Here is a 144,179-nt window from a genome sequence, read left to right as displayed (position 1 = left end):
TGAAGATGTCTCTGCTCATTGCAAGGGGGTTGGACTAAACATCTAAAGATCCCTTACAATTCAAACTATTCTATGGATTAAAGATTTGGAGCTGCCATGAGCCAACATAAAAAAAAAAAAAAGGTATCTGTGAAGAGAAAATAGATATAGATATTCTGTATGTGCCTTCCAGTCTCCTGCCTACTGAAATTTTACAAATTGTCATGTCTCCTTATTTCTTTTTATTTAAAAAAACCCCACATTTCAGAATTACAATCAGTCTAAGGCTTTATGTATATGTACATGAAGTAATTTAAGTCATGTCAGTTTGATTTATGTTTTCATGTCTCATTGATGTCAACTTGATTTATGTTTTTTTACTTAGCTGATGCTTTGAGTATTTCTTTAATGTAGTCTTTCTGAATAGCAGAAAAGGATCCCACTTAAAAGTTGCATTTTATTTCCTATTTCCTATGCATATATAGGAATTCCTATATTGCCATTTGCATTCCTTTCCTAAATAGGTAAGGGAGATAACAGCTTGCAGTCTATGTCATAGTTGTACACTGGGCTCAATAAAGGGATGATTCATCACTCTATTACCCTGCTGATGAGCCCCAAAATATTTATACAAAATTTTTTTGAGAGATTCATAAGCATTGTATGCAAGAACCAATATGATTAACTGGTCACCAAAATAAGAATGAAAACCATTTTTGTAGTTCATATGGTCTACCTTTGAATGCCATCTTAGGAGATATTACTGACATTCTCCTATCACACTGACTATTGTATGGATAAACAAAATCAGTACTTTCATCATTCTTTTAAACCACTATACTATAGCCAAGAAATATTTCATAGAGCTCATGTCCCGCAAGGATGAGTATCCTCATTTAGTATGTTCACATCGTAGTCTTCAAAAATATTTTCTGGTCCTGTAGACATTCTCTGTGTTGAATTTGGGCACAACTTATGATTAGGATATCTTTTATACTTCTTAACCAGTTTTGTGTTCCAATGAAAGAGAAATATTTTTAATCCTTCATATTAGGAGAGAGAAGAAAATAGGATTATACCAATGCCAGTATTAATTGGCATCAGATATTCTGCTCATTCAAAATATATGCTCCTTGTCCCTTTATTGCAATAATTCTCACTACTTTTATTTCACTGCTTTCCAGAAATTTTAGAATTTTTATTTATGAGAATTATAATCACAGAAGAAAATTTAATTCTTTCAAGAATTCATTTGTTTTGTTTTTCAACTGAGTGTTTGACATCATAAATACCATGTAATATTTTCATGGGTTTCTTTTGTTTGTTTTAGAGTTCACCAAGTAAAGAAGGAAGAGATAAAATATTCAAGTTCATTCCTGGTTTTCTGGACTAATGAATGTACTTCATCATTAATATCTCCCTTACCCACAATCATTTGTTTTACTTAATATTTAGGAGAAAGTTCTGCATATGTTTTCTTGAATACAATGGGATTGTGATGGGCTAGGACTGTTGACACTCATCTTGCAACTCTCTTCCCTGACAGGCATAAACTGGAGTTTATTTATTTTGTTAGCCTGTTTTTTGTTTTTACTCTCCTAGGCTTCTTCTGTCTTCTATTCTCATGAACAATGGAGGATAAATACATTCTTTTGTTTTCTTGGATTGCATAATACCAAAATCTGGTTGTGAAGCAGTGAGTCAAAAATGATGGCTGTTTATGATTCTATGTTCTCGTTCCCACAAAAAGGCACAAAACACTACTATATATCCCATAATCTGCTCACTTGCTCCTTATAGTATTTTTCTGTTTATTTAAAAGGAGGAAGACAACTTTTCACATTCATCATGAGCATGTGCCAAGAATTGAACAGAATAAATAACATGCTTCTCTGACTCAGCATTGGCTGATGAACTAGAAAAATCCCAAGAGCATCTCCAAGCCGGAAGTAAGGTTTGTAGTTAGCTTGACATACTCTACTTCTTTTGTTTTCCTGCTTGGTACTGCTAAGAAATTTTGAGCATACAGAATTAAACTGAAGAGAGACACTTTGTTGTGATGCATATCCCAAGGATATATGGGATATGCATATAAGAGATATATGCATATCCCATATATCATTGTTGTAATCAATTTTATAAAAAGAAGCCCTTTCTGGTATCACAGCAGGTCACTTGATACTGAAGAAAGGTAAATGATGTAGGATTCTGAGTCTCCTATCAAGCAAGCAGGACAAGACATTATAGGCATCTGATTGCATGTCCATACTGCTCACAATTAAAGAACAGTATATTTTAAAATTGTGGAAAGATCTATTGAGGGCTTTGGTTTTATTTGCTTTGGTAAATGTGCATTATAAAGCCTTTAATCACAAATTACCACATTTATCATATAACAACTCAGAGGAAATCTGCAGAACCTTAAAATTTAAATCTTACTGAACATTTAAATCTTACTGGACATTTGCCCTTGATATCCAGGCTATACAGCTTTAGAAGCACTGAAGAAAGTTCATAAAGAAAGCAGACAAGAAGTAGAACAGCACAGAGGGAACATGAGCTAAAGGAGATAAAGGAGAGGATAACAGAATTATCAGTCTACTGTTTATCTCCAAAAGTCTCATTTTTAAAAGTACCGAGCATTTTACAGCAATTAAAAGTAATGGGAATTGTAATGCTCAACACTTACAGAGATAAATGACTCAACTGTTTCATAAATAATTGGATGCTCTTGTTTCCCATTTTAAGATGCCTTTAAAGTGAATTCAACAACTACATAGGTTTTCAAACCTGTGCACTTGGTCACAGCTCTCTCTATTGCCAGCAATGCCTTGGAGTAGTCTCAAAGTTCACTGTTTCATCACTGAACACTGAGTAGCACATGAATTGTGCAATGACCTATGTATGTCTAAGGGCAGTATTGTAATGTCTATGACAGTCCAGAAAAAAATTACATTAATGTAAAATGCATAAATCAACATTTTTGAAAATGTTTGAAAACAGCCTGTAGTTAATTGCATATTTCTTTGTTGATGGGCAGTAGCAGGAATATTCTACTTCCAGAGCCTCTGAGCTCGTGTTACTTTCTTATCTCCTGCTTCTAATATGTACCTATACTATAAACCGAAGTTTAGATTAGAATTGTGGTTTTGACGGCTATACAGCCAAAATGTAATCTAAAACACCTGACTTTCCTTTGAGATATACTAGTTTCTTACCAAAAGCACATAATGAAACACTAAAAGCTTAATTTTAATCAGTTGCACCATATTGTCCATATTTTTATTTCACCATCCTAAACCTGAATGTTCAGAGAACTTAATCTTTACAAGAACTGTTTCTCTGAATTGTAATTTTTTTCTTAATGAATTTTAGTAGGCTTTAGAATTAAATTGTCAAAGTCTTTGTTTTGAAAACTTGATTTCATAATGCAAGTAGAGAAAGTATTGTATATGTGGCATTCTCTAAAGCAGTACATGCAACATTCTTTAGTCTTACATTAAAAAATATATCCATGCTGGTCTTGTTACTTTGTTTTTCTCTTTTATTCTTTTCCTCTTTAAAACTTTCTTCAACTTTTCCATTCCCTTTAACATTTCTCTTCTGATTCTGTATTCCCCAGCCACACACTTGCCCCCACAGTCACAGATATTTTTAAAGATTCACTCTTTTTACTCTTTTCTTCACATCTCCTGAGCTATGGACTTTATTCTTTATGTAGAGCAAAACATTATTGATCTTCTGCTATGTGCACAGAAGATCTCATAGTGACTTCTCTTCCACAGGCAGCAGCCTCTCCTCATGCAAAAGATGCAGATTTGTTTGCTCTCTTGCTTATACATCAGTCTAAAGCAGCTCCTTTCCCTGACACTGGTATGTGCAGAGCTCTAAACACCCTTTCTTTACATTATTCAAAGCAGTCAGAAGAGAAGTTTTTTTCTTTACCAATAGTATTTCCTGAATGTGGTGACAATAGTTTTTAATCCATACTTAGCAATGAGTTTATGGTTTTTAAAGCAGGAGTAGCTGATGACTTTTACATTATTTATTGTGGCTGTTTTCTGTTTTTAGGGAATTCAATAATTATTTATATATATGAAAAACAGCAAACAGAAGAAGCAAGTTGGTTTAGCTAAAAGTCTCAAAAATTATCCAGTTGCCAGATTTCCCAGAGCACTGGGGACTGATTACCAGAATATAGTTCCCACATGTAGGTGCTTCAGTCCTTCTGAATGACCAGAGTGTTTCATAGCCAAGATACATTTTTCAGAACATTTATTCCCAATATACATTCAAAAAAAAAAAAAAATACCTGTTGCTATAAACTTAATTTGAGAACATAAGGGATTATCACCAACTGACAAAATCAGACCCTTGGGGGAAAAAACCCAATTTACTTAAATATGTTAATTAAATTACTAAAATATTTTAAATGCAGTTTAATTTCTGCATTTTTCTAATCCTAGTTATTTCTACTTTCTAGAATAAATGTTAATAAATAATAATCAAATAATTGATTAGATAAATTGAAAGAAATAAATAGAATTATAAAAAATTGTAAATGCAGATTTCTGACAGAAACACATGTATGCATAAAGGTAGCAACAGTTACTATAACGGTTATTGTTTGGTGTGTCTGTTGTTTGGTGCTTTTTAGGAAAGCAATGATCTATAAATTTCATCCTTTTTATTACAGAGATATTTTTTAAAATATTTTATGAGACAGGTTGTAGACTGAAAAAAATCCAAACAAACAACTTTTTAGGATATTTACTTTGAAGTTTTGTAGATATTTCGAAGAGCAGACAAAAATCTGTTAAGAATACATTACAACCACATACAAATAAAGGAGGAAACACACAAGTTGCAAGTTAATAGTTTCTGTAATAATAAAGTGCACTGCAGAAAATGCGTTAGTGTCTTGCTCCTGGCCTATCAGCTTTAAACCACTAGAAGGAAATCTGCTCTTACTCATAAAGACACATGTCTGTAGTCTGCAGCTGGAAAAGAATGTGTGGAATAAATGATGGGACATTTTCTAAAGGCACAAGGAGAAACTTGTAGAACCAATTCTACCAACACAAAGTAAAGGAGTTTTTTATAACTTACAGCTCTGAGGGAAGTGCTAGTTTATTCACAATACTATATATTTGTCCTGACAAATGGAGAAATGTTCAGCCTAAAACATCTGGGAAAAAGGGGAAAAAGAAAACATCAGCCTTAGCTTTTGAGTACTTTCCTTAGGATCCACTGCTTAATCTGAGCTTCTGAAGTTTAGTTGAAAGAACAGAAGTCCCTTGGAAAAGCAAGAAGCACCTAATCAGTTCATGATATATCTCATAGAATGAATGTTCTTTAACAACTTCTCTCTTAAAACTTAATAGTAACATTTCAAAGCCAAGCAAGTACAAATTCAAGCAAGCAATTTTTAAAATTCAAGGACATTTGAAAGTAAATAGTCTAATTTTTCAGAGAAACAACTAAATGTATTCCACACAGATTAAAGGGAAATTTCCAGTAAAGGAGGAATAATGAAAATGAGAAATGAGTTGTTAATGCCCAACTTTTACAGCTTGCATGCACTTTGCAAACTCTCCCGTGTAGTAATGAATGAGCTCTGGGAAAAAAGCAGGGTGGTTCCACCTTGCATGGGAAGACCCTCAAAGTGACCAGTGGGACTAGCTGTGGGAACTGAAGCTGAGGGTGTCAGACCATAAGTGTCCTCACCACATCCCAGTGAACAGAGTGGTGCAAGGCATGAGGCTGGTAATAAGCAGGCAAAGGATGAGTGCCCAAGCTGAAATTCATCTGCTGAGCAAAGTCAGGAGGGCTCCAGGGAGGGTCCTTGCACTCTTTTCCCGCCAGCCAAAGAGGCACAGGCAATCACAGCATGTACGATTTCAAATGGCTTAGTAATTTTCCTGAAACAAAATTCCAGGAATAGGTCCACAAGAACTTTTTGGGTTAATGACTACATAAATGGAAAGACAGACAAAGTGAGAAAGCAGAAGATATATTTGACATTTTGTTTTTAAACCAATCTTAATTTATTTTTTTATTGTTATTCAGACTAATTAATCTTTTCTATTCCCAGAGATTTCCTCAGACAGAGACATGAGTGCTACATGAAAAAGGGCATAATCAATGCATTAGCTGAAGGGGAAGCTTTGATCATGGAGTGAAGATTAACATCCTGAGTCAGGAGACCCAAATCTTTATCGACTCAAGAGGTGCATTGCTCAAGAAGCTCCTTCAACTTTTCAGTGTGTTACAACATAACATATGTTCAATAGCAAAAATCAAGTTATTATGGTGTATATGCAAAAGATTAAGATAAGCGTATTTCTCCCAAGCTGGCACTGATTCAGCAGAGGATAAGGCAAATCCATTCTAAAAAACCTCTTCTCATTCATAAAAGTTTGTATTCCAAATACTGTCCCATGATTTCTGTATGGTCTACTCCAGTATGACTGCCTGATAAGGAGAAATAATCTCTCCTGAAGCACATGTTATGAGATAGAAAAACATAAATGCAATGTCTTCTATTTAAGAGATTTTATTACCTAGCACTTGCATTTATATGTCCTCTAGGGTAGGGCATAAAAAATAAGAGGTAACTACACAGAAATTTTAGAAGCAGGATACTGATTTCACTAAAATATCTGGATTGTACAAGCAGAATCAACATGACTAAGTAGATAGCCAAGACCTGGAAAATTAATCATGTATCAGAGCTACAAAACTGAAATGTCAAACTGAAGGTAGTCTTGTTTAATGCTTGAACTTGGAGCATTGTAATCAAATGCAAAATGTAACAACCTCAAGTACTGTCAGTATTAGTTTCTACAGTAGTAATTAAAGCTGCATATTATAGAACTCTATTAATATTAGCTAGCAGTCCTATTTTTGAAATAATCTATTATCATCTTCCATTCTTTGCTAATGTTTCTGTTAATTTCTGATTTGCAATGAGCATGAGCAGTAAATTAATCAGTTGGCATGTCTTTATTTTTACAAGTCCCCTGTAAAAGTAGAAACAATAACTGTAAATCATGGTCATAGCAATAGTATTATTTAATGGGATGGATAAATAGTCAGCAAATCCCAATAAAATAAGAATGAGAATGAGAAAGTATAAAAGCCATTAAGAGTATTGCAAGAGGAAACTCCATTCCAGATGATGTTCGTTCTTCCTTTAGAAATCTGTAAACTCTTTTCTTCATTTCCAGTTTGAACAGGAAAGGAGCCCTTTAGCCAGCAGAGATTTAACTATTGTCAACCTAGGCATGTTGCTCACTACAGGTTTATACATTTATATCTCCTTACTTACAATAAAATCAATGTCCACTGAGTAATTGACACAGAATTATCATTAACAGCAATCAACAGGAAAGATGTGCCATGCAATACTGTAACAACAGCTCACCCCAGAGGCAAGGCACTGGTTCAAAGCTCATTATACCTCTTCCTTTAAAGTACAACCTCAGACAAAGCATGTCTTCCAAACTAGGCATTTTTGAAGTCTCTCATCAAAGAATACATAAGTGAGGTAAGAGTTTAATGGGATCCTAACAATTAAAGCCTCTAATATCTTCCCAAGACACCTCACATCATGTAATCCTGTCATCATGTATGCTTCCACACCTGTTTTAAAGGATGGTTTTGCTGGGACTTTTAGCATTCACAGAAGAAAATTTGTATCTTAGTTTTCTAGCTGGTTTTCTTACAGACTGGGACCTGCAGCTGATCTATTGAAGCAAAAGGATTTGGCTTATTCCTTCTAACATCAATAGAAGATGCTTAAATGTCAAGAATCCATTTTCAAGACATTTCATGGAAGGACAAAAAACTGACGTAGCATGTAGATTGAAGGATTCAATCAATGCAGCTTCAATTTGAAATTCTAACAATTTTTATCTCCAAAAGTATTTATTCAGTTTCTCTGAACATGAAGAACCATTCCCCTGAAATAAATTAATTAATTACAGCTGTTGCTGGAACAGAATAGACTAGAATCATTCATCTGAAAGGAAGCTACTACAATAATCTAGTTCAACTACCTGACCATTTCTGGGCTGACCAAAATTTTAGAAAAATTAAGGGCATTGTGAAGCCTTCCCTTCTGCATTCTACACCATTTGTAGCAACGTGTGGCTACAGTGAGGACTGTGATCCAGGGAGGCCACAAGGGTGACAGGGAAAACAGAGGAGACAAGTCCCTGTTGTTTAGCAGGGGAGTCCATTTCCTTCCCCCGACCCCCCTGTGCTGGGGGGAGCCTGAGGAAAGCCCAGAGAGCCCAGAGCCGAGAGCAGAGAGAGTGAGAGAGGGGGAGCACAGCCAGGGCCATGGCTTTTATCAGGTGTCCCATGGGAGGAGTCCTAAAAGCAGATTATAGCCTCCTCAGAAGGGAAGACTCCACAATTCCTCCATTTATAAATTTGTTAAAACAAGGGGATTCTCAGGAATATGACTTAATGATTTAAAAAAACAAAATGAACATTATTAACCTGAATTAACAGTAACAGAAAAGCATTTGACACTCAATTACAAAGAATAAAGTAACAGAAATTATGATACTGAATTAAATTAATACATTTTCGATTAGTGGGTTAATAGTTCACTATCCTTTGGCTTTTGATCTTCTCACCAGAAAGGGTGATGTTCTTGGACTCCTCTTTCATGAGGGGCACAGTCCTTAGTGTTTGAGCTCGGCTTTGGTACTGGTGTTACAGTTATTTCTCTGTTGGATTCTGATGATGATGACTGTGAAGTAAGGAAGGCTGAAAGAAGCAGTGGGACAGATTCCAGCACATGGCAGGGCTCTGCCCTTACCGGGGCTGCGGTCGCATCATTTTGGGAAGGAGTGCCCGGGATGGCGTGGCCAGTGCTTTCTCTGTCAGGGAATGGGGGATATGGAAAGAGATGGGGGTGAAAGAGGACACAGGGTGGCAAGAGGATGGTAGCACTCCCACGTCAGCTCTGGATAGTTTCTGACCTCATCCTCCTTCAGGGAAAGGGGAGATGGGGTGGTAGAGGGGCAGAAAGTGACAGAGAAGACACTAGCAACTCTGAGCCATTTTGGCCTTTTCACTTTTTGCTGCACTCTTAGGAACAAAGAGTAAGGAAAGGTACAGGCAGCTTTACAGAAACTGAAAAACATGGGGTTTACAGGACTACAGATCTAGGGCATCGACATCTGCATGCAATTGTTTATAACCATCCATAAGTACCCTCCAGGGCTTTACCGTCCATAAGCTGCAGCAGACGTGTCGGGAAAGTTTACAAGAGCCTGTTTAATGGTCTTTTTGCAGGCAGAGTAGCTGTTTGTAGGTCTTTAAAAGTCCTTCCCATGAGAAAATTTCGTAAGTGTCTCGCTGAGTGATGGTAGATGACGGTCTCATTGCTTGGTCCCAGTGTGCTGGTGTCCTTACTGGGAATTCCTCTCCCTGCAAGCTTTTGGAAGATGGGGGTCCCGCAGGTTGTATCAATCTGCGGGTGATTCACAGGGGTGCTGGTCGAGTCCTCACTGGCTGCCCATAAATTCTCTACAGTTGTCTAAATGCATGTTAAATGCTATCAGGCTTGGGCCATCAAACATCTCTCTAGGAACCGTAATATTTGACTGCCTTCTTGGTAAAGAAATGTCTACTGAAAATCTCCCCTCACGCAGTTTTGAAAGATTTCCACATATTTTATCACTGGATACCTGTAAGAGACAGTCCAAATTTCCCCTCATTTTTGCCTCACAATTGTCTCAATGACAGAGACTAAGATCCTGAAGACCCCAATTAGAGTTCTGGCCTGGTTGAGGTGGATGCTTGCCAAGTGATTGTTTGCAGGTGTGTTTGGTGTGTCACCCCCACTACACTGCTTCGAGCAGGGCCTGGTAAGGAGAGGCTTGCTCTGTATGCTTACACCTGCTTCACGATACCCAAACCCATGAATTTTCCCACCTCTTGGCCATGTGAACTTTCTGGGGTAACTTTGGTGATCTCCCACAGAAGATCCCTCATCTGCCTCACAACCACTGTGACGGACAGAGGCTGAAGCTCCCTCCCAGGGACTGAGACTGAGACCCCTATAACCCTAACAAGGGGTGCTGGCCTGACTGAAGCAGGATGTTTGCCATGTGGTGCCTGCAGGTGTGTTTGCTGGACCAAGACTGGTTTCCCATGGTAACCAGTCCCGAAACAATGGGCCCTGCTCACTGCTGAAACTTGCTCTGATTCAGAACATGGACTGTCTGTACCCATTTTTCAATAGACTCATTTCTTCATTGCTTTTTACTTGTTCCCCACCCTCAGCAGAGGACTATAAAAGATCCTTAAGTAAACCAAGACTATGAGACTTTTATTTATTGGCTGGACCAAAAGGATTTAGTCTCTCTGTTGGCAGCTATATACCCCTTCCCCTCTTTCTCTGTCTCTCTCTCTAACCTTCATTTCCTTTCTAATCCTTCTATCACATTTGCTGTGGGGACTCAATAAAAGGTGCATTTGTTGTGATTAAACTGATGGTTTGTCTTTTGCACTCTTGGGATCAGTAAGTGAACCATCACAAGCCTGCTTGTCCTAGCATATCATGACAATACCAGGGAGGACACACCAGTAAAACATCAGCAAGTGACCCCCATTAAGATAAAAAACAGCCCCCATTTTAAATAATAATTAAAACTGAACTAACAATCCTGCTTTATTATGCAAGGAGAGTAATAAAATTATACAAATAATGTCCTTATTACAATTTTAAATATATTTTCCCCACTGAAAAAAATTTACTTGCTTGATTAAACTAGCTGTGCAACCAGTATCATTTTTTAAATTGGCCAGCTGAATCTGATGACTTCTGCCAGGTCAATACCAATTCTTTATTGTGCAATTAATCTAAGTTGACTTATCCACCACATTAGTAAGGAGCTTGATTTCTAATGTATAGCTTCATTTCTGTGAATTTAGATCCTTCCATGACTGAAAGACTGCAGAGGCATAAAAAAATGACAGATATCTGCCCCAGAAGAACATTGAAATCAATAGTTATCACAGAATTTTGAAATCTGAGTTCAGAAATGTTAAAACTTTTTCAGGAAAAAAATAAAATTGAAACAAAACAAAACAAAACAAACAAAAAAAAAAAATAAAAATAAAAAGAAAAATAAAAAGAAAAAGAAAAAGAAAAAGATACCTAGCTGTACAGTTCACTCTGTGACCCCAGTGTCTTTACATCACCAGAAGGAAGATGTACTTCCCTAAAAAAATTTCTCTGGCCTGTAAGTTTGTCATACCTGGAAGTTTTACAGAAACTCCTGTATTTCACAACATCAACTACAGCAGTTTTACATTTTTACATCTCCTATACTTCACTATATTAAATTAAAAAGAGTATATTCAGATTTGCATTTTGCCTTCTATACTTAAGCCTTCTATAGGTTTAAGTACAGAACATAGAATGATTATAAGGTTTAATGAGGGCATTTTATAAGATTTAATGAGGACACTTTCCACTGTACAAAATTCTTTGGAGGGGCAGGGTTTGACTACTACTGCTATTAGATTAAATAAAATGGCAATCCATCAACATGCCTGTAGAAACAGGTAACTGGATATATAGCTGATACTTAAATCTGAAAGGAAATGGTATTCTTAAAGCACTAAATTATTTGAAAATTAACCAAAGTTTTTTGACATTAAGGTTTTATGTTCATTTCCAGAATCAGAGAAAACTAAACTTAGATATTGCCAGGAATAGTAAAATCACTGAAATGTACTAATGTGAAACAGTATTCTAAGTGCAGAAAAAAACACATGGAAAGTCTGTTCTGAGACTCATTTTCTCTGGATCTGCTTGTCTTTAATTTCACTTTTTATCACATTCTAAGGAAAAATTAATGAACAGGTGAAAGTGTAAATTTCTTTAAAAAGTATTAAAGTCTTAAAACACAAAACATTCTCAGCTTAGTTCAATGCAATGCACCAGATTCAGGCCAAAAGACTACACATATAAATAAAAATTTTACTAGTTCAGACTCTGATATTTTGGATACATTTATTTTTATGTTAGACTATACACATAGTCAGATGAACATATATATTGCCAACAGCATAAATAAGGAAAATTAGTTACTTACAGTTACCTATTATGAATTTACCTGTTTGAATGCACATATCTTTTTTCATGTTCAGAAAACTTTCATATTTAGCCTCTTTACAGATGCTAAATAAAAAGCACTTACAAAGAAATGCAGGTGCATATATTTAGAATTCCTTGATAGACTGATGCTTCCATTGATTTTAAAAAAACAATATTCCAAAGACATCCAGTATCTTTGTCTGTAGGAATTAAGAAATCTCAGACACAACCGATTATCTTCTTTCAGAGAACAAAACTCTGAAAGAAGACAAGAACAGAAAAATAAGTGTCCGGAACGATTATACGCTGCTGTAGAATTATTACAGTCCACCTGTGGATTATTACAAGAGCTGGGATATGACCAGTTTTGTGACAATCATGTACTGACATGCCCTATATGGTGTACCAGGAAAACAAATTTCAGAAAAACTGGCTATCATGTCTTCACTACTGAAAGATCTTTACAACAGTTACAAAATGGTATTTGTCCGTGGCGCCTTGGGCTATTAGTCATCTTTAAGTATATAAGAAAGTGCTCCAGGATTTAAAAGAAACATTTTTAATATTTATTGTAGCTATTGGAAGTCACCAAACTGCTACATAGACAAATGGAATTGAATGGGAATGAACATTTCATGAGAGACATCAGCAATAGATACTGATAAAAATTTGTGAATAAGAATATTTTTCATAGTCAATAGAAAGGATTCTTTCTTATTCTTTCAGTTTAGAACGATTTTCCTTGAAAAACGAATGCCAGTAGTTTGTGTTAGTACACCATCTTGTGGATAACTCCTCTAATTGGGTATTGCAGCAACAGGCAGTAGAGGGTCCAAGTGCTAGAAGCAGCAGAAGTTCTTATTAATCCAGTGCTTACAGTCACAGCAAATCTCCTTTTTATATGCATCACGACTCCTTTCCAAATCTGCTTGTGAAGAGCTAAATCACTGAATGTCAAAGAAGATGTAGCTACATGAAGAAAGATTAGTTATTGGTAAATACTTTCCTTAAGACACACTTAAAACTTTGTTTGGAAGAAACCACAGATATTAAACTCTTTAGTATACAATAACCCCAGAAAGAGAAAACTAATTATGTAATCCACTATAAATATACCTTCATGGTTCATTTCAGACACCTTTGACCACTTGGACTGCTCTTGTGAACATAGGAAAGTAAATGCTAGCTTTGAAGCACCTGTTCTTCAGTACCAAAAATGCTGTTGACCTTCTTTGTAACTCAAACATTAAATCCAAATGTCTTCCATGATTTATGGTGCTCCCAAAGCATTATTCATAACAAGTGGTAAATAAAGTATAGGCTAAGCAGAAGGTGTGGGAAATTTCAGGATTTTCGAATTCTTCATTTTTGTACATCTGTGGTCTATGACCTCATTTGACATTTAAAGTTAAAATTATTTAACTTGATTTTATTTGATTTGTATTCCTCCAGGTTGATTTCCCTGCCAGGGACCATCTGGGAATATTGCAGAGAATATGAGCAGAGAATATGAGATAGCCTGACTCACATGTGCCAAAATGGAGGTCTTGAGCTATTTCAATTCTGTATTGGATTTGTGCATTAAGATACATGAAATTTCTTTCTACATGACAAATTTTCACAATGAAAACAGTGACTCAGTGGAACAGACTGCCTTGAGAACCTGTATAACCAACATAAAGTTAGAATAGTGCAAAATCAATTTGAAATTATGTAAAGGTTACTATCAGCAATATATATGTTTGGAACAACTACAAGGTCCAGAACAGTGCAGAGTATAGCTTATTGAACTTAATTTCTGTGTAAACTGCCTTTTTTGCTCTCTTCACTCTGCAGGGAAACACAAAGAACTTGAAAAAGTGTTTCAGTGTCCCAGTGCTGTAATTACCTGCCATGAGCAATATATATACACTGCTTGAACAGGTGCATGTAGCCTCTCTGTTATAGTCCTGAAAGCAATTAATATGAAATATTAGAAATACAAAGGAAATAAGAGCCGTTGATCCATTTGCCACCCATTAAAATTAGTTTAAGGAAAAAACCTTCTAAACAAATATTCTTTCAAAATCATCATCCAACAGCCCTATAGTTTGTGTCTTTTAGAGGGTAGCTCTCTTGGAACCCTTCCCTTGCATTCTCTGCTGTTACTTCTGGCTAAAACAAAGATCGATCAAAACTGTAAACCAGAAAGCATAAAAAAATCTTAAACAAAGAAAAATCAATACTTACAACTTCTATGTCCATAGATTTGTCTTGCTTGCTGCATTTCATCTTCTACAAATACCAACAAATCAACTGATATTTATTATGTAGTAAAATAACTGGGTATTTGGTGATACAAGTGAATTGAGTCCAGTGTGCTCTGCTGCATTCAGTAATATTACAAAAAAGGTTTAGTCAGTTTTTTTTTTCTTTCTTTCCCTTACAGGTTTATTATTTAGTCCTGGACTATTTTTACAAGCCATATTGTTTGATATTATATTTTCATGAGATTAGATTGTATCTTTAATGAATATGCTTAAAACACCTAGAGAGGTGACACTGGGATATTTTATCTGTTGATGATGTCTAACTGGGCAATAAATCAATCAGTACAATCAGTTGTATTGTTTTGGAAACAAGGACAAACAAGTAAATAGATGTATTATTATGGTGCTGAGTGCACAGTAATTGCAGTTCTTGCAAACAGGGATTAGAACCTGGGTACACTGAAGTAAAAGCTATTCTGAAGTAAATAGTGGTTCTATAATGTTACTTGGTACAGTTTAAATTGCCAGAATTATAGAGAAAATAGCAGAAAACACAGAAAAGTAACTAGAGCCAATTAAACTGAATATATTTCCTTTATGACAATTTTTCATTCTGTGCTCTGCCGCATATTTATTCAACACTTCTTAAAAAGAGGGTAAAAAGAGGGTTGCTTCACAAAGTTACCTCATAACTTGCTGGCATTTTAATTTACCTCATTTTACAGTTAGAAGAAATTGTGATGAAGTGTAATAAAAATAATGTTTTTGGAAAGACAGCAAACTACTTACAGCTGCTTCAGTTGGTTGGCCGAACAGAAATACAGACCAAACATTCAGATCAGCATGTAATGACAACTTTTTCCACAGAAAAGAAGTACGAATAATTTTATTTAATAAAGTTATTTTTATTTCATTCCAGAATAAAATGTCTTCTGTTTCACTTTTCCTCTGTAATGGAAGAAAGAAGTGTAACCTCTGATTAGCTTGTTACTGTATCACTGTTTACAGTTTCTAAAACTAGATTTCAAAATAAGAGTTAAAGTGGTTTGCTTCAAAAATTATGAAAGGCCATTTCAAAAATGACAGTTTTGCTTCTGTTTTGACTTTTCTGTAAACAGTTTAATCCTTTCACTCTATGCACACTCAAAGCAGGCTTGTAGCATTTTCTGATTTTCCCAAGCATTCCATTGCAATATCATCATAATCCATTGCTGACAACTTTGCAATTTGTGAACACTTTTTGTTTGCATTGGCTCTTTCTGGGTCTATTAAAGACTGTCCGAAATGGTACTCTTTGGAGAAGAAGGGATCACTTTGCACGTTCTGAGTGAAAATTTAACTTCTTATCTATTTCCTGAGTCTGTCTCCTAGTGATATATGGACTGTGCTGCATCAAGCAGCTGGGCATGACCAGTCCTTTTCAGGAATGCATCTGCAAGAAGAAAAGAAGACAGGATCAGATGGGAAGAGTTTACAAGCTGAGTGGCAGCTGACACATGCGAATGCACTGACCCATGGCATTGTGTAGAGTCTGAAGGGAAAGCAGCACTCTTACTCCTCACTGTTTCTCTAATATCCAGATACATTTGTGGAACCACTGGTAAAATACACTGAAGGTGTCTTTACAGCTTCTCCACATTCAAATGCACAATGGATATTGGTTAATTTTGTTAACCCAAGGGATGGAGTCCATTTCTCATTCTTCTACCAAATAACACTGATGTCAAAGTGACAGTGTGCTACAGAATTTCTTTCTCTTTCTTTAATAATAAATTAGCAATCGCAAATCAAGAGTTCAAGAACAAAGTATTTATCAAAAATGTTGTTTGACCTTCTTATGACTTCATACTGACAATTAATGTTTGAATTGGTAGTGCTTTTAAATTAATCATGTTATGGAGTGAAGATGATATAAAAACTAGGTTTTATTTATTTCATTTTCACATAAACTTAAAAGGCTTTTAATGAACTACCTAAGTAGGAAATTATTAAGGCTGCCAATACTGCCCTGAAGGATTGGAGCTATCTCTTTCAGTTTCCTATGTATTGTTCTACAAATCACCTCAAAAATAAGTTCTCAGATATTTCCTTTTTTAGTGTGTGGATTACTTATTCTGATCTAAAAGTGGATGAACAGGTCACAACTCCAACTGAAAATTGTAGTAACTCCTTAAAAAAAATCTAAATCATGTCTAGTCATTTAAAATGGGGCACTGGGAAAGACTATACAATTTCTGACCTTCATGTGTGATGATGAGAAAACTAAATCATGTGGCCCATTTCAATGGGAGTAAACACTCAGATTCCTGAGGTGTTGGATCATGTAACTGATGTTTGTGAACCAGATATTATAGTCATAATCAATACAGAAAAGCCTCTGGAAACAAACTATTCTTCTTTTTGATACCTGCTGAACAACAAAGATAAAGTGCAATATTAAATATTTGCTTTTCATGTGAGCACCATCTGTCCTGTGTATTGAGTGAACCACAAATTTTAAAAGAGAATAGCATGGTAATGATAGAATCAAGTCTCTCTCAAGACAAATAAATACTAGGAGAGGGTTTCTACTGTGCTTTAACTTTGCCATTTTCTAGCTTCTGACATTGTGACTGCAAATTGAATGTTTAATTTGCTGAAGAAGGGAAAATGTCATTATACATTTTATAAGTTATAAGACAATGCATACAATAAGCAAGAAAAATTCACCTGCATAAGTAAGAAATTGAGCAAAGGGGGTGAGAGTTGACCTGTGAACAGTGAACTGTCAAAACCCAAGCTGAGCAGAAGACACACAGAAGGTAGAATCCCAGACAAGTCACTTGGAATGAATATTGAGATGCTGTCAGATTATGAAGAAATGAGATGAGGAAAGCCAAGGTCCATCTGGGATTAAATTTTACCAAGGATGTCAAAGACAGCAAGAAGGGCTTCTCAGTAAAACTTGTGAAAATATGGGCCCATTACTAAATGGAGCAGCAACCCTGGTGACAGAGGATGCAGAGAAGGCAGAGGTAGTGAATGTCTTCTTTGTGTAGATTGCCACTGACAAGGACAGCCCTCAGGAATCTCCCAGCAGACCAAGGAGGAAAGGCTGATCTCCTAGAGTGCTGGGAAGCCATTCACAAGGATCTCAACAAGCTGGAGAGCTAGGCATTTAGTAGTGGGCCCATATCCTATTCACAGCAAGATAGCATGGATACTGCCTTTGCTGAAAAATCTTACATTTAAAAGTTAGTATATATATATTAATATAGACAGGGACACAGAGACATTTCTTCCTTTTGTGAATCTGTGCAGACTAATTACATTCTAGAAAATGCAGTAGGAAATCCTTTTAAATACCCACTTAATGGATCTCATCCACTCACTGTCTGCAGTTACAATAACTGCTCCCAGAATGCTTTTAGAACTACACAGTTAATAGTAATAAACTAATAAATAATTTTATAATTTTTATAGTAGTAATAATTTTATAATTTTTATAATAGTAATAAACTAATAAATAATTAGTAACAAATTAATAAATAATTTTTGGTTCAGAAAAACAATGAATAATGCATTACATTACCCTTAAAAGATGATAATTTCTGTGCCTTTACAGAAAATCTAATTCCAAACTTTTTACAGAATATCTTATATAATCCAGTTTTTTTAAACTCTTTCAGAAGAATGTAGCCCCAAAACCTTCTTTTACTCCCCTGCTTCCAATAATATAGAAAACTGAATCTTTGATATTTCCTTATGGCCTCTCCCTATCTACAGTACTCAACAGCTACAGCTATGGCTTCCATGAGGAAAACATGAAAGGTAAAAATTTATTGCATACTTCTCTTTTCTGGAAATTTTCTTGTAAAATTGACAATAGCCTACTTTAGCAAGGGCTCTGCTAGTCTCCATTTGTGCTCAACAACAGTCTGAGAGCCTTAGTCCTATTGCACACACAGAAGTAAATCTGGCACTGCCACTTTATTCACTTATCTTAAAGCTGTGCCTCTCTACCTCCTTGTATCTTATTCATTGTCTGAATAAAGGGGAATGTGGTAATGAATAGAATCCCCACTTTATTTTATGCACCACAATACTATAATCTGCTCTTCTAGTGCCCTCATCTTAAGCCTCTTTTCAATCCATATCAGTGGGCTTAAGTGGCATGAGAGACATGAGTGAGGCCTTTCCAACCAGATTAATCAATAGAGAAGACTCAATGTTTGTAGAATATCACTGAAATTATAGAAGTATTTTTTAGATTTCCTTGAGAATAAGAATAATGTTAACAATGTTCTGGGAATCAGCTTTTTACACATGTCAACAACGTGACAATAGTCACTGTCATCAACTTCTGAGAGAAGCTAATGGTGAGGAAAGCTCTTTGGCACCCACCACAGCTTTGATACAGCTTTTTGTCATTTCAGAGAAAGAATGCCAATGGAGGAGGGAAGTTAAAGTCCAAAGAGAGTTCAAAACCACTTTAGTTAAATTGCTTTTATGGGAGCATGGCACAGCTTGTTTGAAAATAATTATTTTTAATTTGTGCACAGCTACAGTAAAGCATAGTGTATGAAAAATTAATAATCTGTCACCTGGAAAACACTAAACAAAAGCCCTTAGAATGAAGGATTGGGACATGGTACCAAAAGATTTAACCTAGCAGTCTCCTGGACACCAAAACAATTATTTATCATTTAGATGATCACTTGCTTTGCTAAAGCTTAAAAACCAGGGGAAGTATGCTGACCAAAAACATTCAAATCTTGTCCATGTGCCACTTGGACCCAGACAAAAATTTGCTATGGTCAAGGAACCATGTTTACTAGCTGGAGAGGGGACAGAACTAATGAAATACACTTTTATGCATTCATTACTAAGCCTACTTCTTAGTATTCTAGGCGGATCTTGCTCCTTATTTTTTCTTTGTTACCACAAAGTTTCTCATCACTGATATTATTCCATTATACCTTCTGCAACTAAGTATAAGCACTAAGACACTGTCACTAGGATTTTTAAAATACTCGTAGGTCTTTTCACCACTAGGAATTTGTACCTTGGACTAACAGATCAAAACTAATGGGTTGAACACATCACCAAAGTCACTTCAGAAGATAAAAGCAGAAAGTAATTGAGAAATATATGAGGTTCTGATACAAAGAAGATCTCTTGAACTTGGAGAAGAGATCAGTGTCACATGAGAAAATTTAGTGAAATCTCTTGTGTGTGGGTATGGGAAATGTATGTGTGAATAGAGACAATGCAATGTGGACCTTTGCTATTTACCTAGTCATCTGCCAACACATATATATCCTAAATGATTCACTGTAAACTGATTCACCATATCCTAATGGATTCCTTTTACAGATATATGTAAAGTTATATGTAGTATAAATACTATGCAAAATTCCTCAAATAAGAGTCTTTCAAAACAACCTCACCAAAACCACAAACCAGTGCTTTTTCAGGGTCTTAAAAACTACATCCTGGCAACACTTCTACAGTATTTTATTGTTCAGTCTAGTTCTGGTTTACTGCAGTGATTAATATTTCAACACGTGATTAATGTTTAATATTTTTTGTATCCCAAAAGTCTTCCATATAATCAGGTTTCAAATAAAATAATTTTATATTATACCTAAATGAAATTACCTCAAAAGGAAAAAGAAATGCTTTGCATTTGTAGAAGCAAACTTGCTCTTCTGTAATCTACTGATTTAGAGAACTTGATCTGCATAACCAATTTCTGGCTGTTTTTTATTCATTTACCAAGTACTCACCAATACACTGAGCAAAAGAAAAAATCAGAATGCAGTGATTTGCATAATCAATTCCAGTACACACCAGTCTGGTTGATTATTTTACGTATGTGTTTGAAATCAGCACACCAAGAAGAGCTCCAGAAGATAGAAAACATATTAATATACACCTTTTCCATATTAAATCAGAGAGTTTTCTTGTTTCTGATTTTTCATGTGTTTCACTGGGTTTTAACATGAAAATTTTGTGGATTCTATGTAACAAAAGAGCAAAACTAATAAATAATACCTTTGTAAACAAATAGTAACATGAAACAAGAAAAGTGATTACTTATAAAAGTAGTACTCAGTAAACAGCAGCAATATGGGCCCTTCTAACTGGTCAAATACTTCTCTTCTTCCACTGATCAGCCATAGAAGTGGTTTAAGAAATTTTGCACAAGCTTCTGTGTACAGAAAAGGTTTCCTAAAAACTTATAGGTCTGCCAGTCAAGTAGTTCTACTTCTTGGTAGGTACATGCATGTTTAAAAAATGCTTTTAAACAAACGCTGTCTGTCACAATTGAAAACCTCATATCCAAAAGTGGAATGAAGAAACAAAATGAGGTGACTGGGAAAATTTATTAAAGTTACTTAGAAAAAATATTAATGAACAATATTGTGCATTTTAACAAAGAAGATCACTGACAAAGAAAGAGGGGGAAAATCCAGAATGAATATTTTGTATCTATTGTAGCTATCATAAGAAATGTAGCTATGTTGGTAGAAGACCTTAGCATATACAAAATGCAAAAAGTCTCTACAGAGAAGTAATTTAATGTAGAAGAATAAACAAGAATTGCAATTTACAGTGTGAACTCTGAGCTACAATGCCTTTGGAAATAATTTATTCAGAAAAATAAAAAATAATAAACAGGAAACACCATATATCATATTTATAGGATGTATTGACAAGAAGTAACAAAGGTTTTGATGCCAGCATGATATGTACATGTCAAGACTGAAACAGGTAGCCTGTAGTCTAAAATAAACAGACTGTATTATGATAGTCTAGACTAGTCTTGCTTGTGCACAGATATCCATCTGGGCTTTCCTGCAGACTGCCTCAGGGGAGTGACCCCCATCCTGACCTGTGCCCACTTAGATTTGTGAGTCCTCTGCCCTACTGGTTGCTTTCACACCCAAATCCATCTCCTTTGCTGGCTCTAGACTTATTCAGTATGAGATTGACAATGCCTATGAGTTTATTGGTAAAAATAAACATATAGTCTACTTGATGTTATGTATAAAGAGGATATGCTCATGCACTGAAATACTAATGTCTTCCTTTATAAAGTATGCACCTTGCTTACATCTCGCATAATTATGGTAATTCAAATATTTTGCTTGCTGAATAAAATAAAGGAAAGGGAGCCCAAAAGTTAGTAGACATTATGCATCCTTTTTTCATTCATTATATAAAGTGAATGGCCCCAGAGGAAAAGAATCAATAACTAAAGACTGTTGGTAGAAAGGAGAGCATCTGAAAGAAGTCAATAGCTAAAATTTGAAAACAGAGTTCATACAGAATGTCAGATCTTTTATCTCTCACCCCTTATCAGAGAGGCATGGATCAAAAAGCGAATATATATATATATATATATAATGTAAAATAGATTATATTGCAGAAAAGAGAGAAAGATGGAGCTAGTTGAACTGATACAGACACACCAATTGCTCAGACATCTGTAGAAGTAAAGATATTTAATTAATAACTTTATTTCCCTTCTTGATTGAGGAATCTACAAAGCTGATGATGATCATAGTAACTAAGAATTTATGAAGTGCCTCAAAAAAACAGCTCATCTAAAAGATTACAGAATCTTCTTTAGAAATCAGACAACAACAAAGAGCATTGATATATGCTCCTCTTCTGCAGTGCAAAGAGGAGCAAACCCAAATCTAAAAAGTACCTAGATGCCCAGAATGGCACCTAAGTACCAGACGAAGATACTGGAAATTAGGTACAAAAATTCCAAACTTCAGCTGCCTAATTTGTTAATTACAACCCACAGACAGGTGAATTAAAGAATGGCAAGATTCCCAGACAGAAAAGCTAGGAAGGCTGTGGATTTAAATGTATATTGTATTTCAGTCCTGTGCAGACCAGCATGACAGGCTTTTTTCCCAAACAAATGCAGAGACACCTTATAACAGGGTGTTGATACAGGTGCTGATAATTATATGCTTTAAAGGAGCATGGCTGCTATAGGACATGATCGCCTCAGGATGAATCTTGTTCAGCTCTTAGAAAAAACAGCTTAATGAGAAAGTTCAGGGCCCATGATGCTGTTTTGCAAAAGTCATCCAATGGAGAAATTTAAGACTCATGTCTGTTACCTCATTAGCTGATTCTCAGGGTGCATTTTTTCTGCACGTTGCAGAAAAAAGCTCCAGACCTCCCTTGATTTCTAGCTGCCGATTGTACACACAGAGCAGGCACACAATGCTGGGCCATTCCACTTGAGAGGCCACACACCAAAATGTTCAGTATTGAAATGCATGTTCTACCCGTTTAAGTATTTAAGTTACTCTTAATCAATTTCCATGCTTCATGTGGGGGGAGGGGGTTTGTTTTATTTTTTTAGTGATGGGGGTTGATATTCATCTTTGTATCCTTTCACTTCCATGACTTAACCTAAAGTCCTATCTAATTTACTACCTTAAAGAGATTGAAATAAATTTTAAGGTCATATTAAGTATAAGTAACAGATAAAGCACTTAACATCAGCAGTATGGAATAGCTGATGCAAATGGCTACGCCAGACAGAAATATCAAACCTAACCTGTAGAAATACAAAAAGACAAAATCCCAAGACTGGGGTTCAAAGGTACATTCTTTTCTCTATGCTGATTCCTAAAAGACAGTGACTTCCCTACCACCATGGTCACTTCTTAATAAGAAGTAGAAAAGCCTCTTCCCACCATATTTAAAATACCTGTGGAGAAACAATGCTAGATAAAGCAAAATGAGGCTGCAAACTATAATTTTCCATTAATGGAAAAGAGTTTGAAAAGTTCAAATTTAGTCACCAGAAAACATCTCTAAATATGTTTAAGTAACTGGAAGTGCTGCCAACACTGGATTAGCACTGTAGCACATGCAATTCCTCATACACCAGAGAGTATATGGAGTGATGGGAATAAATTAAAATTTAATCTTTCCTTTTTGACTGTCATTTCTCAGCACCCCCTAAGAGACTGTTAATACAGAACTCAAACAGAAGCCTTTTAACTCAGGGAAGCTAGTTGCTATTTTCCATACAATGAAAAGAGGGAAAGTTTGGATCTTCTCAGTGGTCATTAGTCTGCAGATGATTCATAGTCAAAGGAGTATTGGTTTAAAGATTTTTAATTGCAATTAATGAGATAAATAGTTACATTTCTGGAAAACATAAGGATATCCTCTTATAATTGTCCACTTGAAAAACTCTAGAAAAAAACATAACCTTTGTGGGAACTCAAAATGTCTCTCAGGCATTTTTAGAGGTTCCAGGCCTTGGTCAGAAGCATTCTAGACCCTGGCAGACAACTGAAAAACAGCTGTGATTTTGAGTTTGAGCCATGGAATGAATTACCAACTTTGGAGGTGGAACAAGCAATCACAAAAGGTTAGATAGTAAAGTAAAAGTAGTTACAAAGTAGAGGGGAAATTTTTTTAGTAATGTACAGGGGGGTTTTCACTTTGTACATGGGGGTCAGAAGTTCTAAAATGGAGGAAAGTGAGCTGATCCTGTTCTTCCTCCTTCTTTTTCCTTACCTCCATGTTCTTGGTGATGTTGGCATTCACAGATTGGTTTAGAGTAGAAAAACACTTGGCAACGTAGGTAGTAGGTATTGGGGAATAATTGTAAACATGTTATACGTAATATATCATATAAAAGATAGCAGCAGCCCTGGGCGGAGAGAGAGACGAAGAAGACAGCAGATAGAGAGGATGTCAGGGTGTGTGTGTGCCTCTACCCAGGCCGCTGATCAAACAGCCGCAGTCCAAGAACATAATCTGTTAGATAACTAGCAATAAACTGCCTTGAGACCGAACAGCTAAAGCCTGTGGAGTTTTTCTTTGGAAGCACGGGTTGGAGGAGGAATTTCACCACCACATGAGGCCCCAAAGCAAGGCTGGGGTTCTCACAAACCTTATTCTGTCTCCCCAGACAAATAGTGTTTTAATAGCAATCAATGCTCATTTGTGGTATGACTTTCCAAGGTACAGCTTATTAATGCAATAAAGATCTTCAACCTCACCAACATAATAGGCATCAGAGGTTTTTCATACCTTAGTGATCCCCCACCAACCAGATGACTGCTTCTACAGACATGATCTAAAATTCCATCATCTTATAATGGGTACATTACTGAAAAAAACACCCTCATTTGCCATAAACAGTATGTTTTTGTGGTTCCTCTTACAAAAAGCTAAGATACTGGAAATTCTTACTCTAAGACAGACATAGACTCAGTAGTATCAATGAAAGATTTTTCACTGTGTCTATCACTCTTCAAGATCTTAGAAATGTGTAAAACAACATTATTCATTGTTTCTCCTCCATATAAAATAAACGGATGGATATGTCCCTGTTCAAAACCAATATGAGCTGGCACTGGTACAGTGCTCCTTAAATAAAAGAATAAAAAAATGTTATGCGCCAGTTTACATGCCTCATATTAATCTTTTTCCAGCACTTGAAATGCTTAAAATTAGGCAGAAAGTATGACAGATAAAAAAGAAAGGTATGCTACAAAGACACTGGGAGTCATTTTATTCTCATTTATACATATATGAAGAACAAGGGCAAAATGAGGGAGGGCAATTATTACTTGTATAAAAGTGGCAGAAGAGAGGAGTTTCATGGCAGAACATACAGATTTAAGGTACCAGTGTACCAATGCACCACAGCAGAGAAGCATACAAAGTTGTCTTTGACTGATGTAGCACCTAAGCTGGAGGAGAATAGAACATCCCTATCAACTCTGTGGATGCTGGGCCAATCCAGGCAGAGCATGTATACATGTATACATGCATACAGGTGGGAAAAGAGGTTGCAGCACACACATAACAGGCCTTCATTAGGGCTTTTCATTTTATTTTAAGAAGTTTATGTTTAGTTTATTGAGAATGCTGCTCTGTACACACTGATGCAGGCTTGTCATGGAATGTGAATGGAAATGAGCCAATTCAGAGCTGAAGGCACTGGACAAATTCCTTTCCAGCTCGTATCATTGCATGTGTCAGAAGGAATTGTTACTGTGTAAACTGTCAGCTCAGATGCCCCCTTGGTGTTGTCCCTACAAATGTGAGTAAAATACTTCATGATCAACTCTGTGCAACTACAGCAAAGCTGCTAAAGATCAAGGACATTCAAAGACAGCAGTGACATTTATTGGAAGTTTTACATTTGATTAAAGAAGACAAAAATTGATCTTGATAGACACAACCAGAAGCACTAGATGCTAAATTATTCTGTATAATTCTGCGGTTCAGAAACACAAATTAGATGATGCTTGAAGCAGTGAACTGTTGAAGTTTAAATGTGAAAAGTTCTGCCTATTCCTATTAACAAGAATTGAATTATTTGTCAATACTTCTCTCACACATTCCATATGCATCCATGAAATTACACCCAGCAGAACACAGGTAATAAGTCTTTAACTGCAACTTCTTCTGAAATATTCCCTAACACATGCCAAGATTTTTCATAATTCTGAAATTCACTTTGAGATAATTAAAAATAGATGGCGATGAAAAGGGCAGTGAACTTCCGATTTAAGATAACCCCTGTTCTGAATGCATTTTGTGGAGTCATAATTAGGACAAGACCCATCAAAATGTTTTAAATATCGTAGTGACAGAGCAATGGGGCACAACATGATCATACCTCCCTTCTATCAGTACTAGTGTACTAGCGGTACTTCTTGCCACATAAATAAAACTATCTGGGGTGAAGGAAGCAATTCAAATATAAAGTAATTTTTTAAAACTTAACACGTGAGTATGAACTAAAATTTTTAGTCCATAATCTTCCTCAAAGTATTGTCAGTGCTAACAAGAAAATATCAGGTTTGCCTATTTTAAACATAAGAGTACCATGATGGTATTCTGCATTTGAGCCCACAATTTATCCACCTTGTCAAAAATTATAAACTGAAGTTTTATGAATAATATTTGGCTTATCTTCTGAGGCTTGTCATGGTTTGACACTGGCACAATGCCAGTGCCCCCATGAAAATGCAACCTCTCAATTGAATGCTGTGAAATGTGATCGGGAACTGAGCAAAGCAGGCCCAAGCTTAATAACAAGGGAAAAAAAAAAACTTTATTAAGCTACTACTACTATACTACTATAAAAGAAAAAAGAAAGAAAATCCAAAATTAAAACCAAAAATCCAAAATGAAAATCCAAAATCCAAAATGAAAACCTTTCAAAACATTCCTTCTCCCACCACCCAACTCCAACAAACCACAGTGAGACATGACTTGGGCCCTTAATCAAGTATTCACCCTTCAATAGAATCAATACTGAGTCCATCAGGGGAACAGGAGTCTCTCCTGTGCCACAGACCCCCCCAGGAAAAACAGCTGCCACATCCTGTGTTTCCACGTCACACATGGCACCGCCCGGAGAAAATCTACCAGTGTGACACTCTCCTTTCCATGCACAGTGCTCTCAGCACCAATGCATGGATGGACAGACTGCTTTTAGGATTTTTCCTTTCAAGGATGTCCTGCCAAGAGGGGAGAAAACAACAGTTCAGTTTTTCATTTTTTGGGACCACAGTCCCCCCCAGTTTCTTCCTCTCCTGGGGCTGAGGGTCTCAGGAACAGAGATCTTTTCTTCTTCTCTGAAGACAGGGGGCACCACCACAAACCCCCCTAACTTTTCTCTGTTCCCTCCACTCCTGTCTTTTTCCAGATGCTGAAGCAGGTCTCTTGGCTCACCAGCATCCTCCCAAAATACAGCCTCTCTTAGAGGAGAAGTGAAGATCGGTTCAGTCTATGGCCAACAAGAAAAAGTCCAGCCAAAAGCCACTCCATCATCTCCTCCCACCTAGAATTTCTCCTTTTAACATCCCAGGGTCCAGGCTGTCTCTCTTCCTGTCTTTCAGACCAAGGAGGAGTAAAATTTCACAAAGCTTTCATTTCTCAAGGAAGGGTAAAAGTCCCGACTCCCTGGCTGGCTCTCTGCCTGGATCTCCAGCTCCCATGGGCTGGGCACCTTGTGGCTCTCGGGCCCCCCACTCTCCTCCTTCCCCGCGGCGTACTGCGGACAGAACTCCGGCTGTCTCTTTCTCTCTCTCTAAAGAGAGAGACTCTGGTGGGGACGGAGACATCCCAGATTTCTCCACCCTTCCATCTGCAGGGGCCAGCCCGGTTCCAGTCCCTCCACCCTTGGCCCACCTCAGCCAGTCCATGGGCCTTCCCCTCCCCACCAGCCACAGCCGGGCAGGGGAGAGGCTGCACTGCGCCCTGACCGGAACCAAAGAGAACGAGTTCCCCTGGGAATTCTGCTTTTAACCCTTCTGTGTTCTCAGAGGCGTGTCCACCCTCAATTGGTCGATATCCAAATTGACCTCTTCCTTCTGAAAAGATTCTTTTTCCTGTGTCAAACCACGGCAGGCCTTAGTTTTTTAATCACTTCTATATTGTAATATGAATTTCAATTTACTTAACTTCATCTAAGTCCTTCTAATTTTCAGAAAGTCTGTTTTTCTTCAAATTTTTGGTCTAATTTCAAGTAAATCAATATCCCAATTCAAACTAAAACAGCAGTTACAGAAACAAGAGAAAAACTAGCTGTATATATATGTTATACTACTGAGCTCGTGCTACAGTTATTGTGATTCTTCACAATAGGGATTATCCATCTGTTCTTCAAAAAACTCTTACTGGCAAATCTGGAAAGTATATTTATAATCATTGAGACATAATTTTGAAAAAGGTCAGAGAGTATTAGTATAGCACATTTTAAAGCACAGAAATCATCCATTTCATTTCCATTTTACAAGATCTATTCTCCTAAAGCATAAAGTCACAAAAATGTACTCCATTAGCACTTCCCTTGCTACTTTTTAAATAATTAATCTCTTTGCTTTAAGAGTTCATAATATCAAGATATTAATCTCAAAGGATTGTTTCCATGGTCTAATATTGATAAAAAGTATAACTTTTAAGCTTTTAAGTGGAAGTCTACAAAAAATTACCAAGCCCATTTACTTTTCAAAATTGAGATATGAGTATAACTAACTATATTTGCAGTTTTCAAATCAAATGTTTAGAAACTTCAGTTCCCAAGGCTTTACATGTCAATTTTTTTTTTTTTTTACATTGAAGTCAAAAGCAAAATTACTGTTGACCTCAGGGAAGTTCTGGAATATATCACAGGCAAATTTAAAAAACCACTCAATCACTACCAATAACAATACAAAAATATCATTATGCTTTTGTTAAGTACACTGAAATACATTAGTTTGTATGTCTTTCAAATAATAAAACTTTATTTTAATAACCCATTCTAGAATCCCTTCATTAAAAATATTCTCATAACTGAAGTAAATAAGGTTTTGATATTTTTGAAAACTGCATTTTTCCTTTCTATCAAAACAACATGTGGACAAAAAATCATTTAAAGTTATATACTCAGATAAACATTTTGCTTTGCATTTTTGTTATCCTAAATCAAGACTGGGAAAACTATTTTAAACTGAAGTATTGCAATAAGAAAGGCATCCTGATTATTAAAAGACTACCTTCTGCAGAGGGTAGAAAACAATAAATAGTTATTATATTTTCTCCTTTTACTAGATATTAATTGGCTCATCTTTTATTTTGCTGTTATTGTTATTGTTTCTTGCTTATGAATAATAACAACAGGAGGTTATTGATCACAGAAAAAGGAGAAAAAACTTGTCCTAGACCAGATTATATACAGTTCTGTGTCTACAGCAGGAATTAATATAGTGAAATGAATGATAAGAGGGATCAAGTGGCATCAAAACTTTACAGTGTCTTTCAGGTTATAAAAGAGTAATTATTTTAAAATAATTCATACGTAATGAAAGATTGCTGACAATTCATTTAGTCATAAATGTTTTTTGAAGAAATTACAGATGTTACTTGAAGTAATGTTACAGAAAAGTAATGTCCCAAGTAGCCATTTCCTGGCCAAGAAATCATTGTAACTGTGACATATTTACCATCAGCAAATAATTATTCATTTATTCTCCCACATGCATGAAATTACTAGAAGCTTCACTGTTACCCTACTCGTCATTTGTAGTAATCTTCTCTGCCATTGTGCATATGTTCTATAATGTTGTTCTTGAAGTCCTGACATTAGAAAACAGTATCTTCAAGGTCTTCACACAATTATTTTAATAGTGCTTACAGTTTGAAAACATCTTTGCCCCAGACCATTTGTAATACCTGGACTTTCTCAAATATATTTATAATGAGCTCAAAATAAATTTGGCAACCAACTGGTCTCACTCTTAGGAATTTACCATTACTTATTAGTGTAACATATGCCATGAATGACACCTTTGACATGAATGACACAAGATACATAGGAGCTTAAAATCTAGCTTTAGGTGTCACTTGATGAGTGGGAATAGCTAACAGTTCACCATAGACAAGAAAATTTACAAAGATTTACTACCTTCTTACCTAAGAATAAGAAATTATGTATTTTGCAGAATGCCCCATTAGAATGTACTTCCCACTGCTAGGATGTGGTCAAAACTGAGAATTCCTGAAAGGTGCTCAATCCTGCAGGAAAACTCAGATCACCAAACAGCTTGTATAATTGGTACTGTGTTCATGTTCATTAGTTCATTAATTTGCAAATTGGATCTTGATTCTATCACCTTCGCTGCCAACATTTGAGCTGTTTGAGATGATCTTTGGCCTAATTGATTCCTGCTTCTCTGAAATTGCATACAGCTTGACAGTTGGATTTGAGATCCATTTGAGATTTGGATTTGGTTTGTTGGGTAGAAATGCTATGGCCATCAGGCTGCACAAGCCCCAGTGGGCGCATGAGACACAGCTTGGCTGTTTTTAAGGATGGTATGTACATGTAAAAACAAGTTTATGAGAGCCAGACTAAAGTACAGTCCTACTTCTGGTTAGTCAGTCTAGTGTAGAAGTGTATAAACACTTCTCCCATTGCTTCTGCAACACAAAGCAATCTGTTGAAAACTGTACTCAACTTTCCATGACACAAAAAGCTAGAATAAACATCATAAAATCAATACTGGGCAGGATAAATGTCTAGGAGTAAGGATAGTAAAGTTTAACGTAAAGAAGATTCCAAGATTCTGAGCTGAGAAAAGGCAACTACACTGAAAAAAAATGCAGTTAGAATAGATGAGCAAATACTTAACTTATTGATAATATAAAAGCTTCCCATGCAGCACTGAAAAAAATTTTCCAGTTGCTGAAAAAAATTGTTATGCACATATTAACCAGTCTGAAGTAAGTTATTTAAAACCTCATCTGTAATTCTTACTCCAGAAAAACATCTTAGTTTTCTCACTTTTATACTATTCTGTTCTGTTCTTCTAAAGAAGTTGGTACTTGAGATGACAAAGCAGACTCAGGGCCAGGTATTTCATTGGAGATGTAGCTCAGCCACAGGAACTGACAGCATCCGGATCTAGCAGACACACTGAAGAAAAGGTGCTCAGCTGAAAATTGTGAGTCTTAACCTGAACTTCTAACATAAGGTATCATTTCACATCCATTTTCATTGCTAAAACCTACTCAACCATTATACATGCTTTTTCTGGGTCTACTACTCCTTAAATCATCGTATTTCCAGTTCTGAACGTGATCTGATTTTGACTAATTTTTGAGCAGCACAACTTCACTAGCTTGAGGGAAACTGAACTTCATTTACAAATGGCAGAGTTAGAGTTAAACCAATGATTTTGACATTATCCTTTTCAATGCAAGCTTAATTTTTGAAAAAGCAGATTTCCCCCCTTTTTGCTGTCACTATGGCAACAACGTTCATTGACTTGAAGTGACAGCATGGGCAGGAGTTGGAATTGTGATGAAGATGAAGCCATAAAAATACTCCTTTTGCAGAAAATAAAATCTGAAGCAGAATCATATTACTGCTTTCTCTCCATAAATGTATCTTTTCCAAACTATCTTTCCACCAGATTTTTAAAAATCCCTGTTGGCTACTTCTATCCTTGTGATACTTGAATACTTTGCTTCAGCACTTTTAAAATTGGAGAGTGCTGATGCAGAGTTCTCACACTAATAAATTCAGGATATAGCATTTATTTTGGCTCTTAAAGGCAATATTTTATTACTTCTCATAATTACAGGAAAGCCCTGAAGGGGCCTTGGGTGATATATATTTATATATATTAATATTTATATATTCATATAAATATGAATACTGATTCACTCAGTCAATCAGCCAAACATTTTTTGATATAGTATGTCTACCTTTCAGTGTTTATATTTGGTCACTGTAGATAAATAACGCAAAGGGAATTAGAACCATAAATAAAGACTGCAAACAAAGAATAGTTCTGACAGAAGATATAGTATGTAATAAATATGTATAGGAGGGCAACTTATGAGTAGTAACTAAATAGTACTAACTACTAGTAATCAACTAGTATTCTAGCTTCTGTAGCAGCACCTTCAATCATGCCATTAACCAGATGCCAAATACATTCCCCAGAGGCCAACTATTAATTCCTTGGCTAAGCAGCAATATAAGCAACATTACTTTAAACACAGGCTGTTTCTCCTCTACTCTTTAACTATCCCACAGTGCTAAAATTGTAATGAGAAGAGATCTGGAGCTCAGCCAGACAGCCATTTGCAATCCAGCCAATTGGATGTTACTGCACAGAGATTTTTTTTTCTTGTTATACTTTTATTCAAATTAAGGTTAAATACAGCCAGTTTCTTTAAAATCCTCCCTTCACTTCTGTAAGTATTTGGACTTCAGAGTGGCCTCCTTATTTGTAGATCTACAAATTGGAAAGAACGCATGCTGCATGGTGTTAGTCCAGAAAAATATTAAAATACATTCTTAACTACATGTGTAATCTGACTCTCACTAAATCAAACATTAAGTTTCATCTTATTTTTGATGGTGTTAGCTAAGTTTAGAGTGAAATATGTGTATAAATGCTTTGCTAGCTAATTTATAAAGTTTTGCATTCCTGGTATTTCCTTGACAAATAACTGACACTAGAAAAAACCCAAAATTAAAAATTGTCAGTGGTATGTGCATCTGATGAAGTGAAGTGAAATCTGGTTAAGTTCTGAATGTTATGGTAAACAATGTAACACTTAGTAAGGATAGAAGTTTACTGTTTTTTCAGCTCTCAAAACAGCATTCATATTTACCAACCAACTGTGCTAGTTGTCCCTTGCTAGTAAGTAAGTCCTCACCTCATTTTTCATTCACTTACCCCTAGAGCAAGACAAGGAAAAGATTTGGAGGAGCATAAATGTGTTACGACAATTTAGAAGCAAAGGAGAGAAGTAGAAAAATGAAGTGGGAAAATGCTATGGAGAAAGTTAACTCCACCAGAAGGTTTCTTATCTCAATAACTTCCTTCTGCAAGTGATAAAGGAGTTTAAAAGAGAGGTGTTATGCTGGATTTTGTTCACACCAGCAAGGAGAGGCTGGTGGGGATATAAAGCTCAAAGGCAGCCTCAGCTGCAGTGACCATGAAATGGAGTCCAAGATCTTTGGGGCAGCAAAAAGTGTGCACAGAAAGCTTGCTACCCTGGAATTCAGGAGAGTTGACTTGACATCTTCGGGGTTCTGTTTGGTAAAGTGCCGTGGGATAAAGCCTTGGAGGGAAGATTGGCTTAAGAAAGCTGCTTGTTAGTCAAGCATTTCCTCCTCTAAGTTCAAGAAGAAGAGGCAATCTTATTAATACATACAAATAAGGAGATGTGTCAAACAGATAGGCCCAGGCTTTTCTCAATTTTAACATGACAAAGCAGTACAGCCTCTCCATTAGGTTATATGGATGATTATTTTTAGATTTGTTGCTAATAAAGTATCTAAATATTGTCAATGTAGTATATAGTATAAATAGGTCTAAAGAGATAAAATACAAACAGATTGCCCTAGAAATGTACAGGCTTTGGCCTTGCAGAATGCACAGCTACAAAGCAACAAAGTACCTGACATTCTCCTCCTTGCACAGCCTCCTGAATATCAGGCTAGCCCAGAGGTCTGAGGCTGTGAGGGGAGGAATATCAGGAGATGGCAAAGATTTCCAAAAGAGGCTCTTACCCCGATATACGTTGGCTCAGCTCTCTTTATTCTGTCATGTCCAAGGGGAGAGCAGGGCAAAAGAGGATGAACAGGAAATGTCAGAGGTCTATATAGACTTTGGACAGGGTGGGTTTCCCTGGCTCTCCACCAACCCCACTGGAGCAGGAAGGAGGGGTCCAGGGTTATCTTGATCAGAGTCACAGGGTCCCAGGGAAGGGGGAATAGAGTGCCCATGACCTCACTGTAACAAGTACCTATGGAACTACTTTAAGATTTTATCTCTGTAGGTAATCAGGATCTTAACATTTTTACTTATCCATTCAAATGTGAATTTTTCCAGTGTTTTGGCTGGATGTACCTGGCAGACATTCCTGGCTGGAGGTGGGGCAGAAGGAAAGGGGGGAGTAAAGGGAATAGGGTGGGTGGGGCAGATCCATCTGGAAGTTGCCTGCAACCCCAGGAGACTGGTCGGCTCAGTCTCCAGCAGCATTTTATACCCTCTTGCAGGTCAGCATGCACCAAAGCCCATCACAATCATCACAGCTCCCTCATCTCTGAAACACATTCACCATGTGATCATCCTGAGTCCCCTGCAATTTCCACTTGGTACTCCTATGTTAGGACAAACCATATTGCCCATTAGAGAAAATTGCAAGGGAGAGGAGGTGTGAGTATGGAAAGAATGCAGAAAAGGCATTTTGTCACCAACCCACAATACTAAATACTTTTAGAGAAATATGAATCAATACATGACCACTAAATTGTCACTCTGGTAAGCCTTTTGGAATTCTTAAACAAAAGCTGAATGAATAATGGAGTTAATCTAGGGAAGATTAATTCACTAAATTATTTCAAAGTGGCATTTACCGAAGCAAAAAGCCCATTATTTCAGCATACTGAAATTAAAAGTACTCTTTGGAGAGGTCAATAACATGACCTTGACTTAACTTCATTGAGTTAAAGCTATTTGATTTCTTATTTGATGGTTGCTCTTCACACCTTAAAAATTAAGCCTGTCCAATTCTATCACAGCAGGCAGGATTTAAACTAACAGTTAAGGAAACAGAATGTAAATATATCTATATTTTCTATTCAAGCATACATATACTGAAAAGTACATAACTACTGTGAGGCAGGGATATTCCACAAAATATGCCACAAGAGTTTTTCAATATTAAAATTAATTTGGATTCTTGACAATTTATGCAAAAATTTGTTTAATTTACAAAGAAAATTTACTTTTTTATTCCACAAAAGTGTTATGACTCTGGAAACATTTTTGTTTACTTGTCAGACCTGACCAACAAGTCATTATTCTCAAAATCCCCAAAGGATACAAATGCAAGATCAAATATCCTCAAAACCAGGACTAATTTCCTATGAACACATGTTATCTTTTTTTGCTTTTGAAAAATGGCATCTATACAATTAACATCATTACTAGCATAATAATTCTTCCAGGATGATTGAATACTGAATAATTTAGAAATATCAGGCATGAGTCTCATTTTAGTCTTCATTTATATGATCCAGACTGCCAAGACGTAGTTGCAAAGACTGTATAAGCCACTCCCAACCTCTTAGAAAAAATAGCTCTATACTCATACATTGTTAGAGGAGAATGTCAGCATTTATAATTGCCATTTAGGAGGACAAAAGGTGGTGCGTTGGGAAATGTTACTACAGAAATCTTGCTGCATAGCTCTTAAATTCTGGCTGCTTTGGAAAAAATTAGATTTTTTGACACACTCATCTCTCCTATTTAAAGTACATAGAGACTTCAGAAGTAATGAATACTCTTCAAGTAAGGCCAGGGAAGTTTAAGATGTTCAAAGATGTACCCCATAAGCTGATGGCCACCACACTATACAGGAAGAAGGCATGCCTCTTGGAAACAGGTTATGCCTCTTGGAAACTGGTTATGTACACTGACTCTAAAAACCACAATAAGCTTAGTCAGAACTGTCCACACTTTCTCTCTTCTCCCTAAAATGCCTCACTCATAGTCTCTGGTAGCTTTCAATGATAAAATTTGAGTTTACCCTTCTCATTGTTTTTCCCCACCCTTGCACTTTTCCAGAGGCAAAAGTATGGACAGAATAGAGGGTCATTCTTGCGGGGAGGTAAAACAAGATGCCAGCCTCCTTGTTGCCCATACCTGACATGACTGTTATGTGAACAGCAAGTACAGAGTATTAAATATTTTCCCCTTTTGCTTTGGTCATGGTTATAGGCAAATTTATGTGTTCTATATGGAAAAAAAAAAGGCAATTGTTTACCACAAACCTGGAATGCCCATATATTTAGCAACATATATCCTAGAACATTCTTCTTTAAGACATTATTCATGCTTCCTCCTAATATTGTATGTATTAGGAATACATACAATCCCTATGTATTTCGGATACATAAAAAGAAATTACTTAGGAATTTTCCTTGTTCTAAGTTTGAGAAAAAATTACCTATGTGTGAATGAAAAAACATGATATACTCATTTCTAGTGAAATCCCTGCTTTAAAGAATGTGCTTAACAAATTTGTACACAACATTCATAAGTCAATATTCAGTCAGGGTGGATTATGATGAGAATTATCTGTTAAAACTCTTCAACAGCTATCAGAAACAGCAGATTAAGGTTGCTTGACATGATACTTAGTGTAAATACAGAATTAAAGAGCTCTAGATATCACTAGAATGTATAAATCAACTTAAGCAGATAATTGGAATCATTGAGCCCCCAAATGGAGGATACTGACTTTGTGAAGGGTTTTGGTATGCCAGTTTATGAGGAACAAAATACTTTAACAAAATACAACCAAATTTCTCTATTCAGGCAGCACAATGTCTCAATCTTGGGTATTTGTTTCTCAACAATTCCCATCTAGAGATCTGATTATCCCTGAAGCCACAGTGCTCATGCAGATGTACTGATTTTGCCAGACTGGCACACATACCGTGCCTAATTAGATTCCAATACAACACAAATTTTTATATACATAAACATTGGATAGATAAATGTGGAAAAACCCACCACTCTCCATAAAAAGAAACATGTAGTTGAAGAGTTGATATTGCCTATCCAGAAGAACTGCCTTGGCCTGTTCCTTGTCAGCAAACACACTGATGGGGAGTGTTTATCTACTGCTTAATACTTTCGGTGTTTGCATAAAGTAGCAACAATGAAACAGCACTTGTACAACATCCAAGTGCACTGATGTAGCAGTTCCATCTATCAGTGCTTGAAAAGAGAACAATGACAGAATATAAACAGTCTTATGATATGACAGGCCTTTTGAGGGAATGTATACCCTCAGAAAACACAGGGATAGGACACTGGGAGCATAGTTGTAATTATTTGAGTAAAATAGCACATCCATGACTCTGATAATCACACCAATTTAAAATGCTTATATTATCTCAAGGACTAAAAGCTTTTGCACTATATTCATATGTAAGTTAAATTTTGGGAACAAACTGTACATTTCTGCAAGATGACAGCAGACAAACTGGATTCATTTCTAATGAATCTAAAGAGCCGAAATTTGAACTGAAAGCACTAGTTCCAACAGCTGCTTACAAAGCATAAGGAAATTTCATCTCAGTTATTTCATGTTTTCTTTTTTAAATTAATGGTATTATTGTAAAGGTGAAGTTAAAATGTCATTCTTTTCTGAAAAGAAAACACGGAAGAAAAAAAAAATTGTTTCCCCAAGTGCAAACTATCACTTAATTCTTTCTAATTAACAGCAATAATATAACTTATCTGACATGCATTTAAAGGCAAAAGAGATTTGCTGCAAACCTACCATTTTGCAACTGAAATTTATTCCCAACCTAAGATGAAATTCAAACTGATTTACAGATCATGTCTCTGTAATTTTCACTATTAATTTTTAACAAACATTAACACTATTTCACTCCTAATTTCTGTAAGAAACAAAGCTTGGAACACATATAGGTAATAAAAAAAACCACCACTGCTTTATCAAGATTCCACTTACTTTATTATAAAAAGCTAAGGCTACTCAGAATGCAACTATTAATGATTTTTTTCTTATGCATAGAGTTTTGCTAAATCAGTTACAAAGTTGCAACTTGCTATTCTGTTATAATAAACACTGGTTTATTCAGGGCAGGGTCCTGTACAATGCCCAATGGAAATTATGACTGCTGAAAATAAAAAAAAGTCCTCAGACCACTCCAACTCCATTCCTGTTGAGAGTAGAATGAGTGAACATGTGAGAACCATAAATAGAAATATACCAGTCCATATTTCAGTTGAAATAACTTGTACTCCATATTCCTCCTTGAGATATTCACACTTCAAATCAATACATGTGACTTTTAGCAATATGACACATTAGCATGAAGTCCAAAAGCACATGCTGGAAGCACACATGATTAAACTGATCATTGTATGGCAATATTAAACACAGGACTGTCATCAACAGAAAAAATTGTGTACAATTTCATGCCTCCATTACATCTATATAAGAATCAAAGAGAGCCTCAGGGCTTACAGAAGGTCAGCATGTTTGCTTAACTGTGGTTCTGCTTCCAGTAAATTGTCATTATGATGAACTGAGTAAGAACTCAAACCCTTTCTTAAGCAAACCGTGGGCCTTTTCTATGTCATACTTAAATACACTTTTAATTGAAGCAATAGTTTTGTTCAACTAGGCTATTCTAGAACTCCATATTTTTGAAAGTGCTAGATGATAATCTGCAAGATTATTCTTCATATTCTCTCAGGTTGTTCAGACTTTCACTTGTGGGCCTTGGCTGCCCAAAGCAGTTAACTACTTTCAGAATCATGGTGTCACAATTAGGTCAGGTGCTAGAATACTGGATGAATAAGAAATTAAATGCAGTAGTTTTGTAGGAAAAAAAACTCCACAATAAAGGTAAAAAATGCAAATGAGATGAATATCAGTCATAACTTTGCAGAGATTCTACTGACCATTGCAGTACAAAATGTTATACTGTCACCCAATAGAATTCCTGTGACTGATAGGAAAAGAAGTTCATTTTTATCTCCTCCCATGAACTATTTAAAGTATTAGAAGAAGCTATATAAGTAATAAAGAGACTGTTCAGTTTTTCCAATTTTGACAGCTAACCACAGGAAACATTTGTTTCCCAATAGCTGGATGTTCTCATTTATTTTATTGTTTATAATTTTTTATCCTAATCAGTTCCCCTTCAGCTGTCCAAATAGCTACTAAAGCTCTATTTTGTTGTGATTCCTAACCACAATCTTTTTTGTTTCTCCTCTATTGTATCCATGCTATTTTTGCTTTCAATGTCCTCAAAATCCAGGGGATTTGCAATATTGGTGCTTAAAATTCTCTTTGGTCTTCTCTTATAGCAATTTAGTGCCCCTTGTCTAGGTTATTATTACCTTTCATTTATTCCTTTACACTGTAGAAAGTCACTGTCAGAATCATCTTGCACACTTACAGACCATAGAACATCTCCCTTTTTTATCTCTTTATCAGCTTCTGTTTTCTTGTCATACAATTTCTGACTTCTTGCAAATTTGTCATTCTCCTTAAGTTTTTTTACTGTTTGTTTTTCCTCAGGAACCTCAACATCTTACCAATTCTTCAGTGGTACACTTTTGCCTGATTATGACTTAATGCTTTCCAACACAGGCCTCCAACACAAGCCCTAATCTACTAGAAAATGACACATCAGACAAATGGGTGCAGTAGTTCTGCATAACAGAAGTGTTCCAGACAAGAAATCTGTGCTTCAAATACCTAAAGCAGCCAGTCTGTTCCTTTGTTCCTTAGAAATTGAGTGCACATACCTGTTTTCTCCATTGTTGTTATGAGTTATGTAGCTATTTCTCATAACTTGTAAAAATTGCAAAACCATTGAAACAAGCAACACACACTTTACTCATGTTGACAAAACTATCATTTATAGGGCCCCTACCAAGATGTGCTAGCCATGATTATTTACTAAGGTCTTAGGTGAGATCTTCAAGCCACATTCATGTGCAGTGAGCTGCAATGCAAAATTTAACAATTTGCAAACTTTAATCAGCATTTTGTTCTGGACTTGGCTGTCGATATCCAAAGATTAAGGTGTTTTTCTAACCCACCTTTTCTATCTGAACCTTTGTAACTACTCCTAAAAACCAATAATGCATAAACTAGTAAATATTCAGAAAAAAAATTAATTTGGCCCCTAATGCATGGTCTTTTATACAGAATGAACATTGGGCAAGTGGAAAAGTTATTCAATCTTATGCATTCCTAGTTGATATTCTTGTTGTTGTTCATTTCCTCTTACCATCTAAAACAAAATCACAGAATCCTGAGACCCTAGAATGGTTTGGGTAAGAATAGATCTAAACGATCATCTAGTTCCAACCTTGCCCCCACAGGCAGGGCACACCTTCAATTAGACCATATTTCTCAAAGCCCTATCCAACCTTGCCTTGAACACTTCCAGGGATAGGGCATCCTTGGCTATGAACAACCTGTTCCAATGCCTCATGATCCTCATAGTAAAGAAATTCCAACATCCTAAACCTACTCTTTTTCAATTTAAAATCACTGCCCATTACTAAGTCATAGTAAGCAAGCCTAAAACATTAATTTTGCATACATACATTTTTTTAAAAAACCCACCAATTTAAAAAACATCTGCATTTATTATCATTATGTTATTCTGCTTCACTTTTAATCCTTTATCAGCCATGCTTTATTACACATTAAACCAGTATGGCTTACTCATAGCTTCTCTCTTGGGAAAATTAGATTTCATACTACAACCATTTAATTTTTACTATCACCTTCATTTTAATTTAGATTTCACCTTGAATAGCTAATACCTTCTTCTCTTCCCTCATTTTCACTTATATAAAGGTAAATTGGCAAGGCAATGTCATTTCTAAAAGTCTATACTTGTTCATTAATTTTAATCTATTTCACTTCTATTTTTTTGTTTTACTTTGAAAAGTTTAATATTTTCCAAGGTTCTCTTTATCTAGCAATTATTTTCTTGACTCAATTTTGACATAAACACAAGTAGCTGATGTTCTGGAGTTCCTTTGCTCATTAGCTACTGAAGACTCTTCTCCACTTAACAGTCTTTCCTTTTATTATTTCAAATCAGAGCAAGAAAGCTTCATTTTAGTGCAAATTAGTGTTTAATGGTGATTTGTTTCTTGGGCTTGCTTTTTGCACTAGTCTTCTTATTTAATAAGAAAATAAAAAGCAACAAAATTAGTTTAACTATATAGGGAACAACTTGTGGATTAATCTTTTGTAGAAAGGTGTTCTTCAAAAGTGAAGAGTACTCATTAGATCCTCCACACAAAAACAAAAGTAAAGCAAATGGTGAATCCATCCCTCAGGAAAGAATCTCTTAGATTAATCAGAATTAAGCAGTTTGAAATAATCAAAAGCCAATAGCTCATACCCTGCTTGTGTTTATTCCCATGCAGCATGTTGAGTGAAACAACTCAGAGAAGACTGAATGAATTTATATTCAAATTCATCAGCCAGAATCTAAACATGAAATTACTAAGATATCACAATTATTTTTTAGAGAACTTTTCTTATAAATTGAATGTGGAGACATGGAAGAAATAGATATATCAGCAGGGGAGTTTAGTTTTCCAGTACCCACGAGATCATAAGCTATTTTTAAGGTAATGTCTTACTGGGATTACTGGCAGTGGTAATTAATTAGCTAAAATTGACAAGGCACTCATTGTGACATATTATGACACGGAAGATTTTTTATCACAGCTCTACTTTAGTACTTCAACATATTATAATAAAATTGCCTCATGGTTTCAAAAGGATATTCAATGGTATTCCTCTCTTTTAATGCTTTGTAACTCTATCAGCTTTCCTAATGTATTCCTATCTATCAGTATTTCTATGACATCTGTACCATTAGAGGAGACTCTCTATAAAATATTGTTTGCATCTGCTAACCACACTGACTTGATGACTTTTGTTTCAATGCACAGCTACACAGACAAGTTTTCTGCTGAAGCATGAAAGTCTTGCAGCATACTATCCTGGCTACCTTGAAATAACAGAAATCTTTAACACTTCAGAAGTACTTATACTAAGTTCAGGGCTTTTGATTTATTATTTCTTTGGGAATTAGTGATATTCTGCTCTTTTTGCTTTTTATTATTGCTGCATTTTGATACCTCTCTGAGAAAGTGTCTGGGTTGTAAGATCAGCTTGTATTCTATTTGCCATCTATCGAAAGGTTGGGCAGGTTTTGTTATCTCTCCCAAAGACAATGGTTTGCCCCGTAGAGGCAATGGTTTGTTTATACACTATTGACTGACTCACTGCCGGGCTGGTAAATGTAACACCATCCTATTGTGAGGGGTCCCACCCAGAGGGGGAAGCCAAGCACTCTATTATTGTTTAAAGGGGTAGCTTTTTGGGGAGAGAAGCAGCTCTCTCTCTCTCTCTCTCTTCGCAGGATCTCACAGCGAAGCAGCCGGAGCACAGGGAGGCGGCAGCGGCGGAGCTCGGAGGCAACCCCGGCGCAGAGGAAGACCGGCCCCACTGCCACCAGATCTTCAGAGGAAAACTATACCCTTCTAAAGATCACCACTGCAGCTGCAATTCATCATCCACTGCAAGAGGAGCAGCTATCACTGCCACCGGACTACTACCAGCACCCCGACTCCTCAGGTTGTGGACATTATCACTAGTTTTTGTTTGTACCAATTGCATTTGCCTTTTTAAATTGTTATCTAGTTTTCTCCTAGTAAAGAATTGTTACTCCCATTCCCATATCTTTGCCTGAGAGCCTTTTAATTTAAAGATCCTGGTAATTCGGGGGGGGGGGGGGGGGTGGTTTGCCTTCTCCATTGCACAGGAGGCTTTGCCCTCTTTCACAGACTCCTGTCTTGTCGAACCAAGACAGAAAGGCAGAGAAAAATATTTAGGATTGCTTTAAAGCTGACTCAATACTGCGCTTGTGTGAAGCTTTTAACGGCACATAACAATAGATGCTGCCTAAACTTTACACTAATGCCTCTTAGATGAAAGGATTTTTGGCATGCAAAACAGCACAGCCAGGCAGCCTAAGAGTAATTACAACATTATACTGAAGTTCACTTTTTTAAACTTGTTTCTAAAGAAAAAGGCAGTTTTTCTAACTTTGATTGTTATGAACTAGTGCAGAGGAAAGTGAAAAGTGGTTTTCCCTTCACCAGCAGTTGCAATCTCTACTAATTTAAACACTGTGGAAGCCTTCAAAGACAGATTCTATATGCTATTGATGTTCAATAAATAGTTCAGTGTTCTTGGCTTATTTGGAAACTCTCCAACAAAACAATGTATAATCAAGTATTTAAGGAAATTAATGAGACCAAAAAATCCCCTCCTTTTAAAACGTAGAACCTGAGGAGCATGGATACATCTTTATTCTGTACCAGATTTTATTATAATTCAACAGCTTTTTATGCAAATTTCCTCTTAAAAGCCTTGATACATATAAAAAATATGATTTGTAATTAAAAAGCTGTTACAGTATGTGACATTTAAGAGTTTATTTTGCATTAATTCAATAATCTAGCCCAAGTAAAAGAGAATTGCTTCAATAGCATTTTCTGTTTTTATTAAATGAACAGAGGGGAACCGCCTTTTCACATGTATGTGTCTTAATAATAAATTACAAACTCTAAGTTCTTTGAACAAAAAGACTGCATTTGGCTGGCTGCAGTAATATCTTTTCATCCAGACTCTAGAGGGCTGCCAGCTCAATTCCTTCCAAAACAGCTAGTAAAGCAGCTCTTCAACTATAGGAAGGCTAGTAGAAATTCTAGGTAATAATGCTAAACCTATTTCCACAGCCCTAGCTCACAAAAGTTTGGTTTGAAATGCAGACCTTGTTTTAAAATCACATTCTTTCCACATCATAAAAAATATTTAAATAGGAAAAGTCCTCATTTGTGTTTCAGATCCTGTATAAGAATTTTATGGTTTTAGTGAAAATTTTTGAGTGACCTAATTGAGGCCTTCTTGTGGTGGTGCGTTTTTATTTATTTTATGTACGGTTTTATGATTTTGTATTTCCCCAATGGTTTGTCCCTGTTTCCCCCCTATTTGCTATGTTGGTACATCCTTTTGTTCTGTTTTCCCGCCTGGCCCTCTTTTCCCGCCTTGCCAGCACCTGTCAATCCATCCTAAGAGTGCTGAGTCATTCCCCTATCCCCTCCCAGGTACCTTGTCCGTCACCCGGTGTTCCTTCCCCTCTGTCCAGAAACTTCTCCACAGGGCACCGAGTGATTGGACGAGGGCCTGGGACCACTCCCAGGTCCCCTTCCCATTGGACCAGGCGGAATCACCCCACCGCGGAGCCACTCCCTTCCCCATCTCCCATTGGCTTTCCCTCCCGGATTTCCACTCCCATTCCCCTCCCAAACTCCATAAATGTCTGTGTCAAACCCCACTCGGGGTTCCAGCTTGGGGGGGGGTTCCAGTTTGAGTGTTCCCGTTCACCTGTGTCTCTTCTTTGCGTTGGCCACGTTGGCCCTGGATTAAAGAAGACTTTATCCCAAGCTGGTTCCGGCTTTTCTTTGCCACCAGAGGGTCGCTAGCGTGATTCAGGACCCACGGGGACACCTCTCAAACCCCGACAGGGTGCAGCGAGAGGTGCCTCATTGCCCATCCTCACCCCAGGTGCCGAGCTAGCCGGGGTTGAGCGCAACATCAGAGGGTATTTGGGGCTGAGGAGCGCGGCAAGTTGGCGCCCAACGTGGGGCCCTGGAATCACAGCTAGGACCCTGCGGCAGAGGAGTTTGAGGTCTTCCAGACCTCGGGAATTAACCCTCGTGGCCGTCAACCACCCTTGGTTCGAGCGCGCTCCGTTTTAGAGAGCTGCACTCCCGAGGGGCGGAGCCGGCAGCGTCGGAGGCACCACCGGCGTCGGTCTCCACCTCGGCGGACTGGTAAGATTTGCTTTTCCTTTTCTACCCTCCCTTGGTGGGCCATCACCGTGTAGGCGGTGTAGGGACAGTCCGGCTCTCCCCTAGCCCTCATTGGGTTTGCCTCCCTTCCCGGGCGGGAGTGCGTCGGGGGTAGGGACAGAGCGGGGAGCGGTAGTCTTCTCAGTTCTTTTGTAAGTTTGCGGATCTTACCTCTTGGGGCACCACTTACCAGCGAGCTATGGGTGCTAAGCTCTCGGTGCCCCAGAAAAGTCTTTACGTCCAAGTTGTGGGTATCCTCTTAGTGGGTGGGGTGAAAATTAAGAAAAGTGAAGTTAAGAAATTTGTCAGATGGTTGTCGCAGGCTTTCCCCGAGGTTTCGGCAGCCAAATTGTACCAGGTCCCCTTTTGGGACCAAGTCGGGAGGGAGATCCTGCGTAAGTCGGATCTCTCTCTCGCGAAATTCACGTTATTGGCTCTCCAAATTCGCGATATCGTTAAGAATAATTATGGAAACCTGCCACAGCCAGCTGACAAACAAACCCCCAGTTCAGCGGGTGGGATTAGTTCCCCTAAACCTCTTTCCTCGCCCTCTGTTCCTAATCCCCTTCCTGGCGGGACTGGCGCCGTCTCTGCCTCTTCCCGTTCCCCTGCTTCCCCAAAATGTACAGCCCTGTCCCGTAGAGGGTCTGTTCGTTTTAAGTTATCCCCCGAACCTGAAACCTCTCCCTCAGCCACTCTCCCTGGGCTGCCACAAAATGGCCACCCTTCTCCCCCTTTCTCCCGAGCACAGGATGGCGGAGGCCGCGCGGCTTTTCCCGCCACTCGTGCTCCCCCCTCCCACAACCCCTTCCTTCCCGCCTCCCTAAGTTCCGCCCCTTCCCCAGATCTCCCCGCCCACGTCCCTCCTCCACCCTACCCCGACTACACCCCTGATGACGCGGGGTTCACCCCGCCCCCTGACTCCACCTCCGGGGAGGGGAGTTCCCATCCTGCCACTCCCCCCGCTCCTGGCCACGCCCCTTCCGCCCCGCCCCCTGGTTCCCACGCTCCGACTTCCGGTTCCCACGGTATCGGTTCCGGAAGGGGGGGGCGTGGGAACCCGGAACCACCCCCAACCCTCCCGGCCCTTTCTGCCGCGCCGGTTGTCTACACACCGCGGCAGGGGGCCGGGCCCCTTGCACAGTGGTCCCCCATCCCGCAGCATGTCATCAAGGAGCTTTGCAAGGCTCAGAGGGAGTTTGGCCGCGAAAGCGAATATTTTCGGGGGTTGCTAAAAGCAACCTTTTCCGCGGCCGAATATGTCCCCGCAGACATTCGGACCCTCATATCATGCCTCATCTCGCATGGGGAATTCTTGATATGGGAGTCTGAATGGAAGCGGGAGATAAGGGATGTTCTCCCTGACCTCCGGGCCTCTGCAGAGACCTCCAGGGATGGGGATGGGGCAGTTATATCCCTTGATCATCTGTGCGGGGAGGGGGATTGGAAGGAGGGGGGCAAACAGGCCGAGAAAATCCCACGGGGCGCACTGCAGGTCAGTGCGAGGGAAAGGCGCTGGTCACCTTAAGATCGCGCGGGGCGGCCATTGACTTCTTATCTATTAAGCAGGGACCAATCGAGCCATTCGTGACCTTCGTGGACCGCCTGCACAGGGCGATGGAGGCTCAGGTTCCGGATGAGCGCCTGAGGGAGGGGATGCTTGCCACAGTGGCCAAGCAGAATGCGAACGAGCCCTGTCGGCAGGCTATCCTCAGCCTCCCTCTCGAACCTGAGCCCACCCTGCAGGCGATGTTGCAGGTCTGTGCAAGGAAGGTCACAGTCCCTGCAGAGGATCCGCGGAGGACCCCTCAAGCACCATCAAGGAGGGTGTCCTTTGCCGCTGCCCCGACGCCACCAGCCACACCATCAGTTGACCGCCGTCCGCCAGGAGCGTCCCCGAGAGGACCCCCGCAACCAGAAAGATGTCATCTTTGCGGGCAAGGGGGACACTGGGCCAACAAGTGTCCCCTCAGGGAGGAGTTTTTAAGTTATAGGCAGAAGCAGGGGAGGTCTACCCCCAACTTGGGGGCTAGACCAAAAAACTGATCCATGAGCGCAGTCCCTCCCTGCGCGTGGACAGAAGTGAGGTGGGGAAAGTAACACCGGAGGAGGGGAGGGACAACACCAGCTTTTGCACCCCACCTGAGGACTCTTTCTTACAGGACATGACAACCAAGCACCGGACGAACGAACCAGCCTATATGAGGGAGGACGTGGATTTCATCTCCACTGCCTGGCTGGGTCGAGACCCAACCCAGCCCAGGCCAATACTTAACACCAGCTCCAATTTCTCCCCATATAGGTTGGCCCTGACCGACGCTCTGCATCTGAGGGACGATCATTGGCATTTTGTCACCATCAACACCGACGACCCAGGGACCTGGAGGAACATCCGCAGTAAGTACATCATCCTTGGGGACACAAAATATACGCCATTGGACATTACCATCGCTCCCTGTTTAACATCGAGGGACCCGGATCAGGTGGTTTTGTGGCTGCATTGCTCCCACCCTCCGGCTTTCCTTCCCAAGGGCCAAATCATCGCCCAAGCGATTCCAATATCTGGGCCACCGGTGCACCCTGAAGATTTGTGGCGAAAGTCTGCCAAACAAGATTACCAGGTGTGCCGGGCCCAGGTCATCGGGAAGGAAAGGCCGAAGTTGGGTTGCTACATGTGGAAGGGCCAGGAGTTCAAGCACATCAATGGACTCCTGGACACAGGGGCAGATGTCACGGTCATTCCCGAGCGGGATTGGCCGTCGCGTTGGGAGTTGCAAAACGTAGCGGGAAAAATTCAAGGAGTAGGGGGCACCCAATTGGCAAAACAATCGAAAAACATCGTCAAAATTGAGGGGCCGAATGGGCAATCGGCATATTTACGCCCATTCGTTTTAGATTATACGGAACCCTTGTGGGGGAGAGACCTGATGGCCCAATGGGGGGTCACGATCGACATACCGACCCCCCAGGTTTTTCGGGCAGTGACCATTGAGGAGCGTCCCACCCAAAAACTAAATTGGCTCACGGATACTCCAGTGTGGGTGGAGCAATGGCCGCTCAATAAACAAAAATTAAAAGCGCTCCGGGAGCTCGTGGAGGAGCAATTGGCCAAAGGGAACATCCAGGAAACTACATCTCCTTGGAATTCCCCCGTCTTTGTCCTGAAGAAACCGGGCAAAGACAAGTGGCGGCTCCTTCACGACCTCCGCTCGATCAACGCAGTCATTGAAGATATGGGCTCTCCCCAACCTGGGATGCCGTCCCCGGCGATGTTACCCCAAAATTGGAATCTGGCTATCATCGACATCAAAAATTGTTTCTTTCAAATTCCCCTACATCCTGATGACGCGCCGCGGTTTGCCTTCTCGGTTCCCTCCATCAACCGAGAAGCCCCAATGAAGAGGTACCATTGGAAAGTACTTCCACAGGGCATGAAAAACAGCCCAAGTATGTGCCAATGGTACGTCTCTTCATTGCTGTCCCCTGTGCGCGCAGCCACAACTGGCGTGATCATCCACCACTACATGGATGACATCTTAATTTGTGCCCCCAATGACGATCTGCTTACACACGCGCTTGAACTGACAACCAGTGCGTTGGTTGCTGCAGGGTTCGAGCTGCGCAAGGACAAAATTCAGAAGATGCCACCCTGGAGATACCTGGGTTTGGAAATCAGTAAGCGGACCATTGTGCCGCAAAAATTGGCGATTAAAAATACAATTCGGAACCTAGCAGATGTCCAGCAGCTGTGTGGGTCTTTGAATTGGGTGAGACCCTGGTTAGGTATTTCCAACGAAGACCTAGCCCCTCTTTTCAATTTGTTGAAAGGGGGGGATGAGCCTAGTTCTCCCAGGGAGCTCACCCCAGAGGCCAAGGCTGCTTTAGAGAGGGTCCAGGAGGCCATGTCTGCCAGGCAGGCCCACAGGTGTGATCCGGGCCTGCCCTTCAAATTCATCATCATGGGCAGACTGCCACACCTCCACGGCATCATCTTTCAGTGGATGGAGACCCTGGGAAAGGGCACAGACCAAGGCAAAAGGGACCCACTCTTGATCATAGAGTGGGTGTTCCTGAGCCACACCAGGTCCAAAAGGTTAACTAAGCCACAGGAACTGGTGGCGGAACTGATCCGCAAAGCGCGAATGCGGATCCGGGAGTTGGCAGGCGAGGACTTTAAGTGCATTTACATACCGTTAAAATTGGAATCGGGCCAATTCACCAAGGCCATGTTGGAACACCTACTGCGAGAGAATGAATCCTTGCAGTTTGCTCTAGATAGCTACACGGGCGAAATTTCTGTTTTAAGACCGGGCCACAAAATTTTTGATTCGGATGTCCAATTTGAGTTAAAAATAACACGGATTCAGAGCAAAAAACCCCTAAAGGCTTTGACAGTTTTTACTGACGCGTCCGGAGGGTCTCACAAGTCTGTAGTGACTTGGAAGGATCCTCAGACTCAGCGGTGGGAGTCTGATGTCGCTGTGGTGGAGGGATCCCCGCAGTTAGCTGAGTTGGCCGCAGTCGTCAGGGCTTTTGAGAGGTTCTCTGAACCCTTCAATTTGGTTACAGATTCGGCGTATGTAGCAGGTGTAGTATCTAGGGCACAGGATGCAATCCTGCAGGGTGTTTCCAACGAGGCCCTCAATGAGTTGCTCTCAAAGCTGGTTAGGCTAATCTCCCACCGGGAGCAACCTTTTTATGTAATGCACATAAGGTCTCACACCGACTTGCCGGGGTTTTTGGCCGAGGGTAATCGGCGTGCCGATGCCCTCGCGGCCGCCCCCGTGCAGCTGGCACCACTCCCGGAGAAGTTCCAACAGGCAAAGATCAGCCACCAGTTCCACCATCAGAATGCGCCTGGTCTGGTCCGGGAATTCCGCCTGACCCGGGACCAGGCCAAGGCCATCGTGGCGACCTGCCCGTCCTGTAAGTCGCTCCCCTTACCATCGGTGAGCGCAGGGGCTAACCCCAGGGGTCTCCAGTCCTGCGAGGTGTGGCAAATGGACGTTACTCATGTCCCTTCCTTCGGGAAGCAGAAGTACGTCCATGTCTCTGTGGATACCTTCTCTGGGGCAGTTTTCGCCTCTGCCCACACCGGGGAGAGGGCGAAGGACGTTCAAAAACACCTGATCCAAGCCTTCTCCATGCTGGGCGTCCCCAAATTGATCAAAACCGACAATGCCCCCGGGTATACCTCCAGGGAATTTGCCAGCTTCCTGCAGCAATGGGGAATAGAACACAAGACCGGCATCGCCTATTCCCCCTCAGGTCAAGCCGTGGTGGAAAGGACTCACCAAAACATCAAACGGATGCTGAAACAACAACTTTCAGCATCCAAGCATGAGTCCCCCCAGGTCCAGTTGGCGCGAGCCCTGTTTACTCTGAACTTTTTAAATTGTTCATTTGAGTGTCTCAATCCTCCCATCGTGAGACATTTCGGGGCATCAGAGCAGAGCAAGGTCAGGGAGAGGCCGCCAGTTCTCGTCAAAGATCCAGAGACCTGGCGGCAGGAGGGACCCTATGACTTAGTCACCTGGGGACGGGGATACGCTTGCGTATCCACGCCCTCAGGCCTGAGATGGGTCCCTTCCAAGTTCGTCCGGCCATATGTCCCCAAAAATTCCGATAAAAGGCCATCAAGTCCTCAGGTGGGACATGCAGCCCTCCGCAGGCGGAGGAGGTCCCTTTCCCCCAGCCCCGAGCCCTTTTGTTATGACCTTCCGTTCCCCTTCCTAGGCTCCACGGAGTCCCTTTTTCTTTGGAGGATGGACCTCCCCCTTAACTTTAAGTATTAATTCTCGTTTCAGTTTATTTTACAGAACCGTGCCCACCACCACCGGTCCACCCAGCATGTTTCCGCCGATCTACCTCATCCTTCTGGGCCTCTCCATCGCCCCTCGTCTCCTGCATGCCTGGGTCGTTCCTCAGCCATCATCTAAGGCTGAGGACGTCCGAGTTTCCATCTCAAGGATGCAGGAGATGATTCACCACATCCAGAAGGAGTCCGCCGGATGGCTGGACTCCCTCTTTGAAGGATGGGGCCTCGCTGGGTGGATCCGTTCCCTGATTCAAACAGGCATCGTGCTGCTGCTAGGGCTCATCGCTTTCGCCGTAGGCTTCAGCTGAAGGCCCTCAACAACAACATCAACATCAATCGCGCCGCAGTAGCCGACCCTGGTGAGCTCCAGCCACTCAACATCAGTGAGCAGCAGAAAGAAGAACAGAACGATGTCTGGTTTGACGAAAATGCTAAAGACTCTGACTCCCCAGTTTAAAGACTTATGTTTTACCTCCCTCTCTTTCTTTTCTTTTTAAACACAAAAGGGGGAGATGTGGTGGTGCGTTTTTATTTATTTTATGTACGGTTTTATGATTTTGTATTTCCCCAGTGGTTTGTCCCTGTTTCCCCCCTATTTGCTATGTTGGTACATCCTTTTGTTCTGTTTTCCCGCCTGGCCCTCTTTTCCCGCCTTGCCAGCACCTGTCAATCCATCCTAAGAGTGCTGAGTCATTCCCCTATCCCCTCCCAGGTACCTTGTCCGTCACCCGGTGTTCCTTCCCCTCTGTCCAGAAACTTCTCCACAGGGCACCGAGTGATTGGACGAGGGCCTGGGACCACTCCCAGGTCCCCTTCCCATTGGACCAGGCGGAATCACCCCACCGCGGAGCCACTCCCTTCCCCATCTCCCATTGGCTTTCCCTCCCGGATTTCCACTCCCATTCCCCTCCCAAACTCCATAAATGTCTGTGTCAAACCCCACTCGGGGTTCCAGCTTGGGGGGGGGTTCCAGTTTGAGTGTTCCCGTTCACCTGTGTCTCTTCTTTGCGTTGGCCACGTTGGCCCTGGATTAAAGAAGACTTTATCCCAAGCTGGTTCCGGCTTTTCTTTGCCGCCAGAGGGTCGCTAGCGTGATTCAGGACCCACGGGGACACCTCTCAAACCCCGACAGGGTGCAGCGAGAGGTGCCTCATTGCCCGTCCTCACCCCAGGTGCCGAGCTAGCCGGGGTTGAGCGCAACATCAGAGGGCATTTTGGGGCTGAGGAGCGCGGCACCTTCTAGTGACGCCTTAAGTCTTAGCTCTCATTTTTTTCAAATTCTGTACTGCATTAGTATATAACTCTGAACTACACAGGTTCTCTTCACAATTAATTAGACAACACAATCCATTTCCAGCCTAAAAACCAAGGTCACCGTCTCCTCTTCAAGCCCAAGAAAGTATAAACAACAGCAAATTGAGGGAAGCAAACTAGAACGTTGGGACTTCATAATTGGAAAATTAATTACAATATGCCAATGGACCAAAAATTATAAAAGTGACTTGGTGTCCATCCTGGGTGTAGTCTCAGCCAGGCTCTTGTACTACCCAAGATGTATCTGCTGAAGGCCTTTTAATAAACACCTACTTTATTCCTTTAACACTGCCTAGCCTCTTTTCTAGGTAACCTCTCAAGGTATCACCAGTACCTGAAGGGAACCTCCAAAAAAGATGGAGACATAATTTTTACAGGGATATGCAGCGACAGAAATGGGGAAATGGCTTTAAACTGAGTAGGTTTAGATTAGACTTCAGGAAAAAAAATTTTACTGCAAGAGTGGTGAGGTACTGGAACAGGTTGTCCAGAGAAGTTGTTAATGCCCATCCCTGCGAGTGTTCAAAGCCAGGCTGGATGGGACTTTAAGCTACTTGGTCTAGTTAAAGGTGTCCCTGCCTATGGCAGGGAAGAGTGGAACTAGATCATCTTTAAGGTCTCTTTCAACGAAGCCATTCTATGATTCCGTGTGGAAAGCTGTCATACAACAGCCTGAGCTGAACCAATTATGAGATCTGTGAAAATACTACTAGTTTTCATTAAGCAGTAATAAAATTCAGATTTTCCAGATGGTAAGTCTTGTAACATTACACTTACAGCACTGAGCAAGGAATTTCCTGCACACATAACAGGAGGCTTAATTGCACATGCCTCTTGTTTAGAATCTGTGGTGTGGTAACCCAGACTTCGATCACATTGCTACTTTGATTCACAAGAGCTACTGAAACCTGAACTTCTGAAGCAAGTTCTTATTAAAAGTCCTTCTACCATTTTTTAACTAGTGTTTTTCTCCTGATGTTCATCCAGGAACATATCAGGATCATCCAGGATAAACATATCAGCCCATGCATTACCTTCAGGAGATTCAGGCTGAACAGGAAAAATTTGAAGTAATGGATACCAAATCAAACTTCATTTCTTCTGCTGTGTATTAAGAAAACACCCAGAAATAAGAGATATAGTCTTGAAAAGGTCATCAGGTTAAGTTAAAGGAATTCAAGAATTTTGAGTCCTTTCCCTAGCTGTGTCTCAGGCCTTGAATACCTTGAGATGTTTTTTTCATTTGAACATGATGGTAATAACTACCTAGCAGCTGCAAAAAGTATTTATGGTGCTTTATTCTTCAGTGCTTCATTCTTCAGCACTCTTAGGAACAATGAAGTTTGTCATAAGACAATGAAATACACATTATTCTTTCACATGGAGAAGACTATAAGAACTATGATGTCAGCGTGACCACTCTTCCTTCCTGTTCATGTCTACAAGTATTTAAGTCTGATACCTGGGCCTCTCTTATTTTTAACAATTTTTTGAAGTATCACTTAAGTTCTCTGCTTCTCTGAGCAGAAACCGAGAAGGCCCTACTTGCTATCCACAGCATTTTCTCTATTTTACAGAAGTAACATAGGATTACTGACTACTGAAATCCTTTAGCCTTGTCTGCTATTGTTTTCAAACTATGCAAATGACTTTTAACATACACCTGGCATACCTCTCCACAAGGGAGTATTGTCTTGCTTGCAAGACAGAATTGTGACAACAAGGTCGCAAAGTGTGAAGGTGTATAAATCAATCCACATTTGAAAGTAGGGAGATGTTATCTATGGAACTTACTGAATAACAGCTCAGAATCGAATTATTGCCTGAAAACATAAGTTTCTAGTTAAAACATTTCCAGACTAAGTAATTAATGAGAAAATTATGTCTACAAATTCTTTAAGATCAAAATTTGGAACAACTGGATCCTGTATGTAGGGACTGTGAACAGAGGGGAAGGGAAAGTCTGTGATTCATTGTTTTTTGTATGTTTATAATTGACATGAGAAACTCTTCCATTCAATGTAACTCCTCACAGTGCTTGTAATACAAACCTATCTATGACAGAAATTTTATCTAGTCTTTACAAGTAAGTTCCTCATTCCTTTTAACTAGAATAAACAAAGCTGATGCTAGATCACCAGTTTCTACTGAAATATTTGTCTTCCTGAAGGCTGTTGGATATAAATTTTAAAAAATGTTACTAGAGCTAGTCCAGTTCCACATATTTAGTGAATAAGCAGTTGCTTAACTAATATTAATATTAAAGCTCATTGTGAATTTTCCACAGGAAAACTGTTTTCCTTATGTAAAGTCAAAATCAAATATTTCATTGTGAGTCTATCTGACTCATGTACCTTATAATGCACCAAAAGAAAACGTCCTTTGGACACAAAAAAAGTTAAGTATAATTTCCCAGGCCCTATACTGCATTAAGGAAATTATATGTCAGGCATCCATTTCAGCCAAGGCTTCTCCAAATACCATGTCCCACAATCCAATGTGAACTTCTCTCTCTTTGACCGCTACATGATTGAAAAATTTGAATTCATCATAGAAGGAACTGGAAAGCAGGGAAAAATCATACAACACAGTCTTTTCTTCCCTGATCAACTACTTGAATGCTGAAATGCCATCATACACTAACACCACAACAACAACAAAAAAATTACAAAAAAAAAAACACACACAAAAAAAAAAAAAAAAAAAAACAACAAACAAACCAAAACCCAACAGCTAAACCATATTTTAGCCTCTGCCAATCTCCCTTTATCATACTTTGTGCATAGCATTTTACCTCCTAGCAGGTTTCACTTTCAGTGTTGAACCATACTACAAATGCACCAACTTTCTAAGTGCATTTCTAGTGACAAAGATATTCATGTCAGAGTCCCTTTTTACTGCGTCCCATGAGTCATTGCCAATGTGCTCTAGACAAATTTCAGTTTCTCAGAATTCTAAGAAAACTTTTCCATCTTTTATAAAAATATCCTATACAATTATATTCTCACACCCCATTTATATGTAAATGAATTTTCTGAAAATACTTGTCTACTTTAAAAGAAAAAAATTAAAATCCAAATAGATGTCGATTTCACTAAATCTCCTTAATGTGTTCTTAAAATGTCTCCACTGGACACTTGTTAAAAGTGGGATTTGGGTGTGAATTTTTGTCCAGTGAAACCTGGCCCAACTCAAGCAGAGTGCCATGTTGTGACAGCTTGTGGTGGTGTATCCCCTGTCCTGCTTAGGCCAAACTATGATCTCAGAAATGCTCATTAGGCCTTGGCCTTGAAGAACAGCACCTGGGCTCATCTTTTCTTGAGCTTATCAGAAAAACTGTTCCCAGGAACTAGCGCTGTCCAACAAGCTGTTGGTTTGCAACAAACAATATTGGAAATTTTTTTTTCATGTCTGAAGAACTGCCCAAGGGAAATAACACTTTTTGAAGAAAATTACCTACCCGAACTGCAGCCAGGATGAGAAATCATGACCAAAGCTAACTCTGTTTTAACCCTATAACCATATTCCAAAGTGAGACCCTTGGAGTTATCCTGGACTGCAGCAGCTGTGACCAGCTCTTCCCTCTGAGCAGGGCTTCTCAGAGCCAGCAAAGTCTCCAGCCAACTGTACTCAAAAGATTGCTGAACAACAGTGATGGTGATACACACCCTCCTCCAGACTCAATCCTTTGACCACTGAGAAGATGTAAAGATATCTGATGCAAGTACTTCACTGAAATGGAAGGGAATTTTTTCAGAGGTACATATCTTACTTGCACTCCTTGACATCTGTGCGCATGCTAATGTGAATATGCCATAGCAAATGTACTGGGAATGTTGCTCTTCTGGATTCTTAAGTATTTTAGATTTATAATTAAGTTAGGCCTGTGAGGTACTGTCGGGCTATCATAAGTTCTGTATGAATTGTTCAATTGTTTAACTTGTTAAGTTATAGACTAACTACTGTTAAGTTTATTTTTAAACCTTTAAACCAAAAATTTCATAGGCTTCATTTTGCAAGTGGGTCTACTCTGAATCTTGTGAGTCAACATTAGGGCCTTCTTTATTCCTTTTGATCTTTATCCTTTCCAAGCATTTATTTTCCTCCCCCTCCTCCCCTCTCAGCCCCCAAGCCTTGTCACAGGTAATTTTGGTTCCAGATAGAATGGGTTTAGATTTTTGTATGGTTTTTCTCTGCGTGTTTTAACTATATAGGAAGTAGCAGGGTGAACCTGAGCAATGAACTTTGTAATGCTTTTGCTTTCACACCAACCCTGCTTTTGCAGTGCCTTTGCCAATAATTCTTCATGCAACCTTAAAATACACATTCACAACACAAGTCTCTGGAATATCTTTGCTCTTCACAGTAAGTGCTCTCGGAAGGACTGCTGCCTACTGAATCATGGTAAATTATTTTCCTTTGAAGGATGACTTCATCCAGATCAATAGACTGGTAGATCTATTTGCAGACCACAATTTCTAAAACATCTTCTGGAACTTGGAGTCATGTATCAGTCTTTCTTACTTCTTTTCTTCTGCCATATAGTTGGCAAGAGTTTTTCCTGCAAGAAAAAAAATGTAGAATAAGAGAGAGCACATGTTCTCATGTCTGATGGTGTAAAAAGAAAATATTGCAGAACACTGCTGCCTGACCAGAGTTTCAAGGGACCAGAAACTTCCTTTTTCTTTCTTTTTCATTTTGGCAGCTCTGTTTCACAGTGAGGCCAAGACAGGGCAGGAAAATAAAGGAGTACAGAAAGTTCAAACGAGAAACAGATGTTGGGAACAAATGTTGAAACAATACTCAATGCCCCAGCAGCTATTTGCTTCAGCACCCTGAACACCTCAGGAATATAGGAATATATAGGAATTAGGAATATAATGTGAATATAACAACACATATATCAGTACCGTGATGGAGACTAATAACACCTCAGCTTTTAGAAATAACCTCATTAAGAAAAAAAGTATCTGAAAACAGCATTTAATATTTAAAAACTATTTTAAACTAATTAATTTATGATTTACTTTAACTGAATTCGAACCTAACAATACAGAGCTTGATAATATCATTTTTTAAATATTAGACAACAAATTACTCTGAAATTAAATTCAAAGGCAAAAACACTATTGAATTGAGAGTTAATGGAATGCTAATTTTCCAACAGCTCTGGGGGGACCTTCTGTGAATATCATGGGGTTAGTACCTGTAGAGTAAGTATAATACCATTACATAAGTTAACAACTGAATAAACATATATCTTATCTTGGTTGAGCTGTATCTGATTATATATCTAACTGCTTCATATACTTCATATAAGGTTCACATATTTCTTATATTGGCTAAGCTGATTAAAGTCTGTATCCCACTACCTCAAATATTGTAATCTGGAGTTTTGACACCTTTTATGCAGTACTGATGAGGTCTTTGAAGAACACTACCCTCTAACTTCCGTTGAAGAAATCTGATGCTGCAATTTTGCATTCAGCTACTGCCACAAACCATACTGGCAACAGCCATTATGGATGACGGAGCTCTCCTACAGAGAGCTCCTGCAATACCCATCCTGGTATCAAGCAATTAAGAATGAATGAACAATTATATTATTGTTAGTACAACTTATTTCCTGTTTTGTTGAGAATTAGAGATTACAGACATGAGCTGACCTTTGTGTCTAAAATTGAGTAAGAGAGGCTCTAGATAGGATTTATTTTAAATAATTTGAAAAATCATATTCTGAACTGCAATTTATTTTTACTTATAAGAAGGTGAATAATAGAGTAACCTTTAAGCAAGTCTTGGTGAATTCCTTAATTAAAAGGAAAGCATGATTCTACCAACATACAAAGATCCAAAGTATTCTGTAAGAAAGCTGTTTTGCCACTAAGTCCCTTGCTGGTCATAAAAATTTTGAAATATATCCTTAAAGTCAAGATTATAACTAAGCATTACATTGTAAGCATATATGCAGTTTATACCTGTGCATGTTATATAATATATATCCTAAAAAAATCAGAGCCTAAATTTTGTGGCAACAGATTTTTATAACAGATGTAATACTAGAGAGTATTTCCTTTTAACTGAAGTAAAATCTCCTGGCTAGTTTCTTGTAACTTTCAGTAATATCAAGAATCTTGTGATGGAATTTAAATATCAAAAAATAGTCATATTTTTATGATTTAATAGATAATAGATAATAGATTTTTAACATACTTATCTGGGTCTCATACATTAAACAGAGTTAAAACAGAAAAAACTCCATGGCAGCAAAATCAGCTAATGATACACATGTGCTAAGAGCTTTGTAATTGTGAAAAAGGTCTCTCTCTCAACCTGAACATCTCTGCACATTGCCCCTGCTGTCAAGTAGACAAAAAAACATTACCATTAACCAATGTGAACTTTCATAAAAAACAGTGTGAACTTTTAGAAAGCTGTCCCTTTTAGCAGTGAAAATTTTAGTAACTTTAATAAATAAATTTTAATAACTCCAACAGTAGTCTTTTATCTTTCTCATATATCACAACTATTAGTATCAACACTGAACCATGATTCTCATTAATCACCACTTAACAGTATTGTGGAAATATGCAATTTTCAAAGTAGTACTCTTTACACTTTAATAATTTGATTTACCAAACTAAAGCTTTGTTTTAGAAGTGAGGAAGCTTCACACATCACCTCCTGATCTGTGAAGTTTGATGAGTTCCTTGGACAGGACTCCTGAGGGAGGAATCCTACCTGAATACTGCTCAGCTTTAAACTTGACTCCTAGGTCAGTACCAAAAGGAAAAGAAAATAGAGAGCAATCTTGATCAGTCAGGTGCCCACTGCTATACACCCTGAGACTTTACCTCCCCAGCTGCTTTTGTCCATTTACTTGATGAAACATGGCACATGACTCAAAGGTTTTTAATTACTGTAGGGAGCACTCAAGAATCACCTTGTTGTGTCTGGAGTACATCATATCTGCTTATGCTTTCAGACTTAGGTAGACTAACAGTTTCTCCATATTTCTGAGCTTTTCATCACACCTACAATGACACCCATGCTAAGATTCATCCTATCTAACTAATTGTTAATTGAGGCCCGTAGGTCAAGAATCTTGTCATCCTAGACTTCTGTTATCCTCAGCAACTAAATCTTAGATAAGGCAAATAAAATTATTCTATGGATGTGAAATTCTCTTCCATTTTAGCCAAAAAGTTTCTCCTCTACTTGTCTGTTCATATCTCTCAATTTGTAGTAATGATGCCATACTACTCCCAATGCCACTCACTAAAAATTTCATACTAAAACTTACCTTTTTCTTGCCCACTCATTCTCTGCAGCTTTTTCTTTGCCATACAGGCAGTAGATAGTCCCATTAATCCTATTAGTCACTCCAGTACTATCCCACAGACCCCTTCCCCATCCATTTCTAAGCTCCATCATCCAAACTCCTTTTCAGGGACTTGGTACAAGGACTCATCCTACAGCTCTAATTGTAGACATCATGAATGTGCGCTCCCTGTGCATCTTTTACTGTGAATTCAAACAACTTCTCTCTGTGAATGAGTCAGACCACTTCATTCTCATCTTTTCCAGTACATATCTTGTTTGAGCACCATGACAAAGACCCACCATCCACCTTTTGCTCATGGTATCTCTTCACAGTGCTTCTGCAATTTCTTTTCAAGTGTTCCTCCTGCAAGGGATCAGAGAGAGTTTGGTCTTTTGTCTTTTTCTCCCCCTGAATCTTGTCTTTGAGTAGTCTTTTCTGTTATCCTAAGATCAGCAGTTATCTCTGGACTGAAACACAGAGTTGCTTTTTTCTACTCCAAACTCATTAACCAGGTTGTAATGTTTTCTGGATATGGAATGTTCTGAGTTACCCATGACACATTCATGGGAATTTTTTTTTAATTTATAATAATACTTAAGGAATCTAGCAGACATTAGAATCCCATTTTTTACTTAACACTTTACCTGTGTGTAATAAGAGTAAATTTTGGCCTCACAGAAAAAGCAACTGAAACAGTCAGCTGAACTACTGTAACTGTACTTTAAAAAAGAAAAATGTATGATATAAGAATTATTAAATAATGTATTTATGATGGATTGTAGAAGAAAACAATGTGCTTTACACATTTAAACTTACTATCCCAGGTGGAAGTTCACCATAAAATCTTCTTTTTAAACTCTGGTTTTATACACATTAAAATAATCATTAAATTCAGATTTTTTTTTTTAATTTAAATTCTCAAAGTGTTACTGAATGTTGAATGGATTCTAAGCAGGAAGGAATTTCAATGTTAATTCTGCTTTCTTTGTAACAGAGGGATATGATCATTTATGATGTAAATATAGCAAGTTTCCCAAAAGTGTGTGTTCTAATGTGTACATAACGACAGCAACACATGAAGACTGATGTCTTCTGTGTGTATGAAGACTCAAGAGCGAAGAAAGTAGTAAGAAAAACATCTGCAACATTAAGAACAAATTTTTCTATTCTATCTTAGAAGTCAAAACAACTAATTTCATAGAACCTGTTTACAAAGGATAAAGGAATTTTTTATTTTACTGTATATTTTTAAAATAAATTTCTATGTTGTAGAAGAAGCTGGTATCATTTTCCCTTTATTTCCCTACACATGATCAGCAGTGGGGGCTACCGTTTTGGGAGGGGGCAGTACCCCACCCCTTGGGGAGTCTCCTTGCTCCCATGGGGCTCCTGAGATTTAGCAATTTTGTGTTAAGTGATTATTTATTAGTTTGGGGGGTTTTTTGCCTGTTGCTGTTTTGACTGTTAGTAATCGCTGTTTTTAACTTATATCTACTAATATTTGTTCCTTATAGGTGGAAAAGGATTGGCTGAAATTAGGGAGAGGAAACTCATCTTAATAAGCATTCACATCTTTAAATTGTAATGACAAAAAGAAAGGGAGGAAGCCCAGAACAGACATCTTGGTATCAGTAAAAAGAAACTCCTCTGGCAAAAGTCAAAGCATAAGCTATAGAAAACACCAAGTTGCAGAAAACCTTCTGGTTTTGTTGTCCTCAGTCCCTAGTTAACATTATTAGCACTTCTTTCTATGAAACTTCTTAAAGTTTAAATTTGATTCACAAATCATAGAAAATTAATTGAAATTTCTAAAACTTACTTATTGTCATTTTCAACACAAAACAAACTTCATATATATTTCATTACATCTGTACTGAACATACAAATGCAAGTGTCTGCAATAAACACATATTTCAGTAAGTATTTCAAAAATATAACTTTTATGCATGCCTTCTGGGATCAAGGCCAGTTGTAGCTACAAGATGGTCTACACAGCTGCTACCACATCACATGGACCTGGAGATAAAGGGAGAGAAATAGGACCCAGCTATAACCCCCTCTTTCTTTAAATAGTTTTTCATTTCAACTCCCCTGTATTGTTCTGCAACATCTTATGTTCTACAAATAGAAGTATAGAATTGTAGAATACCCTGAGTTGGAAGGGACCCATCAGAATCACTCCTGGCCTTGCACAGGACACCCCAAGAATCACCTCACATACTTTAGAGTATTGGCCAAACACTTCTTGATCTATGTCAGGCTTGGTGCTGTGACCACTTTCCTGTGGAGCCTGTTCAGGCTCTGGGTGAAAAACCCTTTTCTAATGTCCAACCTAAACCTCCCCTGACACAACTTCAGGCCATTCCCTTGGGTCCTGTCACTGTCACCACAGAGAAGAGATCAGTGCCTGCCCCTCCTCTTCCCTTATAAGAAAGTTGTAACTACAGTGATGTCTCCCCTTAGTCTCCTCCTCTCCAGGCTGAAAAGACCAAGTGACTTCAGCTGCTCCATGCATGGCTTCCCCTCAAGGCCCTTCATCATTTTCATAGCTCATAAATATATGCTGCCAGCAACGTGCAAACACAGACAGTTGTTCATAAAGGAGAGAAAATGGTTCAGACAAATGCATTCCAATACTGTGAATACATGCCAAAATACTGGAGTGAAATACTGACACCACAGGAAGAAATCTCAGAACAAAGCAGCAAAATACAGAAGTGTTGTATGAGGCAATGCCTCAAAGCATCCTGACTGTGACAAACTGACAAGAAAATCTTGACTTCAAATGCATTTAAGTCAATAAATAGTATGACAAAGGGCTGACAAGGAAGCTATGAGGCACAAAGATTCTTAACTCTGGACAACCACTGAAGTTTAAAAAGGAAGAAAGAAATAAAGCCCTTATTTTCAGCAACAACTAAATGAGAAGAAAACAACATTGTGGGATGAAGAAGGCACATTACTATGTCATCGGGGCCAGAAGTATGTGATCAGGGCCTACAAGAAAATTTCAAAGCAAGTTATTTCAGTGTTCAGAGGAAAAAGAAAGGAAACTTGAAGTTATGACCCCATAGGCTACACAGATGGAACAACTCTAACTGATACGAGGCCAGGCTGGCACTGGTTGGGTTCACAGAACCACAGCTGGCTCCCTGCTCCTGGTTTGTCTTTCTCTTTGCAAAGGTGCACAATGGAACCTAAGACTGGCATATGCAGGGATTAGTTTTGCATGAAGTATCAAGACAAAAGGAAGGAGCTCTTTATTTTCCTTGGAAGAGCTTTCCTTCTGGATTTTTTTGCATCAAATTTTACATTAACTGCAAACAAAGAGACCCTAGCTGTGAGATTTTATCCAGTAATTCTTAAACATATATTGACAGCATTGTGTTTATCACATCCCATACTAATCTATACTCAGATACAGTCAAATTCAGCTCCTTCTTGCATAGATCACTGTAGCTGCCTGACATTGGTGGTACTACAAAGAAAAGTTTACTTGATGATGGTTGGCTGACCTTTGTTAAACTGCATATAACTGTCCAAGTCACAACTTTCATGAAGCACCAGCTGTCATAAACACCCCTCATCTGCAGTGTAACTCAAGCATTCTCAGCAAACATGCTTTAAATGAAATTCAGCTCCTGTTGGAATAAAATTCCTTTACTACAAGATGAAGGGATGAGTTCAAAGTATTTTCAGATATTTACTGATCCAGATGACACCTAGACTGCACCGCCTTCAAAAACATCCTAAATAGAACTTAAAAGTAAAACTTTGAAAGGACTAGCTTGGACTAACCTCACTTGTATGTAAGGCTTAATAAAAAGCACAGTCAAGGGTGATTTTGTTGCAGTTCACTCACATGAGATGCCTAAGTACCATTTAGAAAGCAAACATTAAAATATAACAAGATCCAAAGCCTAGGTCCTGCAGATAAAATGTATTACAGAGACAACTGGCAACAGTTTTATTTGTCTAAATAGTCAGACCTCAAAGCAGAATTCTAGGCGCAACAGTGCCATCCAGGGGCCAGCCAATTGCTGGTAAATTGCTGGGGGTTTCAGTTTGGGTTTTTGCTTTTGGTTTTTTATTACCTCCGTTCTTTTGAATACTGCAGCAGATAAACAGGAATGAAAAAAAAAAAAAATCACACTGATTCATTCTCTACACGTATTAAACTTTGCTTACATTTAAGCACGGGTTTTGCAAAAGTTTCAACAGAAGAATATTTGTAGCAATTTAAACCAAGAAATCCTTCTAGCACAAGGAACTGGCAATGATGAGGACAAATCTGATGAAACTTCGCCAAAATTTTCAGACTGAGGCATCACTCAGTCCAAAGCACATGCTCAGCCACACTTCACCACGGCTATTTAAAATTTATTATGTACATAAAAATTGAGACAACCAAAGCTTCAGGACGTATAGCTCCTACACAAATCTTCCTTCTGCACAAATGGAAAACTCAATCTAACAATTGTAAAGCGTTTCGAAAATGGAGGCTGTTTTGTCAGAGTGAGGATAGGGCAAAGTCTAGAGCTACGGCAGCAGTCACAGTTTACTCCTGCAACACGTTCCACTCAGTAGCAACAAGGCGGGAAAAGCAAAAATCCCAAAATATTTCTATCATGAAATAGTCGTGGGGGCAGAGGCTACTTCAGTTTAAGGATTCGCAAGCCTACATCCGTATCCCGCATTTAGCCGGCCGGCCACGCCACTTACACCGCCACCAGGTTTCACCCTTAGGAACGGCCCAGGCGCCCCGGCAGCCCGGGCGCGGATCCGGCCCCGGCCCACGCCGCTCATCTCGCGCAGGCACCGGGAAAAGGCCAATCAAAGCTCGTGAACCCCAGTTTGAACAGGGGCGGGGCGGGAAAAGCCCAATCAAAGCTCGTGAACCCCAGTTTGAACGGGGGCGGGGCGGGGAAAAGGCCAATCAAAGCTCTTGAACCCCAGTTTGAAGGAGGGCGGGGCGGGGAAAAGGCCAATCAAAGCTCTTGAACCCCAGTTTGAACGGGGGCGGGGCGGGGAAAAGGCCAATCAAAGCTCTTGAACCCCAGTTTGAACGGGGGCGGGGCGGGGAAAAGGCCAATCGAAGCTCGTGAACCCCAGTTTGAAGGAGGGCGGGGCGGGGAAAAGGCCAATCGAAGCTCTTGAACCCCCGTTTGAGCGGAGGCTCCGGGGCGGACCCAGCCCGGCCCCTCGGCGCCTGCGCGCGGTTTCGGTTCGTGCGGCGGCGTGCGGAGCGCTCGGAGTGGCCTGCAGGGTTCCGTGGGGCCATGGCTCCCGTGCTGAACCTCAACAACGAGGTGAGACACCCGCGGGCCGGGGGGATCCTGGGCTCGGCAGGGCCGGGGCGGCGGTCAGCCGCGGCGGTCGCCCTGCGAGCGAGCCGGCTCGGGGGCTCTCCCCGCAGCCGGCGTGGCTGCCTGTGAGCCGTAGGGAAGGCCGCAGGTGACTGACGCCGTCTCCCGGCGTGGGAAAGCGCATCCTGTCGTGCTGGAGCTCAGCCGTGATGAAAACAAATATCTATCGGACGAAGTGAAGCTGCTTGTATGGGGGTGCCACGCGATTTCGACACGGGTGCCTCGGTGCGGCGTCCTGTTTCTGAGTGTCGTTTCATCATGCCTGTCTTGCTCTGTTTGTGTTCACACTGGAGTTTTGCAGGTGATCTAGCGGACCCACCAAAGCCCAGGCTACCTGTCTCCTGGATGGCAAAGACATTGCCTTGTTTTCTTGGACATGGAGGAACTGAAAATGAAAAATTAATAGGTTATGGCTAATTCTTCCTCTTCTGTAAGAAGTTTGGTGTTTCGTATTTATTTCAGTATATGTTTTTCTTTTTTTATAGTGTGAATTCCGTTGCGTCTGTTTCACTTGTGATGGGTTTTGGTAACATATTTGCAAATCATTGCGCACAGTAAGCCTGACACAACTAAAGTAACCTCATTTTAGGTGTTGTGCCAACAGTTTGGAATAGCTGGCACTTCTGCTGAGCGTGTGTGATATGAGCATCTGAACTTAGCACTATGCACTTCCAGAATTCCTACATAACTAACAGCTTGATTGCAGTTTTCAGCAGAACAAAAATTACTTTTTGGCATATGGTTACTTGAGAGGGGTTAATTTGCAAGTTGATTTCAATAATTTAGTAAAGTGTAGCCTCTTCATCAGGAAAAATGTTTGATAGTACATAAAATCAAGGTATTTACTCAGTAGTTTTTGGTTCTTGCTGTTAACAAGTGTAAGGTCAGAAATGAGTGATTTGATATTAAAACATACCTGTCAATCACCAAGGAAAGAAGAGAGTATTTCATTCGTTGTGATAGCGTGGATTTCTTGTGATTGACTCATGTTTGGGTAATGTTTTGTAGTCTTTCACCACAAAAATGCTAATACAACAAGGGATGAAAATAGAAGTGTTCATTGACTGGGGAGCTCTTCAGAATAAGAATACAGTAAGTTTCTGCACAAAACATCAGTAAGTACGCTGGGAATGTAATTTCATCTTACACTTCACACATAACTTTCTCCTGAGAGGAAACTGAAAGTTCTGGAAGAGGTAGATTGTACCAGTTTCTACAGAAAGTAGACACTCTGTAAGGTCCATCTGAGATATAAGGTAGGACAGAGACTGAAATCCTGGATGCCATCTCTTCAAGAGAGACAGAAGGTCAGTCTGGTTTAGAGTAGGATGAGACATAGTGTGAGTTGATTAAAAAATGTTTTCCACTTCTATGCATATGTCCTTTTTTAAGTGTCAGAGCTATATTAATTACTGTGGTGTTTAGTTATAAAATGTAAAACAAATTATTTACCAATACCTGGATATTTTATATCTCTTTAACAGGTACCTCTGTGTATTTGTTACAGAGATGCCTTTGCAAGAATACATTTTAAAAATAAAAAGCATATCTTCCTCTAATAAGAGATGAAATGGAGGAATTTTATTAGGACCATGTTTAAAGGAATAACTTTTGAAAATGCAGTCTATTCTATTCTTTCAACTCAAACCATTCTGTGAAATTCTGTGACATATATTTCAGGTTTTAATTCTAGAAAAGAATTAAAGCTTTTAATTAACATAAAATACCAGGTCCTGCTAAATGGTGGGATCTTAAGGAATTCTAGGATGATAGATTTCAAAATTTTTTTTTACCAACTCACATTTTGTTTATGGGAAGAACAGATATTCTTGAGACCAGTATTTCTCAGTAGTATAAACTGGCACTTATCCTAATGTTAATTGACCTTTATTTTAATTACTTACTGGTTTATGTTTGATATTAGTAGCTAACCAATAGTTGTGTCAAAAAGCTTACTTCTGCAGTGTCTTCTATACGAGGTGTATGTGTGCTTTGAAACTAAAAGACATTTAATTGTATGATGATTTAATGATGATGATTAAGAAAATGTTCTGGGGAAGTGAGACTAATAGTGGACTGTGACACTGGTGTCCTTTCTGAGAGCTTCTGAACTCATTGGCTAATTTGAGAGAAATTGGAAAGGAATTGACACCTCAAAAGTTGTTGGGCTTTGGGGTTTTTAGATTATAATTTGTTTAAAGAATAATACCTCCATGGACCAATAGTCTCCCTACTGTTCTGATCTATGGGGAGCAATGAATGAAAATGTTGTACTGCTTAGGTAATTAAATTAATGAGAGATTTAAGGTAGCTGTACAATGTTAAGGATGCAGGGTGAAAAGAGAAAATTGCAATTATTGTGATGAGGTGAAATAAGACAGAAAATAATAAGAAACCAGTCATATTCACAAAAATTAGTTTAGACATTTCATTATTTTTTCTTTTAATGAAAAGTTGTTTGTAGCAGTGTTAGTGCTTCAAAATGTCATGCTTTTTCCATGTTAAGAAGTAGAACTTGTGCCAAAAGTGTATAAATATTTTCTTTGGTTTTCTCTAACTTAATGTATACCCAGATAATAGCAAACAAAGTAAGGTTTTGGCAGAACCCACAGTCAGCAAGGTCCAGTAATTTTAGGAAGCCATCTTGCTGCTGGTAAACAGCATGGTACAGTTTCAGTGTGACTGCATGACTGAAGAATTGAGATTGAAAAGAGTTAAGAAACACAAGTTTTTTGTAATGAGGGCATCATATTACTGTATGGGGTTGCTGCTTTTTGATTACTATCCAAAGAAAAATTGAGTGGGGGAAGCAGGGAGGGTGGGTGTAAAGGATGATGGAACAAAGTGAAACAGTGAAGACTAGAGTTTTTGGGAAAGAAGAAAATGCAGTATTTCTTACCATCTACTGCTCATTCAGTTCACTGAAACAAAGGAAAGCATAAGTTGTAGAATGAAAATTTCAGTTTTGCAATTCCATATTCACTGCATATAGTCTTACTTTTGAAAGGTTTATCTGTATTAAGCCTAATTGTATTCTCCAGTTGTGGTTACTCTTACAAGCATGCAGGCTGAAGGAGTCATTTTAAAACCTGTTGCTGTTTTGAATGTGTTTCCAATGTTAAAAATCTTTCTGAGAAATTTTAGGTGTCTTGCCACAGAATAGCTTCCAAAGTTAAACTTTTCTGGAAACATTTGCTAGATGGCAGCACATAATCATCAACTACCATGTATAAGGCCAAGTTTAAAGGGAGATAGCTCATATTAAATGTGAAAATTCTCCTTGTTGATCAGTACACAATAGAATGAAACAGAAGCTGTTGAATGTGAGCCCTACAGGTTTCTAGGGTTTTCTTAATAACCTATGCTTCTTAAATTATGTTGTTCTGCTTTTACAGTCCTAATTTGCTATCAGTATTGAATTACTGCAATAAATTTAGTTCTTTCTACCCTCTTTTTTTTTTTTTAATGGTATTCTCTTTGCAGCTACTTCAAGGAGCTGTGCTGCAGAAGGCTAATGAAGCTAATGCAAATTAAGTGTGTATACAGTGTTTTAAAAACAAGTATTCTAATATGTACCTCCATGAGTGCTGTAATAGCTAAAGTTGAATATTAGTAAGGCATCATATTATATAAAGCAAATTCTTAGAGTTGAGAGTCATTTCTACCTGTGGGAAATGCAAATCAAATTTTCCATACTTGGTTGGATATCAAAACTCTGCTATCAGGTGAATTTTTGTCTTAAATTTGTAATAATTAATTGCATACAGACAGAATAGTTTTTCTCTGTATTTACAGAACCATAGGTTTTTATATTATAAAAGCTGATGTCTGCATAATGCTTGTCATCTATGATAGAATTGTTCTTTCCTAAAAGGTAGGATCAAGACAGAGCCATACCTTGAGAATGATGTGTGTGCACACACTTTTCAGTCTGCCAAGCAAAGTCCAGAATTAAAATTGTTATGTAGGGAGCTTAGTAATGAAGCTCAAGGTGATAAATTCCATTTATGTTGTTTTGGGTCCCAGCACTTTGTGTTGTGATACTGTGATGGCAACACTCAGCTCTTCTGCTCTTTTGGTTTAGGGCTGACATCCTTTCCTCAGATTTAACTGGGCAGCAGTTTAAGTAATGGCACATTTAGAAAGCAGAATGAACATGTGAATTAAGAATTTAGATTGGTGTATTGCAAAATCAAGTATGAGTAGCATGGCTGACCTTAATTTAGGGAAAAAGACTGACATACAGCCTCTGGAAGTCTGAAACTGCAGTCTTGAGTTTCAGCTGTAGTTTAATAATTGTACAGAACTATATCTGTAATGATTTAATTTTTTATCGCAGTACAAACAGATGTAAATGTATATTTGGAGATACTATATAAAGACATGGGTAGGTGTTGTGTTTGTCCTTAGGTGTTCAGACACAAATAAGACAAAAAACAAAAAGGAAAGAGCTATTTAAATTGGATTTATACATATCTTCATTCACAAATTGAAGACAGTTCAACTGCATCCTTTTATAAGTAAATAATTTCTAGTCACCAAAGTTTCTGTATAGCAGTAAAGAGAATGTGGTCTGAATGAAATATTAGGAAAGACTAGGGAGAGTGAAATTTGAGAGGGTCATTCATTCTTTCTGAAGCTGAATTGATTTCTATAACCAAGAACTGCGTCATGATTTTTTTCACTAAATGTGAAAGATCTGAGTATTTACCCATTACTTACTGTCCTTACTGTATTATATATTTCTTGTTTTTATACAATACATATAACGTGTGTAGAAATACTTTTGAATTGATAATAAAATTAAAATTTTTTGAATGGTTGCCATTTTTGCAAGAAGCATTCTGTACAAAATGAGTATTTATTTGCAGTTACCTGAGATCTTCCATATTTTCAGCCTTCCTCAGCATTATGTATGACTAGTTTGTCACTCAGATATGATATATGTCTCTGGTTTTTGTTGATTTAAGATGATAAATTAGACATATAATTCAAAATCTTATTTATTCATGGTCTGGTTTTTTATTTTACATTTTATTCTGTAGAAATCAAGAGAGTTTTTAACATTGAAGCACCTTCATATAAGGCTTTTTGTGCAGAATTGCTTTGCAGTTTAGACAGATGCAATGTGCCCCTGATGGAGTGTGATTCTTCAGCTGTGGTTTCACAAGCATCTGGACTTGCTGCTTCTGAACCTGGGGCTTCTCACTCGCCCATTCTTGCCACGTGGTCTTGCCTCCTGCTACTGTGATCATAAGAAATTTGTTGCTAGAGTAGTTTTCTGCTACAGATTGTTGATAACAGGGTCTTACAAGCAAGTGGGAGCAGCAGCAATGTGGGACCTGAGATGAATGGGATGGGCACAGAGGTGGAGAGATGGACTGTCTCACCACATCGAGTGAGCTGTTTGGTTGGCTGATAGAGCTGTGCCATAGTTCATCTCACTTATGTGTTTCTCTGTAAGCAGTGGCTTTCTGTGAAATAAATGTAGAATTTAGGGAGTGTATTGAACCAGAAAAACCTACAGTAGGCTGATACATAATGTGCAGTTATGTTGTCTGGCAGGTGTTTTACAGAAGTTACAGAAGTTAAGTAGTGGTCAAGGCAGTAAAGACAAGAGAATTAGAGAGTTCAAGGGGTAAGTCAAAGGAGCCCTTATATTTGTCTAATCTTGATAGCTTTAAATGATGAGTTCATGGGAGACTGGGTAAAAATTAGTTTTAAGGAAGAATCTTAAAATTACAGGTGCCTAGGATGCTCTGTGGTCAGGATTGAAGCTGTGGTTGATACTGGTGCTGCCAAGATCTGTTTATCCCTGACAATTTGTGTTAAATACTTACTTGAACCTGGTCATACAGTCTATTTTATGTCACTAAGTTTGTATTTATTTTTTTGGGAAATGTGACTATGGGGATAAAAAAACTTATCTGTTGCAAAACAAGTTGCAGTCTGGTAAAAAGTAGAGGGAAATATAGTATTTGATTAGTATTTCCAACAGTACTTAAGAAATTAACACTTGTTACTCTCAGGAACTTGTTGAAGTATGATGTTTCAATGGGCTTTCTTTTAAATTGCCTTTTGCTATTGTGGGAAAATTGATGTGAGCATTCAGGTTTTCTGTGTTTTTAGATCCAAGGATCCAAATGGCTTCATGTTGTGATATTTTAAAGTTTATTCCTAAGCCTATTCCTAATGATGAAAAAGATCTCTATATGGAAACGTTCAAAATAACACTGACAGAGTGCTCTAGACATTACTGTGTTTAAGACAGTTCAAAACACTGGGCAGCTGGTCCAGTGCAGTGATCCAGCGCCTCATTGAAATAAAATAGCTACCCCCAAAGATCTATTTTTGTGCTAGCCCCTGGGCTATGTGGTAACTGAGAAATCCCTTAGGGCAGTTTCATATTTGTGTCTGGTCTCTGTATATAAAGGGGAAGTGAGACTTGAGGTGAGGCATCTGACTAGTTACCTGGTATTGGGCTGAGCTGTGAGGTGACTTAACTGCTCATAATTCAAAATACAGGCTTTTCCTTTAAGGCTTGAACCTGTCTGAGAGTGGAAAATATATAGTTTAATGGTTTAGTTGTTATAAAACTTTCTAGTAATTGAGAAAGCTCATGTATAGGTTCCCTCAGTCTGAGGTGATTGATGTGAATCTTAATGACCAGCACAGTGCACCAATCACAGATATTAACAAATACTTTTGCTGGGCTACTGTCTGGCAGAGAAGGTCATTTTATCGAGTGGGGGAGCCTGGTCATGTGTTTCACCAGTGGGAGCATTTCTGTAGGAAAAGTCCTTGACAGTACTCCAAGGGCTGCTTATCCAACAATTAGCGTAAAATACATGAGATCCCTGAAAGGAAAAACTGTAACTCGGAGCTCTTTACTCCTGAGAAAATTATTATTGCTGGTCTATAGACAAGTTCTCTTGCTATTTTCTCTGTGGTTTATGAGCTGTGTTAAATCCAGCACTTACACAGTATGTTGGCCAAGCCATTTTCTTGAAGTAGAAGCATTTACCCTAGACTCCTATACCAGATTTTTCAGTTCTGTTAAGTACCCCAGCATCTAGACTGTTCCTCAGATGGTGAACACCAGTTCTTGTATTCTCCTGAGCTATTTGCCTGGAGGATACAGGTTCGGCTGTATCACAGAGTCTCTACCTCTTGGTCAACTTAAGCTGGCTTGAAGTTCATGTGTGACCACTTCAAAATTACTCTTAAGGTAGAGTGGCTGGAACTTGGATACTTTTGAAAGTATATGTGTCTAGGATGCTTTGTGGATGCTTTGTGGTCAAATTGAAGCTGTGGCTAACTATTGGCACTGCCAAGATCTGTGTGTCCCTGGCTTGCACATGGTCTTAAATACTTCCTTGAAGCTTGTTCTGCATTCTCTTAAATGTCACTAAAGTCAGTCTAAAGTTTTGGAAAGGCATATAAACAAGTTATGAGAACTGAGAAAAGAAAAATTTCTGCACGATTCAAAACTAAATAGCTAATCTTTTCCATCAGTTCATTTCTTAGTATACTGGCAAATCGCTCTGTTTTTTCTGTTTATTACAAGCCTATGCAAAGTTGGAAAGCAAACATGGCTTTTTTTTTTAAACTCTGGAATACTTGGCAGCAGTCATTTTAGCTCTATGGAAATGCATGTAAAAATTCTTGCATTAGTTGTGTTACTAATAAGTAATTGTAGGCACAACAGTTTCTTTAAGAAGTAAAAGAAAGTTGTGCTACATAGGGCTTGATTTCTGCTTAAAACAGTTCAAGTGTTAAATTGCTGACATTCTTTTTACAGACCATGTAAATGTCCTAAGGAAAAAGTCTTTTGAAAGCTTATGAAATTTCCAAACTTATACTCTGTTAGATAAAATTCTGAGGAATTGTGGCTTTTTTTCCCCCCATAGAAACTGTTCCAGCAGCTGTTTCTAAAGTTTCTAGAGTTGCCACATCATCAGTTTTACTAATATTAGCAGCAAATTCTGATCTGCTTGCTCTTCACACAGATTTTTTTCCACAGATTACCGAAGCAATTAACCACAGTTAACAGGGCAGTTTTTTACTTCTGACAGTATTGTATACAGCCATTATTGGACTACCGTATTTGAGGACAGGAATGAAAACTTTTTCTTAGTTCAAGTGGTTTATATAAAGTGTGTGTGCTAGGCCACGTAGCCTAGTAAGATGCTCTCATAAAACAAAAACATCTGTGATTCCTTGGTGTGGTAGTGTACAATAATGAAAAAAACATGCAAACGGTCATGGGAAACTTTTACTTTAAGGGAACTGTGAGGTACTTGCAGTACATAGTGCAGGTTTTTTTTTATTAAATGTAATTTATGGCTATATATGCCTAAGTAAAACACAATTTAAAAATAGTTCTGTTACAGTAAATGGGCATAATTGCTTACTGCTGTCCTTGCAGACAGCAGTAAGACTTACTGTCTTTCAGCAGCCTTTACATTGCTGGGTCTGGAACTTGTTGCTAAATGAAGAAGGGAGCAAGGCTGAAATGGGTGTTGAAGGGAAGATGTGGTGGTATACTTTCTCATAATAGAATTTGGGGGCTTGGGAGAGAAGATGTTCCTAGAAGAGAATAGTAGCCAGTTTTGAATTCATTGCAATTCCTCATTGGTATGCAATGATAAAATTATTTTCAGTTTGTCTTGTGCTGCAGTATTAAAGAGCAATTAATGGAAAAGTAAAGTGGCCAACTATTAAATTCAGTGACTCTTTTGAATGTCTTTCAAGTCATATAAAGTAAACTGATTTAAAATTCTTGTACTGATTTTGTAATGAAAAAAATACCATTTCCTTTGCAAAGAAGGATCGCAATTATACTTGTTTATTCATATGGCATTTAATGGCAGGTGAAACTGTTCATAGAAAAAGAAACTGAGGTGGATTGTTCTGTACAGCTACCTAAAAGGAGATTGTGGTGAGGTGGGGATTGATCTCTTTTCCCAAGTAACAGGACAAGAGGAAGTGACATCAAGTTGTGCCAGATTGGTTGTTAGGGAAGATTTCTTCATCTAAAGGGTTGTCAAGTGCTGCAACAGGATGCTTAGGGTAATAGCTGATCATTAAATGAGTCATCATTCCTGGAAGAATTTAAAGGTGTGTAGATGTGGCACTTAGGGACATGGTTCATTGGTTGGCTTGGCAGTGTTTGGTTTATGGTTAGGCTTTATTATCTTAAAGGTGTTTTCCAATGTAAAGGATTCTGTGAATCCTCTTTGGTGTTTAATGAGGACACATATGAGAAAACATAAGGCCATGTACAAGTACATTAATGTAGCAAGAGGGGAACAGATAAAAGCTGTTTGCACAAGAGGCTGGTAAGAACTGTTCTGAATAGCCACTAGTTTAAAGGAATAAATGGTGATTTCATTCAGAGGCAGGTGTTGTCACTGGGGAAATGCTGCAGAGGCTATAAATAGCACAGGGGAGCATATCTTACATGGATAAAATAGGAATTCCAAACAATATAAAACAGAAGGGCAGTTAAGGTGATGGCTTGCTCATGCAGAGGGAAGGAGGGGTGGGCTTGAAAGTACTTAAATATTAGAATAGACAAAAATGATGGGTGGGTGATGGGGTGTGTTGAACAAGAAGAAATAGGTTAAGGAATGAAGAGAGCTTATAAGGACAGGAAAGGGGAAAATAGGTTGGTAAGAAGCACCTAGAAATTGAAGAATAAGGTAGCAAGCTTCAGAAGAAGGAAATCTTCCAACAGAACAAGTAGTTGGTGTGGAAGAAAAGTTGTCAATGGCTGGGCAAGGAACATATCATTGGGCAAACAGGTGAGAGTACTTGTATCACAACAATGAAGATTTTGCAAGAACCTTTAGCGTTGCTCCAAGTTGTTAATGAGTAGTACTGGAATAGTTGTGTACAAATCTGTTGTAGATTTGGCATCTTGGCAACTGATGGGGACCAACTTGTGGAAAGGTATTTAAATTAATGAATAGATGTCAGACATGTGGAAGGGATATTTTAAGCGCTTTATTCCTTCTACTTTTCATACTTGTCCTTTTCCCCAGTTTTGATTGATGTTATGAAGAAACTTTTAGGAAGAATGCAGATTATTAGATTTTTTTTTTTTTTTAGGTTTTTTTAAACACTGGCTTTCCCATTTCTTAGTGTTTATGAAAAATTCTTATAATGAAATTGATTTTTTCAAACTGATTTGAAGGAATGAGGAACACTAACTGGTGTAGCAAGGTAATTTTCCATTCCCACTAGCAAGAATTCTTACCATCCTTCCAAAAAGACTGAAGAGTAGCTTATATAGTAGTGCCACTTAGTTTTTTGGGTTTTTTTAATAAATCTATACTGACTGAGAGAAAGTTCCCACAAAAAATATAAGTTATAGAGACATAATAGCAGACAGCATATTAAGGGGTGAGCAATTTTTCTGTGAGAAGCAGAATAGTATTTTAGCTTGTCAGGCCAGTAATACTGCAGTATGCTTGAAGCCAGTGGAAATCTAGCTCATGTTCTGGTGATGTTCATAGTCTTTGGCTAATTATTCATCCTGTATGGAAGTGTAAGTCAGTGTGATGCAAATTTGGATTTCCCTTATATGAGGTTTTTATCAGAGTATGTTTCCTGACGCCATGGCTTTTCCTGGTCACTGGCATACTCTAGGTCTGAACAGGGGTGGTTGTACTTACTTGTACTCACTGGATGCATTTTGATACTTACTTTTTGTATGGATGTCAGGTGTCTGTGCTAGGGTCACCATAAGACAGATGAAAAGTATTAATAGTTAGACTTGATAGTATATTAGTAAAAGAAGTTTCATGCTTCTTCAAAGAAATTTGAGATTGGTAAATTTTTTTTAATACGACAGACCTTATTTTTAAGAAGAAAGGCACAAGTACCAAATACTTTGAAAGCTATAAACCACAAACACATCTTTTCCCTGTTTTCTTCTCTTTTCTTTTTTTAACAAAGGATTGTTTCTTCAAAAATGCTTCTTATTTGTTTCTCAATAGCTTTTTTTTTCCGCAGGCATAAGAAGAAAGTGGTTATGATTTTTAAATTTTTTTTCTTCCCGGAACTCAACTCACTAATTTTTATGTGATCAGTGTTTTTTACTTAACATCATTCTGTGCTTTTCCTATTATGCTGTGTCATTCCATGACATTCTGCTCTAGTTGCTTCCTGTGTCAATATTTTTGTTATGGTCTTGATGCTACTTTTATCGATTATTTCTTTGTTTTTCTAAACATTATATATGTCATATCAGAACATCAGACAAGAAAACACGCTCTTGAAAGTTACAGCTTTGAGAGGAGAAGCTTTTATTTTATTTTTAATATTTTAAAATATACTTGCTTGATTGAAATTTCTTCAGGTTGTGAGTAGAGTGTAAGAGGGAGAGCTGCTTATCCCTCCAAAATGTATCAGTATTGGTGATGCTTGCTCATATTGTGAAAATTCAAGATGTAACTTGAGGTGTGGTTTGCTCCTATCCAGAACACTGACTTTTGCATGAGCAACCGAAATTAATTGCTCTTCTTTTTGGTGATAGTTGATCATTCCCCCTTTTTAATGGGAATTTTCATATACCTAAATAGCCTTCCAGCCTTTTTCCAGTACTTAGGCTTCTTCTTACTTGTGTTGACAGAGGACAAACTTTACAGAGGAGGAGTTTGAAGAAAAATTAGTTTAAATTTTAAAACAAAAGAAATTTTGCTCATAGTAGTGAGATTTCATAATGCAGGCTAAATGTATATTTATGGTCAATCTAAAAATTGTGGTATTTAGCTAGTTTTTTTATCATTCAGATTTAGGGAGAAATGGAAAATTATTTAGCAGGTATTTCTCCAACTTCATCATTCCTCTTCTGGTGCTGTTTTGTTTCGTTTAATGAACTTGAAACCATTTTTCCTTAATTATTCCTTTATGCTTGCATAATAATAACTATATAATGACATTGAAATATAAATTTTGAAACTGATGAATCTTACTACAAAGTAAGTATTTGCGTTGAATGACGCATCATAATAATTATGCATTTTCCTGGTAATATTAGGATACAAATATTTGTCAAATATTGCGATTCTGTGACATTGCACAGGCTTCCCATTCTTTTCCTGGCCTCTTGGTGTGCGAGACTAGTCCAAGCTGAGGACAACTGAAGTAATTAGAAAAGTGTCTTTTTTTCATTAACTGTCTTGCACAGAAGAAACTGACCTTCTTCTATCCCATTCAGCAAGTGTATGTGTTCTAATCTCCCTTGAAGCTTCAATCACCAGATTAAATCACCAGTCAAAACAATGTGATAAAAATAAAATGTATTGTGTGTGTAAGTTCAGAACCAGTGATGCCTGGCGTGTTACAGCTTTGAGTCCAATATTCCATAAAACTTCGTATAGATATCATCAGTTACTCGTCTGTCTCTTTTTGTTTTCAATGTGTTATCCTTGGGTTATTTGTTATGCTTTTGGAGTGTTCTCAGTAATTGTAGTTATGGCCTATGTTTCCTGTCTGTTTGGACAGTCAGGAGAGAGTGTTCTGTGGTTGGTTCAGAGCCACATGTGCTGGTGAATGTGTATGCATGTATTGTTCTCAGCCAAAATGAAAAATACTTGGATTCTGCCTGTGTATTTCTTCCATGCTAGCCATGCTGGTGTTAGTTCACAACTCCCATGGCTATCAGTTTTCACAAAACATGTAGAAGCTGTGATGATTGGTCAACCTTGATTTCAATTTAACAAGCCCAAAAGTTACCAGAGATACTGACAGACAAAACAGTGTGCTGACTGACCTAATTTTCTCAGAAACTAGGCCAACAAATATGATTCCAGAATACACAGTTTTGATATTCTGCACTTTCAGAATAGGTAGTAAAGTTGCAACATATTAGTACTCAAGACTTGAAGTTTTTTTGTGTTGTTTAGGAGGCCATATTACCATTTATGCTAGCCTCTCTTAATCCCAAGCCAAAGCAGTCACGCCACCAGACATACCTTCAAATTAATACTGGAATCACTGTGATTGAATTTCATATTTATTAGGGTGAAATGTTCTTACCCAATTTTCACAAAGTTTTCTTTCCATGGTGGCAGTTCAGCTGTACAGGTTTGGATCATATATGTGACCTATTTAATTAATGTAAAAAATTACATAGGTTGTTTGTGAGTCACTGTAATCAAGCTGTGGTGTCATGCTTCAGATTATGCAAGTAATATAGAGATTCATAATGTTGCCTTTTAATCAGTGCTCTTTTCCAGATGCTTTTAAAAGGTTCACCATCTGAAGAGGGGTAAAAGCCCTCAACACTCTTACTATTTATTAATGTGTGTTCATCCTCGTAATTCTTATGTCACTACTGCAGCTTCTGCTGTTACTGTTTTTCTGTAAAGTCAAAGCTTAAGGAGGCATGAAATTCATGTGTGACTTCTAGCTAGAACTCTGGTCTGTTTAAGAAGTCCTAGACATCAAAGTCCATTGAGTTGAGGCTTGTCTGTGTTAAATGCCTTGATCACATTCTCTTTCAACATTCCATGGAAATATTTTTAGCAGAGTGGTATCTGGGGTTTTTCCAACTTGTTGATCAATTAAATACAGAGTTAGAAATTACCTTCAGGTAGTCCTCTGTTTTGGAAAACATGTATAGTTTCTGCTTCCATGTGGATGCAGTGATATATCTAATATAGCATTTTGAGGCTAGTTTATAACAGTTCTTTCTTATCTGGACGTTTACAACTGCTGGTGTGTATTTAGGGTTTAGAAATGTGTCTAGCCATCTCATGATCCTGGTTTGGACTTGAATGTTTTCTGAAGTACTGCAAAGAGTCTGACTCCATCCACTGAGACACTGACTTTGAAATCCATTAAATTTTGGTCTTTGGCAATGATCAAGTAATTCTAGGCTACCCTTACTCCTTCCCAACTATCTTAGATACTTGGAATAGCTTTTCTAAACCTTTAGATGAAAATGATCTTTTCTAGCATTTCCGAGTACTCACTGTGGTTTCTACTTGGAGAAATTACACTAGAAATGACAACTGTTCTCCATGCAGGAAGAAATACAGTGCTATATGGAATAAAGAAACCCATATTTCAGTGCTTCAGTTGAGAAAATACAAAGAACGCAGCATGGGCAGACTGTGGAGGAAGAGTTTGACAGTAACTCAAGGAGGGTGTGCATTACTTTTCCTGTAAGGAAGATAGAAGTTTGCCCAAGTGTGCTTTTATTCATTCATCCTTAGCAAATCCCTTGGGAAACCTGACAAGGGTAAGTGTCCAGAGGCCTGGGAACCTGCAGGTGCTTTGCTTTTTGGATGCTCTAGATAGCAGTGGCATTTCTGTCAGCTTTGGACTGCAGTGTGAACTAGTTTAATCCAGAATAATTAACCTCTTATTTCAAGAATTTTTGTACATTCTGATAGTTCTATTGGGATGGAATTGAATCCACTTCATTGAAACCTGTTGTCATATAGCTGCAGATGGTAAAGGCAAGATTAACATGACATTGGCACAAACAGTAATTGAAAAACTGTGTTTCTTAGCACTTTCTGTGTTGGGATTTGATCTTTATATTAAATGAAGAAATAGTTCATTTATTGTAGTCTGATTTGTTGTGGTTCATATCTCCATCTTCTGTGTGTTCTTACTTGGCTCATTTGTGCTGGAACTAGCTAACATTCATGTGACCATAAGGGAAAGCAGTTCAGGAAACTGATCTGTCTGAAAAATTCACCTTGTTTTGGGTTTTTTTATATATTCTTTCTTGCAGTATATATTTGTATAAAACTGTTCTGGAACTGAACACTGATACACCACACCGGTGTGTTTGTGTTGTTTCTTGCTACCTTTGCCACCTACTTATATGTGTTTTTATAATGAAATGTATGAAGCTGTATTAAGTCTTTCTGCCTAGTTCCATGTGTTTTGAAATGTATCAAATACATACTGTAATACAAGGATTCTTTTTGTAAAAAAAGGAAAAAAAGAAACTTGACAATTCCTAGCTTTTCCTAAGAATCTAAAAATCATTAGCTCTTTCAAGCTGGCATTCCACATAATAGGGGGAAATATTTGTAATGAAGTTCCAGAAACATTTTTTCACTCAGATTATTCACTCAACATATTATGTACTATTGTTAGTTCTGGCTAATTTGTGATCCAACTGCAGGTGTTATGAATTTTAAAACTGTGTTGCCAAATAGCACCAAAAATTAATGTTGAGAATACTGTTGCCATGGTAACTTCTTTGTTAGAAGACTACCAAATAACATAAAGTGAAACCAGTGTTTTTAATGTGCCCTAAAATGAGGAAGGGAAAGAATATTAGTGAGAATTGAAACATTACTGAGTACCATATTTTTTTGCAGGTATTGGAGAGACCTTGAATATTCATCTTAAACACATATCCATCTTAAAATTTCTTTTTATTATTTTATTTGGATTTTTCTAAGCTGGATTTCTTGCTTTGACACTTGTTAATGTGTAATTTAAGCAATTTGTAAAAATTCATAGAAAAGGCAACTGTACAAAAACAAGTGTTTTTGGTATATTTTTAGTGACTTCCCTTTCTACTTTAGCAGCACTGTTTAAACTTGAGGGAGTTCAAAAGTAAATCCTACTGCCGTAAAATCTAAAAGCTATTGTTTGCCTACAGGCATATATAAATATTTTTTTCCTTTTGCTTTGAGCAGTTTTGATTCTAGTAGATCAGGCTCACATTTCAACCTCCTAGGGTTTGCTTGGCATGAACAGAATGTATTGAGGACTCAAGTATATTCTGTACATGGAATTTCATCTTTCTCCTCTCATTCATTCACTAGACCCTGGTAAATGGTAGCTTGTCAATAGCAATATGATAGGCTGTATTTAAAATACACTCTTCCTGGGATAGAATTAATAGCCTTGGTTCTTGATGTTTTCTCCTTCTTATCCCACTCTTATCTGATGACTCTCATGTCAAATAAATCCTGTTAGTCCAGAGAGTACAGGAAGAAACTGAAATGGAAAAGCAAGCTCAGAAGTACCATATTTTTTTCCAGGAATCAAGTGATAGAAAAGACATAAGACGCCTTATATTGCACGGTGAATTTGGATGTGTATGTGTAAAATTACAGAACACTGCTTTAGGAGTGTCATCTTCAAATTGTAAAAGAAATATTTTTGCATCTGTGTTTGAAAAACTGTATTGTTAAAGAGAGTTTTCATAGACACCATACCATGTTGAGGAGGAGGCTAGAGGCTTCTGTTTAATGAATGTGTGTTTGTTCAACATTATGGATATTTCACAATGTTAAAACTCTTATAATAAAAGGGGTGTTTTTACTAGATGAGGTTACATGCAGTGTCCCTCTTGAAGAAAACAGAATGATTTGTCTTTTCTGCTTGCTTGTACCAGAACTAGGGCTAGACTGTGTGCTGGCGTAAAACAGAAGTGGATGAAGAAATTCTGGTCTGAGCTGGTTGTTTAAGGATTTAATAATTTTAAGTGCATTATTGGGTCAGGACCAAAATATTCAGTACCTCATGGACTGAAGCCCAAGAAGAACAGTTGTATGTGCTTCAGGCTGCTCTGAAGAAAAGGACATGTTCATTAGTTTATTGGCTTTCATGCATTTTGGATAGCTGGGGCTGGCTGTGTAAGTTAACTTCTATTAAATTTAGTTAAGAAGAATTTAAAATATTCTAGGTCCTTCAGATATTCGGTATTAGCTTTTGTAAGTGGTAATATTAAAAAAAAAGCTTTTACTTCACAGTTATTCTAGTATTTCAGTGTTGTCTGAATAAAATACATTCAAACAAGTCATAGGTAGAAACATAGTGTGTCTCTTAACCCACTGGATTTTTTTTTAGTAATGGTTTGGGTCTGGGATTTTTTTCTTGTCAAGTACAGTTGATACTGTAGTTCAGAGTAGACACGTACCTTTCTTGATACATCTACAAATCTTTAGTCACACTTTCCTTATTTCTAATTGGCTGAACACTAGCTTAGTTTGGAGTCATGTTGCTTGTACAGACCTCAAAACAAGTTTCAGAAGTGGCCAAGTACAACATTTTATTCTAATGTAATGCTCGTTTGAGAACTTTGCTGCTGTTGTCTTAAAAATGTGAAGGCAAATATCTTTAACTAGTCATGTGAATTAGAATGTATAATTGTACCCATGCTGTCATTTTATCCACATTCCTTAGTGTTTTTCTTGTCATCCCTAATATGAGGACTGTTCTGTAGTACAGACTTTCAGAACCTAAACTAGACTTCTTGATGTTGTTTTATCTAACAATACCTTACATTTATCTTAAAGAAACTTGAAAATTTTCAAAGAAGTTTTTTGTAACAGCTTAATTATGTGGAAGGCTCTTAAAATAATTTCCTATTCTATTCTACATGTGTTTTGTCTTGTATTATGTACAATAACAGTGTCCCATTTATTTAAAAGGGGTAATGTCTTTGATCAAAAGCCCTTTCCTAACACTGTCTAACACTGATTTAGGAACTGATTCAGCTCTTCCAAGACTTTTGTTAGTCAAAATTAATTTGTAACTACCAAGGGAAATACCAGTGTCAAAATGGAACTACTTCATGGAAAAGCTGTAAAGAGGACTAAGAGATCAAAGGTACAATTAAGAAATCCTGTGTCAGTTTCTTTCTGGGCACGAGAAGGGCTTGCATATGCTGAGGACTGGGAAGGTCTCATTGAGCTACTACACAGAAAGACAAATCTATGGGATTGGCTTTAAACTGTTTGGAGCCATATAACCTGAAATAGAAAGCAAAGTAGTTGAAGCTATTAGTTTCTCCCTTACTCAGCTGTGCATTCTGGGTTAAATATGGTTCTTGTGATGTTCTTAAACATACACTGTTTCGTTATTATTTTCTAGAAATCACCCTTTTGGTTTGATATGTATACTTTGGTGTCTTTGCACTGTGTCTGTGGTACCCATACATTAAAGCTGGGGCCATTTTTAATGCCAGATGAGTACTGGGATCGTTATACCAAGTATCACATTAATGTAGGCTGCACTGAAGCTAGCAATTCTTGTTACAATCTCCCTCATAATATGCACTCCTTGGAAAAGGTGAATTGCTTGAGAGTTTCTAATTCTTGTCTGGCCTGTCATCTGCTGATCCCCTGTTGTGTTCTTTGTTTGCCCTTTCTTGAAAGGGCAGCAGCAGCGACCATCTGCCTGTGGCTTGAAATGGCTTGGGTGCAGCTGGTTGGTACATGTCAACACTTGTGGCAGTGCTTACTGCAGGTGGAAAGCTGTTGGGCTCTCTTTGTGGAATGCCACCAGTCATGGAATTTTTTGGACTTCATCTTTGTTAAGCATCAGTAGTAATATAAATACATTGTTTTGTGAAAAGGCACAGAGCCAAATGGATGGGTTTTGTTCATAACCATAGCTTTTAAAATATGCTTATGTGCATTCTGTATGTTTCTGCCTAGGCTTATTTTCAAAAATAAGTTCATTATTTTGTATTTAATAATTGATATGTAGTCTATATCAACTCTTAGTTTGATATTATCTATGATTAATAATGTGCGAACACAGACATTTGGTAGCATTGATGAGTAGGAATAGTTTAATTGTCTCATAAGTAGCATTTCCCAACAAAATAAAGAAATGTTGTCAACAAAGGAAAACATCTCTTGTTCTTTGTTCAAAGAAATCCTTGAAGTGTTTATTTCCACATACAACTGCAGACTTCCTTAATTTCCAGAAATCGTAGATCCTATTGATAGAAAAAACTGTTTGGTTTGTGTTTTGCTTGTTTATAATTATATTCTAGTGCTTACTGTCACTGCTGAGTAGATTAAAAATCCTTATTGCCTAGTCTTGAAGCATAAAGTCTCATCCTGACCTAGACTGCAGCCTTTTTATGTTTCAGTGCAAAGACTTCTCCTTTTCTTACTGTCTTTTCTTGAACTATTTGTAAAAAATACTTTATTATTAATAAATGTTATTATTTTTTGAAATTCATTACTATTCTTGGTGGGTTTTTTTTTGTTTGATTTGGCTTAGTTTGATTTTCTTTCCTGCTGATGGCAAAGTTGCCTCTCTCACTTTGTAATACAGAGACCAGGGCCTACCCTGGTGGTCTAAGCCCCATTGTTTCAGGCACACTGTAAATTTGAAGCTAAACTTTTTTGATTTCTTTCCCAGAGCTGACTGCTTTCTTGAGAACACTATGAGTACTTCCAAGAACAGAGTTGATGCATACTGTCCCGTGTGAAAGAAGTTACTGGATTACATAAATTGATATTCCTAGTCTGCCAAGGAGCGAATACCTTCCCTCATTCCTGCTGTCATGTCTATACAGCCTTCACTGGCTGGCAGCAGAGGAGGCTGAAGTTTGGCTCTTGTAGGCCCTGGAAACATGCTATGTGTGCATTAATATTTCTATTAAAGAATACCTGACAAAATATTTTTGAGAGAAAGTTAAATATACTTCATGTTTGCATACACAATAACTAATATGTAAAGTATAAGTTACTTAAATTTCAGTATGTTTCTAGCTTGTGGATGGTTTCAGTGGTGGTTAAAAAAATAGAGAATAAAAAAACCCAAGCACAAAACAATATCCCCATCCCAGACCTTCTAAGAAGGCATACCCAGTTTGCTTCTGATATTGCAAACATTCAATTGAATGTACTAGTATGTATGTATAGTATCAAAGAGGTGTTCAGACAGAAGCTGCAATTTTTTTCTTTCTTCCTTTTAGGAGATGTACTATAGAGACCTAGGATAATCTCATTCAATGTCTTATAAAAAATAAATGCCTTGATGGCAAATGGTGATGCAATGGGTTTCTTCCTTAGCATATTAAAGTCTTGGACAGTGCTGCTGTGTAACAGAAAGTTGGCACTTGGTGCTTTTTGGCATGTGGTTTCTGCTGTTAACTGAAGTGGAAATGCTTTTGTAGGTAGATCTGTATGTACAGTTACTTTTACTAAGGTAAGTACTGACCTTTGCTGTAACAATTTTTTGCAACAGGATGCCATTTCTAGGTCAGTTTTTTTTATCCCAGAAACCTTTACCTTTTTACTTTTCATGGTGAAAGTGACTAATGCCATACAAGTGACTGCCCCCCATACAATTCCCCTCCCTTGCTTCTCAGAGGAGCACTGCTTCACTTTGCTTGTCTGGCAGAGGTAAGGCTGACAATCAGTACATGCTGCTCTCCAGAAGTTGTTTTGCTCTAATTCAGCTTTCAGTTAAGCCACTAGTGAAATACCATTCAGGATTTAACAGCTTCATTGAATCACTAATCTAAGCTACGAACATAATCAGTTATGCAAAATAGGTGTTCTGCTTTTTTTTTTTTTTTTTTTTTTTAAGGATCATCTTTCTGGTCTCTGCACATCTTTATGGTCTCTGTATATGTACTAGCCAGACTCCTCATCACAGGTGTGAAGTTCTGCTCTGTGGGCTTTGAAGATTTTTCTTTTTTTTTACTTTTTTTTGTTCAAAATTGATGTAGGTTTATAGTACTAATATTCTTCATTGACTTGACTAGGTGGTGCAGTCATCATCAGTCTGTCATTTTGATGTTATCACTGAGAAATTAGAATAGAAATCTGATGTAGAGAACTTTATTGAGAAAGAGGTGCCAACTTAAATTTGTAACTTACCCCACTGGATAAATTTAAGATCAATTAGGCTTTTGTCAGGAAGACTAATTTTTTTTCGTTTTGGTTGTGTTTTTGTTTGTTTTAGTATTTCATGTTATTCTAAGTTTAACTGTTAAATACAAAATTTTAATAGACATAGAATAAATAAGAGGCAAGATGAGTTGTAAAAATAAAGGATCACTACTGACTCCCTGTATCTGAAACATTCATCATTAGACAGCACCTGGGCTTAAGGTTTTCCATTATGGGATTTAACTGCAAAGGATTGGAAAGATTTCTTTGTTTGTCCTATCTGTCTAATAATAAGGAGAATTCTTTCTTTGCTATCGAGGTGAGAATTAAGACCAAAATAGCATTGCCAAATTTTCTTTGAAACTGCCTGGTATAAATTTGGGAACAGACTTGGAACATCCTACCTAGTGAGTAGGATGGCAGGTTGAGATAGACTGTAGTGAGTTAGAAACAAGTTGGATTTAAGTTTTCAACAAAAATAAATTCAAATATATAAAAAGAATTTAATATCTCAAATTCTTTTCCATAATAAATAATGTTTATTTTTGAGAGTCTTTCCTTAACACTTGAAGATGTTTAATAATGAAAATGCTTTTATGTGTTATGCACCAATGGACTTAATGTACTGCTGATGTTTAACTGGGACAAAAATAAGCTAAGTAAAGGCAAAAGGTGAGACATTGCAAACTGCTAGCTCAGTCTAGCTCTAAGAATAATATTAAAGTATGGCAAGTTAGGACTGTCTTGTCTTCTATTTAGACCTCAGGCACATTATTAGACATTGTTATTCTTCCTCTGATGTTTATGGAAGCAGTTTGATTTTAATGGAAATCTGCATTAATTTTAAATTATATTTTCTTAGTAGGGAAATGCACTCTATTTTCAAATTATTTCTCTTTGTCAAACTACTTTCTGAAATTTAAGTCAGTGTAATAAATGTGTTGTGTATAGAACATAATCAATGAAAACAGTTTATAATGTCTTTGATATTTCTCACAGGTTGTGAAGATGAGAAAAGATGTGAAGAAGGCCAGAGTTCTCACTATTCGGAGACTAACCAGACACATTAGGAAATTAAAATCGAAAAGGTCAGTTTTAAATAATAGTGTTTTGTGGTTATAAATAAGGAAGTATTTTAATTGTTTTCACAAAAATGGAAAAATTGGAGAAAAAATGTACTACATTTAAAACTTAAGACACTAAAACACATACTTGTCTTATTTTAACATCATTTTAGACTAAAAATACTGAGTAAAAGGAGTTTTATGAAGCAGAATTGGGGTGACTTTTTTTAATGGGATTTAGTGTATTGGAAGGTAGTCTGAATCAGTTACAGAACCTTTTACAGCACATCTGAATGTATCAGATTTCATATTTTATGCTAGTCTGATTTTGAATTTAAGTTGCACTAAGTTTTCTCACTGTAGTTGTCTTCAGGATTGTTTAGCAAAAAATACTTCATTTGCATAGATACACAGATCATACTTGATTTTTAGTAATTACTATTAATTACTTCTTACATGAACTGCTTAAACAGTATATGTAGATTATGTTTTTAAAGATTAATGGCCTGAAATAACTTAGCATGTGTCTTGACGGTGTGAGATACATCTGTTACTGTGTTCATACTGTAAATTGAGGATACTCCACAATTTTAGCAAATTGTCCAAAATAAGAAGCAAGTCCAATAAACTTCCATATTTAAATATTACAGATCTTAAAATATAAATATATTTGAGACGCTGGTGTCACCTATTCTTGATACGAATTGTGGTTTTGTATTTTCTGACACAGTAACATTTGTTTTTCACATTGTTCTGCTAAATCCTCAGTGTTTCCTGTTCTTTTCAGTATAGCAAAAGCATTAGGCTGTGTTCAGCTCTTTGCTAAAATGTTAAAATGTTCATTTGCCAATAAGGGATTATGTTTATGCACCATTTTGTGATATATATATATATTTTTTTTTTTTTTTTTTTTTTTTTTTTTTTTTTTTTTTTGCTACTTAGTATTGCCAGAGAGGAAATAAAGTAACTAAACTGAGATTTTTTAAAATAAAGATAGACTTCACTTGCAGGGGTTCAGAAGACTTGAAATTAAAGAACAAGAAACGGGTTGAGAGATTAATAGAAGAAATCCATGCCATGAAGGTAATGCCATGTTTAGATAATTCAATATTAGAGACGGTTATTTAAAATAGTCTGTTTTCTGTGGCTTCATTACTGAAACTTTTAAGTATTTTCAGAGTAAGCTTGAACATTAAGAGCTAGCAAATTTTATTTGCATTTGTCAAGGTATTAAACAATTTGAGGTCTTAAGCTTTCCAGGCTAGATGTGATTTTGCTTAGCAGTGTGTGGTGTTTGAAGTTTTTACTGTAACAGTTAAAGCACAGAACTTGAAGTTCTTGTGCCACTCAGGAAAGGCTTCATTGACCAATTTGGATGTTCTTTGTGCCGGACTGATCAAGTAGAATCAGAGGGATTTTTACCTTAATACTTCCAGGAAGAGTCTTCATAAACCAGCAAAGGGGAAAAGAAAATGGGCAGCACTGCTCAATCACCATGACAGTAATATTGGGGCATTCTGCAGTACTGACTTGCCATCAGTCATAAGCTTGGTCTTGTATTTGCTCCTTTTTCTCTTCCCTAATTTTTTAATTTTTTTTTTTTTAATGCCAAGTATGTGTGTCTCAGATAAGAGAATGATGAAGTGATCAGGTGTGCTGGAGCACTGAGCTCAGAAGCCCATGTTTTTTATGGGGCTTTTTTGAATGTTCTTAAGAGGCTTTCACTACAAGATTTGCTCTGCACAAATTTACTAGGAGTCTTTGTTTTGTCCACACTGGGCTTCTCCTGTCAGGTTCAGCTCATGCAGACATCTTAAAGCTTGCTAGCACTCAGGACTGTACTGGCCAAGTACATTCAAGTGTTGCCTCAGTTGGCATAAACATACAAGGCTTGTAAGTGATAGCTTTAAGAGTGGCTGTCAGGAGGACAGATCGATAGTCTAGAAAACTGAAGGCAAATTTTGCTCTGAAATAGTTTATAGAAAGAGAAGAGTCCTCAAATTAAGCAATTGAGAAGGAAGAACTGTTCTGCTTCTTGGGTAGATAGCTAGTGAATGCACTTGGTTATCTGAAATTTTAAGTGCTGTAAGTTGACTTTATTGTTAAAACAATGCATCTTAATATTTAATAGGGAAAAGGTTTGTTTACTTGGAGATTTTTAGACTTTAAAAATGCACAAGGTGATATTTAACAGCTGTACAGTACATTTGTTTCTTAAATGAAAATCTCCTGTTTCTTATTAATCACTACCTAAAAGGCAGTAGTTGTATATGTATTTTTTTCAACCACTGTTGATTTCTGTACTAACAGAGATTTTTGGAGTTGACGTAGAAATATTCCTCATTCAGCATGGAAAAAGTAGAAAAGATGGCTTTCACACAAACTGGTAATGCTCTGTCAGATGACTGGAAGATTTTATATTGGTGAAACCTCACTCCCAGTAGCCTTTTGTCCTAAATTATTGATACTAAGATTTATAAAAAACACCTTCACATAACTCAAATTATGAACTTAGGAATTTTAAGGAAAGATTGGACACAATAGAAATAGAAAGTGACCTATAAAGTTGCAGTTTAGAGCAACTAAGGTTTGAGTTATTCTGGATTATTTTAACAGTTTTAGTGTGTGAATCTCAAACACAAGTCAGAGGAAATTCAAAATCCTTTCAAAATTGATGGATTGTGTGCAGGATGTAGCAGTATTTCATGTTCTGTTAACATCAAGAAGTTGTCCATGAACTTCTCCTCATGTATTTTTGTAAGAAATAATGTGTCTTCTCTCTTACTGAATGATTAGTCTTGAGGAGCAGCAAACTAGAAAGAACACAAAAAATCCAACAAAATAATTACAGCAGCCAAAGTGGTGTGCAACCAGAAAATGGATGCACCAGAGTCTGATAGTGTGTGTATTTTAAGGATAAAAAGGTTTTTGAAGTAGTAGCTTAAAACTTCTGGAAATTTATTGGTTGGAGGCCTAAAGGCTTTCTGTAGGTTGAATAAAATAGTGCAGTTTTTTTCCTAGCTCTCCCCAGTTGCCAAAGTTGTGGTTTGACACTGGCTAAGCACCAGGCAGCCACGAGAAAAACTATTCACTCATATTCCTCTGCTACAGTTGAACAGAGGAAGCAGAGAGAAAAACTGAAGGGCTCATGTGTTGAGATAAGGATTAGGCGAAAACACTCCAAGAGCAAAACAGGCACAAATTTTTGAAAAGGTATAAAGAAAAGAATTTTTTTTCTTTATAGTAGAAAAAGTTTTTAACAGAATTAAAAGAGGTTGATACAAACTAAAATAAACCTTGATTACGCTTTCCTCCCTCCAGCCTCTCCTTCTTTTCCACTGACACTACAGGTGTGGGAATTTTGGTGAGTTTTTCACTTGAAATCCTTCTTCAATTTGCTTAGGGAGAAGAGTGTTTTCTGTTATGCCGTGGGGTCCTTCCCATGGGAGACAGTTCTCTGTGAACTTTTCCAGCGTGGTTCTAATTTTCAGCAGCAGCAGTCCTGCCCAGCCTGCTGTAACGTGAATCCCTCTCCCAGGCAAAACAGTCTTCCCAAACTACATGGTTTGGGTCATTTTAGTTCATGGGGTGTATGTAAGGCTTTTAAGGGTAAGCTGCTCGGGTTTGGAAGCAAGGTTCCTCTATCTGGAAACAAGGGTCTGCTCTCTCTTAGACTACAGCTTTTTAGCATGCACCTGCTCCAGCATGAGCATCTTTCTTCATGGACTGCGAATGGATCTCTGAATCGCCCCCATGCACTTCATGAATTACCAGGAAACAGTTTGTTGTATTATAGTCTTCACCACAGCTTGCAGAAGAATCTCAGCTCTGACATATAGGGCATCTCCTCTTCCTCCCTTCTTTCACCAACCTTAGTGTTGCCATGTTGTTCTCCTCATGTGCCCTCACCTTTCCTTTTTGCTGACTTGGAAGAAAATTGTTGTCAGTAGGTTTGTTTGTTCTCAAGTTCTATCAGTTGAAAAGTTCTTACAGGGTTTTGCAGCACTGAAAGATTGATCTCGTGTGGGCTCTGCATCAGGGAATTGCTCATTATGCCCCTTGCTGTCGGACACATGAGCCCTGCTGGCAGCGCATGGGCTGTGCTGGCACCATTCTTTGTGTGGGGAGCCAAAAAGGAGAAGCCACTGTTGGTGCCTCTGCCCTTCTGCCTGGAGCATGGCTGGCTAAAAGCACCGAAGCAGGCAAAGTTCACTGCAAGCTGTCCTGAGATGGCGTGCTGCATGGCCTTGGCAGCTGCTTGCAGCACCGGGATGGCCCTGGCACCTCCCCACCTCTCGGAAGAAGAGGAAGGACTTGAGTGTGTTTTTTGCCTTCTTAAATAAGTCATTGCAGAGGTGTTACCAACTTCTCTAATTGGGTCAAAACATGTCTGTCATCAGAGCCTTAAGGGATGGGCTTTGCTGGGCATTGTAGAAGCTTTGAGGAGCTTCTCTCAGAAGCCACTAAAAGCCATTGTGTTAAACCAGTGCATAAAGATGCCTCTTTAAAAACATCAGTCCCTTTTCTTCCATTGTCAAGGACAGACCCAGAGTTCCTTTCTACTTATCATATATGCAGAAGGAAAACAAAAAAGCCACCTGAGGAGTTTGCACCTTTGGCAGCAAAGTCTTTGGAAGGACTTCATGTATTCTGATGACCTGAGAAGGCATTATTGGTGGATTCCATTTTACAGGGAGTTGGATTCAGTCTCAGGGAAGAAAGACTGAAATTCTGCAACCTTGACACAGTTGTCTGTTTACTGAAGTTTTTAATGCAATGGCTTAAGTTTCTCTTATTCAGGAAAAAAATCTAATGATTTGGAATCCTAATCAGGGAGAATTCTTTGCTTTCTTAAGAGCTATGTTTCTCATTTCAGCTGCCTGTAAACTCACAGCCTGCAGCTCAGTGGGACTTTTCTGAATGAAATAAATTTCAATATCAGTTACAAGATTTTAACTTCTCTTTCTAGATATTTTTTAAGTTTTAACTTTGTTTCTTTAACTCCTCTTTCTAGTTTGTATCTGTACCAACTACAGTCTGATGCAACAAGAAAGACAAAATGCTTGCTGTTACTAACACTTGTAATACTAACTCTCAGGGATGCTGTTTGCCTGTCCTGAAGTAAATTCTGAACAGACTGTGCTGACATAATATCACTTTAAACACGCTGTTTCCTAGGAGTGAGATGGTAAAGGATGCTTTTACTTTTTAAGTTTAATAGAGTGCGTCCATGTCTTTTTTTTTTTTAATAGGCTCTGCATAGTCACTAATGCACAGTTCTGCATATATATTGAAAATCTATGAAGTGTTGGTGCTAGGCTGTGTTGAGAAGCCTTTTGTTACTTGAATTTGCAAATAGTGTATATTGTATTATTGTTAGAATGACATTTTAATATTTTATTTTCTATATTTTCATTGTTAGAACTGAAGAATAAGAAAATCTTAACTGGCAAATACAAATAGAAGTGTCTCAGGCACAACAATCAGAAGTAAACATTGTGAGGAATGAGAGCAGTTAAAAGTTCCAGCTACCTGGATGCAGGAACTGGGTTAATTGGTTGCAGGAGTTCTCCAAATTATTGGAATAATATGCTGGTTTTTGAGTTCTTCAGTTTTCATTTTTCCAAAACTTATAAATATTATTCCAGAATTCACAAAAGATGGGGGAAAAGAATGGTATGATCCTTTCTAGAGATCTATGAGATATAAAATTGTGTATTGGTACAGAGATTCCTTTATTTGTTTGTCAGGCTTGATGAGACTATCAAAATGGATTAATTATCCATGGTAGAGTACTACTTTCCATATCTAAGAAGCTATTATTGTTTTTAAAGTTTCTTGACACAAAAATAGCGGATTGTCTAGTGATTTCTTAGCAATTGGTAGCTTACCTTGAGCTGTTGGAATTTCTTGGCTGAAAGAAGATCTTAATATAATTGTTTCTTTACTATGTGTCTAGGAGTACTTTTGCCTTTATCTTGCAACAAAAATCTTGTCATGATATAGCAAGATGTTGCTGTATCATGTTTGGGGGATGTCCATTGAAGAAATACGGACAAAAGGCAATTTGCAGTGCTTGAAGGAAAAATGCTTTCCATTTGTCAGGAATGAGCAGCAGTTGGCTTCAACCATTTTCAAGTGTCTTGGAAATACATGTTCTCTATCCTGAAAAATCACTGGAAAAACAGATTAGTTAATACAATGAAGGTTTTTTAGTACACTTAAACCACAATATTTATCACAGAATAATGAATTTAGTACAAGACATACAGGAAAAAATAATGCTTTACATTATTTTCTTAGTTTTATATTCTAGCAAGATGTTAAGAGAGTAGACTTGAATATGAACTTCATTACTAAGGTTTTGAAAGCCAAATTATTTTATTAAAGTAGAACCTCATTTTGAAGGATGTCACACTCATTGTCCTTGGAACAACAGTCATTCAATTTCCTGAAAGCAATAGGTGCAGAATAGTAGTAAGGTTGAGGACAGGGCTGGGTAACTGATGATTTTTGTAGTAGGTCAGCTTAAGGAATTTGGTAGTTCTTTCTTCTAGTCTGGCCTTTTTTCATGGAATTTCAATATCCTAAAATATCAGGCTTTTTCATAAATCTTAGTAATTTTCTTCTATCAATAGTGTGTTCTTTCTTGATTAATGGTTTCATCTTCTGCAACCTGGCTTTTGGTTAACATCTCACTGTAAAATTGTCTTAAGTCAGAGTGAAAACAAATGCATGTTTTTGCTTTTTCTTTCTCCTGGCATGTGTTTCCAATAGGCTTGCATATTTTCTTTTAAAATAGATAGCAAACATTCATCCTAATGTTGTAGAATCTTTAACCTTTAAAAGTTTAGTAAGAGTAATGGGAATTGCTTAAACTTCAGTGTAGTTAGTCTAGGAATAGTCTGTCTTGGTTTGAAAAGACAGGAGTCTGTGAAGGAAAGCAAAAGCTTCCTGTGAATTGGAAAAGGTAAACCCCATCCCTCCAAATTACCACAATTTCAAAATTAAAAGGCTCTCAGGCAAAGATATGGGAATGGGAATAACAGTTCTTTACTAGGAAAAAACTAAATAGAAATTTTTAAAAAGTGTAATTAGTACAAACAAAATTAGTGATAGAGTCAGAAACCTGACACCCTGAGGAGTCAGGGTGTTGGTAATAGTCCAGTTAAATGGTGGCTGCTCCTCCTGGAGTGGCAGATGAAATGCTGCTGAAGTGGTGATCTGTAGAAGGGTGTAGTTTTCTCTGAAGGTCTGGTGATGGAGTAGATAGTCCTGGTCTTCCTCTGGGGATCCAGCAGAGAAGAGGCTGCTCCTCTGGGAATCCAGCAGAGAGGCTGCCCTGATGTCCCAAAAATTGCTGATTTTATGCAGGTGGGGGTGCTTGGCTCCTCCCTCTGGCTGGAGCATCTCACAGTGGGATGATATAACTTTACCAGTCATGCAGTGAGTCATTTAATGGTCCATTAACAGAAGATATCTCCCCGAGGGAGACGTTGTTCTTGGAAGAGATAAGAAAACTGCCCAACCTCCAACAGATGTCAAATAGAATTCATGCTTATCTTACAAGCCAGGACACAGTCTTTAATGCATCTCAACAAAAGGCAGGGGCAGGGGTGGTTCAGCTTCTGCAATGGTGTGGGCCAGATGCCACTTATAGACAATTTCAGGGAAGGAAGAAGGGGTAGAACTTAAAGTTATTCAGCCCTCCTTCAGTGGAGCAGTCCAGATCCTTGCTCTGGTGCAGGTATCTGACTTTCTATCCATGCATGATGCATTCTTGTACAGTAACGCAGGAATCGTGGGACTTTGAGTGGCAGATACAGCCACATGTGCATTGCACAGGCATGGATGTGCAAGGAGTCAGGCACTATTCAGAAACACAAAAGCTTGCTGCTTGTGCTCTCAACAACACATTCTTTGTTGCCAGTGGCAGTTCATGGCTGTTCTGGACAATGTATGCCTTAAAAAAAGACTTACCTTTTTTTTTTTGTTAAAAAACTGCATATTAATTCAGTGGCTATCTAAAATTATGTCAAGGTTGAAGCAAAAACTCTCCTAAGTAGGGAACCCAATTTGAAGACCACTTAACATAATGGAGAAGGTGGTGTGGATAAACAGTGCCCAAACACAAACAGGAAGCCCACCAAAGTGGCAGCAAGAACAAACAGCCTGTGTGGAATGTAGAAGACAATGCTGATGATGTGCAGAGATTATTTTAGTAAATACAAAATTCTGATGGGTTTTCAATTAGTGAGGAATTGTGACGTTCTGCATGAATGGATTCTGTAGGTACACTGCAGCAGAAGTAAAGGCTAAACAAAAATAATAGTCCACAGCTCAGTGTGGAGATATGAAAAAAGGTGAGCTATTTAATCTTTTTTAATAGGTGAATAAGAATGGGGAAGGAACGCCTCATCATGAGCCTACTTGTCTCCTCAATGTACCCACTTTACTTGAATATTCTTACTTTATAGGCTTTTTTGATTCTCAAAATAGTGACATGGCAGGTTGCTATAATCACTTAATCACTGGATGAGTTATGTTATTAATCTTCATAGCATTTCGTACTCCTTTCACTGATACATTGCTTCTGTTCATATTTATGCTAAAATGAGCAACTCCATATTTAATATTCTTAACTGTTTTTGTAAGCTAGTCCCCTGGTTGTTTCTCTTGCAGGGTGAAATTACGTTGAATGAGCAATCTTAGCATGAGAATACTGTAGAATACAATACTTTTTTTTCTAGATAGCAAGCATAAAAGAATACTTAAAATTGTAAGACAGAAAGAAAAGTTAGTGTAGGATCTTGTACCATACAGTTTTAATTTGAAGGAAAAAAAATAGCTGACAGTCATTCTTACTGTTTTATTACATTATGATAGCAGAAGTTCTCTGGCTTTTTTAATATAATGAAATACTGTCCTGGATTACAAAAAAATGGGCTGGATTTCTTAAAAATGAAAGTCAGTAAGAATGTCATCAACTTCATTTTGCAAACTTAATTGTTGACAAGATACTTCAATAGAAGTAGCTATCATGGTTTTTTTCTTATGCATTAGATTCTTAGATACATAGTCATAACAGATCACGAGGGCAGCTTTTTTTTGTGGATTTGAGGCAACTTAAGGAAAATATTAAAGTACATTCTAAGTGCAGGTTAGAACTGTCTTAAAAGTACAGCTTGCAGATGGAGCTTTTTCTAATCAAGTCTTGCATGAGCATTTTACTCTCTCATTTTTTTGTAAGGATGCAGAATAAGCAATTTTCACTTTTTGAAAAAATAAGGCTTGCAGATAAGATTTCATAATTTTTCTGAATTCTGTGTATTTTCATTGTTTATTTTAATAGAGGCAACCTTTGCAATAACCATTAAAAAAAATTCACTCATATTCATTTATGCGAAAATTGACCAGTGACAGCCAAGCAAACCACTTACTGTTAATCGAAATAATGACAGAATTGTTGGCTTGTTTCTGCACTCATTTTGAAAAAATCTATGTGTATTTAAAATAGGTACTTTTTTTGTACTTTTGACTTCTTTCATCATCCCAACATGCATTTCACTTTGGGCCTTTTCTTTAATGTCTCCATAATTCATAAAAACCTGAAAAAGAAAAGAACATTTCTGTAAGTACTGCATACTTTTGCTTTATATTTTAATCATCCTGTGCTGAGGTATAGTAGTCATTGTGAGGTCTATGAGACAATTCTATTAATTTCTTGTTGTATACTAGCTGGTTTTTGTACTTAACTTCTGGAGAAGTGAAGGCTAGTATCTGCAATAATTATTGAATCTTAGTATGGTGGATAAATACTAAACTGTCTAAATATCCTTAATCAACCTTTCTTTTTTGTCCTCCTTGTGAAGAAATTTTCTGTAGAAATTAGATTTTCTGTTTTTCACAAATAGAAGTTCTTTAATATTGCAATACAGGTTTTATTCCTATGTCTTCTAACTGAAGAGTTTGTGGTCTGAGGGGAGAAGAATTTGGTGATTACTGTAAGTGTCTTTATAGTCACTTGGAAATTAATTAATTCAGAATGGCAACTGCAGCTGCTATGACTCTTTATTCCAACTGATGCTTTTGTGTGTAAAATCTTATTTCCCCCATGGCTGTCTCCTGCTTAAAAAAAAGAAAAAATGAAGTCTGTTTGAGAACATAATGCTGATACAAATATGACTTCAGTGCTGGACAGATATATTGGCACTGTTGTTTAGGTGAAGATTTAGTGAACACATGGATGAGTAGTAAGAGGTGGAATAATGGTAACTTTAGGAGATGAAAGTCATGCCTTGCAAATCAGTGGGAGATCTTTGAAAGAGTAAATGCATAGTACATATTGTTCATTTAGTCTTTATCTAGTTTTCTATTATAAAAAAAAGCTATTGTTCCGTTTTCACCAAAGCCTTTAGTGATTTTATGTGGCTTTAGTTTGGTTTTTCTTTTTTTAAAGCTGTCTATGCATATAAATTTTCTTCTTTTAGTCATGGAGTTAAACATAGTAAGTGAAAGAGAAGAATAAATGCTTGCCTTTTGTAGTGTTGGAAAGCTAATAGTGGAGTTTTAGTGCAGATCAGTGCTGGAAATTATTCAGAAAAAGTGAATGAATGACAGAGCTTGATGATTCCAGAACTTTGGGGTAGCGAAGATACTAATACTTAAAACATTGCAGAGTTGATCAACTGGACAGCTAAATGACTGAAGAAATTAAATGGTAATAAATGCTACTTCGCACTTGTGGTGGTGGTGAGAGTTACATTTCCAGTTCTTCATTTTTACTGAATTGAAAGAAATTGGCTTTTGCTGATACCACTAGGAGGTGGATATCAGTTACATACATATCTGTGAAAATGCTAGATTGCTCTTTCTTGTCTTCAAACAGAAGACAGTCTGTTCCTACTAAAATTATTTTACTGTATACTGCATAGGTCATCTTTGTGTATGTAAAAAGAAACCAAATAAACTAGTAAAAGTATAAAGAAGAGTTTCAAGAATGATCTTACATGGCACAGCATCTGTACAAGGGTAACAAAATCAGAAGAGGATTCTCCAGGATACAGGGTGAACTACTGATGTTGGAGTTTTATGCAGTTCACATATTTGTCTTGTGTACCAATATTTTCCTGAGGCGGTCTTAACTCTAGGAAAGGACAAAAACGAATTCATATTTTTCCTCTGTAGAGCTTGAAATAAGGACTGGAGGAGGAGTCATTTTCATGGAGACAGTGCATACTGGGAAAAGGAATGAAAACAGGAAGTTCTTTTTTTCCTGATGGTGTCTAATCTGTGAACTCTTATGCCCTGTGGAAGCAGACAAAGAGGTTGTGCATATTGGTCTGTGTATTCACGTGCTTCTGCTTCACGCTGCATCTCTCTGCATTCTTCTGTCCCTACTATTTGTTTCTGTTTCCGTCTCTTATTTCAAACCCGAACGTAGCGGGTGGGGGGTTATTACGCGGATTGCACCCATTTGTCAGTCACTATCTTGTTTGGGAGCGCTGTGAGCATCCAGCACGGCCTTTCGCTGGCTGCCTCGGTGGCGCCTTGCTGGCTCGCTGCTGCCGGGCGGGAGCGGCGGGCGCCGCGCCCTCACCTGGCGGGAAGCGCTGCCTGCCCGCCGCTCTCGCTGAGGCCGCGCTGCCGGCAGCTCCAACGCTGCTGGCTGCCGCGCCCAGTACCGCGGAGAGTAACTCAAAACCCCCGGCACTTCCAGCCAGCGCGGGGCTGCTTGGAAATATGTTAACCCTCAAGCCGCATGTGGTTGTTCTTTTAGTATTAGGAGAGCACTGTGGAACAAAGCGTGTCAGTTCGATGAAATTACAGATTGCGGTGCAAGTAAACACTGACATTCAGAACTAAGAGATGTTTGAAGAAAAGGGAGTACTCAAATAATTATAATTTTTGGCATCATGCTTGCTGTCCTTCTAAGCTTGTTTTACTTCTTTTTGTAATTTTTACGTGCTTGTAATTGTAGTTTACTTTCATAATACCTTCTACTTCTGAAATGATCACAAGATTGCAGACTTGCAAATTACTTTCTGTATGCTGTGGTGAAAACAGTGACCACTCTCTGAATGTGACTACTGAATCAGATGTGAACCTCCAAAATGAAACAATTCGTTTACTCTAATTGACAGAATAAAATGCCAAGTTCACAGTGTTCGTCTCAGTAGACTGATGTAATTGCTGGCATTTGACTTGCATACCTCTTGAAATATTAAATTAGTTTATAAACGTGGCAGAAAAGAGCAGCCTATACTTGCCAAGTGAAGTTTGGGTATTTTACAAGAGCTCAAGCAATTAGCCATGTTAAGTGTTCTTTGAGGGAGTTGTTTATTCATTTTGTTTTGTTATTAAAGCATGAATAAGTATTCTCTCCCTCAGCTGCTTGTTCGGCTTTTAGAAGAGGTTATGCAGCACAGAAGAATAAAGATATTTAGCTTGAGGAAGGTAATCATTTGTTACACAGCAAAACTGCTGTGTTTATGAGAATATGGTGTCAATTGGTTAGATGGGTATTTTTGAAACTTTAATTTTCCAGAAAACAATAAACCCATCAAACTATAAAATTTTTGTATTGTGAAACTTATTAGATGAAAATTCACAGGTTGACATTGAATTTCACTTGGATATAAACTGAGACAGCAATACTGTAGACATTTAGTAATGTTCAAAACTGGTGCCAGCAAAAGCCTGACACCAGTGTAGTTTATAAAAAGAACAATTGCTAGACAAGTTCTCCTTGAAGTACATTCTTAAATTCCCAATGATTAACTGTGATTTTGGAGTATTCTTTCTTTTTTTCTTTTTTTGACTGGTTGGTAATAGTTAATTTGCATCAAAATTAATTGTCCTTTACTCATCTAAAGTGAGATGATTCCTAAGCTTCTGATTTTTTTTGGGAAGTTGTATTCTGGTAATTTCCTCTAGTGACATCTTTAGTTGTGTTATTTTCAAATATGAATTAAATGTTACAATTTTTTTCTTAATCTGTTTTGTAGTATTTCTCTCCAAGTTGTTATTAGTCCAACAACATTGAAAATTAATGATTTCAAGAAAGATTAGTTTTTTATTTGAGATGTCTTATATGAAAATCAAAGACTGGTTAAAACAACATAGAATTCAATACAAGTTTTGAAAATAAAACACAGTAGATAAGACATGCAAAAACTACATTAAATGTCTTTGGTGCATCAGGAAAATTAGAAACTGTGGAACCATTTCTTCTTACGCTTTTCTTCGTCTTTGTAATACATATTAATAAGTTATTAATTAAAACCTCTATAATTACTTTTGAACATAATAGTAAATCTTAAACCCAAGTGATACAGGGGAAAGTATTTAAAATATAATTCACTTAACCATTCCTCCAATTAGAGAGAAAATGCCTTCATTTCTACTGGATAGACCTTCTGTTTTCAGTATATGGTGCTACAGAACCAAGGCATCCAGTCAGGTCACTGGCAGAAACTGTGTTAGCTGTACCAATGAAACAAATTTTTAAAAAATCCATAGAATACTTTTTCTTATTGTGCTTTTGCTTTGCTGTAGTTGTCTGTCCTTTATGATGCAGGTATGTACAGTAAAACTTGACTTCCACAGAAAGCTACATTTCTACATACATATATTTTCACACATTTTTCAGACTTGCTGCATTGACTGTAAGCTTAGCAAAGGCTAAGAAAAGTTAAGTCAAAGGCTTCTTGAAGTTATTTATTGAAAGAATATGTTGTTTCTGAATATGTGCAAACTTCTGAAGTACTATGTATTTAAGCACTATTAGATTCCTCTTTAAAATCTGTTAGTACTTATAAGTCTTTGATAATGAGAAGCTTCCACAACATGCAGAGCATTGCTAGTTGGAAAGACATTCCTACCCACATTGTAATGTGACATCTAATTTTCTTAGAATAAAGAGTGCATTAGTAATATGCCGATTTGTTTTGTTTCTATTGAGTGCACTTGTGCCTCATTAGACAGTCTTCACTTTGTCACTATATTGCATTCCATTAGATAAATAGGTCTTCTCAAATACACGCATGTGGGAAATAACACGCTCCAGCACGGTGTGGGTGGATGGAGGCAGAGATCCCTGAAGTTTGCTCTTGGGGAAAGAGGTTTATTGGGGGTGCAGAAGGGTCTGTGCCTCGTGCTCCCAGGCGCAGCACGTGGCCAGGCCTGAGAGGGTTGGGGAGGGGAGAGACAAAAGGAGGGCTTAGGAGAGGGGAAGCCCCAGGAGGGGAGGAAGTTCCAGGAGGGGGAAGAGGGGTTCCAAGAGGGCGCATGGCTCCTCGGAGCCCCCTTATCAGGGGCTCCTAGGTGGGCTGGGACAAGGCATGGGCCAATGGGGTTACAGACACTAATGTTTTAGGGGAAGGTACAGAGGTGTGGGATGAGCCATACATCTTTTGGGGGGTGGGATGGAACAGTCCATTTCACCCCAGGACTCATCCAGGGGCAGGAGCGACATCCAGCTAGCTGGGAGAACTGTTCTCAGCTGTATTATTTATGAACAATCATATTTATCTATCATTTGCAACACATGCGCCCCACAGTGGTTAGTTACTGTCTTTTATGGTCTCTTACCACACAGAGTCGTGTGTTTTTTAAGAAGATTAACATGTTAGCTGTACTTAGATTTTGTGTCCTTCTGTAATTTGAAAAGTAAGAATTTATGCCAGTGGGTCACCAAAGAAATCCTGAATATAGCTCCCAAAAGCAGATTCCTTTATTTTTTCTATCTGAAAGGTGTAGGGTCTGGCATAAATGTGCACCAATCTTGAAAATCCTCAATAATGTCTTGCCAGGAAGAATGGCAAGTCAAACTGACTGAGGCAGAGAGCTCTTTAACCTTAGTATGAGTAAATTAGGTAAAACTTGTTCTTTCTTTCTTTTCCGAAGATGTTTCTATCTTTTTTGAGTATTAAGAACAAATGGGTTTAATGGCATTTTATTTAAATCCAGCATTAACTGTGTCTTACTAGGCACAACAAGGCCCTTCCCTATGTGGTGTGATTGGATTGTGGTAACAGAGGGGAATTGAAGTGCTGAAGTTTCCCAGCTCATCCTCTGCCCTGAGCCCCAAGCGTGGTTCACCCAAAAACTCATCCCCATTTCAGCTGCATGTGCCAGCAAGTCATGTGACACTTTCAGGACAGGTGAGTGCAGGTTTTTGGTTTTTTCCCAATGGCAGTTAAAAAAACTAACAGGAAAGTTTTTAGTATGGAGATGCATAGGTATTTTACTAGATTCATGAAGGATTATAGTATTCTTAACAAGTGACTTGTCAGTCTTCATAATTTTCTGGACATCAGTCAGCTTCAGACCTATGACAGGCATGGCCCTAATAGCACCATCCTGAACTTCCTGTCAAATCAGTCTACCTCTCATGAGACTGTTACTGGCCCCCAATGGATTCTCCCCTGTGGATTAAAAACCTCAGTCCTTCTCAGCAGGAAACTGTTGGTAAATGTGTAATGCTTTCACATCCACAGATGTGTCTGCTGCAAAAGGAAGCAATTGCAGGTCTTTTTAGAATTGCTTTATAAAAACAATGAATGCAACATCTTAATGCTTATCCTGCCTGTTTCTTAGCACCAAGTAAAATAAATTGTGCAATTGCACCATTTGGGCATTCTTATGTTATCATTCAGCCGGGAGGATAAATTTTTACTGGGAGCTATCACTGTTGTAACATGCACAGCTTCTCTCACCGCGGTGGTGCCATGCTGGGCGGCGAGAGGGAAGAGAATGGGCGGCCGCTCCCCCTGCGAAGCTCTGCTGTCCCAGTTGTCAGCACGGGAACAGACAGAGGCGACATGGGTCTTGGGGGTGAACAGGATCGTTTCATTCAGTGAGCCCCAAGACCCCTCCTGGAGAGGACAAACAAAGGTTTTATAAAGGAACTCAAGAGGAGGGGTGCAGGAACAGCCAATGAGGGCAGGGCTGGGGAGGAGTCTAAGGGGGGACTAACATAGCACAAAGCTATCAGGGGAAACGGGAGTGCAATAATACAAAATAACCAATAGGATGCTGAGCCTCACTAAATAGACAGAGAATGCTCTGGAAGCAGGGGAGGAGGTTGGGAGGAGTGACAGGGAATGTTCTGGGGAAAGGGGCAGGGAAAGAGGATTGACAACTTGGAAAGGAGGGGGTTAGGGAACAGCTTGGGAAGATTGACAACTGGGGAAGGGAGGAGATTGGGGAGGGGGTTTGAACATACACAGAACAAATACCAAATTAAAGAAAAACACGCCACAACATATCACAGTCAGCAAAGCATTTTAAAACAAAAGTGAGCTCTCAGGTGAAAAATGCTTTACTGTAGAAGATGCAGTTGCAAACAAGTAGCAAGTCCAGTATTCTGAGTTTACCTATCATCAGAATACAGTTAGGGAAATTTGGGACAAATCAGTAGGCCTCTGGAAGGATTTTATGTAATTTATAGCTGATGGATAAAGATGAGAATGACCTGGATTGCCTGGATTCCATTGAGGAAAAAACTAAAGCCAAATAGAAGATGAAATTTCCAGGGCTAAGGCTATAGATTCTTTGCCTAGGATCAGACTTCTCTTCTTGTGCGATATTACCAAGGAAGATACTGCCTCCCATTTTATTCCTGTTTTAAAAGTTGTAGTTAAAAAATGAGAGCAAATACAAAAGTTATTTAGAGACCTTACATATCTTTAAACTTTTATTCTGTGGTAGATGAAGTTCAGGTTATCTAATTACTCAGAAGAGAGCTTGAGAGTTGTTTTACTAATAGTTTATAAACACTGGCAGTAAGTCAGACATCTACTTGAAAATGCTTAGCTTTGTCTGTGATAAAATTACATAGGGATTTTATAATAAAGCAGGTATGTCAATGTAGGACTGATTTGTTTAACAAACTTACTAACAAGCTTAAGCCACACTTTAAATAGACAATGTAATGTTTTACTTACCAGATAAAAATTTTTTATTGTGTTTGTTTTATCCAAGTTCTTATTCTGGTAGTACTTTCCACATTGGTTGTACATCTAGTAAAATGGGGACTTGAGGTGATAGACGTTTGGGATTTCTTTCTTTCTTTTTTTGTATAGGCCATTTACTTCGATGTGCTGGTCCACTAATGTGACTGACACTGAAAATTCTTGTGTGTGTATTTAGGTCACAGGTACTGACAAGGAATTTGGATTTGTAAACTGCTAGTGGAAGAAGGTATTCTTTTGCTTCATAATCAGTTTGATAATAATCACAGCACTGCATTTCTGGAAAACAATCCTTCGTAACTTTAAAAAAAATGTGCTCTTATAATGGATTTAGTTTCTTTTTGGAAGCTGGATAGGTTTTCAGATAAGATATGGCTGATTTATTTCACTACTTTGAAGATATCCCATTTTTGTTTATTTTCACAAGTAATACTTACTGATAAGTCTAAGACTACTTTTGTTCTGAATGACTGAAATACTGAACTTCTAAAGATTTAGGGGAGCAAATAGTACCAGAAGACATACAGGGATTAAATTGTAGGGGGGAAAAAAGCTGAAAAGGTGTTCTGGAATTTTTTTCTCTTATACCTTTCTCCTCACTAAGAAAACCTAGAAAAATGACAGAAGGTAGCAAAACCAGACTGAATGCTCTGGAAAAATTATAAGAAATTTTGTGAGGAAGTAGTCTCAAACACAGGTTTGAGAGTAAAGATTATGGTTATGTTTTAAAACTGAAAGTATATTAAATGAGTGGCAAACTATAGCTGAGATTTCACCAGAAATACGACTTTTGGTAAGGGTGTTCTGTTTCTATTTCTATATATCTTGATTACATATTTTTTGTAGAAGTTTCAACATTTTAAGATGAAAATCATCTTTTCATATGGAAGGACTTGAAACTTGCACAGCTAAGAAAATGTGAAAAAATAGTGATGATAAGTAGTGTATTTTATGATAAAGGTAAACAAAAAATACTAGTCAAAACAAATTTGAAATTGTGTTGTTTTTAGTAGTCTGAGGACTCTTAAATTGCTTCCACAGGCCACTGGCAGACTGGGTTTTTTTTCTGAGTCATCTAAAACTGCCTGAGGCAGCATAGCTGGGAATACATTTTGTATGAAAACTCTTGTATTTCTGAGATGTGTTGAAGCCTCATTTGACAGCAAGTTTTTTTGATTCTGTCTTCCAGAAGCTGTTCAATAAGTTACATTTCCATGCCTTTTAGGTTAGCACCTCTATCTTACTCAGTATCACTTGGATAAAGTGTCATATGAGCAGCCACAATCAATATAAACATGAAATTCTCTTTTCACATACTATTTACGCATGACATACTTCTCTTCAATATAGCCTTGTCTTTCTGTGTAAGACACTTATGGTTTATTAAAAAATATTATCTCTCAACATTACTATTCTAAGTTTCTGTAAGTATTGGTGTGAGCTTGCTGCCTCCAGTACTCTGTTCAGAGATGATTGCCTGCCCTACAACTACCCCTTCAAGTGCCCCAGGGCTCACTTTGTGCAGGCCAGGCCAGTCTTTGCCCACCCATAGTTACTTTTTCCTCAGATTTGGTGTTTCACTGTAACTTTGTATGCAATATTGCCTTCATATGCTATTAATAGTTAAGTTACTTTAGTACCTTGTAAGATATTCACCCGTGAAGTCTGCCCTGTATTCCACCTTTCCATGGAGCTTGTCTGGTTTTTGTGTAGCTCCACCCTAATGATCTGTGCAGCCACTGCAGCTTCTTGCCTTGTCTGTCACATCTAGTAGTCTTCTTATGTACAGTAGTTCTTCACATGTTTATTCATCTTAATCTCAGGCCAAGGCCTGGTCATCTGCCTGCAGCCAGGATCCAGCTGGCTGACAGGTCAGTTCTCCTGACATTGCTCCACTACCCACTGGAGCTGCTGCCTGGGCAGTGAATGACTGAAGGAGCATCACTCCCCACATTGTTCGAAAAATTGAGTCAGGCTGGTCCTACTGCTGCTATGCCTTTTACACCTCTTCCCAGTGTCATCTTGATATTTTTTTATTTTCTTACCTGTTTGTAATTTCACCTCTTTGTCCCCTGCCTGCAAGTGCTGTAAGGACTAGGTGCCAGCTGCTGAGGATATGGAGCGAGCAACCGGAGTCGGGGCAGGAGTGTAGGTGCCCCAAGCCTGTGGTGTCAGCAGCAGTGGGTGGGGGTCTCAGCTCCAGGCATAGGGGCAGTAACAGCATATGCACTGTCAGGGAGGACAGGCAGTGTGTGTCCTATGTGCATCTACAGGTGAGACTGGAGTGACTCAGACCAGTGAGGCTTTTGGCACATCTGGATTGGGCTGCTGGTCACAGCCTGTGTGTCTGTGCTACTGCTGATAGTACAGGCAGACTGTCTAATATTCAGGTGCTTTGACCCCGCATGTATGTCTCTTTGGCAGGTGCAGTTCACTAGCAAACCTCAAATTAGAGTAGCAGTGTGTGGGAGAAGGACTTTTTACAAGGCCATATAGTGATAGGACATGGGGTAATAGCTTTAAACTGAGATAAGTTAGGATTGGATATTAGGAAGAAATTCCTTACTGTGAGGGTGTTGAGGCACATAGTACTCAAAGCTGTGGATACCCCATGCCTGGGAATGTTCAAGGCTGGGTTGAGTGGGGCCCTGAGCAGCCTTGTCCTAGTGGAAAGTGTCCCTGTCCATGGCAGTGGTTGGAACTAGAGGATCTTTAAGGCCCCTTCTAACCATTCTGTGTTTCTATGGTTCTGTGATCTGAGAAGGGGTATCAGGTGGCCAGAGGGCCCTTGCTGGTGCCTGTAAGGTGAGAGTGTGGATCATCTACCTGCTGGTGACTTGCAGCCAGACAGCAAGTGGGAAGCCCATGAGAGGGGCACAAGAGCTATGGCCCAGGCTGAGGGGTATTAGATGGACAGAAGCATATGCTGTGTTGATATGAAGTATCCACAAGTGCTCATTTATTTGTGCATTTTGAGGGGGTGGGAGATGGCATGCTCTCAGTAATGAACTTCAGAAAAGAAGGAAGTGGTCTTGGCTAGCTCTACGAAGTTCATGTTAGTAAACATGAAAGCACTCATTAAAGTGCTACATGCTGCAAAACTGAGCTTCACTACTGGTTGAACCTGTCAATAAGAAAGCAACTCCTATATCTGTGGATGTGGGTGCCGCGCTCCTGCCCCAGATCCCTGGTCTCTCTAGCCCTGGCTAGCTCTTCCTGGGGTAAGAGTGGGCGGTGGAGACACCCTCCGCTGCTCCCGGATGGGGTTTAGAGGGTGCCTTCGTGGGTCCCTGGGCAGCGCAGGTAAGCCTCGTCGCAACAAAGAAAGGGCGGATCCAGCTGGGGGCCAAGTCCACTTTATTCGGGCCAACGGGCCAAACATACAGGAACAGCGCCAGCCAACTGGAACCCCGAGAGGGGTCTGACACTGGATTATAAACCTTTGGGGAGGGGTAAACCTTTAGGGAGGGATATCGGTGATCCAATGAGGAGAGGGGAAGGGAGTGGCTCCGGGATGGGGTGATCTGACCTGGTCCAATGGGGGGAGGATATGGGAGGGGCCCCAGGCCCTCGTCCAATCACTCGGTGCCCTGAGCAGAAGCTTCTAGATGGAGGGGAAGGAACACCGAGTGACAGACAAGGCACCTGGGAGGAGACAGGGGAATGACTTTGCACTTTCCAGAATGATGGACAAATACTGGAAAGGCGGGAAGGGGGGACCAGGCGGGAAAACAGGGAACAAACCAAGTGGTAATAGGGGTGTACAGGGACAAACCAATGGATAATACAGAAATATTAAAACATATAAATCGCACAACTCCACATGTGGGACAGACACCTCTGGATCTCTGGACACATAGGGCTGGGCTGCATCATCAGGGCAGGAGGAATCTCTGGGCTGACCTCAGAAATGCTGGAGGGGGCAATAATTTATAACATTCCTTAGCATCATTAGAAAGATGGTTGCATAACAGATAATAAATACTAAGATTTTTCTTGTCACTCAGGTGCACCTCAAAGTTGAGAAAACTGTACTGGTAAAAATACCACTATCACTTTTTTCCTATTTTATTGTCTGTTGCTGATGATTAATAGAAACAGAGTAAACATGTATTTATTACAGTAACTTGACTCATGTGACTATGTTTACAAAACCAAGGTTCTGTGGAAGAATATTTAAGTAAAAAATGCTTAGTTTGCCTTAAGTCTCGGAGAAGTGAAGGAGACTATTTATAAAGTTGGGGATTCAAGCCTGAATGGACGGTTCTTGGCCTCATTTTGTATCCTAGGCATTTCAGTGTGGCTTTAATGACTTCACATTCCAAAGTGTAATTCATTCTCCAGTATTGTTCGTGATTTTGCAATGTCGTGGGAATTCTACAGTATTGTCCTATCAAAATTAAACTTCTGACATTCTCATGGAGGGATCACTGAAGTTTGTCTGCCTCTGCCCTGAACCCTGTTGCAGCATTTAAATCCTAAGGAGGCAGGAAGTAGGCAGTTTTATTTGGGGGGAGGATCATAGGAATTATATTTTTTTGTGGTTTTGTTGTTTTTTTTTTTTTAATAATTCAACAGCTTGATTTAATAAATAGCATTGGGTTCCTGAGCTTCATTCATAACCCCTAACCTCCTATGTGACAGTAAGCATGTCACTTAACCAACGTGTCCTACTTTCACCATCTGTGAAACACTTTGGAAAGTGATGGAAAACTGCATCATAGGTCTTTTCCATCTCTATTAGGTCATCCAGCTGTTCATCTGCCAGTAAAAGATTGTTTCCTACATCTACCAGTGTTTTTCCAGTGTGGATCCTGTCCTCTAAGTGATTGTTCTTCCGCTAGTACCTCTGGGAGATAATTTTGCAGAGTTCTAGATCTCGTTGTCAGGAAGCTCTTCTGGCATTCACAGAAAGAGATTTTTTTGTTGTTGTTATTAATTTAACTGAGTTCTATTACTTTTTCCCCATTTGTAAATAATTGTTTAGTTATAAGTCATACGCAATTCATGATAAATAAAGAGACAAATTGCAAGTGTCTGTAAAGTACCTTATCTATACAAAGACAGAAAACATAAGGTTTTGAGATGCAAGGTATGACCTTTTATAAGAAGGTAAGCTACTTGGTTCTTCCTGAAATTATGTCTAAAGAAGTGTACAGACTGCTCCAGATTTACAACAGAAAAGGGATAGAATATGGAACTTAACAGTGGCATTAAAATGAAGGTATTTGAATAGGTTTCAAGAATGCTTAAGCAGGGAAAGAAAGAATTACAAATACGATATAGTTGTTGAACATGAAAGCTGTCAGAAGAACTAAGTTACTTTGTACAGAATTTTAGCTTTTCAAAATGTGTGGGTGTTATTTGGGTCTGGCATAAGAATAGCTAAACTGATTTTAAAATGCCTATCTGGGAAACTACTGGTATGTAACATGATTTTTTGTTGCACTTCCCTAGGAGGAAAATAATGTTCAATTAATTAATTTGATGAGGTTAGTAGAGCATTTTGTAACACAACCTACATAAAGCATGTGTCTTAAAATAGCAAGAAATCGTCATGAAGGCATGTTTCATAAAATATTCAGCTTTTAATAAAATCCACTTGTCCAGGATTTTTGTTCCTCTATTTCAGATGCCAATGCAAATGCTCAAGTCCAGGAATGCAAACTGCATGTTAGACAGTCTCTTTAGAAACTATATAGTATTTTTTTCATCTTAGCTTCATTTTCATTGTCTTTAACTTATATATTCATGTACATTGATAAGATGTGACTTCATCAGAAGATAAGTCAGGAATTGAAGGTCTTCCAAAGTTTATTTGTAGTACAACAATATGGGCAATTGAAATATTTCTGCAAATAAAAGCACTCATTCTGCATACTTTGCTGTTGAAAAATCCCTGTTGCCTTCAGCACTAGTATAAGAGATTAGGTATAAGGTAGTGTTTTGAAAAGGTCAATCAGTATAAATGTAGTGTTTACATACACACCAAAAAATTCACCATATAACAAACTGGTTTTTTTCCTTTAAGATATTAGGGAAGTGCCATTATTTGAATGTTTATAAGGAAGGTGAACCTTAGAAAGACTTCATATAGTGTGATCATAACAAAAATAAACTTATCTTTCATCTACAGGAAATAAAACCAGATGAAGTTACAAGACTTGCTCTTAGGACAGAAGTTAATTTTGAAAGTGTCTGCAAAAAGGTAAGACTTGCTGATTTCTGTTTTCCTTCCCCTGCTTCTCTGAGTGTGAAAAGGTTCATATGTGGGTGCAAGTACGTGGATTTGACACAGTGTGTTCTGTTCATTATATTGTATCTTCGTTGTAGATCTTCCTTTTCTGTGAAGGTTTACCCACTGGGACATTGCTACAGAAAAATTAATATCTAGCTAGTATGAATTGTCATTAATCAGGTGGGCTAGTCCAGAGTAACTAGAACAGAATACCAGGAAGCATAGTAGTGATTTCTTAGTCTTTATATTTAGATTTGTTTTGTTTATAGTATATATACATGATATAGTATAAATTCAATTAGTATAAATTAATTTTCAGTTAGTGGAAATAATCTAAGTAAGCTTTCAGCAATGGTTGGAAAAAGGTTCTCAATACTTTTAAATGCCGAGAGAAGTTCCCATGTGTAAACAAAACAGGACAAATATTAGCTGGAAATAAAGGTAGAATTCTAACACCCCTGTGATTCATTAGTTTCAATGTAATGTTTCTCTTGAAGCCTGCTGATAGTACAGTATCATATATTAACAGCCTAAATAGTGATGTCTGTCAGAGATTCAATGAAGACATAGAAGTGCAAAGAGACTCACTGAAATAAGCAGCTGAGGCTGAGAGCAGTCCTATTTCAAAGCATGTTACGTTTTTTATCTCAGAAAGCAATTCTGAGTTTAAAAATGTCAATACATGAAGTTTCATGGGTTTTTTCACTTTATTCATAATTCCTATGGGTGGTCCACTGAGGAAGGCTGAAAACTTGAAATGTTTGTTGTATACAGGGTAATTTTTAATGTAGAATTGGGTCATTCACTCCTGTAATGGCATCATTAGTTTATAATATAACTCTGCTGTTGTATATTACAGTCATGTGTGATGTAGTTCAGTTAATAGCATAGTGTGCAGCAAGTTTTTCAATGTTTTATGTCAGCAGAATTGAGTTAATAGGAAAATATCATAGGAATTTGGTATTTCTGGAGAAGTGTTTGGGTAGAAGCATCCTAACTGTTTTTCCTTTTCTTAGTGATAGAAGAGAGTAAGGAAAAGATCACAGATACACTGACATGAAGCTAAAAAGCATTCTTCTTTTAAATTTATTTGACCAGGATTTTCCAGTGTGAAGATGAGGCAGTCAGGAACTGGTTACTGTGATATTAAAAATTGGGCAGACACGAAGTATGTGAGGACATGTGGAGAGGGATTTCATTCTTGAAGAGGCATGCTAAATTCAGTGACATTTTGTCACTTAATCATAGGAAATTCTTCTGCCAAGATTTCAAATTCTTCAGGCTTACGCTGATTTCGTAAAGTGAAGGAGTACCAAAATGAAATTATGGATGCTATTTTTTAACGGAGTCTGTAGGTTTACAGTTGGAATTTTATTTTATAAGGTGGCAATTGAAAAGAATGCTGAAGGAATTTAATCTTACTTTCACCCCATTATTTTTTATATATTCATAGTCATGACTGATTATGTGCTTCTCATAATTACTTAAAGTGTTAAAATAGGCTTTAATTTAGCTTTAATTCTTGAAAATGTGTAACATCTTGAGTTGTTTTGGGGTTTTGATCTGTTGTCATTTCTGTTACTTTCTGCTGGTGGTCCTGTTTTTCCAGGGAATGGAAGTCTGTTAATCTCACAGTTTTTCGTGGATGAAACTTACATTTCAGATCACGCTGACTGATGGATGCTGATGCTTTTTTAAATCTGTAGAGGATTTTTAACCACACTGGTGTAGAAGACTATGTACAATATGTATCATAACTTCACTGCTCGCTTTTGGTTGGCCATAGCATATCCCCAGCTAAAGAAGGCATACTTTCTGTGCTTAAACAGAAGTTAATTCCCCAATATTTTATTTCTTATTTTCCCATAGTTAGTCATTAAACATACAATAAACAAAATTCTGATTTTCTATCTAGCAATATTCTGTAGTCTCATGAAATACAGACCACACTGTTTACCTTTTGATTAACTTAAGTTTCAAAATATTTGAAGGAAAACATCCTGTGGCTGTTTTCATTTTCAGAATAGGTTTGTTTTCATTGACAAAAGGCAATCTGCTTTTAATTCACTGTGGAATGCTGAATATTAGTTTTGCTTAGTGGTCATGTAGTAAAGATACTTTTTTAATTGCTTCTGCTCACTGAGCTTTTATGTTCCATTACTGTTTCCCAACCTTTTTCAGAATAAATTAAGCATTCTTTTCTGTTTAAAAAGAGTTAGTATATATTTCCGTCAAGTACAATAAAATTGTGCTAAGTGTTTAGCAGGTAGCAGTTTAATGGGAGTTACTGTGATTTAGATTTCTATATGGCTGTATTGATATTAAGCAGATCATATTTGTCTAATTGCAGAGGGTGTTGGCAAGAGCCACCAGCACCATGACACAAGACTTTTTAGAAAAGCATTGCAAGAAGCAGCTGGAACAATTCTTTGTGTATGTTTGCTGAAGTATTTTTAATCCATTTGAATATTGCTGCAGCTAGCACCGTTGTTACCAACGGTGACAAATCCTATGTAAACGGTGATAAATCGTATTGTAAAAACTGTGATAAATGTTACCATGCAACTTTGACTAGGCTTTATATTGTTTGTTCTATTTACAGTTGTTGAAGAACAGAACCTGTATTTTGTAGCTTTTCTCCAAGTCCTTGTGCACTTTTTGTACCAAGTTCTGCATTGTGTGCCACAAATATATTCGACAGACATTAGAAGAATTAGAAAAACATGTCATAGAGCTCATATTTTAAATTCACATTTGCAGCTGTGATGGCATTTTGAACTGTGGCACACAGCATATATTCCTGCAGTGTATGGGAAGCTTGATTCATCAGTGTTGTGCTCCAGGAAATAAATTGGAAGCTAGTCCTAATAATGCTGTTCATTACAAGCAGAAATTTGAACTGAACACTGGCAAAGTCTTAACTGTTATCTTCAGCTTGTTGCTAAGAGAGATTTAGGGTAATTCAGATAGGCGAAGATAGGCAGGATAATTAAGTTAATATGAATTAATGTTTTTCCAGTAAAATGAAATTATAATCTGGGCTGTTTCCTCAGGAAAATAGGACATTGGTCCACCTGCAAACATATTCTTCATAACTATAGTTAGTTTTGTTGCCTTTGCTAGCAGATGTTGCCTAACTTACTGTAGCATCTCATTTAGATTTTCTCCCAGTAAGTCTTTGGTGTATAGCACATAAGGAAGAAATCCCTCTGTTTTAATCACTTGAGAATGACAAAGTTCCAGCATAATGGAACTGTGCTTACAAGCAGTGATATGTCATCTTGTCTTAAGTCAAAATACTTCTCATTTTTTCTAAAGAATAAACTCTATGTGTTTCAAAATTCAGCAACTCTCTGATTTGGGGAGCAGGGTTGAAACAGAAATTAACTATTGTATTTTACTTTGAGTGAAGAATAGAGTAACAATATACATTATGATCAGAGATTGGATTAAGCATGTGTTTCTGACTTGCAGAACAAGCATTCATAGATGATAAATACCACTTACATTTTTTGCTTCCAGATGCAATCTTCACATAACCTTAGGAGCATAATATTCCCTTCTTTCACACTGATTTTTAATCTGTGGTCTTTGAGAAGAATGACACCTTTTCCTATTAAGTCTTGTATTTCTACTTTTGCTCAAATCCTGTTGTATTTGAATCATGCAGATGCTTGTCTGCAAAGAGGATTCTGCACAGCAAATACTGAGTATATTATGATCTTCAGAGCTTTTTGGGACCACATTCTTCTGCATCTCAAGATTTCTGAAGCGCTTGCCACAGTTTCTAAATATGTTTTTAAAAAATTGTAGGCCAGAAATGTAAGCCATTAGTAGCTTTTTGAAGCACTTTTTTTCCCCCTAATTTAAGGTCTGGCAAGCTTGTTTTGGATTGCTTTATATACAGGAACCGACTTTGTCTTGTTTGGAATTTAAAAGGAATTCAAAGGCTTTAGAAATAGGATCTCAGGCAGCTAATGAAAAGCCATAAGGAGACATGCCAGGATTTAACTGAGGAACTGAGTACAAATTATGAGTTTGGTCATTTAAAATCTAAGCTGCCTGATGAGGACAGCTCAGCTTAACATGATTTTGGAGAGTTGACGTTAGTGCTCTGTGGCTTCTGGTACAAGTAATTTTAACAGATGCCCAAAGATACATTACACTTAGAAGTTCTGGGGTGAGTGTATTTAGTATTTCTGGCACTTTACCTATATAGCTTAAATGAACTTGGGCTGGGGGAACCAACCAAAATACTAACAGTAATGTGAAAGGATTTTCTGTGATTTATCAAACAGGACTTTGACTTATTCACATGTGAGAAGAAAATTTCTGTTTCATCTCCCAAACTTCTCCTTGAATTCAGTCAATCTCTGGTGTGGGGCTAAGGAAGTTCAGTTCTTGGGCAAAAAGGATATGAGAAAGAGGTTAGAGAGGTATTTCTGCTCAGGACAGACAGAAAGAAGAATGACAAAGTTACAGGGCTAAATATGTATTAACTTTATTTATTTCAAAAGTGTGTTTCTATCACATCAAAATAGTACTTGTCAGATTCATGTCCATCTTAAATTATGCAGGTGATGGCCTGAGATTAGTCTATCAATTCACAGCCTCTCTGTCATAAGTAAACAAAATAAGAGCAAAGGTGGAGTAGTCATACTGAAAATGTTTTTCACACCAACAGTATGTGAAAGGCAGTTTATGAAAGGCTGCTAGTTTTGAGGCTTTAATTAACAGTGAGTAATTAATTCTGAGCACCAGATGTCCCAGAATAACTCACTAGATGGATACAAGACATTCTTGATGAAGAAATACATGAGACATTGTTCTACTAAATACACTTGGTTATTAAGGAAATTTCAAACTTAATAGTCCTTATGCTTTTGAACTTTGTGGGAGGATAAGAAAGATGTAGTTTCTGAATCAAGTAGAATTTTTAAGTAAACACATCTACATCTATAGAGGAACAGTCATATCTGTACTTCCTAATTTTGAAAAATATAAAGGTTTCTCTTTCATCTGATAATCCTAAATGAATGTATGTGATTTTCACTTTCATTTATTTCAAAAATGTACTTCCTAGTTGAAAAATGTCTAAACAAACCCCTCTGCATGTACTGTAGATTTAATGTGAGGAAATGTACTAAATCATAAAAAGGGTCTTCTTGCATTTTAATTTGAGACTTGCTGTTAGCTTCAAAGGCTTTGGATCAGACATAGAATAGTTGCTGTCTTTCTTTTAGTGTTTCGAGGATTTTTCCACAACCTCCTCCTTCCTCTTCCCCCAGCCCTCCTGAAGAATTCTACTCACAACAGAAACATACTAATTAGTCTAGATGTTATTAGTGATGCAGAACTTCTGTTTCTGTTTTTAGTGTCTTTAATAGTAGATTCTTATGTACATGGATTTTGAACATAGCTTATTTTGTTTGCTATACATATTTTGTTTGCAGTACATAAACCATAGGGACAAGACTATTGTATGAAACAATTTTCTTTGTAATACTGATGTGATAGTCTATAAGTGTTGTATAATATGCTTATCATTAATACATTGCAATTTTGTGGTTTAATTTTGACTGTGTGAGGACAATGGCTAGTGGTTTTGGGAAACTCATGAAAAACTTAATTCTCCTTTTTCTTTAAATTTGGGTTGTTACACACTGATGATTTAATAATTTAACTGGATTTAATAGATAATCTCCATCTTACTCCCTGCCCCTTTCTCTAGAAGTATTAAGTATTGGAAATATTGTTATCTTATTTCCTTTAGCTCCAGAAGGAATGTATTGCCTTACTAGGTACATGGATATTTCTATTCTCCAAGAATGTGTTTATGCTGAAAATAGTAAAATAATAATAGTCAATTCATTTTCCTACATGTTTTCATTGACAAAAGGCGATCTGCTTTTAATTCACTGTGGAATGCTGAATATTAGTTTTGCATAATGTTAACACGTTAAAATGTTACCTTCCCATCTTATTTCAGTATGAAACATTTTAGATTAATTTATTAATTTGCATATTAGATGCCAGATAGAGTTTACTCTCCAAAATAGATGCATCTGTCAACATGTTATATTTTTTTGGAAATATGTTGCTTTTATTTAATATTACAATTTCCTGCATCACAGACTAAGAAAATTGTTCTTATGCTGGGCATCAGTGTTACAGAATTAAATTCTTTTTATCCTGATTATTTTTTCTTAGTTTGAATGAAAGTTACACTAAATGCATGAAGCCAGAGTTTCCTGAGAATTTTCCATGTCAAACACCAGATGTTACTGTTAAACAGGAACGTCTGTGCTCTTCTGAAGACCACCGATGAAGTGAAAAATTTTGCATTCATTGATGAATATCACATTCAGGTGTAAATACTTTCTCTGTCTGACTTATTGTTCTTTGTTTTCTTTTCCTGAAAGTTCCTCATCTCCCAGATTTGATCACTTGAACTCCAAGCTGTTTAGCATAGCCTTTATATGTACCAGGCTGTATTTTAGAGCTTAGAATCCATTATTGTGGCTGTAACTGAAATTTTATGTCAGTATAAGTGAAGTCAGAAAATTTTTGACAAATATCTATCCAGTGTTTTTCCCCACATAATTTACTTTGCAGTTGTCCATACGTCTGCTAGCCTAGCCAGTATCAGTCCCTCCCCAGGCTTCCAGTGGCAGAGTAGAGAGTTGTACCGCGTTCTGTCCATGTTACTCCACCTTATGCATCTTCTCCAGCTGCCCCTTCACATTCAAATTAAGCTACCAAATACACTCCACTATAGTGCCACTGTTTGAGAACAAGGAGGTAGGCTAGACCAAAGCTAGCATCATCTTCAACATCAGAGTAGCAATTGCAATGAGTTCAGTTTAACCACAGCTTTGATTTTGTTAATTCTGGAAGTTGTCTTCTTCTAAGTTCCATATTGAAATAAACTGCTAGTAACTTTGACAGTGTTTCACAGAGATATTGCTTATCTCTGACATAAAAGGGCTGTCTCAGATTTTAAATTGCTAGTCCAAGAATCTTTCTAGCACTCATTTGCATTCCTGTGAGGCTGTAGTTCTTAATTTTGTTGCCTAGCTGAACAGTTCAAGTTTGTTAAAGTACAGTCTTGTCCCTAGACAAGGCTTAGACTAACAAGTGGTTTGATTGCCTTTGATTTGAATGTGCTCATTGCACTTACTTGATATGCCAGACCAGAATGTGGGCAAGCATATCATAGTAAAGCTCAGAGGCAGTTGGTTCACATTTTTGTGAGTGAGACTTAACTTGGATCTCCATGTAATTCAAACAAAATGAATGCTTGTGAGGGTATGATGGATGAAAAGTGGGGTGGGAAGAACAGTGCTGTTAGAATCATATATGCCTGTGGTAGTGGTTTTGTGATGCATGATGCTGCACATACACATGGCTGTACTTCTTCAGATACAGAAAGCTCTATCTTACAGCACTCACAAAAGACAAGCAACTCAAAACTTTCATTCCTATTTTAAATGAGCATTTGAGTGATGTATGATCAATATCTATCTGGACATGAGTTGTCCACCTAATAGAGGTGAATATTAGAAGTAGTCTTGTTTCTTTGCTTTCCCTGAAGAAAATACAGGAAAAGTGGCATAAAACGAGGTTCTCGGGGTATTGTGGTTGATTTGGCAACCTTTTGGTTTAGTTTGGTTTGGTTTTTGCTGTTTTGGTGGATTTTGGTTTGATTTTTTGTTTGGTTTTTGTTAATCTATTTTTTTTTTAAGTAAAAGAAGGTCAAGTTACTGATGGCCACAATCTCCTTCTCCAGAATATTGCCCAGGCTCGCATACAATGTGTACGAGGCAGAATATCAGTGCCTAGATAAGTGTATGGTATAAAAATGAGACACTTAGATACTTGTAGTATTTTTGGGGCCAGGAGAAGCTGGACATGAAGGATGATAATCAGTATTGCATTGGGCTCTCAGCACTGAAAATTTTAAAGGACATAAAGGAATATTTAAAAGCACAGGGAAGGTTATATGCATGAAGGAACCTCAAACTAAAAGTGATGTGACACATAGGGAGCATGTGGCTACTTTTCAGGATGGCTCTTACAGGCCGAGGACAGAACAACTTGGTCCAACAAATAATGAAGGTAAATCAGACTGGCTGCAGTGACAGTTGATTATAGACCCATACTATGGTACAGGGAAAGAGTGTAAATTATGAATGCTTCACTGTTAACCCTTGCTCTGAAAATAATAATGGCAGGGAACTAGCATTCCTGACATGTATCATCATCACATATAATATAGATGCCCTCCTTCCACCATGTCTTCAAGATGTTTAATGCCATTTGCCATCTTTACAGGGATAATGGGGTGAGGTACACACATGAGAGTGGTACTGCTCTGTGAAGCACTGTATTTTAACGTCTCAAAGGTATTACCAGAAAAAAAAGCACTCAGAAGTGATTTGAATGGAAGTTCCAACTGTAACAAGAGTTATGTACTACAGGCCCGAGTCAAATGGTCATGGTGAACAGAAAATGTCCAGTGAGGCTAGAGAAGCTACAAATTAAGGACAGCTAATAAAAGTCAGTGATTTCAGTTATTCTTAATTCTTTTGAATACTGAAGACAGAATCTTTAAATTGTATCTTTTATGTATCCATGGAAAGTAATCAGTTTGTAAAGTTGATCCACATGAAGGGACAAGGAGATGGATTTGTGCAACCATATGAACCAAAATGTTTCCTCTGTCTTGTCATCTGTCTCTAAATCCTTTGAGAATTGGTACTCATTGAGCAATTTCAACGAAGCTTCCTGTATCTAGTTTTTGAGAGATTTAACTTCCAGCAGGAAGGCTTTTTACCGTGTTTGTGAATGTGAGAAATCAGTGAATCCTAGAGGGGAAAATGTTAATAGATTATTATGTCTTGATCTTGCTTTGAGAAGCACGATAGAGTTGGGACTCTATGATAGTGTGCCAAGTGAATGCACCCCTATCAGGAAGAAAATTGCAAGGAGACCACATAAGGGAGAATTTACATGAATTTAAACATTATTTTGGTTGCTTGCTTGCTTAGAGAATTTTAAGTGTTAAGCTGTCTTTAATGTTATATTAAAAAGTGTGATTACTTATGTTAAAGACTAACAGTTCCTTGTGCATTATTAACTGGAAAAACTCTATATTTGCTTTGTAGTGTGACTCAGAATTGCATTGCAAAATCAAAAAAGTTATCTGACATTCCTGATATTTCTGAAAATGAAAACCAGCTGCTGGTGTCTTATGCTCCTTTTATTTTTACAAATGAAACTCAGTTTTTCATTATACATGTAATGTAAAAATAAAGTACATTATTCTGATTTCTTACCATCTCTCCTATCCGGGTAAGTTTTTAAAGTGCCCAACTAAGTACTAAGAAATTTATACTTATAAAAATCATAAAAGTAAAGCAAAAGCTATAGAATTAAGCAGGCTCTTTCAGGTCATTAGGAAGCCCATCAATCTGTTGTTAACACTGGAAAGCTAGAAGAAAAGTGTTAGAGCTACAGTTTCCTGAAGCTATAGAAGATATTCCCAAATTATTGGAATTCTGTTTAAAAAAAAAATCTCTTATATTGGGATGCCAATAAGCATAGCTGCTAAGACCATCCTTGTGAAAAGGTTTTAGCTTGGTAAAATGACAGCATAAGTTTACAGCACGTTGTACCTCTCTGGCAGTATTGGTAGGTAAGACAAAGTATTGGGAACTGGAGGTAACTAGTGACATAATGGAAAGATGAAGACATTTAATTTCTAGTGGTGATGATCTTGTTTTCCTTGGGTTTGGAATTCAAATAACTGCCAAATTATTGGAGTGGTTCAGTGGTTGCACTAGGGAAGTAGCATACCAGAGTTAAGTAATAATAATGTAATAACCTAGAAGATGCCTGAGAGCTCTAAGCATAAAGGTTCTGTGTGCCATATAGTGAAATACCAGCTGTAAAATGTGAACACCCAGGATTGCCATCCATTTTACATCCATTCTCTGCTGGTGTGCTCAAGTAATACCAGGGATTACATGTGTGTCTGTCATGTGTTTATAGTAGGTCTCGAAAGCATTAAATCAACAGACTTCACAATGGAAAATCTACATTTTGGTGCCAGAGAACTGGCATGTTTATCTCTGATGTTTTAATAGTTTTTCAGTAAACTGAACTTTTATTTCCATTGTCTTTTTCTGAAGAAAACTGAAAGACATATATATTTAAAAAAAAAAAAATCTGTTTTCAATCTTGCACGCAAATTGCAATGTGGTATGCCAAGAAATTCTGTCTTGAGTAGCATGTTGTCACATGGCCTAACCCTGGTTAGTGTGTGCAGTGCTTGTGAAGTCTTTTAAGTCATCTGTGCCTCCAATTCCCTCTCTCTTAGTTCCTTCAACAGGTCTTTGAACAGAAGTATGTCTCTCTGAGAGTTTTATCTGAAGACATTAATTTGACAATACTGTAGTTATATCTAGGTGTGTTCCCCAATGGTAATGCTTGCAAATGTAAAGGTCTGAGCAAGACAAGGTTTGTCCACAGGGATAATTTTTTTCCTTTATGTTATAAATTATCTGAAGTATACCTGATTAAAGTGGCACTTGTTTTTGTTTTGTTTTTGAAATGTTAGCTAGTTTTAAAGCATTGCATCTGTTTTAAATTTGAAGAGCTCAACTATGTCTACTTTCTCTGCTATAAACTTAAATTCATATGTGCTTATACTTAAAGTGCTGTATCAGGCTGCATCTGAATATTTTGAGGTTTTGGCATCTGTTTTAAAATGAAATATTTTAAGGATATCTCAAGATTACATGCCTGATGTAAATTGTTGGATAATTTGTAAGTTGGGTACAGAGTTTTGTCAGCATATTGATGCCATAGAGAAAGTTGTGAATATCTCAGTTCCGAAACTTCTTTGGTTCATCCAAGACAGAATATTTTGAACTTTGTGGTTCATTATAACAGTTCTAATAATACAGAGCTCATCCCTGTATCGCCAGTTTAGTTGCTACCATGAGCTCCACTCAGTCTTTGGACAAGCACATGGTGCACAGCTGACTCATGGGAATTCAGATGCATTCAGGTTACAGTGAAGTCAGAGAATTGTTTGCTGATGTATTTACAGCACTGCCTGAATGTTGTTGCTGTCCTTTTTGTTTCTGCTCTCTTTTTTATAACAAATAGGTATAAGTAATCAATTTTTAATATTTTTCTAAAAAATCGTTCTTTCAGATTTATTTTTTATGTTACCTAGCTTAACTCTCTATTCAGAGTTAATAACCAACTGCCTGTTCTGATTTTTCAGACTCTCATTCAAGATGGCCAGTTACAAGAAATTATCTCAACTTCACTTTTTTGTGAAAGTCAGTTGTGGTTTCAGATCTGATATATAGTTGGTGTCCAACTAATTTGTTTATGATGTTTTCTCCAAATTTCATTTTCTTCTCTTAAGACTATGTGAATTTTGTGGCAAAGAACTTTCTCTTTCTCACAGCTACTGCCTGTTTCCAAGATGTATTTTATTTCTATTCCCACTGAAGTACATATTTCCTTTCAGGGTTTCTATTTCATCTTATTTTGCTTTACAGTTTAATCTCTCAATATAATTGTCTCTTGCCTTTTTGGGTTGGAATGTTTGCATGGTTTTCTTGTGTGGGGTTTGGGTGTGGTTTTTTTAATGCCATCTATGCTGTCTCCCAAAATTGCTCATGCAGTCTGGCAAGGTGCCATATTGTATAGCAATAATGTGCCTTGACTGTTCAAATGTCAAAATATATGAAAGGCATGTATTTTATAGAAAGCTGTGTATTTTTAAAAAGCAAAAACATGTAGACTTTATACTGCTACACTTTTTGTGTTTGATTTTACATTTGTATAAGTCAGAACTGCATGTATTTTATCCTAGTCAGTTGTCCTAAATGTACAAATTAAATTATGCAATGTTTTTAGACTCTAACTTAGGGAGTGCTCCGTTCACAACTGTTTTCCACTTGGAATTTGTTCACAGTTTTCTACAGCATATAATGATCTGCATTCTCCTGGGTTTTATTAAAGGCTAGCAGTGGTTTCAGCGTTAATATGAATTAGACCATCACAGCTCAGGGAGGAGTTGTCACAGAGCTCACTTTATGTCCTCTTTCATAACCTTAAGAAGTTGTTTTTTTGTTTGTTTTATGTGGGCATTGTTTGTGTGGGATGCCAAATTGAGATGATTATAGACACATAGCCTTATTAGCCTTGGAAAAAATGAGAATGAGTTAGAATTATTTTAATTTTCTCACATTCTTGCTGTTTCCACTTACACCTAGATTTGACCCTGTTCTCCATAAGGAAACAATCAAGAATCCATGCCTACTTTAATCTTGACTTTTTTCTTCTGACTTTTATTTATTGAAATAAAATGGGAATTGGTTTTGTTGGGGTTTTTGTTTGTTTGTTTGTTTGTTTTTAGGTTGTTTTGTTTTAATAAAGAGAAAAAGAAAAGAAGTGTAGAAGATTAAGTACATAATTTGTACTTGGGCAGGTCTGGGGTTTATGCCAAGCTCTGCTGTAGATCACTCTGGTAGTTTGGGATGAAAGACTCCACTTTTCTTTGACCATTTCCGAATCTGAAAAATAAGCATTTACTTCCCGCTTCTGTGCTTCTGCCTGACTTAATTGTGACAGGTTAGTCCAAAGAAACTCTGTTTACCTATTAATATTCATATTAAATATGGACATCTAACATTTGCAGAGTGCTAGGCTTTTTAAAGAGCCTGTTGTGAATGTCTTAAAATGCTTAGATAGTAGGTACTTTATATCATAGTAAAAACAGCAAATAATCTATTTTTGTTTGAATCTATTACCTGTTTAGAACCTTCTTTTAAAAGGAGGAATGATAGAAACATGTTTATACATCAAACTTCTTTTTGATAAAAGACAAGCTAAAAAACAAGACAAACTTAATATGGAAAGGAACATGAATCTAAATGAACAAATCTGTTCCATATTCTATTGGACCAAATGAATGTCTGGACTTAATCTATTTGGTCCAGACATTCAAATAAAATTACAGCAAGTGTAAGTACCTTGACAGTATTTAGAAAAATCTCATGCTGTTGTTCCCTGGTGCTGGATTCAAGAGTCTGTGGTAGGCAGTGATGAGTTGAGTCAGTACTGCTGCTGGCAGCCCAAGCTCAGATAGATTTTCAAGACTTCTGCCTTCTACTGTGTGCAGTTTTACATATGAGCAAAACAATTGTGCATATTGCCATGTCTTCAGTTTCATAATGTTCTTTATTATGTTTTATGCTGGGTTTGCATGGCAATATTCTAGTAAATGGTGGGCTATAGGGCTAGCTTCTGTGAGAAGGGGCCAGAAGCTTCCCCTGTATCTAGTGGAGCCAATACCATCCAGCTTCAGGATTGATCCACCACTGGCCAAGGCTGAGCTCTTCAGTGATGGTGGCAGCACCTCTGGGATAACAGAGTTAAAAATGAATGGGAGGGAATGAACAAGAGCAATTGCTACCAGGGAACAGAGGAGTGAGAGTATGTGGGAGAAGAAGGGAAGGAGGTGCTTCAGTCACTGGAGCTGAGGAGGGAGCAGCAGTGACAATGTGTGAACTGACCCAAGGCCCCCCATTCCCTATCTCCCTGTGCCACTGGGGTGGAGGATGTAGAGAAAATGGCAAGTGAAATTGAGCCTGGGAAGAAGGGAGGAGTGGAGGGAAGGTGTTTTAAGATTTAGTTTTTAGATCTCATTACCCTCTTCTTATTTAATTGGCAATAAATTATTACTTCCCCAAGCTGAGTCTGTTTTGCCCATTGTGGTACTTGGTTAGTGGTCTCTTCCTGTCCATATCTCAACCCATGAATCTTTCATTTCAACCCTTGTGTTGCTGACTAGGGGAGTAATAAAAACAGCTTCACTGGGCACCTAGCATCCAGCCGAGGTTTCAAGATAAATAAAGTATTATCCATGTACCTCTGTGCTTGAATTACCATGATAAAAGAAAACAATGTAAATTAATATAAACTGTGGTAAGCATTGAAAATAATAATAAACAAGTTTTCCTGTGTATCTTGATGTTTTGTAAGAAATTGTTCAGTTTTAATTCTGTAGTTCTTCACAAAATATTGTCTTGATGAGTTATTGCAAAGGTTTTAGATATGTTCAGACATTTTTTTATCATCAAATGAAAATTTTTCATCAGCCTACTTTAAAAATGCTATATTGTGCAATTAAAAAAATTCTACTGAAACCTGGACAATTTTCTGAGATCCATAAAGAATTGATTTCTTTAAGAACTTCTCACCTGTCATGCTATTAAGCTTTTATAACTGGTACTTTATAACACCTGTACGATCATTTTTGTGTTATGTTGAAAATAGTTAAAGCTTGAGTGAAAACAAAGTAGTAGATTATTATAAAATTAGAGGTTTTGGCAGATTTGTCATAATTTGTCATCATTAATGCCAGACACAGTCAACTACCAACCCCTTGCTGTCAGGAGCTGAGACAGCAATGCTGTCATGAGTGATACCATTAACCGGTTGCTTCTCATACCAAAATCTTCACCATGTCTGAGGCCGCAAATCACAAGCTGTATGCCTTAGACATAAAGCAAGAGGGAGAACTAGCTGTGTTTCACAGTCAGAAAGTAACTTCATTCACGTCTTGTTCCAAAGAAGTATGAAGTCATGGTATAGACTTGGGTGGCCAAGCCATGATTTGGCACCTTCAATTGCACTGTGACTTCACATTAATCATATCTACTGTTACGAAGGACTGCTGTAGCTAGTTAGAATTTTGTAAAGAATGTGTGTGTATTAATAGGTTTTCTATTTGTTTTGTTGGTTTTTGCTGGTTTTTTAGTAGAGAAGTCTTCTCCCAGGCTTCTAAGAAAGGATATTGCAATGACATCTTCTTTGGCCTAGAACTGGGTGTTACTTTTTCTATACTTTCTCTAGGTAATATTGACCCTTTTATTTTTCACCTCCTTAAATTCAGGGTGTTGTTAACATTTGAAATTAAACTCCTTCTAGATGGTTTAGAAACTAGTATGACATTCTCCAAGGTTGGTTTCTCTGTCAGGTTTTTTCCATGTACTGCTTGCTTCCCAGTGGGGTGTCTTGCTGTCTCCATTTGCATGTCATTGTTTCAAATAACTGACTAATGACTGATGCAGAGCCACAAAGCATTACCACTTTGGTAGCATCCTCGCCCTGAAACTCTAGTTTGTTGTCCTTATAGTAGAATATGCTTCTAATAACAGTCTTGTTTCTGATGAGATCTGTCTTTTGTGCAAAAGTTGGTTGAGAAACAGAATATGACCTCTTTCGTATTATTGATTATAACTACAGCATAGAGGGTACCACCAAAAGTAGTCTTAGAACAGAAAGATTATTCAGAATTAAGCAATGGTCAAAAGTCTACATTTCATGTTCTCAGATTAATCTGCCCTTTAATTCATCCTGGAGCTCTACTGTCTCAGGCTTACTACCAAGGCATACCATTCAGTTCCTGCAATCCCATCTGCCTTGAGACACTCAGTTTCTCATTCTCACTTTATTACCTGCATAGTATGAAGCAGGTTCTACCCACAAAACTTCTGCCTGATGTTTATGTCACACTGCTCCTTTTTTTTTACCCTGTGGTGCCAGCTCTCAGAACAATTCCAAACTTCTGGCCTGTCCCAGCACATCTCAAAACTTGCATTGTGAATCTGCTTTTATCTTTGCAAGTTTATCCATCCATTTTCTTCACAGGCATTGCCACTATTTGCCAAGTTTGTCTCTCTTATGTGGGGCTTACATGTGTGTTTGATAACAGATGTTTTTTATATTATTTGTGGAAATAATGCATTATTTACCAAGATAGAATTTTAGAGTAGACTGTCTTCAGGTAGTTTAACTGTAGCCAGCAAGTGCCAGGCAGCTGCTCACTCACCCGTGCACCAGCAGGATCAGGGAGAGAATTGGAAGGATAAAAGCTAGACAACTCACAGGTTGAGATAAAGACAGTTTAATAGGGAAAGCAAAAGTTGTGCACAATAGCAAAGCAAAACAAGGAATGAATGCAGTGCTTCCTATGCCAGACAGGTGTTCAGCCATCTCCAGGCAAGCAGGGCCCTACCAGATGTGACAGTGACTTGGAAAAGCAAGCACACCATCACTCCAAATGTCCCCTTCATTCCTCCCTTTACTCCCCACGTCATGCACTGACTATGATGTCACATGTTCTGGAATATCCCTTTGTTCACTTGGGGTCACCTGTCCCAGTTGTGTCTCCCTCCAACCTCCCATGCCCCCTCAACTTCCTCACCAGTTGGGCAGTACAAACAGCAGAAAAGGCCTTGGGTCTGTGTAAGCCCTGCTGAGCAATAACAAAAACATCTCTGTGTTGTCAACTCTGTGTTCAGCACAAATCCAAAACACACAGCCCCATACTTGCCTCTGTGAAGGAAATTAGCTCTACCCCAACCTCAACCAGCACAGTAAATTAAAATTTCTCACTGCAAAGTGTGACTGTACACTCCTCTGCTTTGCTCACTTTCCAGTGCCTCAGTTGGACATTGGAAGAGGAAGAATGTTCCTGTAGAAAGTACTAGCACATTCTTGCATAAAAAATAAAGAGTGCAAAATAATACAAGAAGTAGCATGAGTATGTCAGAATAACAGTGCAAAATTCTAGTATCTAATTAAACGTCCAAAAGATGGGAAGGAGGGAGGAAAGTGTTCTTGATTGTAAAGACAGTTGGCATTTCTTTGTTAAGTTTTTTTTCTATATTGTCTATATTTCTAAAATATTTTATATACTGGAAAATAATTGAGGGAAAATAAATTGAGCATGGGCTCTGCCAAAAAAAAAAAACCCAAACCAAAGCAAAACTAAAAAGCCCATACACAGAAAAATGAGAAAATTGAGAGACTGTGACTATCATATTGTGTGTTTGTTAGTTGGTGGCTATCAGTGTGAGTAGTGTTTGTGAAGTATTTTGTGCTAAGGAAAAAAAATGTGATTATTCCATATGGATTGGCTTATATATGCTTAAAACCTTTCTATAAATACTTGAATTAAAAGACACCAGATGCTGCACAGTAGCTGCTGCTGCTTTGTGAACGTCATGGTATATTCTTTAAAGCCCACAGGAAGTAGCTGAGGGGAAAAGTGTATTAATTAAGTTCAGAAATAGATTTTCCAGCTATAGGAAAGTCTCCAAAGAAAATAGCATATGATCTTCAGAAATGTGAGCTTTCTGTCCTGAGAATCTGGTGGCAGCATGCAGCACTGTCACATGGGCATCAAAATTCAGATTTCAAGTTCTTAGAGCTAAACTAGCCTGGAAATAAGTCAGTCTGTGGCCCTTGGAAATGGACCCATCTTTTGACCTGTCCCCTCTGGCCAGTGTTCATAGTTTTGTGGACAGTCTTCAGAGAGAACATTTTTCCAGTTTCTCTTGACCTGAAGAAATAATGTAGCAGAGACTTGAGGGGAAAGTACTAGAACTCCCAGATGCTCTGCACTTCGAACTTGCAATACACAGAGTATATTTTATAAGCTCTAAAACTATGGCAAAAGAATTACAAAATGGCAATTGCTTTCCACTGGTTGAGAAAGATTTATGGCTGGCAAACTAATTAAATGTTTCCGCATTTAGAAGTACTGACTCTGGTGTATTTGTAGTGCCTTCTTTTGTTCTGTTTCCTTCAGAGCACTGAAGAGTGACTCTCCTGCACTAGCAGTTGGTGGGAAGTGTCCCATCTCTCTTTATACAATATAGATATATAACTGTTTATAGTGACATGGTTCTGCTGGAAGAAAATGGACATGCGAAAAAGTAACATTCACCACTGAGCAGTCTTATGTGGGTCATGTGAGCTGCTTTAAGTGTGAATTGCTGATGTATTGGGTATCATGTGTGTCATGGTGGTTTGACCCCAGCGAGCAGCTAAGCACCCAGCAGCTGATCACTCACCCTGCCCCTGTGGGATGGGGAGAGCATCCCGGGAGCAGAAGTCAGAAAAACTTCTATCTTAAGATAAAGACAGTTCAAGGAAGAAAGCAAAGCTGTATGTGCAAGAAAAGGAGAAGAAGGAATTTATTCAGCACTTCCCATAGGCAGACAGATATTTAGCCACATCCCAGAGAGAACTGTTTCACTTCACATAATGGTTACTTGGGAAGATAAACATCATAACCACAAACATCTTCCCATACCTTTTTGTTACCTCAAGCTTTTATTACTAAGCATGACTTGAAAAGGACTTGATATCTTTTTGGTCCATGTGGATCAGCTGTACCAGGGGTGTTCCATACCTATGGTAGGGGCAGAGCAAGAAACAGAGAAGGCCTTGATGCTGTGCAGACACTGCCCAGTAGTAACTTAAATACTGATGTGTTACCAGCTCTAAAATGTTTTAGTCACAAACCTAAAGCACAGCACCATCTTGTCTACTATGAAGCATGTTAACTCCATCCCAGGAGAAAGACAGTACCATTTCTACTCCTTGTTTGTTTTCACGTAACACCTATGGCTTGGGCTCCATCTGCTGTGATGATTGCTTAGGAGAGGAGAGGTAGCATGCTCTGTTGAGTTGATGGCACCAAAATGAGCTTAGTTTGGGTCACAGGGCACTTGGTCTGGTTCTTTATCAATATCATCCTCTTTTGATTCCAGTGGCTTTGCCTGTGATATTTCCATAGCACAAAACTGAAATCACAGAAACAATTTGAATATAAATCTATTGCAGTACCGTCAATAGGAAGAGAAAAAGGTGTGTTTTGTATGTCTTTTCCACTCTCTCCCAGAGAATTCTACTGCAGGCTCTAAGAAATCTTCCTGATAAAGGTGTGTTTTACAAATCTGTTGGACCTACTTTCCCTCCTTTCAAAAAAGAAGATTAAAAAAAAAGGAAACAAGGAAACAAACAATCACACATCAGAACAGAAGACAGAGCTGTCTTTGGAAAAGTCTTAGGTACCATTCATTTAGCTTTTCAAGCAGAGTGATCACAAGAACCTGAAAATGAGAGCTTTTACAATGGTCATACTTGTGATTTCCAGTATTGAAAACAGGAAGTCAGAAAAGAAGTAATTCCAGAAGATCATATTTCTTGTTTGAATCAGTTTCCAGAGTTCCAGTATTCTACCATGTCAAATTTAAGATTTTTTTGTCTCCATGGTCAAGTTAGACCTTGCCTTTCAGTGGTTTACGTGTATTCCTTCAATGTCATGCTGTGTCATTTTGCCAACTTTTATGGGATCAATACTGTAATTCTTGCAAGCTGTTGCATTCCTTCAAGCAGAATGCCTTCTATCAGTATAATGTTCTTTATTCATTAATTCATTAATGAATTAATTTTCTTTGCACTTATATGAAATAGTAAACATAAAATCAGTGACCGATATATCTGATGTGCTTTAAAGGAAACATAAATTATGTTATCCCTGTTCAGTACCTGAGAAGTATCACATGTTGTGCATCTGCTATGTTTCTGTCAATGTTTAGGTAGACAGATTTTAATGCATTTAGAATGATGGTTGTGGGAACTCAAAATGTCCCTCAGACATTTTTGAAGGTTCCAGGTCCAGGTCAGAAGCATTTGAGACCCTGGCAGGCAGCTGGAAACAGCTGTGATTTTTTATTTGAGCCATGGAATGATTTACCAACCTTGCAGGAAGAACAAGAAGTCACAAAAGTTTAGATATTATAGTAGAAGTAGTCACAAAGTAGAGGGAAGAATTTTTTAGTGCTGTACAGGGGGGTTTTAACACCTGTACACGGGGGGTTTCTGTTTTGTACATGGGGGTCAGAGGTTTTAAGATGGAGGGATCTGGACCTGCCCTGTCCTCCCTCTTTCTTCTTCCTTACCTCCATGTTCTTGGTGATGTTGGCACCCAGATTGGTTTAGAGTAGAAAAGCACCTTGTAATATACGTAGTAGGTACTGGGGAAAAACTATAAACCTGTAACATGTAATGTACCATATAAAAGATAGCTGCAGCCCTGGGCAGGGAGAGAGAAGAAGAAGACAGCTGACAGGATGTCAGGGTGTGTGTGTGTCTCTGCCTGAGCTGCTGAGCAAACTGCAGCAGCCAGAGAAGACAATCTTTTAGATAACTCAAAATAAATTGCCTTGAGACCAAACAAGAGACTGCTGAGCCTTTCTTTGGAAGCATGGATTGGAGGAGAAATGTTTCCACCACACAAAGCCACCCTGCAACCTAGGGTGGTCTTCGACAGATGGTAATACATGACAAATAAAGTGTCATAAGTTTTCCTCTTGTTCAGTTCCTGATGAGAATCACATTAGTATGCACTGCATACTAATGCATAACTGACACAGACTTGTGTAGGTTGACTGTTCTGTTGACTTCATGCCTTTGAATTTTTCTTGTGCAGCCAAACTGTACTGCAGCTGAGCGAGCCATGGCAAGACTTGCAACACATCCCACCTTGAAGCCCAGATTTGTTGAACTTAAAGGTATGAAACATTTTATTGAATTTTTCTCTATAGCTTACTGTTACTTTGAAATGTATTTCTGACATGAACAACAGTAAAAAACCCACAAAAACTAAAAGCTTCTGTAATTAGCATAACTAGCTGCAGTGAACCAAGCCACAATCTTCAAACCATTTATATAGCTTGAATTTATATGGGTTTATATGTGACAGTATACAGTATGACATTTATTTAATATAGGGTAATTGAACAAACAGAGCTTATAACGAGAATTCTAAAAATCAAATAGATGTAATGGAGTATAACTAAATTAAAAAGGAACAAAAATGGATCATTGCAACTGGGTTTTCAAAGGCATTTAAAAGATTTTATAAATCACTTTCTTAACTTTCCCTGAAAACTTTGCTCAGAATTCTTAGGGTATCTTTCCTGGTTATGTAGGATTTCTCTTGTTCTCTCAAAACTGGAATTTTCCACCTAAAATTAATGTTTAAAAGGGTAAAGTATTAGTAGTAATGCCACAAAGTTACTTCATTAATAAGAGAGCATATCAAATACCCATTTAATTATATATGAACAAATTCATATTAGTTTACAATTTTATACACAAAGTAGTGTCTTATGAACATGATTATCAGCTGCAGATTATTTTCTGAATGAGAAGTTCATGATTTAGTCCAAATTTCATAGTGTATTTATTGATACACTAATATTTTCAGGGTTTTTCCTTCTCTTTTGATGATATTGTATTCTAACGTATCTCTTTTCCCATGTGTGTGGTAAATACTTCATAAGGACATACAAAATATGCTCAATACAACACATAGAAGTTGCAAAAATATTTTATTATATAAAAATAACTTAAGTAAATTCATGTGTAGCTGCAACAAAATATTTTTCTGCCCCTTGTACAGCTGCTGTTAAAGCTTTTAAGGATGCAAGAAAGAATCCAGACAAAGACACTCCTATGAAAAAGGATCAGTCAGAAGAACAGCCTAAATCAGTAAAATGTTTCAGTAACAGCTTGGATGACCAAACTTGTAAGCGGCCTCAAAAACAGCAAGGATGTGAACACAAAACAAAACTAGGCATTAAAGTAGAAACTGACAAGGTGGTTGAAGAGCTCTGTGAGAGTGAATATGAACAGAAAACTCTGGAAATGAAGAGAGTGTATGCTTCAGAAGAACCTTCATTTCAGGCAGTAGAAATGCAAATGGTTACTCAAAACAAAACAGGAAAGAAACTTGACTATCAAAAAAGGAAAGAAAATATGAGTAGGAAAAAAATAAATGCAATAAAAGAAATAATTTATGATAGTGACCAAGAGCATCCCAGTGAAAAGGAATACTTTGATGATAGTACTGAAGAGAGGTTTTATAATGAGTCATCAGATTCTGACAGTGACAGCAATGATGACTTCTTCATTGGAAAAGTAAAAAAGAAAAAAACAGCAGCAGTTAATAATTTTTCTTCAACAAAAGAAAAGGCTAGTGTTCAGAAAAATGTAATGAAAACAGAAAAGAGCACAGTGTCTGGGACAGTACAAGATTTGATCATGGAAGAGAGAAAGCCACTTGCAAAAGCAAGCAAGCTGGAGTCAGTGATCTGCAGTTCTTTGTCTACCACCTATCAGAAATCTCAGAACAGAAGGTAAACCTTTTCTCCATGTTATGTTTTCCATTCATTCCCTCCTTCATGGCAATGGAAAGGGTTGTGTTTTCTAGTAATCCTTACTAAACAAAGAGAATTAAACCTTAGAACATTTTCACAGAAACTACTCACTAGTCTTCTTAAGCTTTCTTGACAATTTCTTATATTCACAATAACATTGATTTATGCGTAGGATTTCTAACTAGATCTGCACGCAAATTCAATCACTTCTGAATACTACTTCTTTATTAACATGGGTGGAGCAGTGTTGAAGAAGCTTGCATGTTATGTTTGAAGTTATTCCGTGAGCGTTATGGTGATGATGATTCTTTATTCCAGGTGTTTGTAATCTTACAATTTTATTGAAAAATCTTAACAACTTCTTTTTCTTTTTAGAAATACTAAAGACCAGCCTCTGAAAAAGGAAAGAACAGGTATGTATTACTTAACCTGGTAAAACTAGGAGAGAAAAAATATTTTGAAATTTTATTACCTCTGCAGTCTATTCACGATGGGATATATTTGTTTCTTTTCAAGTTTGTGGCACATATTTTAACATTTGTTGTTAAAATGGTCTAACTGTTCACCTTTCATATCTATGGATGTTGTCTGCTATTTTCTATTCTCTCATATTAGAAATACTTAATATAATGTTTACACTGGAAAGTGCTTTTCTGTCTGTCATATATTTGTGCACAGTTAAAGGTACTAGATTGTTATATGTAACTAGTACCTTATAAGCAATTTCTTCAATAGCTTCTGGATATGGAATATTTTATTCAGTTTATATTCTGTGGTACCAGTTTGGAGTTCATTGGACTGAGGATATAATTCCAGTCATATTGAGTTACATTGTGTAACAGGCATTGGTTTATTGTGAAGAAAAAAGTTTACACTGTGCTGAATGTTTGTCTACATAGATTTAGAGTGTAGTCAGTATTAATAAATCTTAACTGTCTGCAGTCTACCAAGTAGCAATTTACCAGGCTGCAAGATGAAGAAATCTTGCTGTGAATATTCAGATGACTGTGTTCCCCATGGCTCATTATGAATTTTTTGAAAATATCTGCAATCCCAGGGTAGTTTGCATACTTTTATAAAGGTTCCTGATGTAGTTAATGTTTTGTTTTGTACTTGCACAGGTTTTCTTAAAAATGAAACAAAGCTCAAGAAGAAACCATTTTCAAAAGCTTCAGGGGATATTAAATGCAACAATAATAAAGCATCTTTGGAGCAGCCTCTTCATCCTTCATGGGAAGCAAGCAGGAGACGCAGAGAGCAAATGTCTCAAATCACAGCATTTCAAGGGAAAAAGATTAAATTTGATGACTAGACTATACATAAATGGAGGTTCAAAAAACATTTTTTTTGCAACTGCTCTTTGAGCATTTTTGTTATACTGTCCATATCCTTTGCAATTTACAAACCTGCAACTATTATTTACCATTGTAGAATATCAAGATTGTTTCATTCATTCTTTGTGCTGTTCATTAATGTAATGACCATTTGGTGCTGGTTCGTAAGTCCCATTATGTAGTGCCAACATTCATGAAATATACCCTAATGTGAACAAAGGATTTTTTAGAAACATAATTTGTGCCCTGTAGGAATAGTACAGATTATTTGGACAGGGGTTTGGAAGGCAATTTTTTTAATGTAAAAAAATGTACTTTATATGAGAATTTGGTTGTCAAAAGAAAGGTTCTATATTGTCCCATCTCAACTGAGACAAAGTTAAAGATTCTTAAACTTGAAGAGACTTCAAAAATTTACCAGTGTATCAGGTATCTGGCAACGTCAATTAGTTTTAAGCATAATATGAAAATTTCTGGGGAGAATAAAATACTGTGCTTTTAAATTGTGATCTCTGTCCTCTGATTATACTGCCAATTTGAAGAAATGAAGCAATGTCTTTAATATTTTGTTCTGGTAGTTATGTCTGGATTCTTCAACATGTGTGTCTTGCACTTTCTGAAAAATGTGAAAAAACTTTGTACACTAAGGAACATTTGACTTTTAAGTGCCAGTTGACACTGGGAGTTCATTTGATTAGAATATAGCATAAAAAGTTCATTGAATATGCTTCAGGTACTTTCCCTATACCTTATTGAAAGAAATTCTGAACATGTAATTAATCTTTAATAGTGTTGTTTTTTTAAATATAGTTACCTTTCATTATCAAATTAATTCATAAAGCTAATAAATGACTGGACTGTACTATTCATGTAGCATTTTGAGATGCTTAATGGAAGCCCTGCATCACCCCAAAGGCCCATCTAACCTAGTATCTTTGAAAGTAGTCAGAAAGGGGTGCTTTAAGGACAGAAGGAGCACACAGTGATACATCATACAACATTGATCTCTTCAAGCTTCCAGTTTACAGCTGAGCGACGTCTTGTGATACAGTAGCTTATAGTGTTTAATAATCCTTGATCAGTTTCCTTTCTTCAGATTTGCCTGCTCTTAAATCCCTGCAGACTTGTAGGGTATGTCATCTCTTAAGGTGTAGATGGCCTTCCAACATATTGCAGTCTGAAAAAGTCTAGTCTTTTTCTGTGTCTCAGACAAAGCCATCAGGCTTCTGGGCTGCATTAGAAAATGTTGCCAGCAGTATGAGGATCCTTGCCCTGGACTAAACACAGGTAATGGTACATTGTAGACATTCCATCTTGTGTTAAGTTCTTGAAGACTAAGCCTTCAAGTGGGTCTGTTCTGCATTAATATTTAGGCATGGTTTGCCCTACTTAGGCTTTCTTTTCTATATACTGAACAAATGTCAGTTTATGTAATACTGTCTTTAATGGCATTGCCTCCCAGAGAAATGAGAAATTCAAACCACCTTTCATTTCAAAGTGGTTTTGGTGCTGTTATTTTCACTGTTCTGTATGGAACAGTAATGAAGGCCAAAAGCTACAAAATAAAGCACAGAAACCTATTTACTGTGCTTTTGTAGGGTTATATTTTGCAGAAGAAGCCATGCATTTACCTGCTTTCTACAAACTTCAAGATTTTCAGATGCAAATGTTAATCCTTAAATCTTTAAATAAAATAAGTAAATAAATCCTAGATGAATGCCACACCTGGTATGTGACTTCTCTGCTTCCAGTGTAAGGCAAGAGAAATGTCTTTTGGTAGGTGTTGTAACAGTTTTTCATGGACAGCTTACCTTTCAGCAGATGAGTACCCTGTTTAAAGATCAAAAACTTAAAAGATTGCAAATAGTTTGGGAAAAACCTCAAGACTTTAAGGAGCCAATGTTCTAAAGTGCTTTTTTTGCATGTGCTTAAAAGGTTTAGGGTCATTGGTTTATCTTGGCATTAGAGCAAGTTTCTTACTGCATTATTACAGCTGTAATTTTGTAATTTGTGGCCATAGAATTCTCCCTGAAGGAAGCCTGACTTAACAAAACATCCTTTTTTTTTTTTTTTTTCCCAAAAATATTCTGAGCTCTTATTTTAAAGAAAAGAAAAAAGACAACATACACTGAACATGAATGAGAGAAGAGAGATTAGGATACTGGCATTACTTCATATTTTAATGAGTTACTGCTACTTTCTGCTGGTGCTTAGTGACTCACCTGGATCACAGCTTTAATACATTATACAAATGAGTAGTGATGGTGGAGACTTGATAGTATCTTTTACATGTAACTGGTAATTTGTTTATGAACTGATAAATCCAGTGAACTTGCCTGGAGGTTGTTGATAAAGTTTAGAATGTTTTCTCTTCATTGTAACAACATAACATTTTCAGCATATATGTGATTTTAACTTGTATCTGTAGCATTGTTTAGACAGAGACTTCTCAGAAAATACTAGCAATTTATTTTTATAGTGACATGGGAAGTTATTCTTTTCTGTGATGATTAGATTTTAAAATCTTGATATCCATGCCTTTCTGTTCAGTACCAGAACATAGAAGAAATGTCTTGAGCCAGGTACATACTGTCAGATACTACAAGGCTGCTTCAGGTGCACAATTTTTTCACTTCAGGCTTACCAACAATTCAATCTCAGATTTTTCAGTGTGTTTTAAGACAGTAATTACTAGTTTAAATGTGTTTGTTTTTTTTTTTTTTTTATAGCAAATGGGTGTATTATTGATGGGACCACTTTGTAGACTTCCAAACAGGCATAAATATTTCTTTAATCAGGTTTTATGGAATTATTAGATCAGGAAAAATGGAGCTTGAATGAAAATTCAGTTACAGCAACACTTTCTGGAGTGAAAGAATGAATCGTGGTAGATCTACTGGTGGTAGATAATTTTGAGATACTAAGCAGGTGGTCTAATGTAAAAATGAGATAGCAGAATGGAGGTAGAAGGTACATGTGAACTAGAAGATGCTTTATTTTCAACAGATTTGCATATGCTTTCTTCCATTATCACAAGCCATTTTTATTGCAGTTTTGTATTTGCACAAAAGTTAATCCACTCCAGGTTCTGTGGTGTAGGAATAGCACATGGAGAAATTGTCAGTTTGAAGCTCTTAGCTCTAATAAGTAGTAGAACATGAAATACTTTTTAAATAGAGAAACATTACACAATGTGGGTTATATCTGAAATAATACTACATTTATTTTATTAATTTTAAAAGATATTACATTGGTTTTGTCTCCATTTACATGAAGCCAAGAGTGCCAATTAGTTGGTATTTATGTGTTTGATGACTCCAGTAAGACTCTTTTTAACTATTAGAGCGAAACTATTTAGAGTCCAAGTCTCTTTTTAACTATTCTCTTCTGTAGTAGTGAAGGGACAAGAGATGCTTCACAACTCAAGACTGTTTTATTGGTTTAGCATACAGATTGAAGAGGCAGCAGGACACTGACTTGTACTGGCTTGTAGAGGTTGTAAATAACAGGATAAAATGTGTTTGGAGTAACTGTATGTTTAATCTTTTAGTCAGTTTTCTAGAGTACATAGGCTTCCTACCATGTACTGCTCAAATATTCTTTCTGTAAAAGTATAATTTTTGGAGCAGAAATTCTGAAAGTGTTTTTTAAGTTCCTGTTTTTACCGAGACAGATACAGTAAGGAAATAGTGTCCAGATGAACCAAATGCCTCCTCCTGTTAAGCCTTGACATGTTAATCCTTTGTGTAGTACTGGGGGTAATTTATCATGCCTTGAATTTTTTATTTCTTGTTTCTACCTTCTTGTCACAGTTTTTCTGAGACCATGTCAGCAAGATAGAAATTTCTTCATTTTTGTGTAGATACAACAACCTTAACTAAAGCCTTCTCACTGAGGGATGGATCTGGCCTGTGCAGTAAGTGTAATACTTTGACAAGTAAAACGCTTGAAACATTTTATTCAAGTCATTTTCACATAAACTTGCAACCATAATACGGGCAGGTAACACAAGAATATGAAAGTGCAGTGAAGAATACAAAGCTAGTGCCTGAATATTATAAATTAGAGCAGATAAAGATGCAAAGTTACTGAAATGAAGACTCTGAAGAAAAGTGAAGGAAATAATGGAAAGTCTTCAAGAAAGTTGCAAAAATAAGTGGCATTTCACTGTATCTGTAGCATTTAGTTGCATAATAAAAACCTCCCAATTACATACTCTTTGGTTTTAATTCAAGTTAAAAATTTTTCAGCACCTTTTAGGATTTGGAGAAAATGAAAATGCCTTTTTGGCATAAATGTGAGACACAGGATAAACCAACTTTCAGTGTCTCATTAATGAAAACCACCCTGCTGGTTTTGAATGAGCACACTGCAAACAATGCATGAATGACAATAGGAAGGTACATTTGATATGTGCATTCATTCTGGAGCAGAAAAAATACTGAGTAGACTTCTAACATAAAAACATCATCTACACAATGTTTTGGTTCCATTGGTGACCAGTCTGTTCATTTTTGTTACACTTTTGTCTAGAAATACACAAATACCAAATGTATTTCAGGATTAAAAAAATATATAACAAACCCTTCCTCTAATGAGCCTGACATATATTATGTTCCTTATGTGCAATTCTTAAGTTAAGATTTGAAGTGTGAGAAGTTATTGCTTCACACACTTTTATACATTCTGGCTTTTCAGAAGAAATTTGAGACTGCAAAACAGCAAATTCATAGTAGAATTCCCACAGAATTTAAATCTGGTTTTGCTCCCACCGAGACCAATGTCAACACACTTTCCAAAAATAAGGGAATAAGCCAAATGTCTGGTAAAATGGAATCCAAATATAATTTCCTGTAAAAATGAAAACTTTTTCCAAAACAGTTTTTAAAAATTCAGATAATCCCAAAAACATATTCCAGTATGCAAAAAGGTGTCAAATCTGCAGAGCCAAGATACTGAAAATATTGGTTGGCGCTCCCCTAGTTAGAACTACTTCTACACATGCTATTATATAATAAACTCTTCTACGTCTACTGTGTTGTGATTTACTATAATTAAACAGGGTTGAAGTCACATTCCTTCATTTTTTTTAATCCTAAAATTCCTTGTCTTTCTGTTCATTTCTTAGGCAATTTTTGTGCTATTGTACATCAATGTCATGTCGCTTAACACACATTTCAAAACAAATAAAATATTTTGCTACGGAAGGAAAAGCTACATTTTCGTAGCTTCAGTATCCCCAATATTCCAAGTTACAGCATTCAACACCTTTCCAAATGAGGCCATTCCCACTTGTTCCACCTACACAGATGCTCAAGGCCCTCTGGCTCCTTGCTGATTTCAGTGGAGCTCTGCAAGTTGTTTGGGCACAGCCATGTGAGCAGGTGAGTGTGTCATGTGCGAGGTGTACCCCACCCTTCCTGTGGCTGCTCTGTCTCCAGTTAGTGCTCTCACATGCCATATTCAACATCAGGCACCATGAGGTATGAGCACACCTCTTCCCAGGAAGCAGCCCATGCCCACAGCCTGGTTCCATTCAGTAGCTTTTGTGTCCAATGCCCAAGCTGCTCTCAGGACTTTGACCCCAATTTTGACCTGTCTATAGAAAGATGAATGTGCTTGCATCCCTTAACACCTCTTAAACCTAAGAACTCTTTGGGCTGTGATTTCAGAAGCTTAGACTTTAAATAGGCCCTCATTTTTGCAGACATCTGTTACAAATGGTCTTCTCATGAGTTCCAAATTTTGCTTCTGTTCATTGCCCATACTGGTTACAGATTGCTAAAAATGGATCTTGCAGCAAACAGAAAGGGACCTGCAGGTATAAATTATTATTCTGCACCCTCTCCCACTGGTGGGTAGTAATCACGAGGCTGCTGGATCTCAGGTTCTTTTTAAGTTCTGATTGTGCAAATTTATAATCAAGTTATGATTAAGGTGGAAATAAACTTAAATAAATGTACTAAAGAACAGCTGATCCATGAAGGATCTTATGGTAATTCATCAAACTTCCAAATTAAATCCATAGGGTTCTAAAGCATAAAATATTTCCAAATACTACCTGAAGTATTCTCAATAGTGATAATAAAACCACTCCATACTCCTCAAATTTTTAATTTTTAACTATACTGAATAGCACATTTTTTCCTTTTTTTTTTAATTAATTAGTTTCCAATATTTCAGTAGGTGTTTTGAACTGCTGATCGAATTAATGAACACCAATCAATATGTCTAGGTCCCATTGGTCGAAAAGTAGATTCTCATTTTACATGATCAGAAATCTTCTGAAAAAACAAAAGCCAGATCCCCTTGTGATATGTCATTTCACAGTTTAAAACAAAAATCACAGCTACTGTAGCTTACAGCAGGGTGCACTGCAAAAGCAAAATAATTTGGGGATGGGAGGAGGAGTAGTATACCCAGCACCAGTTAAGCAGTTCAGCAGAAACATTAATTTGGGCTGGAAGTTTTTCCCCTTAACAATGTTGCATTTGGTTCCTGAACAGCCTAAAGCAGGGTGTCAAATACACTGACTTCTTGCTCTTCCTCTCTATACAGTATATTTTCAACTTTGTTATTTTGAATACTGAGATATAAATTTTAAAGTCAACTACAGTACTTAAGGGGGAAGCAGGTAGTAGGTTTTCTTCACACTAAAAATACTTTGTAAGAGATTTTGACCTACTTCTGTTTGTGGCACCACCTGAGTTAATTGCCTGTATTATTTTGATGGTTAACCTGTTCAAGTTGGGTGTTTTTCACAGATGACCACATTAGGGACTCTTCATCATCTCCAAGAGCCCATTTCTTGACAGGTATTTTTTATCTACATTAAGTTTGCAGAACTTTTTTTAAAGTCCCACCTTGAAAAATTTCTTGGAACATATACAGATGGGTAAACTTTTTCATTAATTTTCACAGATGAAAGGTGTATTTCAAAACCCCATCTGTTTTTCACTTAAGAAAATGGAAAAACTTCTAATGTATTAAAAATGTAAACATAACTTTTCTTGCAGGGGTATAACTTGTATATATAATATATGTGTATTTTTCTGCTATATGTTAATATTCTTTGAAAACTGAACATACTTCTCTCTTTCATATCAATGTGTCCTAGCAAGACTTTTTAATAGTACTGTATCATCACTTTTAATCTGTTTGTCATTGTGGTCTTTTCTGAGATAACTGACATTAGTACATTCTCTTGAGTTTTATTTAATTCATTTTGCGTACATTTTTTTTCTACATTTTAAAATATGTTCAACTCATTCACAAGTAATATTCCCACTGAAGTCTACTATCATGTAAACTCCAAATTTGAAGGAGCTAAGAAATGGTCCCATGTTTTTATGAATGAGTTAGATTATCAAAATTTAAAATATCTCTAAATGAAGCACCAGTTTCACACATTTCAACAGCAATACAAATAATGCCAATTTAGATCCTTAATATCCAGTTAAGTTTTGGTTGAAAAGCAGCAGAAGTGCTTCAAAGTCACATAAGGTGTGTGGGTGTATGTGTGTATGTTCTGTAGTTTTGTTTCTATAGTATTTGCATCCTAGTGAAGTTTGTATAATGATACTTCAGTTCAAAACATCTGGCACCATCTCATCCACTTCTTGCATCTCTCTCAGTATCTGTTGAAAGAGAAGTAATTTTATGTAGGTGAGCAGGCACGCACAGAAAGAAGAACTGCTGAATACCCACTTGTCAGCTTGGAAGCACACATCAGCCAACATTAACAGACATTTTGCGTCCTAGCCCTGCATGAATATGTACCTGAGAGAGATATAAAGTATGGTGTACATATATACAGATAGGTAGATAGATAGACAGACAGACAGATAGATAGATGGGGTGTTAGCCTGGAGAAGAGGAGGCTGAGGGGAAATCTCATCACTCTCTAGTGAGGTGTGGGTTGGTCTCTTCTCCCACATAACCAGTGAGACAGGATGAGAGGAAATGGCCTCAAGGGATGGTTTAGATGGAATATCAGGAGAAACTGTTTCACCTAAAGGGTTGTAAAACATTAGAGCAGAATACCAGGGAAGTGGTGAGGTCACTATCCCTGGAAGTTTTCAGAAGATGTATGAATATGGCACTTGAGAATATGGTGAGCATGGTGGTGATATGAGGTTGATGGCTAGATTTCAGTATCTAAAAGGTCTTTTCCAACATTACTATTATTCTATGTACTCAGTAACATTTTCAGAGGTAAAATAGGGAGATTACAAGTTAAAAGCGTGAAACATAAGTTTGGCTCATTTAACTACCGGTTTCCTAATGTAAAGTGAGGAATTAATATTTTACAGGCTAATTAAGCAAGTCACATTAATTCAGTCTGTTTCACTGATACTGCTATAGAAGACTACATTGGTCATCTGTTTTGCTGTTTTACTTTTCACTGACTGCTCTGGAAATTGTTTCATATGAACCTCTATACAATGTTAATACTCCTTATACAATCCAAATGAAGTCTCTTGATAAATATTTCATACGAGCAGCTAGCACAGTGTTCTGAGAACTGCTTACCACTGTGTTACAGAAGACTACTTTCTCTGTGTGAGTTTCACAGATACTAAGGTACAGTAGATCTACCATGAGGACATTTATTAAATGAATTTGCCTTTTTGGAGGAAAAAATGTAAGAAAGGCGCAATTTTGGCATTGTTCAAAATTTTAAAGAGCAAAACTAAACGGAGGATGTATGAAAGAACTGTTTCAGGGAGAGTGCTGTGCAAGTAGCAGCAGTGAAGTAACATGCATGTGTGGGATTTTGCAGAATGTCTTAAAGAGCACTGCAGCTACTCAGTTGTGTGTGGGTGTGTAAAAGGGTATTGAATGATCCTAGAAAGGTCCTAACGCAAGTACAAAGAAAGTGTGTGAGCCAGAGGTTGTTATCTGGCAGACCAGACAGGAGCAGCAATTTTGGAAAGTGTTACATATTCCAACAGCACAAGCACAAGAGCAAAACTCCCACAAATTTTAATATTCCCAAAACCCACAGAACAAAATCCTGACAGTGGGGCACAGTGGCAGAGAAACCACCAGGGACGCACTTACGGTGAAATTGTGCAGCCAGAGGCGTAGGCATGATGGCCCGTATAGCGGATGTCGCAGCGGACAATGTTGTTGGAGTAATCAGATTCAGGCACCAGGTAGCTGGGGTTTACACTAACCTGGAGGGGAGAGAGCACATTGCTATCTGCTGCCATGCTTCAGCTGGTAACTTATATGACAAAGGATGCATGTAAATTATTTGCTTATTTCAGTAGGGAAAAAAAAAAAAACAAACACTCCCCAAAAACCCCAAACTTCCCCATTCCCAATACACTCACCTTCAGAATGTAATTTCCAGGTTTTACATCAGTAATATCAATCCACTGGCAATCTATGTCAGCATTGTAAGTGTCGTAGCAGCCAGGGCTCAGACCCTTAAGAATGAAGTTAAGATGGATGTGAACAAACATTAATCTTTAGAAGTAGTGATATTCTAGATATTAGGGACACTCAGACTGAAGTTCACTTAACTATCACAGTTCACTTAGAAAATCAATCTTATTTTTAGTTGGCATTTTATTTGTGTGTCTAAAATAGAATACCTACGTCTAATGCACCACTTTTATAGACTTTTATAGCCCTTTATTACTACTGGATAAAAAACACCTATAATATTGACAGTTGTGCATCTGTGAGGTATCTGTATTTTCTTACAATCATTTGTTACAGTACTCCTTTTACGTAAAAACTGTTAATTATATCGTTTCCCATTCTTTACATAAGATCACAATACAATAAAAATAGACCAAAGACTGGAGGTAAGTATCTGTAAATGTCAAGTGAATATCTTCTGAGGTCATGAGTACAGACAGACTTGATCACCATGTTGGAACCTATCTCTATCCTTAGGAATGATGCAACCTTTTGCTATGGATGTTTGAATAGTAGGGTTAAAGGCCATTTTCACATTGAGCTTTCCATGGAAATGGTGTCTCTTCAGGCAAATAGTGACACAAGAATTTGAGGGAACTGAAAATGTAGCCTTTATTCCAGATCCACATTTTTGAAAAATTCTTTGTTCTTAGGAAAATGAGTAAGAATCCCCATATATGAATGTATTGGTGGTTCAAAGCTAGTATCTTTAGCTGTGGCCAATACAGATTGCTCTAGGCAGAGCTGATCTGTTCTGGCAACACACAGAGTGCAGAAAACCCAAGTCCTGCAGGAATTCCCTCTTGACCCAGCTGGTGTTCAGCTCAGACTCTTGCATGTTTGTGCCAAGTCTGAGGCTGGAGGAAAGTTCTATATTCCAATTACAAACCCCTGAAATATGGGCTTCCAGTGGAAATGCTGACACAGCCATTATTCTAGTGACACAAATACTCCAGCTGTAAAATATGTATGTTACTCAGTTAGATGTCATAGTCTACAGAAGTAGAAAAGGTCTTTATAAAACCTCTTCAAAGCCTCTTTGTATTGCAGATCATTCATTATAGTTAAAATGTGGACACGTCAGCCAGTGAAGCATAGCTGTCATTTCTCTGTAACAGAATAACTACCTTCTAGATGAAAAGCTGCAGAATAAGGGATACAGGTTTATGTGTATGTATGGCCACACAGAGTTAAACCACAGATCTGTCAAAGCTCAGTGTCACATCTCTGACAGTGGTCAGCAGCAGATGCTTAACGAGGAAAGAGCATAAGGAATGGGATGTGTAATGTCAGGCAAATTCCCTCCACCAGGCATTTAACTGTATTTAAGGCATGGGGTACCATCAGATTTCTGTGTTTAATAACATCTGTAATTTTGTCTAAATTCTTCTTGAGCCCATGGAGATTTCTGATCTCTGCAACATCCAATGGCAAGGAATTTAATACTTCATTCATGTGTCCAAAGAGCATACCTCTCTGTTTTAAAGCAGAAACCTGAAAACCTGTCAGGTTCATATATTGTCAGAAACATCAACAACTGTCAGTATATATCAAAAATTTCCTCTTTCAATCCACAACCAGTCAAGTTTTGGTCTTACTTCTGGTTTTCCAAAATGGAATAGTCTATGAAATCTCTTAGTCATACTACACTGCTGATCAACCTTGTTCTGCTGGGGTTGGCTGGTTAGGACTTTTTAAGTTTTTCTTTAGCAGTTCTAAGGGGTAGTGATGCAATATTCGAGATAGGAGCCTTGCATGGATTTGTCTGTCATAAAGGTATGTTCTATTTTCCATGTTCTCCTGGAAATAAGCCCTGGCACCTGGCTTTACATTTGTATGTAGCCCATCATAACAGCAACATAACTGCCACTCTCTTTAACAACCTCCTGCTGTATGGGCACAGAACAACACTCTGAGATTTCTGTGCCATGCTGCCAGCCAGCAACTGCAGGTGTTAATGGAATCCAGCACCTTACAGCTTCAGACTCTGCAAGGGAGAAAATACCAGCTATGAACTCTGGCACCAGCCAAGGACATCAGTTTGGGGGACGGACATTGGGAACAGCTTCTTTATGGGGTGTCTTGAGTGCCCCTTAGCAAGCCTGACCAGTCCTACTGCCATGAGAACTTGTGGTGTGTTTTAATATAGTTCAGTTACCAGTGGTGCTACACTAGTGAGTGTCACTGCCCTTTAATAAGAAACCCACA

General features: G+C 37.7%; 2 protein-coding genes and 1 long non-coding RNA gene across 3 annotated transcripts in view; 1 reads left to right on the top strand and 2 right to left on the bottom strand.

The window, feature by feature from the left end:
- Positions 1–55,449: 55,449 nt before the first annotated feature.
- Positions 55,450–63,662, bottom strand: LOC110479139 (uncharacterized). Its single transcript, XR_002466869.2, has 2 exons — positions 63,548–63,662; positions 55,450–56,062 (listed from the first exon to the last, which is right to left on the bottom strand). It is a non-coding gene; the product is annotated as an uncharacterized LOC110479139 (long non-coding RNA).
- A 304-nt stretch (positions 63,663–63,966) lies between these two features.
- On the top strand, positions 63,967–134,261 carry SRFBP1 (serum response factor binding protein 1). The gene is made up of 8 exons (XM_021546254.2): positions 63,967–64,134; positions 85,818–85,906; positions 86,893–86,965; positions 108,995–109,066; positions 129,474–129,555; positions 130,449–131,184; positions 131,581–131,618; positions 132,327–134,261. Exons 1-8 carry the CDS (start codon positions 64,105–64,107, stop codon positions 132,515–132,517), a joined length of 1,311 nt encoding a protein of 436 aa, XP_021401929.2. The 5' UTR covers positions 63,967–64,104; the 3' UTR covers positions 132,518–134,261.
- A 7,219-nt stretch (positions 134,262–141,480) lies between these two features.
- The window catches only part of LOX (lysyl oxidase), a 7,990-nt gene continuing 5,291 nt past the window's right edge, over positions 141,481–144,179 (bottom strand). The window contains exons 5-6 of the mRNA XM_031507423.2: positions 141,878–141,973; positions 141,481–141,718 (exon numbers count right to left, since the gene is read on the bottom strand). Of these exons, the coding sequence (XP_031363283.1) occupies positions 141,599–141,718; positions 141,878–141,973 (216 nt within the window). The 3' untranslated portion in view covers positions 141,481–141,598. The remainder of the gene's footprint in view (positions 141,719–141,877; positions 141,974–144,179) is intronic.

Source organism: Lonchura striata, chromosome Z (assembly GCF_046129695.1).
Source record: "Lonchura striata isolate bLonStr1 chromosome Z, bLonStr1.mat, whole genome shotgun sequence".
In the NCBI taxonomy this organism is placed as follows: domain Eukaryota; kingdom Metazoa; phylum Chordata; class Aves; order Passeriformes; family Estrildidae; genus Lonchura; species Lonchura striata.
Note: the sequence above shows the minus strand (reverse complement) of the source record. Positions and strands in the feature narration are given on the sequence as shown.

Excerpts from the sequence above, each read along its gene's own strand:
- SRFBP1 (XM_021546254.2), top strand. The coding sequence starts at position 64,105 with ATGGCTCCCGTGCTGAACCTCAACAACGAG. Across the intron at positions 85,907-86,892 it reads AGGAAATTAAAATCGAAAAG|GGGTTCAGAAGACTTGAAAT; the intron begins GTCAGTTTTAAA and ends CTTCACTTGCAG. Across the intron at positions 109,067-129,473 it reads TTGAAAGTGTCTGCAAAAAG|CCAAACTGTACTGCAGCTGA; the intron begins GTAAGACTTGCT and ends TTTCTTGTGCAG.